Source organism: Sceloporus undulatus, chromosome 7 (assembly GCF_019175285.1).
Source record: "Sceloporus undulatus isolate JIND9_A2432 ecotype Alabama chromosome 7, SceUnd_v1.1, whole genome shotgun sequence".
NCBI classification, from domain to species: Eukaryota; Metazoa; Chordata; class Lepidosauria; order Squamata; family Phrynosomatidae; genus Sceloporus; species Sceloporus undulatus.
Window position 1 is genome coordinate 50017370 of NC_056528.1, and position 144179 is coordinate 50161548.

At 44.2% G+C, this 144179-nt stretch overlaps 3 protein-coding genes and 1 long non-coding RNA gene across 4 annotated transcripts in view; 1 reads left to right on the forward strand and 3 right to left on the reverse strand.

Moving 5' to 3' along the window:
• Nucleotides 1-25816: 25816 nt before the first annotated feature.
• ABCB7 (ATP binding cassette subfamily B member 7) lies at nucleotides 25817-73977 on the reverse strand. The gene is made up of 16 exons (XM_042478748.1): nucleotides 73682-73977; nucleotides 67751-67828; nucleotides 60548-60634; nucleotides 57086-57205; nucleotides 48042-48174; nucleotides 46782-47050; nucleotides 45325-45413; nucleotides 45151-45238; nucleotides 43998-44172; nucleotides 42728-42885; nucleotides 42087-42250; nucleotides 41814-41943; nucleotides 40060-40231; nucleotides 35359-35462; nucleotides 33548-33655; nucleotides 25817-29384 (listed from the first exon to the last, which is right to left on the reverse strand). The coding sequence occupies exons 1-16, from the start codon at nucleotides 73907-73909 to the stop codon at nucleotides 29166-29168; spliced, it is 2322 nt and encodes a 773-aa protein (XP_042334682.1). The 5' UTR covers nucleotides 73910-73977; the 3' UTR covers nucleotides 25817-29165.
• A 680-nt stretch (nucleotides 73978-74657) lies between these two features.
• On the forward strand, nucleotides 74658-89396 carry UPRT (uracil phosphoribosyltransferase homolog). Its single transcript, XM_042478508.1, has 7 exons — nucleotides 74658-75090; nucleotides 83883-83925; nucleotides 84844-84913; nucleotides 85623-85685; nucleotides 86025-86186; nucleotides 86865-86963; nucleotides 88941-89396. The coding sequence occupies exons 1-7, from the start codon at nucleotides 74753-74755 to the stop codon at nucleotides 89045-89047; spliced, it is 882 nt and encodes a 293-aa protein (XP_042334442.1). The 5' UTR covers nucleotides 74658-74752; the 3' UTR covers nucleotides 89048-89396.
• An 897-nt stretch (nucleotides 89397-90293) lies between these two features.
• ZDHHC15 (zinc finger DHHC-type palmitoyltransferase 15) lies at nucleotides 90294-101764 on the reverse strand. The gene is made up of 12 exons (XM_042478507.1): nucleotides 101585-101764; nucleotides 100143-100169; nucleotides 99466-99560; nucleotides 98336-98456; nucleotides 97635-97704; nucleotides 97316-97348; nucleotides 96753-96873; nucleotides 96112-96244; nucleotides 95534-95660; nucleotides 94999-95108; nucleotides 94370-94451; nucleotides 90294-94020 (listed from the first exon to the last, which is right to left on the reverse strand). The coding sequence occupies exons 1-11, from the start codon at nucleotides 101706-101708 to the stop codon at nucleotides 94408-94410; spliced, it is 1005 nt and encodes a 334-aa protein (XP_042334441.1). The 5' UTR covers nucleotides 101709-101764; the 3' UTR covers nucleotides 90294-94020; nucleotides 94370-94407.
• Nucleotides 101765-142511: 40747 nt separating this feature from the next.
• Nucleotides 142512-144179, reverse strand: part of LOC121936115 — a 6510-nt gene continuing 4842 nt past the window's right edge. Inside the window, exons 2-3 of the long non-coding RNA XR_006104927.1 lie at nucleotides 142883-143004; nucleotides 142512-142787 (exon numbers count right to left, since the gene is read on the reverse strand). This is a non-coding gene — a long non-coding RNA (uncharacterized LOC121936115). The remainder of the gene's footprint in view (nucleotides 142788-142882; nucleotides 143005-144179) is intronic.

Below are 144179 nucleotides of genomic sequence, written 5' to 3' on the forward strand. Positions count from 1 at the left end.
GCACAGCTTTTTTTTTAAAAGCTAAACCTTTTCTAAAAAATAATTTTAAAAAGCTTCAGTGGCACTTCTGAAGACATTTAAAAGGCTTTGCCAGCTTCAAGGCTCACAAGTTACTTATGAAAAATGTAAGCTCTGGAAAGAAGAGAAAACTTCTGAAGGTTTAATATTCTTTCTCTGGGGTCTTCTCCTGCCACTAGACATTGATGTGATTAATAAAAAAAGTAATGCCAATAAATAAGCTTCTCACAAGGTCTCTACTTTCTTCCCATCAAAGACACGTCCTTCCCCTTGTAAGCTGCACAAGACACAACATTTCTGCCAAGTTTTCCAGGGTCTGCAGCTGCCAGGAAGTCACTAAGAATCCAAAACAGAAGGACACTTGTGAGAGATCGTCCAGAGGCTTGAAAGGGGGGAAGAAATAGGGTGGTTTAAAAAAGGCTTCCATTTTTCACATATCCTTAAGGCAGTAAACGTACCTCCAGCTTCACACAAACCTAATGAGGACCAAGACCAGGGAATAATGCCCAAGATGCCTTGGCACTCATGGCTGAGTCCAAGCGCAGATGGATTTAAAAGGAAGGTAGATAAAGGTATGGAGGAGCCCTGGTCCATTCAGAAATGGCCCTATCATGGCTATGCTGGCTTTCTGTCCTGAGGACAGATGTGGCAGAAGGCACTGTCCGGTCGCCAGCGTGGATGTAAAATTCACAGCCAGACCGGTTGCCATTTTTTACACAGAAAGCACAGAGGCACCATCTTATCCTTCTCCCAGGTACCAAAGTGGCTTGGTGCAGCCCTTTTAATGGTGCAAGGAATCCTCCTGTTAGGAAGCCAGTGACTAGCTCAACTTTCTTTCGCAGGGAAGGGGTGAGGAGACAAAATAGCCAAGAGAGAACATGTGGCCTTCACGTCCCACTTCTCAGGAGCATTTGTAAGAAATAGGCCAGAAGGACTGGCCAAGTGGCCCTTTGCTTGGATCCAGGGCAGCTTCTCTTGTAGTCTGGTCTGGGCCCATTTAAATAAAGTGAAAAATTAGAGTAAGGATGGCTGGCTACCAGCCCAAAGGCCACCTCCATCTTCCAAAGTGTGATCCATGATTCACATTACCATACTGGCTTGGAGATACTTTGATTTGTAGTCCATAAAAAGCAACTTCTGTCAGACTCCAAGGGTGAAAAAAACATTATCCCACAGGTGAATTCTTAAGGGCATGGAAAAGGCATTCAAACACTGTTTGGACTGTACTGTTAAATGGTTCTCTTTCCTGTAATCCAAGGATGCAATGCCCATGCTCACACATACATGATAAGCCTTGCAAAGCCTAGCTGCAGGATCAGCCCTTTAGGGCCAGAGAAACCACGGAGGCAGACTTCAGGCTTCCAGGACCTATTACTACATTTCTTTACTGGAAGCACTTTCGCAACAGCAAAATCTAGTGCAGCTTGCAAGCACAAAACAAATGGTTGGCAAATGGAAAAGCTATCCAACGGAGAAGGCAACCTCTGAACCATGGCAAGGGTGTTACATGGCACTCTCCAAATATACTAAGGCCCACCAAGCATAGTAGACATCAACTTCTATCGCTCTCAACCAGCCTGCCAGGTGGCCATGCTGACTTAGATGGGTATGGGATTCAATCTAATACATTTGGAGGACCCAAATTTTGTACAGGTTGCTGTAAAATATGAAGGCCAGCTACAGCTCTTTCAATTGCAGTATTTATTATATAGGTGTCACAACTGGACTAAGATCCTGCCATTACAGCTATATAAACACATTCTCCAAATGTAGAATAAATGGCATTATCCACATAGCAGAAGTTCAGAGAATCCCCAAGATTTACTGGAATAAAAAAGAAACTTTACAAAGGGGGGGGGGGCATTCCCCCCAAAAAGGATCCAATAAGGGTGGCAATCCCTTCAGGGGACAGGGAAAGAGAACAGAATATAGGATGGCAGGGAGACGGGAAAACAGAACTGAATATCCTGGGGAGGGGGAATCATGGCTATCTGGCAGGCAGGACACTGCAACATTTTGCTGCAAGTCCCACTTGTTTCCCTCTAAAAGGACAAAGCAGCAAAAGCAAAGACAGCTAAAAGGAAATTTGACCCATAAAAAGCCTTTAAGACTCCGGTCCCTACTAAATAACACAGTAATTGTTGTTGACAGCTAAGAAGTGCCCTGAAACATTAGGGCACTCTAACAGTGAGTATCTTAAGATGCAGGATTACTAGCCAAATCTTCAAAGCGGGGAAATGCCAGGGGTGCGCAAGGGCCCATCAGTATGTCATGGGAACACTTCAGGAAGGTCAGTGAGCCAAGGGATGAAGGACAGGAACAAAGCCTCGAGGAAGGAGAAGAGAAGAGGGACAAAAGGAGGCTAAGAGGCAGAGAGAGAGAGAGAACTGGGTCCAGTTCAGAGAATGGGAAGAGGATGCAAAGACACTCAGGCCTACCAAGCTTCACATATGAAATGGCTCTTCAACTATTTAAGGGTCTACCGTTCCTGTGCATCTTGGGAGCACTTTTCAGGTCAGACAAATGCTCAAAGAAAGTAATGTGGGGGATTTTTTTGCAAAGAGGTAGAGTTAAATGGGGTATTATTATAGTTTTAAATACATCAGAAATTAACTTTTGAGTCAAATAGATTAAAAATTAGCTGACTTTACTGTCAAAACAATCCTTCATCAAATATTACTATATTCATTCAAAGGCCACATCCTTCACACACACTCCACACACTTTATTATCAAATTAATATTTATATATGAATGAAGCCCAGGCTTTGTGATATTAGCTCTGACGTTGATTACTTACATTGAATAAGAGTAACCAATAGGTTATATTACTATCTCGCTGGCTACAATACATTTTGGTCCTTTTCCACTGGTTATAATGGTGTATTCCTTGTCTAAGAAAACCCTATGAAAGTCAACAGGTGGCTTTTAAGGCAGGTACACATGCGCACACAAAATATGTTTAGCTGTTTATCCCCCAATTTCAGAGGCAAAATTAAATTCTGAAACTCCGTCTTCGAATATGTCTCTCGCCTTCGCTTTTCTCTTTCCCCCGTTGCTTTCTCTTTCTCATCCCGAACCCTTTCTCTCTTCTTCTAGGTTTGCTGAGTTCATGTAATGACAGAAGGCTTAGCTATCTAGAGTGGATAAGTACTCTTTATGTAATTAAACAAAAAGTCTCAAACTTCCAGTCTTTCTTTAAAATGTCACCACACAGGGCCTGAAGACAGATGGGACTGTTTGAGTTTGGTGGTGCTGGTGGTGGGGAATTCAGCTGAGATTGAAGTGGGCAATGAACCAGACTCCAGGTCAATTGACTGACCGTCTGTGCATGTATCTATCTCTCTGTGTGTTACAAACTGAAAGTACACAACAGGTGTGCATTGAAAGGGGAACGTGAAAGGAAGGAACAGATCTGGATGCAGTACGACACATTAAATGACACACCCATGAATTCAAGAGTCTCCACTTTTTGGAGGTCTTCAAACCATGGCAAGCAGCCATTTTGTCTTTTAATCTGCTATGAATGTTAACATAGAGCATAAGGGTGGGTTGTTGTTTTCCAAACCATTCCATGTTCTATTACATAGGCCGACCTGTTCATCACGAAATCCTCCCTCAACGCTTCTTTGTCAAACATTAAATTGCTCCATAGTCCAGGGTCATCCCCTTCCGGCTCTCCACAAAAAAGTATAAGAGCATTTAAACAGTACCTGTCTATCTGTCAGGATATCAGCAAAGAAAACAATTCCAGCAGGCGTGAAATTGATGCTGTAACACATTCTCTGCAGAAGATTTTCCTAAATTGTGAATATCTTATGCAACAATCCATTCCTGACACCTTGAAACGTGAAGAAATCAGCTTCTTCAGGACTGCTGCATTTGCTCTGTGCTCTTCTAAGGATAGTCCATCTTGTTATTCAGCCGCAGGGCACTGCCCCCTTAGTGAATATCCCAAAGGAAGTGGTTTTCCCAGCTGTAAAATGAAGAAATCTGAGTGCCTCAGAACCTCACTGCTATGAAAGACATTGATCCAGTCTGAACATTAAAAGAAGAGTTTAGCATTTTGCAAGAATACATTCACCAAAGTCTCAGGCCTATGTCCCGTCTGCTCTGTTTCTGACACTTCCACAAGAAAAAGGAGGGAAGTATCTGCTTCTCATTTGAATCACAGTTTGAGCTCAGCTTCTTTCAATCATCATTTAAACCAGGCAGAGCCCATCAGGTCTGCCAGGTGTTGATGGACTACACCTTCAATACTCCTCTTCCATCGCCCTTGGTAACCCTAGAGAAGATGGGACTTGCAGGCCAGCAGCATCTGGAGCAGAGGTTCTCAACCTTGGGTCCTCCAGGCATTTTAGACTTTAGCTCCCAAAAATCCCTGATCATTTGGGCAAGCTGGCTGGCACCACAACTTCATCCATCCCTGGCAATGTTTAATAAAGGAGCTGAGCTGTGTTTCTCTCCTTATTCAAGTTCCCACCTTCATCGTCTTCAACTTTCCAGATGCACTCACAGATGTCAAATCCTCTAGGAATCAGTATAGGTCAGAGATGAGCAAAGGCCTACAGGCTACAACTCCCTTCATCCCTAGGCAGCACAAGCAAAGCAGAGGGATGCTGGGAGAAGGGAAACCACTCCTGGATCCAACACCACAATAAACCCTTCTTTAGATGGGCCAACCAGTGGTTCCTCACCCCAAAAGATGGATTTGATGCAACCCATCACACAGAGGAGTCCCTGCGTAAACTGGTCTGGCACATCATGTGAGCTGAAGCATTTGCAGGTGTTTCTTTTTGCATCCCATGCAACTAATCCATCCATACAATGTCTGACTGTCCTACAGGTCTTTGGATTTCCCTAGTGGAGGATGGACAAGAGAACCAGTGGACAAAAAGTTCGGACAATGGAGTCAATAAAGCCATTCTCCGCCGTATTCAAAGGTTTGCAGAGTCTCTAGATGGTACGGTGTCCAAAGAGACTCTTTTGGGCAAGAATTCAGTGTATTTGGCAGCCATACGGATAAAAGACAGCTACACTTACCAAGCACAAGAGAAGCCTAAAGAGAAGGGCGTTAGGAAGCTTGGCAGACATAAATGGGATGAGGCTTTGTTTTGTTTTGCTTTGGTTCTGTTTTTGAAAAAATCTGCAGCATCTATCCCTAAATCCTCACCTTGAGTAAACAGGCAGCGATGAGTACCTTTTGAAAATCTGACTGCATTGTGGATGCAAAACCCTTTCTCGGAGAAATAAAATCAAATACAAAACCTGGCACTGCACACATGGTTAGCTTCCAGATGAAAACAGGTCCCCCACGAGAATGAACTATTTCTCAACTATTCCTTTAGCATTATTGTCTAAAGCCATGAATGGGCTGCAAATTGCAATTACCAATCAGCAATGGCATTCTGATTGCTTCACACACTCTCATTTCAAAGCTTGAAGCCACTGCTACCTAAAGCAGAGACCCAAACTCCCACATTGACAATAGAAAGGAAGACTCTGGTGGATTTCGGGGAGCCTTAGAGTGGTTTTGAAAAAAGGTATGAGAAGCCGATTGATCAGATTATGCTCAGCCAGATAGTAGGAAAAAATACATCCATGGCACCTCTGGTTAAGGAAGAGAGATGATACAGGTTATTTCACAAATATGGGGTTTGATCATTAAGAGGGATCTATTATATTCTCCAGAGATGTGAAAACTAAGAATGGACCAAAACAAACTGAAGAAATCATCCAGTTTATTGTAGTTTATCGTGGCACCAGTGCTCTCTAGATGTCTGCCAAAACTACAGTACCCAGGATTCCCTAGCATTGAGCCAGGGCAGTTAAAGCAGTCTCAAACTGGGTTATTTCCACAGTTGTGTTTTGGATCAATAATTCCTATTGTCCTCTTCTTTTCAGGTGCAATATTTAGGTCATTTTAAGAAGGGGGCTGTAGAGATAAGTGCGGCTTACTCAGAGAAATAAAAGCAACATGAAAGTCCCAAGAAAACAGTCTCTATGCAGATGATTTGCAATTTTTCTGTCGATTTTAAAAGAAAATCCATCTGATAACACTTTTAACTGACCTGCTTTGGGGAAGGTAAGCAAAATGAAGCTCAAGAGCATGTTGGGCACAATGTTGTGATGGAGTGTTTTAAGTTAGATACAGGGAACCTTCAGGCTTTGGGGGCCTGCTTCCTTCTTTGGTTTGTTGGTTGAACCTTAAAAATCATCCAAAAGATGGTGGTGGAAAAGGATGTATTTTAAAGCTATTGTACCCAGGGATTTGCTGAGTATCAGAACTGAACAAGGCTCCCAGTCTTTCCACAGTCCACTCCTGGCTATTTGAAGTTTCTTTCCTTCCAACCGTACAATTTACAGCTGGGGGTTTCGCTTTGTTGCTGCTATTTGTGAACATCTGAGAGTCAGAAATCCTTGCCAAGCTACTGCAAATCATCCAGAGGTCTTCTTCCTCCTCACTCCTTTCAGCTCTAGAACAAACAAACAAAAATGCTCTGCCAGAAGAGATCAGAAAGGAGGCCTAGAAGAGGCTTAGAAGGAGTAGACTTGAACAGAACAGGCAAGAAGAAATATTGGCCGCCAACTGCATTTACATTACAGAAATAATGCAGGTTGACACCACTTTAAGTGCCATAGCTCCCTCCTATGGAGTCCTAGGATTTGTAACTTTGCAAGGATTTTACCTTTCTCTGACAAAGAGTGCAGGTGCCTCACAAAACTTCAAATCCCAGAGTTCTGTAGGATGGAGCCATGGCAGCTAAAGGGATGTCAAACTGCATTATTTCGACTGTGTAGATGCACCCTGAGAGGTGGAGGGGGACCATTATCGTATCCACTATTCTTAGTTATTGCTTTGAGGAGAATGATTCCCAGGAACTGTCCCTCCAAGCAAAGCGCCCAAAATATATGTTGCGTTATATGGCCGCCAACTGCCATTTTCAAAGCCAATAACCATGGCACGGATCAGTGAGAATTGTCACCATGAATTCCCAAACACATTTCTCTGCAAACGTTTTGAATAGGCATCTGATCTCTCCTTCTCCAATCGCCAAAGATATACGGAACGCCATCAGGGCGACATTTCTATTCCCAAAAGAAGGATTTCAGCTGTACAATGTTGATGTCATTAATAAAAAGAGGTTTCAAGTGTGCAAGTTTATTCTCTCCAAGAAAACGAAACAAAGCGCTGGTGCATAGCAGATTTATTCACTGAACAGGTTGATTTAACAGACATGAAGGATGTCAAACCCTACTCATGCGCTTACATAATTGTTGACTACTTAACCAGTCTGTTCCTTTGTCAAATTCAGTTCTTTGGTGGTTGCTGCCTCCTGTAATGTTCCCAGCTACATACAAGTAGCAGAAAGGGAGAAACAGAGGCTCTCTGCCCCAGTGCCAATATCACCCCACACTTTTGCACACATAGTATGTGTAGAAATGCCACATACACAGACCGTAGAAAGAAAGACGGCACAAGCCTCAAAACTTAGACTACAACCTCCATCATCCACACTCCCTTTGCCTGCCGTGCCATTGGCTGACCTGCCAGGGCATGTCTTTTTGCACACACAACCATCACAACCTCTCCAGCTGCCACTGGTTTGACTACTCTGATGCCACAGGTCCAAAGCACACTGCACACATAATCCAGTTTGAGACCACATTAACTGTCTTGGCTTAATGCTAGAGAATTCTGGGAACTGTAGTTTTGTGAGTCATTTAGGCTTCTCTATCTGGTGCCACAATAAACTACAGTTTCCAGGATCCCCTAGCACTGAGCCAGGGCAGTTAAAGCAGTCTCAAATTGGATTATTACTGCAGTGTGTTTTGGACCACAGCGGGGGAGATGAGTGGTCTTAGAAATCAAACTGGAGCCTTAAAAATCAAAAGTCCAAGACACACCATTTATGACCAGTCCTGTGTGATGTTGGCATGGGACATAGAGAATTGTAGCCCCAAAAAGTGTGTGTGTGTGTGTGTGTATATTGCAAGTGCTACCTTACTTTTTTAGACATCGTAGGCCTACTTGATTGTGAGTTCCTGCATGGAAAGGGTTGGACTGGAGAGCCCTTGCATTCTCTTCCATTTCTATGATTCTATGAGCAACGTTTTAAAGCAAAATATCAAGTATCACCTGCACACTGTCAGCAACAACAGCTGAACAACTTTCCCGGAGCACAATCAAATAGTTTATGAACGTCTGATGAAAAACAGGCAGATGGCACTCGCTGCTACAAGAGGCGATGTCTTACTGGTATGTCTTTCACACATGTCTTCTACCTCACGTCCTTTGGACGAAATAGGCTATGAAATCTAAATAAAGTAGGATGTTCACATTATATCTGACACTTGTGCGCACACACACATACGTATTATGTAAAATCTACTTCCCAGCACAGAACCATGTTTCCCAGGTATCATACTGTCAATAGCTAGGAAGTAAATATGGTTATCGGGCAGCGATTCCCAAACTCTAGCCTTCCAGGTGTTTTGGACTTCAGCTCCCAGAATCCCTGGCCGTTGGCCAAGATGAATGAGGCTTCTGGGAGGTGAAGTCTGAAACATCTGGAGGACCAGAGTTTGGGAATCTCTGCTGTAGAGGAAAGCAAGTGAGGAGGGTAAAGGAAAGGGGAAAGTGTGCTATAGATACAAATGGCATCCAAACCGGTGGGGTGTTTTAATACCACCCTGCAATAATTCCCCCCTATCTATCCATATACATACTCCTTTGAGCAATGCAACCGTATGCAATTACAGTCATCCCTCCACATTTTCGGCTTTGGCTTTTGCAGGGTTGATTATTGGTGGTTTTGATCAATATGTCCTCTCTAGGACTCTCAGGGTCCTCCAGCACCACTCTGCAAGAAGCTGACCATAGAGTTGTGCTGGAGAACCTATAAGGTCATGGAGAAAACACCTCTCTGGGCATTTGTAGGTCCTCCAGGATGATTCTATGATCAACATCTGGCAGACATTGACCATAGAGTTGCACTGGAGGACCTGGAGATTCTAGGGAAGCATTCTCTTAGGTAAAAAGAATAGTTGGGCTTTTATTTGTGGGTTTTCATATTCATGGAGGTCCTTCATCCCTAAACCCACAAATGGGGAGGGACCACTGTATTCTCAGCAAAACCTAAATGGCAAAAACCAATGTGAGCAGACCTTTTTGCACACCAGGCATCCCTCCAAAACTGGCTCAGTGTAAACCCTCTTTAATCGACATCCTGCACTTAATAAACCAATGTTTTGTGTTATGTTTATCAAGAGCCACATGGAGGAAAAACCAAATACTGTATACAGCCATGTTAGTACGGAAAATCAGTACCGAAAAAGATCTTGCAGCACCTTTGAGACTAGGGTCCAAAACACACTGCAGAAACAATCCAGTTTGAGACCACTTTAGCTGCCCTGGCTCAATGCAAGGGGACCCTGGGAACTGTAGTTTATTGTGGCACCAGATAGAGAAGGCTCAATGTCCCCCAAAACTACAGTTCCCAGGATTCCTTAGCATTGAGTCAGGGCAGTTAAAGCGGTCTCAAACTGGATTGTTTCTGCAGTGTGTTTCGGACCTCAATGAAAGAAAAGAGGTTGCTAGCATGAGCTTCCAGAGACTTGAGCCTCCTTCCTCAGAGGCATTTGGTGGAATGGAAAACCCAGGGACAGACCTACAGAAGTCATTTGTGGATGCGGATAATAATAATAACAGTAATAATAATGCTATTTCTTACCTGCCTCTCCTTGCGGCTCGAGGCGGGTTACAAGACAGCTAAAACCCAATCTTTACATAAAAGGCACCTATTAAGCTCCATCTCTATGCAATATTTATAGTATACCGTACATATAGGACAATAATTAAATATAAAATCCATGTTTAAAATGTGTGATTTAAAAACTGCCTGAAGAGTCAGTTTCAATGGGAGGAAGCCAAATGGAAGGCAAGGATGCAAATGTGTCCAAAGCCCAGTTTCCAGTTGCTTATGGGATCAAAGGTAAATGATATTCCTATTCGCTTTCCAGAGAACCAGAGAATCCTTTCCAGAGGACCAGCCAATTGTATTCAACTAGTAGGTTGCAATATGGACTGAAATTTGCCACTACTTAACTTCAATAGAGGGGAGGATGGGGGTTTTTGGACCATGTCTTGACCAAGCCACCAGCCAACCATTGTTTCAAGCCTTCAAAGATGATCTGTTCTCAATAGCTCTCAATAGCACAGGATCCAAGACATAAAGGAAAGCAACATGGGACCATTGGGAGGCCTCTTTCCCATCCATCCATCCATCCCTGCTTCTCTGTGGCTACCAAAGCCAGAAACAATACAACGTTAACATTAAAGTAGCCACCAAGAAGGGCCTTTCCATTCCTGGACTCAACCTTAAAAACCTGCAATGATCAAATCCAAGAGGATAAACATTTCCCTTTGAACACAACTTAAAGCAAAGAAAAAGGAGGGTTGAAAAGAAGGTAAATGGAGGTGGGAAGGAACCCTGGAGGATTTGGGGCCTGGTTTCCTTCCCCCCAAAACCAGCCCCAAGTGATGATGCCATGCAGCTGCCTCCAGAGAAAGAGGAGAGCCTCCTTGGAAGCCTCCATTCACTCTTCCCTCCAAGCCACAGCCTTGCTATAGGAGGAAAGGAAAGGAAAGGAGGGAGAAGGAGAAGAAGAAATGAAGCCCCATCCCTTTGCTCCCCTTTTCTTCTTCTCCTTCCTCCTCTCTCCCGGGGGTCCAGACATGATTAAAATAGCTGCTAATTAATTATGATAACCCCTGGCCTTTGCATTCCAGAGAAAGAGAGGAAAGAGAGAGAGAGAGAGAGAGAGAAAGGAGGAGGGGGAGAAAAAAGGGAGGAATGAAAGAAAGCTGGGAGGAAGGAAGAGGAAGAAAGGAAGAGAAAAAACAGCAGCGGAGGAGAAAAAGCCTCATGTTTCCTAAAATCTTCCACATTTTCAACAAAGCAGAGGCTGAGATTTTGCAATTCCACCAAATACATAATATAAATGCACACACACACACATATATACACATACATATACACACACAATTTCACACACTTATAGATACAGACATCTGTAACAATTGAGGTTCATAGATTTTATGGCTATTTGGATATCGCTTGATGCAAAGGCCTTTGGCCAAAAGCAATCCACATTTTTTTGTCTTGTCTGTGTGTGAGATAGATATCTATATCTATATCTATATCTATATGGCCAAAGCCATCAAAAATTTGACTTGTGTATATATGTATAGATACACACAGAGCTGTAGGTGTGTGAGTGTGTGTATATATGACAGCCAATGCTCATACGCTTCATTGCTATTTGGGTATGGTTTAATGCAAAGGCTTTGGGCTGGAAGCAATCCAAGTTTTGATTGTATGTGTGTGTGTGTATATATATATATATATATACAATTGCCACCAAGGTGTATGCAGTATCAACAAAATCTATAAGCATGAATGGTTATGTATACACATCTCTCTCTCAATGACTAAAGGGGGGGGGGTTTCCCTTGCCCCCTTCTTCTTCTTCTTCTGATGCCCTTCCTTCCTTCCTTGCTTCCCATTTTGGGGCGCTGTGCCCTTCTTCCTCCTCCTCCTCCTCCCTTGGGGCCTATGCTCGCTCTTCCTGGGGAAGGAAGGAGTGGGACCGGGGAGGAAGGGGCTTCGGCACAAAGGCATCCCGATGGCCATGGCTCCAACCAAGGAGGCGGCCTTGTGGGTCGGAGCCAGGAAGGCTTACCTGGAGGAGGAGGAGGAGGAGGCCTGGCAGGGGGGCCGGCGCCGGCGCTGCTCCCTCTCGCCTTCCTGGGCTCAGGGCTCCCTGAGGGGCGGCAGGTGGAAGAGCCGCGACCACCACCACGACGACGCCGCCTCCCTCTCCCTCTCCTTCTCCTTCTCCTTCCCGGGGAAGGCGGGGCTCATGCGGAGGAGGAGGAGGGCGCCTTGTCGTCTCTCGTCTTCTGGGCGGCTGCTGCTGCTGCTGCTGCCTTCGCCCCTCCAGGAGCCTCCTCAGCCATGGCCGCCGCCGCCTGCCTCTCTAGGCCTGCCTCCCCCTCACAAGACCCGCCGCCGCTGGCTCCCCGGCGGAGAGGCCGAGGGAAAGGGCGCCAGGGAAGGAGGAGCAGGAGCAGGAGGAGCAGGGCTAGGCGCCTCGCAGCCCCCGCTGAGGAGAAGGGCATCCCCAGAGGGAGAGGGGCTTCATTCATCCCTTCATTTGGGTCTACTTTGTGCTGCTTCGGGGGGGGCTACTGCTCGGAGGAGAAGAAGAAGGCACAGCCCAAGGCACGCTCCCTCCCTCCCTCCTCTTCCTCGCGCCTCAGACTCGGCTGCCTTCGCTTGATGCGCGCGCTCTCCCTCTCTCCCTCGCGCATGCGCACTCGCTCTCAGGGCGCCAGGTGCCTAGTCTGCTGCTGTGAAGAGGCGCCGTGAGCGCGGGCGCGCCCCCGACGAGGGACAGCAGGCGTCGAACGCGACTCTCTCTCTCTCTCTCTGTGTCTTGCGCGCGCGCTCCCGCGGCTGAAGGCCTGAGGCGAGCAAGGGCCTGGTCCTCTCCCCTGAAAGACTAGGAGAAGCAGCTCTTCCAGGGGAGAAGGGCAGGGCCTGCCCCGTTGGAGGCCGTCTCCCAGCAGGGGCTGGGTGGCCTTCTGGCCATGGAGAGTCCCTGCAGGGCCTGGATCAGGGCCCTTCTGGGGGTCCCTGGGACTCTCTGATGCTCTACCCATCTGGCACACAGCCTTCTACCTTCATGCCTTACTCCAGTCCTCTTGGCTTCATCTGCTCCCTCCATGGGACCCTCCATGGGACCCTTCTCCAGCACCACAGACTACCCTCAAATGAACTGCTCTTCTTCCTTCTTCTTTCCCTGCGAAGCGTCTCATGGCGACGGGGAACACAATGCTCCCTTCAGAACACAGTTGCAGATCTTCACTCTTCAGGGCTCCTTTCTAGTCCATTCATGGCCTCTCCAAGCCTTCCATGCTCAGTCCCTGCAAAGGCATGCGCATGGCCTCCTTCAAAGGGTCCATGCTCCATCTTCCTCATCTCTTCCGCCTTCCCTCCGTCTCTTTCCCAGTGGCTCCTTCCTTCTCTCGATGTGTCCAAAGTGCGACAGCCTTCGCTATCTTGGCTTCCAGGGAGATTTCTAGTTTAGTTTCTGGCTCCAGGGCCCATTGGTTTGTCTTTTTGGGACCCTCAGTACTCTTCTCCAACGCAACGCCTTCAATGAACTGGTTGTCTTCCTCTCTTGTTTCTTATCCATCAGAAGTACAACACCCTCCGTTTCGTCACAGAGATCTCTGGCTTTGTTTTAAGAGCCACTTGTTTCTCTCCTTGGCCATCATCCATGGCTTCCTGGGCGCATCTCAAGCCCCTGGGTTCTCTTCTTCTCGGCTTCTTGCGTCGCCCAGCCCTTGCACCCGTTCCTGGCGACTGGGAAGACATCGCTTTCGTGCTCAGTTCTTCCAAATTGGGCTGGTTTCCTCCCATCGTCTTTCCTATCTGTCCAGCTTTTGCTTTTGCACATGTCAAAATGCAGACCTTTGGACTAGCCTGACTTTTCATACAGAGTCTTTGGCCTGTTACAGACTGCCAAAATAAAGCTGCTTCGGGTCTCTTTGGAGGGATGCTATTTAAATGACGCATGGGCCCTAAGAGTCCGGAGGTCGTGCCAAAGCCACACTCCATTCCTAAGCACTGGAGGGCAGCTTTGGTGCAGCTTCCGGATTCTTAGGATGCATGCATCATTTAAACAGCATACCTCCAAAGAGACCCCAAGCAGCTTTATTTTGGCAGTCTGGAACAGGCCTTTGTGTCTTATCTAGCTAACACACTTTGTTGAATTGCTTCTGTCCCATGTTTCCTTTTTTAAAGCTTGTTAAAAAGGAAACTCATTCCAAAAACATGTCAGATTGCAGGGCTGCCAGGTGTCTCTTCGGATAAGGAAAGCCCCCCGTTTGAGGGTTGGAAAGAAGCCCAAACGCAAGCCCACATTTTGGGGGGTATCCTAATTCATTATAGGAAGGGGGTACCCTTCCTAGAAACACAGGAGTTTGTGGGTATGTTAATTTGGCAGAGAGGCACACATGGCTGGCTTCACGGAAATCAATACGTTCATCGGGTATTTAGGTAGAAAACACACTTATTAATAGCTGCCTCCCGATTGTCAAATCCTGCGTGACATGGAGTTTCAACGCCGCTGTTTAAAACCTGGCAAATACAATAAGGGTATATAAATACTAAGGTCCAAAACACGCTGCGGAAGCAATGCTGGGAATCCTGGGAACTGTAGTTTTGTGAGACGTTTAGAGAGCTCAATAAGCCACAATAAGCTACAATTCTTTAATAAGAGAGACTGTATATACAACTCTCTATTCCACGACGTGTTATTTGTGTTCATTTATAGCATTGTTTTAACTTGGTTATACAGTAGTGATATTTTATTAATTTCGTCATCTTGTTTGTGGTTTTAGATTGTGCAAATAAACATAAACATTATTATTATGATTATTATTCCCAGGATTCCCTAGCCAGGGCAGTAAAAGCGGTCTCAAACTGGATTATTTCGGCAGTGTCTTTTGGACCTATATTTATTTACAGTATTTACGGTATTTATCTGAGCGGCTTGCAATTATTAAATAATTAAATATCCCTATCCTGCCTGGCATCCTCCTTTTTTAAGTTTGCAGGTGTTACAAATATAGAGATAGATAGATACGAATAATAACCTATTATTTCATAATAGTATTTATTTCAAATTGCCTGGAGGCTATAAACAGTATTAAAAACCAACAAATGCAGCTAAATGAATCAAAATGGCCAAAATCCAATAACATTGTGAATGAAAGGAAGGTTTTTGGGTTTGAAAGGAGGAGGAGGAGGTAAAACTAATCCAACAAAGGAGACCTGGTGCAAAGTAGGAGTTCGAGCGCCAGACGAAGACTCTGGGTTCGAATCCCTGCTTAGCCTAGGAAACCCATTGGATGACAACTTTGGGCAAGACACAACCTCTCAGCTTCAAGGCAATGACAAACTCCTTCCTTGCCAAGGAAACCACATTATAGGGTTGCCTTAGAGTTGTCATAACATGGAAACTATACAAAGGCCCACAACAACTCCAACCAAATAAACATCATTTTAAGAAATGTTGTTTTAGCTGTTACAGGAGACAAAGCCCATAGTAAACACAGCTGCAGCGTTCCTCAGTGTGCTTAATTCAGATGAATAAGGTTCTGCGAATGAAAAGCCATTAGCCCACCTCCCCAAATCAGGAGGGACACCAGGATCATTGCGGAGATGGATTTGAAACCAAATTAGGGACCTCTTGAAAATCAGGAACCGCAAATTGATGATACGATTATAATGATATTATTTGAAAGGCGTAGGAGGGAGGAGAGGGGGAAATTACTCAAGGAAGAGATTAAAGGCAAGCTTCACGTCGACGCAGGTAAGAAGGTCAGGGCTTCGTTGGCGCAAGTCGGACGGTGGAATTAAAGGCCATCCGGTCAGATAGTTTAGAGTTCAGCCTGCAAAAATTTAAGCCTTGCGGATCATTTTAAAAGGCCGCTGTTGCAATCCGGAAACACATCCATCATTCCACAAAGAAAGATACAGACAAACGTGCCAATCGAAGAGTGTCATATTCAGCAAACGCTCCAAAGTGACCCGAATTATGTACAAATCCAAACAAAAACCCACCAAACGGTGATACCTTTATCGGAAACCAAAAATGCACAATAGACTCATTGCAAGCTTTCGAAGCTCTGACGGTTTTTTCTTCATTGGGCAAGACTTTACAAAACCAAACAGGAGAGAAAAATTGGAGATGTTAGTAAGGAAATTCCAGCCCCATTTTGTCCTCGCAAAATGTCTCTCGAGTCTGGCTGAATATTAGTCCCAATTAGTATGCAATGATGTCTCATTGCTGCGTAATAAACCAAATTAAGTCTGTCTATCCAAGGTTATCATCACCACCTAGAAAAAAAGCCCAAACAAATAGGTAGATTTGGCAGAGCGTTAACATCGGTTGGATGTTTTAATCAATTTGTTTTTTGTGTTCCGAGTCTGTATTGGTTTATTAGATTTATTCAATTGCATCCCATTTAGGAGCAAAGATGGGGTAGGAATCAAATAAGGAGTAACTCGGTGTGGATATACAGACTTGCTCAACAGATAGAAACATTTGAGATACACAAGCTTGTAGATCAATGGACTTGCACCTCAAAGTGGGTGGAAGGTGGATTTAGCTAACACGTTTATTTAATAATAATAATAATAATAATAATAATAATAATACAGTAATTTATTTATACCCCACCCCTCTGTCAAAGACAATCGGGGCGTCTTACAGGTTAAAACTTCATACAAAATCCCAATATCCCCGTATCCTTCCCTCCCATAAAACAACAATTAAACAATTAAACGCTAAAACAATCCAAATAAAATAATCCAGTTTAATGCATTTGGATCCCACTTTCCCCCAGAAGAACTCCAGGTAGTTAGCAGCTTAAGAGATCCGTTTAAAACTAGAATTAAAATAACGCTAAGAATTCATCAAACGCAGTGCCAATTAACAGGGAAATGCCTAAAAATGAGGCGCTCTTAACCAAATCCAGTCCCGTCCAGATACCTTCCCAAAATAGAAGATATTCACAGTCGTCCCTCAAGGAGAGGCTAAGATAGATCTAGCTATTTTACTGAATTACTATTAATGTTAGTATTTTATTGATTGTATTTTTGTGTATGTACTGCATTATTTTTACTGATGTAAATATTATCATTACTATTATTATAAGATGGAGCCCTCTTTCATGGCAAGGTGTGCGGAAGGTGAGGCAGTCCATTTGCCGGTTTCGATGCATCTGGCGCAGGTCAGTTGCAGGTGAGGACAGGACCCTTGCAAAGCCACCAAGAGATTTTGCTGTCCATCACTCTCTCTGACAACTCCACTCTCGGCTTTGGACTTTACTCAGGACTTTGAGCCGTGGGCACTGTGGACCATGCTTCTGTTTGCAACCCCATGTAGACCTTTGGACTAGCCTGACTTACTCATGCCGGTTCTTAAGGTGCGTTCCCCTAGGCCCTCATCAACAAGATGCAATCCATCTTCTGTGTAAGACTCTTAGGAAGACCAAGGGAACTACTTATGAATGACTGGTTCTGCTTGCACTTATCATGTCAGCATCTCTCACTAGCAACAGAGGCATCAAAGACTACAAGAACACAACAGCGGAGTCTATTGCGTTTCGGAGGTCGTACACTTGGACACAGAAGAAGGAGGAGCGAAAACAGGAGGAAGGAATATGAGATATGCAGACAATACAATAACGCTAGCAGAAAACCTCAAAGACTTGGAACAACTACTAAGGGAGATCAAGGAGGAAAGTGGAAAGGCAGGCTTACTGTTGAACATAAAGAAAACAAGAATAATGACTATGGAGAATTTGCACCAAGTCAAACTAGACAATGAGGAAAGAGAAATAGTAAAAGAGTTCTCATACCTGGGATGAAAGAGAGACTGCAGCCAAGAAATCAGAAGAAGATTAAGGAGGAGAAGGGCAGCTATGAACGAACTAGAAAAGATCCTAAAATGCAAAGATATGCAACTCAGCACAAAAGTTAGAATCGTACGAACCATTGTTTTCCCTGTAACCATGAATGGACATGGGAGCTGAATGGTTAAGAAACAAGATAGGAAGAAAATCAGTTCATTTGAGAGATGTGTTGCCGGAGAAGAGTGCTGAGGATGCCATGGACAGCCAGAAAGACAAAGCAATGGGTCCCAGAACAGATCAAGCCAGAAATCTCCCTGGAAGCCAAGATGACCAAACTGAGGCTGTTGTACTTTGGCCACATCATGAGAAGGAAAGGCAGATTGGAAAAGACAATAATGCTGGGAAAGGTGGAGGGAAGCAGAAAGGAAAGAAGGTTGCATGCTAAATGGATAGACTCTGTATTAAAGATATGACAAGTATGGGTTTTCAGAAGCTGGGCAGAGCAATGGAGATGTCTCATCCACACAGTCGCCATGGGTTGAGATCGACGCAAGGGCAGGTAACAACAACAAATAATAATAATACAGTATTCTGCATTTATGCCAACTGAATGAAGCAGCCTGGTGTTGTGGCTATAAGGAGGAATTCCTTTGGATGCTTGTATAACGTAAAAAAGGGGGGAACATATATGTATTGTTTCAGGGAATCCAGTCAGGGATAGTAGATGGGGGAGATAAAAACTGAAATGTGGTTACTAATGTCAGCTCTAATAGAGTATACGAAGGTGTGTGCTAGCAGCCACAATGGGGAGAAGACCATTGTGCGACTAACACACATTAACACACTCTAACAAAGGGAAGGCAAAGGCTAGATAACCTCTGAAAAAAAGAAGGGATAAGGCTGGCAGTGCCAATCTACGAATGAGACAAGCGGTCACTTTAAAAGATTCAAGTAACACACTCGCTCCAAGCCACGGTTTCCAGCGGCGGTTTCTTGCCCACAAGTCATGCTCTTCTTTGTCGCTTCAGGTCCTCTGCTAAGCTGCTTTATCTGTGGTTTGATGCGGTGCCTGAAATGAGACTTTGTGCTGCATTGTGCAAATTATTGTGCGTTGTCCATTGCTGTGTTGTGCAAATTATTTTTTCAAGGACCAGGACATGCCTGTTGGTGTAAATTTAAGAGTCGTAGAAAGAGCAAACGTTCTTTACTCCGTGCAACATTATTTTCCTTTCCAATTTTCAAGTGAATTTGTAAAAACACATTCAGAAGAGAAATGGTGAGGGATTGGAAATGGGGGGGGGGGGGGGGGTTGTGCAGATTGTTATTAATACAAGAGCCTTTTTGAACGTATATTGATAAACAGCTTGAGTCCTAAAGCCTGACCAGATGGAAACGTGCCTACAAAGAGTTGGACTTCATTCAGGAAGGGACGGCGGCCAAGAAATGCGCCAACTCGCACCAACAGATGCCAAAAAATGGTCAATCGTGTAATCTTTAAGTCTGACTCTTCCAGAGCAGGTGCCAAATCCATGCAAACAATTTCGAAGTGTCTTTTAGGAAGGGAAGAGCGCATGGGACACACTGTGACAATTGGAAACCATTCCTGATTCTCACCAAACCGTCCATTGAGCTCCTCCAGCCATTCCAAGGGAGGCTTAGAAACAGCTGAAATCCTCAGATGGTTCTAACTGAATAAATGGCTTTTCAGTCCATCGGAGGCTGCTTGGGTTCCCTTCCTCCCCTCCTTGTGCTTTTTAATCACCAAATACTTTGCTGACAATCCCCAGTTTACTTGGAACACTGAGTAGGAGGAAAGCTTTAAATGTAGAAATAATTTGGTAGCATCTTCTGTAAGAAAAGTGCTCACTGTCTAAAGCACTAAACACAAAAAGGAAGCACCAGAGAAAGAGAGAGAACTACAAACAGAGATTAATGCGTTTGCTGCTGCCTTCTTTCTGTGGGAAGAGGCTGGCAAAAATCCAGGCGGAGGGACCTTTGTACTGGCAACGCAGACAAGGGAGATACATTGGTACACAAATGAGAGCGTTTGGAGACTATCTAATGACCCAGGAATACTGGATTACCTCCCTGCAGGTACTAAGCTGAGTTGGCAGGGATGCAAACCTGGCTTACGGGAAACATCAGAGGGTCCCCCCTCCAGGCCGACTGTACTCCTGCTAGCAAACACAGAACCAACAGCCTCTCTTTGTCTTCTCTCTGGTGGCATCCAAGACTTATCACAGCCGTCAAGGAGGGCGGAAGCGGGATGGCAGGAGATACTTACGTCCCTGAGAAAACGGGTCCAAAGCAGCTTTCAGAGGCCACCTTCGCTCCAGACAAAAGGCCACTGCATGAGTTACAGTAACTTCATTCTGAAATAGAGTTCGCAGATCTTCTCTGGTCCTTAGGGTCACCATCTTCTTGGTCCCAAAGGGAAAGGAATCTGAGGACAAGGACACTGCCTTGAAGTGTGTGTGTGTGCGTGTGTGTCTCATTTGTTAAACGTGATGGTTGTTGTCTGAACAGCATGCTCTGTCCAACTGTGGTTGATGCTTCATGACATTGCTAGGGTCTTCCCTGTGTACCAAGGTGTCACCTCTAGCACTCAGGTTTTGGTCCTGAAATCTCAGGGCCTGAGACAGATGCAAACCCAGCACAAGAACTATGCCACTGACCCAAGCCTTGTTTGGACGAACAGGTGGAGGAAAGGAGTATGAACCTACCCACCGTTTCCTATAGTGTCGCATGAGGTGCCCTTGAGAGCCAACGGAGCCATAAAGACGCAGGACACCCCTTTCCCTTCTCCTGCTGCCCTTCATTCAGTGCTTACTCTCGCCTTTGGACGCGGAGTCCCCCATTTTGCTTATCTCAAGCCAACTATCTTGGCTCTTTGCCTCTGCTCCCGCTCCCTCTTGCTGCTGTAATCTGCCTCAGCCTTTTCCTATTATGGGCATCCTTCTGTTAAAAAAATCTTAGTGGGACTAATTAAGTGCATGACTATTAGTTTATCTATTAATTAAATTTGGTGTGTGAGTAAAAATAGAATCAAAGAACCATAGTGTCGGAAGCGAATACAAGGGCCATCTATTCCGGCCGGCTTCAGCCATGCAAGAAGAGAGAGCTAAAGTGCTCCTGAAAGATGCCCACCCAACCTTTGTGCAAAGACCTCCAAAGATGGAGAATCCGCTCCTCTCTGAGGCTGTCTATTCCACCATCAAACACTTCTTAAAACCAAGAGGTTCTTCCTAACGTTTAAGTGGAATCCACATTGCATTCTAGTCTTTGGAGCAGCAGAAAGCAAGGTGGCTCCATCTTCTGCATGAAGGAATGCCAAAGCAAAAGAAGAATACAGGTAATAATGAAAAATAACAGGACATTTTGTTTTCAGATGATGGGTGGAAGTGTGCAGGGATCATCTCTTAGAGAGTTAGACATACAACTGAGCCAAGGAAGGAAAAGGGGGAGCTGAACATCACTGGAGTAGTTTGTTGTTGGGGTGAACTTCATGGGCAGTTTAGCAGATGTTGCTCTTTTGCCTCCAGAACTTTTAAGAGTCTTATACCCGATTCCTTTAGGGCATTTTGGGGAAGGCGGTAATACAAAAAAGCTATGCATTAAGGCTTATGCAAGCAAGTCCATAATACACAGGACTGTAAACAGTACGTAGAAAGAAGTTGGCAGCATGAGCTTTCGTAAACTAAAGTCTACTTCCTCAGATGCTTAAGAACATGAGAGAGGACAGACAGGCGAAGGGAAAGAAGCCCTTCTGCCTTGTCACAGGCCACGTCTCTTAAAAATAGAGAAGCGACTGCCTTTTGTCTTAGGCTCATGGCTCCAAAAGGCATCTCAACTGAACTCCATGAACCTTGCAGCTTCCCTCCTCGCATGACCAAAGTCACGCTTGCTGCCTTTTCCTTTCGCCAGTGCGCTGCTGTCAAGATCCAGCAGACAGTGGAACTGGAAATATTGTGACACCGATTTTAAAACGTGAAAGGGTTTTTTTCTCCCACTTCATAAATCTATTTTCCAGACTTTTCTCTTTCTTTTTGACATGCTTTTAGAGGTTTAAAGTATTTAGCCGTGACGTTGTCAAAGGACTGCATGCAGAACCAGGAAAAGCTAGATGCTTGTTAAGAGACAGAAAAGGGCTCAAGATGGATGCTGCAAGATTCGCAGCCTGTTGTGTGCATTCAAGTCCCTGAAATGCATGGCTCATTCTCCCCATTTAGTAGGTTGTAGCTGGTGTGCGTGCACATATGTGCACAAGCAGACATGCACACATGTGCAAAGGAAGGGGAAGGCTGGAACAGTGTGGCTAAAAATCCAGGACACAGAGAAGGACCAGTTGATCTGTGACATTTGATGCAAAGCTGAAATGCATACAACACAAGAACAGATACAATGAGAACGGTTCTTATCTTGTGTGCTTTTGAGCTTTGCTTATAAATGTCACAGACCAACTGCATCGCTTGCATTTCCTACCTCTTTGGCCCATTTACCATTTCCTATTACAAACATGTTGGTCCACAAAAGCTCATGCCACGTTTTTTAAAACCACTTCTTCTTTTAAAAAGAAGTGCTATTGCCTATTTACAGTCTGTAAGGGCTGAAATGAAGGCACTGAATTGAGGGCCTATGAATTTGGCCCCTCCAAAAGTAAGTTGTCCTTTAGAAGGTTAGAGGAAGCGTTTGGAAGGCTACTGGAAGTAGTTCAAAGGTTGGAGTAAGGCTATTAGTTAGAGAAGTGGATGGAATGGAAAGGTAAGACATAAGAAATAAAAGGAGAGAGTGATACAGAGAAGGCGAAGGAAGAACCAAAAAGGGGAAGGATTCAGAAGGATACGTAAAAAAGGATAAGAGAAGGGAGTTTAATGAAGGTTAAGGAATGGAAATAAGTACAGAGAAGAAAGCTTATGAGAAAAATGAAAAATAGTATATACATACATCTGGAAAATGGAAGATGAAATTTGGGATATGAAGACAATGAGAAATCCTAAAAGAAGATTACTATGAGAAAGACATAATGTGTTGGAACAATGAATGTATGAATATTTATGAATACGTAATGAATTGTTAGAAATGCCTAAGTTATTTACTTAATGAAGAGATTAAAAAAAGAAAGACTTTGGCTCCTGCAAATTACACTTTCCTTCTGTCCCCAGATTTCAGACCCTGCAGAAAGTGAGACATTGAAAACCATAGATAGCTATGTGTTTGCTTGCATTCGCTCGGTCCCTTTGCCTGACTCTTTTCTTTGGACGCCTAAACTGTACTTTCAGTTATCAACTGATGTCTTAATGCTAAAAATTAGGGGAATGAAGGAAAGATTCATTTGGATTTATTTGGGGGGGAGAGAAACAACCCCCCAATTTTATTCCCTGAAGCTACATCCCTCCTTACACCAAGTTGAATTAAAAGCTAAGCTGCTATATTACTATTATTATTATTATTATGTTTATGTTTATTTTTATCCCGCCTTCCTCCCAATACAAGGACCCAAGGTGGCTTACAATATTTACTTGTTAACCTTTCCTTGAATTTGTATCTGATCGGCACGCTTAAATTTGAATTAAATAAAATTTGAATTAAATAAAATGTAAATTAAAATTAAAAATAATAAAAATGTATAAGCCGCTCTGAGAGCCTTTAGAGATGAAGGGCAGGATATAAATACCGTAAATAATTAATACATAAGTAGTATCTGCTTTTGCTTCTTAGGCGCAGACTGGCTGCAAGGCAACTTTCCACGCTTGTTTCCTCTCGGCTCCTTCCTATGTTCAACCAATTTGCTGCTATAGCGAGCCCAGTCTTAAGCTGCGCTCTCATTTCCACTTTCCATCAGCCTGACACCATCCAGCCAAGGGACGCATGGATGGACTTCGCTGCTCCCAATGTTTTGCATTCACAACCAATTCTGCCAGATGAATTGCTTAGATTTATTTACCCTTTCCTCCTCAACCTTTCCTTATGCGCCAGGGAGGCCCAGCAGGACACAAACATTGGAGTCTCTCTTTCTCGTCTGGGGAGAGAGGCGTGTATTTGCAATACTAGATCAAATTCTTTGGCCTAGAAACCAATGAAATCAGGCTCTTTGACCACAAACCAGTGGCAAGTGGGGTGGCTAGGAGTATCTCTTACCTTTCCAATGATGTGCAAATACTCGGAGGATCTGTGGCCTGTTCCAAGGAGTTTTGTGCGGCGGAAGGCTGTGGGTCCTTTTCAAATGAACCTGCATTTTTGGAGGTGTTTCTAATGGAGAGCAAAACATAGCAGGGTTTCTTTTGACAAGGACAGGGTTCAAAACATACCAAAGGAAGCTAAGCTATGCATCCCAGAGTGAAACAATGCTCCTTTCTCTGAGCTTCTGAACCAGAGGATAATAATAATAATAATAATAATAATAATAATAATAATAATAATAATTTTTTATTCAGGCAGGCATTTTAAAATCATGACTTTTATATGGGGTGGGTGTTTAATGAGTTTAAACACTTGTATGCTTTTAAATGTTAGCTTTATACTGTTTTAACTGGTTATTTTGTGGTTGTTTTGAATTGTTTTTTTAAGGTGTTTCTATCTTGTGAGCTGCCTTGGGTCTCTTTTTGGGAGAAAAGCGGCATAAAAATGAAATAAACAAACAAACAAACAAATAAACGGACCGCCTCATCCCTTGGGAGCTTCTGCCTTCCAGGTCTATTGGGTATCAAAGTTGCTCTCAGAGGTTTTCGTTAAAGGAGCCATTCAAGATACTGAAACATATCCTCCAAATAGATCCAACACCTGGGAGAGACCCTTTAAAGTTCAGACTATAACCCAAGTTATATATGTTGTTGTTGTTGTTGTTGTCATCATTATCATCATATGATTATTATCATCATCTTATATCCTGCCTTTCTCCCAATATAGAGACTCAAGGTGGCTGCCGCCGCCACCACCACCACCATCATCATCATCATGGTATCTCCCTTGCCAGGCAAAGATTCGCTTGCAAATAAATGCCAGTTACAAGTAACAAGACAATTACAGTTGCAGTTGTTGCAAGCAAAAGTTACAAGCAGCTAGAGTTACTACTCCCCCTTTTTAGCCAGGGCTTAATTAGTCTATATCTCAAACATGACTTGAGAAGCAGGAGTCCATGAAGTTTGCTCCTTGCCAGCTTTGTAGCTCAAGTGGCAGTGGATCTACTTAGTAAGGAACTATCCAAAGTGCTGAACTCTATACAGTACAGTACTCAAAACAGCTAGAAGAAGAAGACTGGCTCCTCGCCATCTTCAGATTGTCTTGCCAACAGAATGTAAAATTCCCTGGACTCAATCTCCCAGTATCCCCAGGGCCAGATATAGGAGGGGCCCACCTGAACCAATACCCTTCCATAACTTCTAAACTGAGGACAACCACCACAACATCTGGACCAAATGCAGGACTATGACTAACACTGTTCCCCCCCCCCCCTCATTTTCAAGACCTTTGCCTGATGAAGAAGCCAGTGGAGCTTGGAAAGCTTGCAGCATGGACCATGTCCATCCACTGCCTTCTTCACCGGGCAAAGAGGTTAAAAATTCTCCTCTATCCCTTTTTAAAACCCTTTGCCTGATGACGAAGGCAGTGGATGCACCAGATCCATGTTGCAAGCTTCCCAAGCTCCACTGGCTTCTTCTGCATCAGTTTCACCTTCTCTTCCAGACAGCTTTGGGGCCACAACAAACGATTCCCAGAATGTAATAGCAATCCTTCCTTAGAAACTCCTCTGAGAGCAGTGGCTTGCTCAAACCCTTTCCCCCAATGAACAGGGAAAATGCAACCAGAAGAGACTTGCGGTTGCAATTTATGGAGTTATTTTTGCCAGAAACAGACTTGTTTGCAAGAACCTCCAGCACAGCTGCCCATCCTCTCTTATGCAATATCTTCCAACGCAGAGACAGACCAAATGCCAACTGTGACTTGCATTAGATTAAAAGGTGTCATGTCGGATAAATCAATATAGCGGTTGAACATATTCCACTGCAGCAACTTTTACTATTTGAATGACATGACACTATATGCTATGTACAAAGTGACACAGAGCACAGGATGGGGGTCTTGTCTTATATCTAGGGTGCCGTTAGAACTCAAAATACCACCATTTAGTCTCCTTTCCCTGGCATTACTCAACCCTCCACAAACAGTGACTTTCAGTCCAAGGATCAATCTCCCTGAGCAGACGACACACGCTATTAAAACTATCAGACCTTCTGCGCAAAGAGCGCCGGGAAAAAGAAAATACTGGTTTTCCTTCTGCAAAGAGTCACTGCAACAGGACAGCTAGTTCTGTTCAGAAAGAAAGAAATCATTTATTCCAGTAACAATTATCTACACACATTGGGCACAAGTTGTGAGAAGAAGGCGTCACGACAGACATTTCATATACAATAAGGTTATTATGAGGTTTTGCTTTGTCTTTTGGACGTTAGTTATATGTACTTTACAAGTCACAAGACTGAAATAAAGGCCTGTCCACTAGTTAAAACCTGAATTTCTAAGAGTTTTTTCCTTTTTTAAATGATACAATTAACTGTCAAAGTTGGGAAATGAACCCAATAGAATCCACGGAGAAGTATGAAATCACGCCGACAGCCAAGACGCCGGTTTCTTGGTATTACGTCAAGTTCTGTGTTTAAGGAGAAACCGTGAGCCAATTCATTTTGGCATCCGACAACCAAGATGTTAGAAGAAGTGAGCAGTTTTTAAAGCAATGAGCCATTCTCTTCTACAAAAACACACAGAGAGGAACTGCTCACATATTTCTTCGTATTGGAGATCCTTTGTACATTTGCTAGCAAAAGGTAACCAGTGAACTGGGGAGCCCTGCATTGATCTGAACATGGGAACCCAATAACCCTGAGATGCCAACTATCATCATCCCAATTCTATCTCCGATCCGTCCCCAACTCAAGGACCATGGAAAGATACTTAAAACAGTTAAGGGATAGTAGTTTATAGCTATAGCACTTTTAAGCAGATTTGCTGTATTTCACAAAAATGTGACTGGCATAAGAGCCTAAAAACCCTCCAATATTCAATGGCCTTATGAGGCTGTTGTTCACAAAAGGCAAAACCAAGGTTCCTCTAGATCAGTGGTTCCTAAATTGTGGTCTTCCCAGTGTTTTGGACTTCAACTCCCAGAAGCCCCAGACAGCTTGGCCAATTGCTAGGAATTCTGGGAGCTGAAGTCCAAAACATCTAGAGGACCAAAGTGTGGGCATCACGGTTTAAATAAAACCCAGTGAGCTTAGTTCAAAGTCCATCATGCATTTGTCAACTTCCTCCTTGTTTTTTAATTGTTTGTGAAAATAAACTTTACAGATTTCAAAATGATTTAGTGTACATTAATAAATCCTGCAAGGGACAAGGACTCTTACTCTCCTTTTCCTCCTTTTGTCTCGCCTGAGCCAAAACACGGAAGACATTAAGAAATATGGCTTTTCAGAATAAGGATGGGGGTTCAGAACTGGCGCCTAGCTTTCCATCTAGTGTTTAATGTCCAAAAGATACAGAATGTGCCCAGCTACAAAAAGGATGGTTCTTCTTCCCCTGCAGCTATCCATCCGTTTCTTCAAGGAGAAGAGTTAAGTATGTTTGAAATAAATAGGATGATCAGCGTATGTGAAACGGCGGAGAGAGAACAGATCATAATTGGAAACCATTTCACTCCACACTGAACCATCTCTTGGACAGAGCTGCCAATCTGATCCCACAAAAAGTCAAGACAAGCACCCAGCCCATCAAAGCAAGTTCCTTTAAGTGTGTTGGGCTCCAATTCCCATCATCCCCATTGCTAGCTGGGGGTCATGGGTGCCAGGGGCCAACCTATCCTTATGGCTTGGAAAAGCCAATCTAGCCGGCAAGACAAAAGGTAATCTTCTTTATTACTTATAAAACAGAAGTAAAAACCCAGACTTCTGCATTCCAACTCTCATCTTCTGGAAAATAACTCTGAAATTACTTTGCTTCCATAGTGCCTTAAATCAAGTTAAAAAATTGTGGGTGGTGGTGTTTTTTGGGGGGTGGGGGTTGCTTTTACGAGTCCAAACACTATAGATAGAATTGATAAGGATTCAGTTTCCTTGAAATAAACTGCTAGTAGTCAGGGATGCTGAGCATAATGAACCCAGCGTATATGCAACGTCCCATGCGCGTGCCGTGTGGACTTCCTCATTCATTTTCCAGTGCGGTTAGAGTGGCACACCTCAGTGTAATGGATGAGAAAAACAATCTTTACATCCAAATGTGTACAAGAAAGGTTATTTCTCAAGAACGGCATAGGTCTCCATTACAAGAGCCGAACATGTGAGGCTTGTGCTTTCCCACCGTCAAAGCATGAGAGAGAGAGAAAACAGAAGCAGAAATACAAGATATGTACACCATTTTTCAACACGTAGGAGCATAAACTGATGTGATGTTCCCCCCTTCCTCTCAGACTCCCACCGTGACTCCACACGACGGGAACAGAGGAAGCAGCGACAGAAAACTTCATCAGCTGCTCATGTCAGAAAGGAGAGAGAGAGAGTTTTCTTTCTGGTAGCTTCTGCTATTCTCCATTTGAAGGTGATGCATCCAGTTAGAGAACAGGAGAAGGTAGGTCCTCCATTAAAAGTAATGTGGAACTGTCCCCGCTTTGAGCAAGGCTTTCACACATAACTGGGAGGATAGTCACCCTTGAACTGTTATGTCTGTTGAACAGTAATTTTTAATCAATGCACCAACATTATCATTTTTTCCAACAAATAACCTTTTCTTCATCAGTTCTTATCAACAGAATCGGAGTCCAATGGATGGGTATTCCCAAATTTGCTTGACTGTTTGAAGACAGTCTGCACCTGGCTACAGAAACCTGAATTATTGCTTGGGCAGCAACTCTTAGAATTTGATACTGAATGTTCATTAGAATTTAACAGAGCCATTTCTTTGCCTATTTCTATGAATAGCAGGCCAATCTTTATTATTTTGCCTTGGGAAGTTTATCATATGTACACTTCTCATCATTTTTACATTTGAGTTCTCACAAAATGAATTCCTTTCAGGGGCAAAATGAGGAACTGTGTCGAGGGACAAAGCAGAAATGTATTTGCTGTGAGCTGGCTGTCCAGTCTTCTTTATAAAAGGATATAAATTCTATCAAACCCCACAGTTCTTTATGAAAGGCAATTGTGTCATTTTCCCCATTAGTACACACACACACATGTGCACACGCATACACACTTTAATTAACTGGCTCTTGTTAAAATCGATGTATTAAAAACATTTTTTAACCCAAGAGGATAGTGTAGCTGAGATCTAAATTCTCACCAAACAGCAGGGATATCTATGCCATGTTATAAACCATTTCTGGGAGGAAAAAGTGTACACCTGGTCTTGGATTATCAACAAAAACATTTGTGAATTGGATTATTCTGAGATAGTTTCAACTGTTCCCACCAATCTCAGTTGAGGGGCTGAGAGACGAATGCAGAATCCTTTGGTTCAAGAAATTACGTTCCACGGAGAAGAAGCCGTCCAAAGAGGCTTTTTAAAAATGACTGGATTGTTTATTCTGTAGGATGCAGGAAACGTCTTCACAGCGCAAACGTCTTGTGCTGGCGTTGAGCTGCTTTGGAGGAAGGGAACATGCTCCCATCTCAGCAGGAACAGTTGCCGCAGCCCTTCACGCTGTTGATGATTTCTTCTTGCAGCTTCTTCCTATCCTCCTCCTTGGACATGTGGCTGCTTCTCTCCTCCCACCGCTCCTCGGGGTTTCTGTTCAGCATTCGGCTGCTCTGCGTGTGCCACATTTCGTAGTAGAGGCTGCTGGGACTGGTGAGGAGATCTAAATGCCTGCCACGCTCGGCAACTTTACCCTGTTTTAAAAAAACATGAAGTCAATGATCAAACGGTACCAGCCCTCTGGAGCACGGAGGCATCCGACCCGCCGACCCTGGAGAGGAAACATGGAATGCATTCAGCCAGCCTTCTCTTTAATAGGGGAAGGCGCACAGCGCCAAGAGGGAGGAAGAGCAAACTAAATGCAGCCTTGCGTGATGAAAGCGACAACAGGTAGTCAGTTGGAGGGCTTCAATACACACGTGCAAGTGTGTATGTTTGAACATGTGTACATTCAGGGAGCAAAACCAAGGCACTGACCCTCCCTAATAGGAATCCTGCCCCCCAAATTTCTAGCATTGCAAATAACTAAAACCACAGGTGAATATTTAAAATGAAAAGGAAGGCGGCAAGCCAAGTCTGCAAAGGGAATGTCAATACAGCAGATAGAAAAATTATACGTGGGAATGGTTTTCAACGTCTCACTCTCGGCGACACTAGAAATTTGGGCTGAAAGAAAATTTAATTGCAAGAGAGAGAACTCTTATTTAGAGGGGAGCAACGCTCTTGTTTTATCCCCCTGTAGCTAAATCTCAGTGTACTTTCTAGGCAACGTAAAAACGATTTAAATAAAGACAGGGCCATATATACCCTGGAAATTAAATAAGAACAGGGGGGAAAAATAGGAATGAAGTAAAAGGCAGCATCCGTGCCACCCAAATCCTGCATCAAGCTGATTTCTACAGCCTGCATAAATTATGCAAATGCACACATTTATTCCTGAAGTTCCCTCGTTTTGAATAATGTATTCCCTTTCGGCTTGCCGCCAGGAAGGGTCAGGGCACTCAACCTGTACCCCTTGGCCAATGGAAATGTCACTGGTTTCACCACTGGCTTTGGATAATTCACGCCGCCACTTCCCAGACAGAAGTGCCAGGAATGTCTCTTGCCACCTTAGGATTCCTCCCAAGAAAACCAAGCTTCTCTGGAGGCTGAACACTACATTCCCACAAAGTAATGGCAAATGAATTAAAACAACAGTAACCCCATGCGGAGGACCCCAAGTGTACAATGTCTTGTCTAAGCAAAGTGGGTAAATCTAAGCTAGATGATAAATCTTCTGGACTTGGTGTAGGAGAGTGCTACTGAAAGGGGTCATCTGTTGACCCCTTGAGCCACTGGCTACTGGTCCACAGCAAGTTTCCAGGAAAGAAAGAAAGAGCTGTAGGCAATGGAGATCAAATATGGTCTCTGGCACACTAAGGTGAAGGTCAACCTATGTCGGCCCCCCACATCAAACTGGGTGCATCCACACTGTCGAAATAATGTAGTTTGACACTGCTTTAAGTGACACAGCTCCATCTTATAGTCCCCTAGGATTCATAGTCTTACAAAGTCTTTAGCATTCTCTGCCAAAAAGTACTGGTGCCTCACAAAACTACAAATCCAAGGATTTTGTTGGTTGGAGCCACGGCAGATAATGTGGTGTCAAACCGCATTTCTTCTACAGTGCAAATGCCCAGAAGAAGAGGTTCTGGTATACACCAGTCTCCTACATTTCTGACCTCTAGGTTGTTCCTTCATCATAGCCAGACTTTGAATTACTCAAGTGTTACAGGCTGAACAAGTTAAAATGTGCTATCTGGGTTTTCCTCAGATGGAAGGGAGTTGTGTCGAATTTTCTCCTCTTGGTTAAAAAGTAGGAGCAAATACAAGCATGTGCACACACAGAATTTGATCAGATTATATATGCAGAAGGATTAGAGACACCCAGAAGTATTCCAGCCATTAATAAGGTTAGTTTTATTGGAGAAGCCAAGCCAATGAAACGAAGACAATCTGGTCTGTTTGCTTAGGCAAACGATTCTGACAGGTCCCTGGAACAGCAAAACTGAAAACAATGTTGACTAAGAAAGTGGCTCTAAAACTCTGGCCTAAAGCAGTGGGTGAGTATGCTGGAGGTATATAGGTATAATGAATATTTCATAGATGGCCAGCAAGCGACCAATTCAAAGTAGGAGGTTTGCATTGCCAAAAAGTGCTTCAAGTGCTTTCAGATACAGTTGTGTATTATTTGAATTAAAGGTCTGTTATCTTTTGCTGTTCCAACTCGCGGAGGTTACAGTGACATGAGAAGCACACTTCTGATTTAAAATGATGTATAATTGAAGCTTGCAGCCTTACATCTGTTGGATTAACACTGCTGAGTAAATCAACAGGGCTCTTAGTCACATCATATGCATTTTTCTCCTGCTTTCAATTTTTAAAAAAATAAAATAAACCAAGCCCAGAACAGGTCACTCTAATTTACAATTCAACTGTTTTCTAAAAAAGGGAAAGAACTGTCTGAAACAGACGGAATGCGATAGCTTTCTAGCAATTCCAGGGGAACGATAAAGCTTCCCCTTCAATCACAAAACCTGTGCTAAGATTAGTGCCCAATTCTTTCACAGATGAGGCCTTTACTCAAATGTTTTGAGATATACCACATTCATTCCAAATGTTCAGGAAACTGGCTCTATGACACCCCAACGCCTGTTCTCTCCTCCTGCCCACAATCCTGCTTTCTTCTTCCTCTTCCTTTTCTTCTCTCTCTTGTTCCTTCTTTATTTGACTGTCTGGTCTATAGCCCTTTGCAAGCAATAAGGGCAAAGCTGCTAATGTTCCATGGAGCAGAAGTCAGGGGCATTTTATGAGCTTGTCCGCAGCCAGACATGCATCAAGCCACCATCTCTGCATGGTCTCCACTGAGCAAAGGCTCGCAGAAGCAAGGCACTTCTTGGACTGAGGAATCCCAGCTGTTCCATTACCACTAATGAGCCCCTTTAATAGGGCCTTTTTTAAAAAAAAATCCAGTAATTATCATTTAGTGCAATGCATCTATGCCAATACCTTGCAGTGTTACATTTGCTTCATGGAAAAGAAATGGGGATGGGGTGGGGGAAACCCACAACAAAGATGGCCTGAAGAATAGTTATCAGAGACCATGGGCCTGAAGAAGGTTCGTTCATCGGCAAACACACTTTCAGGCTTCCCGTTTCAGACTCAGCAGGAAACAACCACAAAGGAAGTCAGTTTGGTTTTTTTCATTCCTGCCTCTGTATTTTATTCCGTCTCAATTATTTCCATCACAACAAAACCAATTCTCTTATCAATTTAGATGTGCTCCATGTAGCAGCATAGTGTCATGATGCCACTTTAACATGGCAACATCCTACTTTAGGGAAAGAATTCTCAGCCTGAGAGTTCTGGGGTGTCACCAAACTACAAATCACAGGATGTTGCCATGGCAGTTAAAGTAAAATCAAAGTACTATAACTATGTATTGTGAAAAGGCCCCCCCCGCTTATGCTTAGAGCCCTCAAAAGCAAGATGAAGGGAGAGCTGGTATGGAAAATTCTTCCCTGAAAAGAGATGAAATGATGGGGAAAAGCTTTTCTTGCTCCATTTCCACGTGGCAGGCTAGGAGGGGTATGAGAAGAGCCAGTGGGAAAACGTGGCAGCTTTACACCCAACAAGCCCTGGAGAAGATTGATGGTGGTGGGCAAGCTGTGTGAAAAAGAAGGCGGTCTGTCATTATGAATCTTCCCACTGAGGGAAGCTTTCAAGCAACCATGTGGGGTCCCTGCACACAGCTGGGGAAAAGCACTTTGCTATTACAGCCAGGATCCAAAGAAGGGACACATCAATGTGAGAAAGAACTGCAGTTGTGGCTCGGGTTTTTTAAAGAAGGTTTCCCGGCATCCCCACTGCTGAAGAAACAACCGACCGTGCCACTCTTTCACGCACACCCCTTCATTCACTCTCAGGCTGGCACAAAAGACAAATAAAATGATTTGAGTTTGCTTCATCCAGATAATATCAGATAACCCCGTTTGAAACTGGAAGAGTTTGAACTGTACCCATTAGGCAGAGCGGAGATTCATATATGCACTGAATGAACAAACAATAAATGAAGTGTGGAAGACATTTTGGAGAAATTATCACAACAGTGACCCCCTTGTTCCAATTAGTAAGCCACCCATGGAAATTAATTAATGATAATCGACATAAAACAGCCAATATATAGGGTTGGGTCTCTCCCTCCCGCCATGCACACTAAACATATACATATGAACAAACACACACAATACCAGATGCTGGTATTGGAGGTGTGCCTTAAAAGTACAACTGTTCTTCCCACCAGCAAACAGGCTCTCACCTGGTCCAGGACAATGATTTCATCTGCATCAACCACCGTCGACAATCTGTGTGCAATGAAGATGGACGTTCTATTCTGCACCATGTCTTTCATGGCATTCAAGATGTTCTGTAAGATTAAAGGTATGTGTCAGAGAGACCATTTTATGACTTCCTGGGAAGTGGGAAAGCTTCCTCAAGAAATATAATCCTCAAGAAAAATAATTCCATCACTTGTTAATAAGATGATTAGCAGTTCCAAAGTCAGAGAGTTAAGAAAGTGCAAGAATTTGGGTGCTGTTCACATATAAGAATGGTATAAGAACCTCCAAGGTTTAACCAGCTTCAAAACGGAGTTGAAAACCATCCTATTCAGAGAAGCCTTCCCAGGCATCGCATAATTGTCGCTTACTATCTGATGTTCTGTTGTTGGCTGTTTATCGATCCATTTCCTGTATTGCTATGTTCTGTATATGTATTATCCTACTTGTGAGTATGTATTTCCCCTGGATAATGATTAACCTTCCATTTTGAAGCCAAGCCCTCCCTTCAGTCCATCTGCCTTGGTCCAGGCCTTGGAGGTTGAGAGGAACTGCTGGACCTCTTACCCTTTCCCGTCACCACCCCCTTCTCCTTCTGTGTCATGTCCTTTTAGATTGTAAGCCTGAGGGCAGGGAACCATCTAACTAAAAGGATTGCATGTACAGCGCTGTGTAAATTTACAGCGCTTCATAAATAAAGGTTAATAATAATAATAATAATAATAATAATAATAATAATAATAGTGGGTCATAAGGTGAACCTTGAAAGGGAATGCTCAGCAAGAGTGCTTTTCTAGGTTTCCAAAATCCTGCTTCTAAATGGGGGATAAATGGATGTGCGGACAGCGGTTTGTCTTGTCTTTTGCTTCCTCTAGAAATACTATCCCCTTAAAACTGTAGTTAAGTACCTTTGCTTTCCCTTAAATGCAATCCACCCTTTGGATTGCTTGGTGCACTTTGAGGGAACGATGTTATTATTATTTTTAACTAACTGCTTTTAAAGTGCAGCTGTGTTGTGTCAACATTCAGTTTCATCTGACAATCTTGCAATAAATACAGCAAAATGAAAGGCAAGGAATAAAAGAATGTCTGCAAGAAATTCATATTGCCATTAGTCAGTAGAATCCAGGAAGTTTTTCTCAATGGGAGCATCTCTAACTTTCGGGATGAGACCATGCACCTCAATCTCATTGTGGAGGTTAACAGGTCCGCCAAAAAACCCAACACATGTGAAGAGACTCTTTTGCAACAGACAAGGGAATTGATTTAGGAAGTTATTGTTGGCGCTGAGATTTCAGTATTAACTACTATGAAGCTTGATGTGGTTGCTATGGTAATGCCATGACATCTGTGTCAAAACATCCAGATAATTTATAGCCCTACCTGTGTATTTAAACTGACACCAGGCCAGAGGGCAATGCACACCAGATTCACATCACAGTAAAGACAGCCCACAAGGAGCAAAAAGGTTCAGCAGCTCACAGTTATGCAAAACTAATTTACAAGATAACATTTATATGAATGTTAAGCTGCGACTGACTGCTTCCTTTTGAAATGAAGGTCTCCTTTCTCACAGTGAGGAAATTACTAGACACTTCCAGCAGCTCTAGATGATATGGGACACTGTGACAAAACACGCTCCGATTAATGCTCTGTTATTTCTGCATCCAGCTCTAGAAAGGCCAGGCCTCTCACCAGATTCCCAGATTTGATTCCTTGGGGAATCTGGCAAAGCAGGGAGGTAGGACTGTTTGGAGAGCAAACAAGAACAGTACACTGTAGTATCATTTACCTCTTCGGTAATTGAGTCGAGAGATGAAGTAGCTTCGTCATAGAGGATAATGGAGGGATTCTTCAAGATGGCTCGGGCTATAGCGATCCTCTGTTTTTCTCCTCCTTTAAAACAAAAGACAAAACAAACACTGTCTAGTTGGTTTTGCCCTGAATGCAACTTTGAAAGCAAGGCTAGGGCAGAGGGAGGTGGCTACACTCAACACATGGCCATTTTCTTCACCCAGCAAATGAAATTATCTTTGCTCCATGTAGTGAGTTTGGGATCAAGATACTCTCCTAGTTCTGTCTCAGACTCTGAACTGCTCAGAACAAGACTGGAGCCTAAGTGTAATTGAACAATAAATATTGGACACATTGATGGAACAGCAGAAGCCATGCTAAATATACAAAAATACACAACCCTTACTCCACAGGTGAGCTACTTTTATAGTCTATGGCTGCATCCGCACTGCAGAAGCAATCCAGACAGATATCACTTTAACTGCCATGGCTCCATGCTATGGCTTTCTAAGAATTGTCGTCTGTTGTGGTGCCAGAGCAATTTAACAGAGGAGGCTAAATGTCTCACAAAACTACCAATCCCAGAATCCAAAACATGGAGCTATGGCAGCTAAAGTGTTGTCAAACTGTATTATTTCTGCAGTGTGGATGCGGGCTATATTTTACCAGGTGTCCCAAGGGTCAGCTGAGCCCATTTAGTATGTCCAACACATGCAAGTCACACAGGAGCTGTGCGCATGGCTGGACCAATCTGAATGCCAAGTCCATAAAAGCACCTTCTGCCCCACATGTCCCATTTTCCAATTTATATCCGAAAGCATTGTGAGAATTTGGGGACCCACTGCACCCCTGCACCATTTTTCTCCCCACTGTTTTAAGGTTTCCAGTAGGCCAGCTCTTCTGTGCCCCTTCAGACAGAACAATCGCTATCAGACATGCAAGCTTGTTTTAAGAAATTTAAAATCCATTTCTGATTTTGGAGGCAACGCCAGTAATTAATGGTTATATATGCATCTGCCTTCCTGCGCCACATTCCACAGATATGACAAGGCTTCTGTTTAATACCTTCATATTCTTGGTGATGTGCCCTCCTAACTAACAGTGACTTGTTTTAGCAAACCACTTTAGGAGGATAATAATCTCATTTCACTTTGAGCCTTAAGTGGCTGCGCTGAAGCTGAGCAATAAACAGAAATTGAACTATTCACCCAAGATGTGATTTCTGCTTCCTCTCTCCCTCTATAAACAGCCGAGTCTGAAGTGTGTTGCATTTGCCACTGCCAGCATTTGGCAAAAAAAGGGATGCAGTGACCCCAAAATGTATGGACCTTTCTCGGTGCCCTCCTGTGCCCATTTCAAAGTCCCAGTACATCACACGCATGAGTGGGAAACAAAATTAAACATGAGAAGCTGCTCTGCAACCTGTCACAGCCAAGGCAAGGTACCAGCACACTGGTTCGTGCTATGGCTTGTTTGAGCACTCATGCGCAAGGACTGTTTCAAGTGTGGCACAGACTTAAATCCAACAGGCATTTATTTCTTTAATTTATGTTCCACTTGTCTCCCAACCCAGGATTCAAAGCAGTGTGTGAATCATAGAATCATAGAGTTGGAAGAGACCACTAGGGCCATCCAGTCCAACCCCCTGCCATGCAGGAAATCCAAATCAAAGCATCCCTGACAGATGGCCATCCAGCCTCTGTTTAAAGACCTCCGAGGAAGGAGACTCTATCACCCTCCAAGGAAGGAGTGCATTCCACTGTCGAACAGCCCTTACTCTCAGGAAGTTCCTCCTAATGTTCAGGTGGAATCTCTTTTCCTGCAGCTTGCATCCATTGTTCCGGGTCCTGTTCTCTGGAGCAGCAGAAAACAAGCTTGCTCCCTCTTCAATATGACATCCCTTCAAATATTTAAACAGGGCGATCATATCACCTCTTAACCTTCTTTTCTCCAGGCTAAACATCCCCAGCTCCCTAAGTCGTTCCTCATAGGGCTTCATGGTTTCCAGACCTTTCACCATTTTTGTCGCCCTCCTTTGGACACGCTCCAGTTTCTCGATGTCCTTTCTGAATTGTGGTGCCCAGAACTGGACACAATATTCTAGGTGGGGCCTGACCAAAGCAGAATACAGTGGCACTATTACTTCTCTTGATCTAGACACTATACTTCTATTGATGCAGCCTAAAATAGCATTGGCCTTTTTAGCTGCCGCATCACACTGCTCACTCATGTTCAACTTGTGGTCTACTTGGACTCCTAGATCCCTTTCACATGCGCCTTCAAGTCGTCTGTTGACTTACGGTAGTCCCATGAAGTCCATATGGTTTTTTGGGGCAAGGAATCCTCAGAGGTAGTTTTGCCAGTTCCTTCCTCTGAAATATCACCTACAGCCCCTGGGATTCCTTGGTGGTCTCCCATCCAAGGACTAACCAGGGATGACCCTTCTTGGCTTCCAAGATCAGACTCGATCTAATGGTCTCTCCTAGTCATTGACTTCTGGCAATTCCATGAATTTCATAGGGTTTTCTTTGGCAAAGAATCCTTAGAGGCAGTTTTGCCAGTTCCTTCCTCTGAAAGAGAGGCTCTAGCACCTGGTCTTCATTGTTGGTCTCCCATCCAAGTGCTAAACATGGTTGCACCTGCTTAGCTTCCAAGATCAGACAGGATCTGGTGCCTTTGGGGTGTTTAGGCTCCCTTCCATGCATAACTCTGTGTCCAAAGCAACCATACATCTGGTTGCATACATGTGCACAGCAAAACTCTCTAGTTTCTTAGAACATGAGTGTCATATTTGACAGTGTCACATCGCTTTGGCCAAACAGCTAACCTATCAGGTATGTGCCTCAAGTTCCACAGTCTCCAATGTTCCAGTTTGCTTTAATCATGAAGAATCATCATGCTTACATGCATACTAACAATGATTAATGATAACTAGATTTCCTTGTAACCAGGCTTCATAAAGGCACTTCAAACGAGGGATCAAAAGTGATGCATACGAGGAAGGGCTTTTCAAAGAACAGGGCTTTCTGTGTTGCAACCCAGTCATATCTGAAGGAACTCTCGAAAGCTTTTTTGCTAGAAAGATGTTAACCTCTTATTGTTCCCTTCCCCAAACCGTCTTGCAAAGCAGGGTATTTATAATTGCTGCTTCTATGGCTCAGACTACAACAAAAGCACTACAGTCATGCAAACAATGCATGCTACGCTCCACCTCCAAAGACTCAAGACTGCAACCCTGCAAAATTATTCATGGGCAAAATTAACACCCAGCACATAAAATACGATTAATCACAGCCACTGTTAGTTCTGTGGTCTCTAAAAGAATTTCATAGTATTCAAAAAGGATAGAAAAACCAGGTTTGAAACAGTACACTTAATAATAATAATAATAATAATAATTATTATTATTATTATTATTAATTCATTTATATCCTGCCACTTCCCCAGTATTGGGATCCAAGGAGGTTTACAAACTGCAAGGTTTTAATTATGATAGTGCTTTGCATTTCCAGGCCTGCGCCCATCAATGGTGGTTAGTGTACCTAGTAGTATATGAAATATTCTTTATTTCCATTATCGTGACCTACTTGCTACCTATAGTTAGTTAACACTATTATTAACAATGCAGCATTTAATTAAAATAAATTGCCAGTTATCAAACCGATTTAATAGGTGGTTCACTTCAGAAATTACAAGTTCGGAAAAGACTCAGAAGGACCTCTGTGAGAGTCAAATCATCATGTTTAGTTCCTTCATACAAAACCCTCAATGTTTGATATCAAGTAAGTTCACAAAGAAAGTCAAAAGCTAGATAGTTACAAGACAGAGATGTATCAGGTTGTGTTCTCTGATAGATCTTAATCTCACTTAGAGCACTGTCTCCTTTAAGTTTCTTTTCGTTATTAGATCTTCACATTTTAAGCTCAGCCAAGCAGGACATTGCCAGGATCACATCATCATCCCATCCTTAAAAAGATTTCATTTCGGTCATCACCTTCTAATGTAATGTATCCTCGTGTCTATTACCAACACGTTGCACATTTATAGCTGTCCATTTATACTCATACCAAAGGCATCATTAAAAACTTTTAATGTATTTGCCTAATCCTGTATAATGTGTTGGTATTTCATTCCATAAAGAGTCATTGTGGCATAGTGGTTTGAGCGTTCAAACTACAACTCTGGGGACCAGGATTCGAACCTCCACTCAGCTATGAAAACCCACTAGGTGACTTTGGGCAAGTAACACACTCTCAGCCTCAGAGGAAGGCAAAGGCAAACCCCCTCTGAACAAATCTTGCTGAGAAAACCCTTAGGGTTGCCATACGTCAGAAATGGCTTCAAGGCACAACATTTCACTCCACACAGGAGTCACTGAACGATTCTGATCAAATATTTTTTGTTGAGGGCTGTGGCACACACCCAACAACATTTTGGCGAGGGAAATGATAAAGAGACACAGTAGAGCTCCCTGCTCCCATTAAAACAGTTCCCCTAAAGGTCTTCTTGATGATCAGCAGCAGAAACTCAAGGGCTACTGAATGGCCATCTAATATTAAAACTAGCATTTACCTTGCTCTGCTTAGCAACCCAGATTATCAGCAGCTGAAGGGTGCAGGAGATATCGACTGTGCACCAAGCCTGAGGCTAGACAGAAACAGCATGAGCATGGAGACAAGTTGCACATTTATTAACTTACCTGACAGCTTCAGACCTCGCTCGCCCACTTGTGTGTCGTACCCATTGGGCATTCTCAGAATAGCATCATGGATGCCAGCCAGCTTTGCTACCGCATAGACTTCTTCAGCAGAGGCATTGATGTTGCCATACGACAGGTTATAGAAGATGGTATTGTGGAAGAGAACGGGATCCTAGGACACATGCAAGCAGAATAATGCTGCTTAAACGTGAAATGCTGACTGGCAAATTAGAAGGGTCCATGTGTGTGTATGTATATGTTTCTAAATGAAAGGTCCATAGCAAATTATGTAGAATCTTCCACTGGATCCCTTCAGGCAACTCTGTTTTGAGGACATTTTAATGAGAATGTTATGGATGTTGCCAGAATAATTCTCCTCCATTCAAGCAGAAGAGTGTGTGTGTGTGTGTGTGTGTGTGCGCGCGCGCGCGCATGCATAGAGGAAAATGAGATGGTTTCTGTTATTTTTAGTATAAATAAGAATGATTACATAACTTAAAATGCAACAGTGAAAACCTGGGATAACCTTATTCACATTTTTATACTACTAGACTGTCATGTTATGAAACTCAGCACTTGTGTGACCATTTTTGTATGACAATCAAAAAAGTCAAGACAATAAACAGAAATGTACGACGTGTCATTAGATTAACACCTCAAATAGAAAGTCAGAAAAACATAATGTGCAACACAAACTAAAAGCAGAAACGTCACATAAAAACACAAAGCAACTTTGCCAATAAAGAAGCAAAGGGGTAGCAAATATCTTGCCAAAGAAAATTCCACCAAGTCTGAGTGCTGCTATTGAAAAGGCCCCGTTCCAACTCTCAGCTGCCTGATCTCAGAAACCCTGGGAAACGGCCTTTGTCAGTGATCACCGTTACAAATGGGATAGCTAATGTCCGAGATGGTGGTCCATTAGAACACTTCAGGTCCAGACCAGGTCCAGCTTTGTATGTCTAACACAGCAACTCTTTGAACTGGACCCAGAAACAACACTTGCACTTGGCACATATGCTCACAGCAAGTTCCCACCAGCATTTCATTGGTGCAAAGACATGACAGAGGGTCTGCAATTCATCTACAGGTGAAAGGCCTTTTCATTTAGGTAAGGGGTTTGAGCTGCTGAGCTCAACTGTTTTATTTGTTGCTGCCTTGGTTGCCTTTAGCCTGTTTCTCTTAAAAACAAAACACCTAGTTCTGTTTGATAGATTGTTCTACATTTTATAAAACTGATTTATATCCCATGCTATCCTGTCTGTTTGTTAGCTGCTTACAACACCATTATTTGGGGGGAAAAGTAGGATATACATTTAAGTAATGAGTACATGAATAAATTGCTAAAGGATCTTTGTGCCCCCACACCCACAGTTTGATGTTACCCTCAGAAGTCCTTCGGTGGGTTACTTATTTTCTGAGCAGAGTCTTTTCTGTGATGGCATTTCTGCTTTGGAATCTCCTCCCCAGAGAGATTTGTTTGCAGCCCCTCCTAAAAGTCCCCAAATGCCCCCCCTCATGCTTTCTAGGGAATCTGAAGGACATTTTCACAATTTTTAAGGCTCTAGGGTCATTTTAGGTCCAGGAAAAGGCTTTTTTAAAAACAAAAAGTGATCAATAGTGATCATTCTTGTCCTCTAGCAAACCCATTTCGACTCCTCCTTATCCCATTCCTTCATGGCCCCAGTTTTCCAACCATCACTTGCATCAGACTCTTACAGCACACTGTGTCTTGCAAAACAGGGGAAGGACCATACCTGAGGTACAACTCCTAAAGCCTTCCGGAGGCTTTCCAAACTGATGTTTTGTATGTTCTGGCCAGAGACGTAAATTTCCCCTTGCTGAGGTTCAAAGAAGCGGAACAATAATCTTACTATTGTGCTTTTCCTTAAGAAAGAAAGAAAGAAAAGGGACACAGAATCAGAAGCCGAACGACTTCCTTGGCATTAAAAGAAAATAGAATCATCGCCATTTTAAAGAAAACGAAATCAATCAATGATGCAGAATTTTGCACCTCCGTTTTTACCCACCCTGACCCACTGCCTCCTACAATGGCCACTTTTCTTCCTGCGGGGACTTCAAAAGAAACGCCACTGAGGACTTTCTGCCCCTGAAGGTATTCAAAATGCACGTTATCAAAGGCGATGGTAGCAGTCTGTGGCGTGATCTGCAGCGGTGGAGCCAGCTCTTTATCCTATTAAAAGAAGAGTGCTGCTTTACACACTGCCCAGAAAGGTATTGCACAAGCTTAACAAGCTAAACCACTGATCTGATTTCCAAAATGAGGTGGAGCTTAAGAATTTCTGCGGTCGCAGTTCTGGCTCCGAGGCAGCGTTCTGCACAATAAATTCTGCATCATTAATTAAAAATGACCCCAAAAAAAAAAAAAAAAAAAAGACCTCAGTGCACTGTGCATACACAAAGTGCAAAGAACAAAAACACCGCCCTGCCTTTTTTTACATTAAAAAAGCTCTTTCAGAAATGGATGATTAAATTAAGCTTTCATACTCTGTACTCTTACGGCAGAACAAACCCACATACATCTTTCCATTTTTGCAGGGGGGGATTAGTTATCATATGAAGCAAGAATATTATCACAAGATGATCCCATTCATTCTAACACATTTGGCACATTTAAAAAAAGGAAAAGCATTGAATGGCCAATACTCACTTTAATTTTTGTATCTACACTAAGCAGCGTGAACAAGGTGTTCATGTCGATGAGGGCTTGTCTTGTCTCCCTGTACACAGTTCCCAGGAAGTTCAGGGGCAAAGAAAGTTGGAACAACAGTCCGTTCACCATCACTAGGTCGCCAACCGTTAGGTTGCCTTAATGGATAAAAAAGGGGAAGAATTGGAACATGCCTACCAGCAAATTCAAAAAGCAGGCTGTGATTATCCCAGTTCAGCTCTACATTCAATAAGCATTTGTATCTTAAAAATAAAAGCTAGTTGGTAAACATACTTTTCTGTTCTGCCAGATGACTAGAAACCTTCATGTGAAAAGAGGAATAAGGGACATAAGTGGCAAGCAAGGGGCATGGGAATTGTGCAAAAGTGGTTCATGAATATCTTTTGATATATTTAGATACTGCCATTTTTCACTTTCTTTATGGTGGTTGTTGTTGTTCTTGTGTGCCTTCAAGATGTTTCTGACTTATGGTGATTCTAAGGCGGCCCTAACATGGGGTTTTCTTGTCACCCACTGGGTTTACATGTCAGGATTCGAACGCAGGTCTCCGAAGTCCTAGTCCAATGTTCAAACCACTACACCACACTGGCTCCCCTTCTTTATGGTTACATCCCCCTTTATGGTGACATCCCCAGTTAATCTAAAATATTAGGGACCAGAGCACTGTTGAAAACAGTTGAAATGCAGAATCCAATCTACTGTTGTTATTTGCACTTGCTGGGGAAAAAGTCACTGTCTCAGGCCTGACTCCGACTGATGAGTCCGAACTAGCGCAGACCCACAGAATCAAATGCCGAATGGCAGCTCAACATATAGGTACTCTCACTAATTCAATCCATCTACTCTAGTTGAGACTGACAAGAGGATTCAGGGCACTGTGTTATTTCTTACATTGCTCTTTACTTTTCTAATCCATGTTTTGAGAGAGTAAATCTTAGGTGCGTTAAGAAAATAGCATAAATCCCCCTGCCAAAGTTCTCTGTCAGAATGCCCTTCAAAAGTAATGCCTAGTTGTTAATACCAATTATGTCATTCTTCCACATTTTGATTCTTTTGGAATCTAACCTTACTGGACCACTCAGAAAATATGCAGGGGTAGCTGTGTTGGCCATTTTGTAAGCAATTTAGGTGGATTTTTGTTGCACCACTGTTATGCAAAATAAGTAATGGGTTACAGGTAACTTATTTTTATCCAAGCATGCATGCAACAGTTACAAAAACCCACTAGGTTAAGAGATGTATGTGTTACCTGCAATAATTCCTTGGCTGGCCAGCACCATGGCGGCTGTTAAACCGACGCTGAATATAGCATTTTGACCAAAGTTTAGCAAAGCTAAAGTCGAGGTAGTCTTCAACGAAGCATTTTCGTATGTCTTCAAAAACCCATCATACCTTTGGGCTTCATATTTTTCATTATTGAAATACTAGCAGAAAGAGAAGAACACTAAAGAGTTGCATCCTTCCAAGAGTACTGGGTAAATTATGAAGCAACATCACCCAAGACACCAACAGGCTAAAAGCTCACATCAGACTTGCCACTCCTATTTTATACCTCCTTCCCGCTCTTGATGGCCAACAGCTACTCAGAGCTGCCATATCTTTCCAGACATGATGGCCATCTTGTAACACCACATCACTATCCAACCTTCTTCCTCCATAATGCTCAGGTCAATATGTTATTAGTGTTGTTCCCATCAACTCATCTTTGGCTTATTGTGTTCCTGTGATAAGGGATCTCAAGAGCCTTAGTCATCTACTGCCCTGCTCAGGTCTTGCAAGTTCAGGGCTGTGGTTTCCTTGTCTGGCTCAATCTACTAAATTACCTTTCAGTTTAACTATACAATCATTTCTTCCAATAAGTCACATCATGATATGCCCAAAGTATGACAGCCTCAGTTTAGTCACACTGAGGACAACATACTCAGTACTCAGTTGACTTTATACCTCAGTTCAACATTCCCCAGTCTCAATTTCCCCATTTTATCCCCAAAAGAAAACTATGAGGTGGAGCGGCTAAGAGCAAGAGTGACTAGCACAATACTGCCAAATAAATGTACCTGGTTCAGCTAGTGCGTTTGAATAGGAATTCACGAGGAGCATGGCCAAATACAGAGAAGTATCTTTTTACACAGTGCAAAACAGCAAGTTCATACAGAAAATGTAGGTTCTTTGTCCATATTTTCCTTATACCATTTTGCTTAAAGAGAATATTTAAGTGGGCAGAAAATATTTGGAGCCAAGATACATAAAAATTCGTTACGCAAGGGTTAATTCTGAAACTCATTATTATGGAGAAAAATACAAGTCCCTTTGAGTAAAGGAGAGGAGGGAAGACATTAACAGATAATAAAGTCTATCAGAGTTAATGACAATATGGAAAGTTAAAAATGTTAATGGCTCACCTTCACAGTTTCATAATTCAGCAGTGAGTCGATTGCAGCATTACCTGCATCATTATCTGCTTTGTTCATTTCTATCCTAAATTTAGTTCTGTAAGACAAAGGGTTTGCATACAGTTACTTTCACTGCGGCCGCACAAATCAATGATTTCTAAGCAGTTAGTGGGACTGCCTTACCTCCATTGTGTAACTCCTATTGTGAATGCTGCATAGGTGCCTAGTGTCCCCAAGGTTACTAGTGCAAAGGGTGCACCACACTTGTAATACTGAAGGATACAAAGAGAGAGGGAGTGGGAGAAAGGAAGGGACAATGAAGTAATGGTATTCTCAGGTTTAGCATTCTGGTCAATATCAATAGAAACAAAAGTATTTAGATAAGATATGCAAATGAAACAATCTTCTGCAAGACCTATGGAAATGCAGGCAGCAGACACAACCCAGCTCTAAGATATTACACACATTTGAGCTCCTCCACAGACCTTTGTGAACAACCAGCGCACACAACTTGTGACTGCCCCTCATGTTGTGATCTGTGTATCAGTGCAGAAATTTTCTACGCCAGTCATTGGCTGCTTCAATGAAAGGGATTTTGCAATGATGTGTTCTGGGCTGCCCACACAATTCTGGCATCCATGCGTTACTAACAATGCATGGGAACTAGCCGTTGTGAACAAGGGCTAGGTACACAGCCACAAATCTAAGAAAGCTGCTGAAGCAAATCTTGGGCTAATCCTTGTGGGCCCTTTGCTTAGCCTTCAGTTTTCCTGTGTTTTGCCTCTGACAAGATAGCTAACAGATATTCTGCGTTTTTGAATATAATTTGGTATATCATTATTCATCCTACTGTTTACAGAACACTCCAATCAATGCTAAGCAATGTAAGCCCCATTGATTTCAATGGGGGGGGGACCAAAAGATGTGATTGACTCCGAAGTCCACAAGATTCTGAGACTTCTGGATGCTGGGCTAAATGGCTTACCTGACATTTAATAGTAGAATGTATGGAGCTGTTGAAATGCATGGATAATGTAAAAGAGAATTATGTATGCATACTTAAAATGTTGGCACACTTCAATACATGGCAAAATCCTCAGTGCTGAGCATCTTTGTAGATCAAGAATTGAGGAATAACATCTGGCCCAGAGTAACCCTAACAGCTGTCATTTCCTGGCAGTGATTTGCAAAGGCTTCACTCTTTCTCTTTTTAACAAGCTTTCATTCTGAAAATCATTGCTGAGAAATGGAAGCCATAGCAATACATACAGAGTTCAGGGTGTTATGTCCTCAAGGTGCCAAGGAGATCTGTATTTTAAATGAACTGGGCCTATGCAGAGTTCATCTGTAGAAAATGCCACCTTTTAGCACTGGCAGACAGATCTGAAAGTGCCAAAACAAAACGTTTGTTCTGAACTGGTTTAGATTTGGAACAGATACAAAACTCCAAGGCAAACTACCTATAATTAATCTGCTGTTTTGCTTACAATGCTGACAATGTACATGCCTGTCTATTTGTTTTGCCAGTGCCACATTCAAATGGCCAACTACATGGCTGCTCTAATTTTCAGAGCCATACATACCCCTGTGCATTGTTAATACCAGTATAAGTGAGGCCATTTTCCCTCCGCAGTACTTACTAAAATCCCACTGACAAGTGCCACTTCAAACAAGGTGGGCCCTAGATTGAATACTAAAGCGCTGAGGACAAAGCTGATGCCTCTTGTCCCTCTGTCAATGGCTTTGGATAAGGCACCAGTCTGCCTGTTCAGATGAAAACTCAAGTCCAGGTTATGCAGGTGGAGAAAGACATTCCTGGCTATTCTTCTGATGGAACTTTGGGCAACTTTCCCAAAGACAGCGTTTCTAGCTTCATTAAATAAAGCAGAGCCAGCTCGTGAGATGCCATCTGGTGAAGAAAAAGAAAAAGACGAATGTTAGGTTTCAAAAACATGGGCCAGGATCCCATATCATGCTGGTGGAACATATTTATGGGAGGCCAAAGAGCCCGCTCCCCTCACCCCAGTGCCCACCAACAGCTGGACTGGGGGCTGCCAGGCACAGCTGTCTCCCTGGCCACCGATCAGGCATGGAGCTCCTTCTAGGCTTATACCCACTGATCCTGAGCAGTCTCTGGGGATTTGCAGAAGGAGGCCCTGAGAAAGGAGGTTGTTGTTTTGTTGTGTGCCTTCAAGTTGTTTTTAACTTATGGTGACCTAAGGTGGGTTTTTTCTTGGCAAAGTTTGTTCAGAGGTTTGCCATTGCCTTCATCTGGGGCTGAGAGTATGTGAATCTCCCAATATCACCCAGTGGGTTTCTATGGCCCAGTGTGTGTGTGTGTGTGTGTGGGGGGGGTTTGAACCCTGATCTCTAGACTTCACGTCCAATCTTCAAACCACTACACCATGCTGCTTCTCAGAATACCTTTTGCGCAAACTTCAAGGAAATACATGAACAGGGATGATACGCAATTATGTTTGCATACATCACTAAGGCCATAGTTTCTGCAGGCCAAAGTTATTTTACTAATTCCGTAGTACCTTAACACTTCATATATCTGTCAGTGTGAGTTATCAGACTGACAGTGCAAACATATATTTCAAATGCAGGCTTCACTTGCAGATTTAAAAACAAACACCCTGAGAACAAACTATTATTACAGCAGAATTCTACTTAATTATTATTTTTGACCAGAAGTGATGGTAGAATAGAGCCAAACGCGCACACACACACAGCAAATGCTAAGCCTGGATGACAACCAAGTGGGGAGAAATGGCACAAAATAATATGCGTCCCAGATGCTTAGAGGCATTAAACAGTGAAAGGTCATGGGTGTTAATGTTCCAAAACCTTCCCAAAGAAAGTCAGCACCTGTCAACAGATTAAAGAATCACACTTACATCCAATCAGAACAGCTGTTGCCATGGTTGCGACTGTATTTGGTGCATCACTCAGGTTCAGAACATTTCCAGACATCTGGTTGAGGTTGTCTACTGCATATTTAAACATGAAGGGAACCACTATATTCATGGCCTAAAAAGCACAAAACACAGCAATTATGCAAGATGTGCTAAAATGCTTATTTATGAAGGATAAATATTTCCCCTGAATTAGCAGCAATTAGAATATTTTGCTATTAGCTACTTAGCGGGATGATACTACAGATTGCCGGGGTAATGGGCACTGCAGTAAGAGGTCTGCCCTCGCGGAACTGAAGCACCAGCTTCCCACTGGCTCTTCATAAAAATCTGTTTTTGCCTCAACAAAACAGTTCATTGAGAATGTGCCTCAGTTCATTTTGGAGGCTCATTAAAGTGATGGCAAGACTGGGAGACACAAAGTAGAAAGGCTCAACACAGCATGTATTTATAGTGCCATTAAATTATGAACAGTCATCGGAGACTGTTCATTCAGAGCACTTCGGCTGGAAATATTTATAGAACAGAAGGCAGTAGCCCCTTTCCGACTAACTGACATTGGCTAGGATGGACAGGGATCCAGAAGACACAGCGGGATGAACAGCACCTTCCTCAGATCCTCAGGTGCAAAACAGCTGAAATGTACCCAAGAAAATAGACAAGAAGACAAGGAGGAGGTGACAGTGGAGGAATGGGATGATGCTCCCATCGATTTCGCAGTTAAAGGGGAATCTAAGTTGGAACTATCTGAACAGATGTAGAAATACATTCTACAAAACATCCCATTAGGCATTGCAAAATGCATAAAACATATTCCACTGCAATGAAAATGATACCTCTGAACAGTGATGCTACATAATTTTGGAAAGACTCCTGGGGGAAGCAGTCGGACGCTTGCTGTTTGTTAAAAATGCCCTAAGTGCCATCTCTGTCCAAACTGGCAATCTGGTCATCTGGTTGTTGCATTCATGCAAAGAGATTGGTATCACCATACTCCTGTCTACCAGCGTCCATGGTTTGCCTGGAGATGAAGGACCAACCCAAAGGGTGCTCAACAATGGCTCCTTTTCATCCTGGACAGAAGTGACCAGTGGGGTGTCCAGTGGGGCTCTGTCCTGGGCCCAGTGTTATTCAACATCTTTATCAATGACCTGGATGACAGAATTGGGAGCATACTTATCAAATTTACAGATGACACCAAATTAGGAGGACTAGCTAATAGCCCAGAGGACAGGATCAAGATTCAAAATGATCTGAATAGACTAGAAAGCTGGGCCAAAGCTAACAAAATGAAATTCAACACAGAGAAATGTAAGGTAGTGCACTTAGGGCGGAAAAATAAAATGCACAGATATAGGATGGGAGACACGTGGCTGAATGAAAGTACATGTGAAAGGGATCTAGGAGTCCAAGTAGACCACAAGTTGAACATGAGGGAACAGTATGATGCGGCAGCTAAAAAGGCCAATGCAATTTTAGGCTGCATCAATAAAAGTATAGTGTCTAGATCAAGAGAAGTAATAGTGCCACTGTATTCTGCTTTGGTCAGGCCCCACCTAGAATATTGTGTCCAGTTCTGGGCACCACAATTCAGAAAGGACATTGAGAAACTGGAGCGTGTCCAAAGGAGGGCGACAAAAATGGTGAAGGGTCTGGAAACCATGCCCTATGAGGAACGACTTAGGGAGCTGGGGATGTTTAGCCTGGAGAAAAGAAGGTTAAGAGGTGATATGATCGCCCTGTTTAAATATTTGAAGGGATGTCATGTTGAAGAGGGAGCAAGCTTGTTTTCTGCTGCTCCAGAGAACAGGACCCGGAACAATGGATGCAAGCTGCAGGAAAAGAGATTCCACCTGAACATTAGGAGGAACTTCCTGAGAGTAAGGGCTGTTCGACAGTGGAATGCACTCCTTCCTCGGAGGGTGATAGAGTCTCCTTCCTCGGAGGTCTTTAAACAGAGGCTGGATGGCCATCTGTCGAGGATGCTTTGATTTGGATTTCCTGCATGGCAGAAGGGGGTTGGACTGGATCAGGGCCCTTGGGTCTCTTCCAACTCTACGATTCTATGCTTCTATGACCATGCTGAAATTTGGCCCATGGTTGACGCTGGCTGAAAGAGTTAACTGTACTATCAACATACAGTTGAGAAGGCCCTCTCCGATGTCCTAAGTGTATTGGCCTCATTGGTGGCACACAGAGACCCTAATCCTCAGCCAGACCCATACAGGGAGAGGCACGCCCTCAAACATTGAGGTCCTGAGCCATTTAGAGCTTTAAATGTCATCCCAAGCACCTTGACTTCAGATCAGAAATGTACAGATATTGGCAGCCAGTGCCATATACTTAATTTACTAAATAAATACATCTACTAAATGTGATACAGGTGCATCTGCCCCCACCTTGATCTCTCTTTGTAAAATTCCAGAGCCAGATATCATTTCAAGATTAGGAAAAAGGATGGAAGATGGAGTAAGGCTTCATTAGCAGATCTCAGTCATTTGGGAGAGAGGGTTAACTTCTCCCCGGCACTGTCCTCAGGAAGCTTATACTGTATTCAACATCCTTGTCACTTTCCACCCAATTTAGCTGCCTGATGCCTCCCTCTGTTTCAGATGAATTCCAAGTTGTACCCTTAGACATTTCTCTAAATCAGAATAATGCAAAAATCCCTGAAGATTTTATACACTTAAGATTCTACAATTGCAAATCGCTGTCAGTTAAAAAAATATATAATAAGAACAACAAACAAACAGGTTGTTGTGGATGAAAAATAACTTCAGATCCTGAGCTCCAAGGAATTGAGAGCGTGTTAAATAGATTTTAAGGCTTTAAGGAAATACACCGCTCTGAAATCTTAATTTCCAAATATGCTCTTCAGATAAACAAAAACAGAAGTTGGCTAACTCCCTTTGGTGTGACTTGCTTAGAAACTCAATTTCCAGCCCTCCTTTTATTTTTAATGAGGCACACCGCCAGTCCATCTGTGTTACATTGTAATGACCACCATTTAGTGGGCATAAAACAGGTTTCCCTAGGAGATCCTACTCCATATAAATGAAATTTATTGTAATGCAGATTGCTCTGATTTGCTGCAGATTTCTGCAAGTCCCTCTGCAGCCATTTTGCTTTTCAAAAACGGGCTGCACTGCATGATTTAAACCACACTTAGAATAGCTTCAGTTCTGTTTCTGAAGTTGAGGATGAAGCAGCTCCAAGCCCCCATCTCAACATGCAATTAAATTAATTGGCAGCACTATAGTTTTGCAAGAGAATTTTCTCCCTCCAACATAGTTCTTCCTTAAAAAGTGTTTAAATGAAGTTTAAAACTGGCCTTTCTCACTACCAGAGGGCATGAATGAGGCGTTATAATAGACGTTATTCACAACCATCACTGTGTTCCCATCATTTTTCCCCGTCCAGTTATGTTCCTTCAAGACAATTCTGACTTATGGTGACCCATCATAGGATTTTCTTAGTCAGATGTATTCAGAAGAGACTTGTCCTTGCCTTCCTCTAAAGGTCTTGTGAGAGCATGACCTGCCCAGGTTAACCCAGCAGGTTTCCATGGCTAAGAGGGGATCTGAACCCAAGCCTCCCAAAGTCCTAATCCAACACTCAGACCACCACATCCTGTTGGTGTAGTTTTCTTGGCAAGAATTATTCTTCACAGGTGGTCTGCCATCACTGCCTTCCTCTTAGGCTAAGCATGCGCAAGGGTCATCCTGTGAGTTTTCATGGCTGAGGAAGGTTGAAAGCCCAGTCTCCTGGAGTCCAACATTCAGTCCACAATGACTAAAAGAAAATAGGGTTTTCTGAGCAAGATTTCTTCAGATGAGTATGTAGACAGATCTTGTAGCACCTTTGAGACTTTGATTTCTTCAGATACATTTGCCATCATTGCCTTCCTCTGAGGCTAAGAGAGTGAGACTTGCCCAAAGGCACCCAGTGACTTTCTACAGCTGATCTCCATGAGTCCTCATCCAACACTCAAACCACAACACCATGTTGGCTTTTAACAGTTTCTTTACCCTGTTCAAACCATTAAAGAAGTTCCAGTTCTGCTGTTTTCCACTTCTTCAGAATTAGGGTTCAAATCCCACAATCTGGCACAGAAACTCAGTGGGTGGACTTGGGTAAGCCACATTCTCTGAACCTCAAAGGAAGGCCATGGCAGAAGCTCCCCTGAAAAAACCTTGCCAGGAAATCTCTGCGATGAGAAAATTGCCATGATCTGGAGTGGATGAGAAGGCACAATAGCAAATCTGAGTGGAATACAGAGCAGGGAAAAAGAGATAGTCATCTCAACCTACCCAAGAAAGGTTGGTATTGTTTTCTGTTTCTCTGAAGCACAGTTAAGATGGAAAAAATCCAGCCCCGTACACACCACCCAGGGAGCCTTGCTGGCCCATCCACTGCCAGACTGCACCAGGCAGGACCAGCATTGCCGGAAGACCTGGACCGAAAATAAAGGCTCTTTGCACAGCCTTCTCCTGGCCTGTCGTTTCAGCATGAGCAGCTGCATGACAATTCTTCAATGAGAACATTTAAAGCATTAAATATTATTTCTCAAGCATTGCTTTAAGAACAGTCTATACCCTGAAGTGAGAAAAGAACACAGGTATTCTGCTGAGGCTTCCTGGAAACAGTATTAACCAGATGTAGTGCTCCTCCAGAACAGATACACTTCAGAAATCCTTTACATATAGCTCTCAGAGTTTAGGGATTTTCACTGTCTGATTGTTCCAACATAACAGATGTACTTAAACACACACATACACACATGTTCTCTCCACAGCAGCCTCTCAGTCGCCATAGCAGAGAAACATATGTACTTCTTTCAATCCAACAAGTCCCTTGCAAACGGGAGGAGGTCCAGGCTTTTAGAGGCAATTTTTTAATACCAAGTTGCTAAAACACTGTTTGCTAGGCTGCCTGGAAACAGGGGATGGAGATGATGGGGGAGAAGATAATACAAAAGTTTTTTAAAAGCCAATCAAATAAACAATCATATTATAAACATTAATTTAAAATAGTTTTAAAAGGCAGGTAGAATGCAGAAATAATAATAAAAAAACATTGTTGTTGCTGTGTGCCTTTAAGTTGTTTCCGACTTATGGCAACCCTAAGATGAACCTATAATGGGGTTTTCTTCAAGATTTGTTCAGAGGAGGTTCCCAAGGCTGAGAGGTTGTGACTTGCCCAAGGTCATCCAGCAGGTTTCATGGCTAAGCAGAGAACCCAACCCTGGTCTCCAGAGTCACAGTCTAACACTTGAACCACTATGCCATGCTGGCTCTCCAATTAAAGATCTTCTGCAGCAAATACTTAATAGTCAAAGGCCTGCGGACACAAAAGAGAGTTTCACTTGCTGGTAGAAAGAGAGCTGAGATGGCCTAGCCTCACGACAGAGGCAATTCCACAATATCTCCCATCTTCTCACCAAGGGTGCCTATGATGATGGTGGGACCGAAAGAAAACCCTCCCTGGAAGACCTGCCAAGAGGTATAGTCTTTCATAGAGTCTGGCCTTGAGCCATGTAGGGCTTCATAGGTCAAAACCAGAGCTCTGAACTGTACCCGGATGCATACACCTTGCAATCTGCCTGTCCTTTATGACGAGAGTGAGGCCTCTGTGGAAAAAACACGTCTGTACCCTGGCATATATGCTTGTTTATTTACATCCATTAAGGTGAAACAAACATAAATTGAAAATATCTAAGATGCAAGATTTGTACACAAGCTCTTCCTGGGTACAAGCCATTGGCTTTTTCCACTGCCCCTTTTAAAAGAAAAATAGTAAGCAAAAGAATAGATAAAGTTAAGAATGCCAGATTAGTGGGAATGCTGGCTAAGGAGCCTCACTAAGGTTTTAAAAGCTCAATGTTTTAAGAGTTACTATGAGTTTGCAAAAGCTTTAAATTGCTGTTAAAAGCAAGTGCAATTATAGCTTCTCTGCAGTAATGCTACAATGATAGACACAGAAGATGCTAGTGTGATTGCAAAAGCAGACTGGGAAGCAGGAGAAAAAGGTTAACAGTTCTCTTCAGTTGGGATGTAGATCTCAAAACCCAAATAGGACATGCCTCAGTGGAGGGCCAGTACTGTTCCCAGTCTCTATAACTTGGGTTAAAGGATGAGGCCCAATTAATCTTACACAGTGTTACTAACAGGTAAGCCTAACTGATCCTACTGACCTTAACATGATTAAAGCAAAGCGTATCTTCATGTCAAGTGGGTTTTGAGGCTGCCATAAAGCATGATGAAGGATTGCACTGACAGGAGGGAAGGGGGAGACAGGAATAGGTGATCTCACACTTAAGGGACAAGAGCATTCACTTTTAGAATAAATAATTGGTATAAGCCTTAGGATTCAGGCAATCTGACAGATCACATCTTCACATATGAGCTGTTTGGGTTTTGAGATCTTCTGGGGAGACTCCTCACATCGTGGAAATGTCTTTCCACACCTCCCAGGGGCATGTTGGAGCAAAACAATAATAAAAAAAAAAGACTTTTGAGAAGCTCTGGGGGCCATGTGCAACCCATGGACTACACTCCACTCACTCCTGCTCTAGAAGAATGAAATACAGTTGTCCCTCCATATTCGCTAGGGTTAGGGGAACAAGACCCCCGTGAATATGGAAAAAACTGTTTTTCCCTGAGAGGACACCTCTCTAGGAATCTCTAGGTCCTCCAGTGCAACTCTGTGGTCAACGTCCAACCTACACTGACCATAGAATGGCACTGGAGTAGCTACAAATGGTCTTTCAGTGCAACTTTTAGTTAAAGTTGACCACAGAGTTGCACTGGAAGACCTAGACAGTCCTAGAGAGAACATATTAATGAAATCTGTGAATAATCAAATCAGCAAATATCAAAGTTGCACATATGGAGGGATGACTGTACATGCTAAAATACACCATAAAGCCTTGTAAAAGAAGGTATATCTTTGCAACGTCCACCTGAAAACATGATCTGCTGAGAGAGAAATTCACTTCAGAGCTTCTAGAATGAGGGACGGAGTGGGCGCCTAAAAGCTACAAAGATGTCACTACCAGGAGTTGGATCTAGCAGTTGTAATGCAGAATGGTGCTGGATCAGTCCTACTCAAGATAGCTAGGCTAGTGACAGGGAAGGAGATGTGCAGAATGTTTTGGTTCCCTGAGACATGGCCCTAGTAGTGGCTACAGGAAAAGAAAGCCAGCGTCGGTTTTTCATTAGAAGAACCTCCCCTAAGGGTTCACAAGGCTGACTCCAGCTAAATGAGTTTAGATATTGCATTGACATATCCCTTGTTGATTAGGTAGATAAGAAGTGCTCAAGAGGCAAGAATATCATCCATTTTAAAGTTCCCCTGGCATTTGACGCACACGCTTTGCATTTTCAGCCAGTTTCCCCTCCCAAACGTAAAAAATTAACAGTCGGGAGCAACACAGATACTGTGAAAGATGTGCCTGACTCATAAATAATGGATGCTCAGCCCATGAGCAAAAGGCCAAAAAAGACGGCAAACGTGACAGGAGGTGACAGCCGCTCTTATCAGCCTCGTGAATTTAATCCAGCTACTACGGATATATGCAGCTTGATCCACAACAAGCTACTGTGAAGGGCTTAAGCCAATTTAGACCACCAGTGTCATCCCTGCTTAATTCCAAGTGCTTTGGGAATTAAGTATGCTGTGGACTGGGCTGTCATGTTGTCAGGAACAGGAAAATGATTTGGGGGACATAGCAGTTTGTACATCAACCTTTTCCACTGCCTGTGTGTGCTTTCAAGTACCCGGCTGACTTAAGGTGACCCTATGAATTCCATAAGGCTTTTTTAGTAAAATTCTTTCTTCTGGCACCCTCTAAATTTGGGGGGACTACAACTCCCACTCTTTTCAGACACTGACCACGCTGCTGAGAACTCATGATGGGATGCTCTGATGGGAGATTTAAAAAAAAATCTGCTGTACTCATCTAAACTTGACATTTTGTTTGTTTCTGGTATATTATTTTTGTAAGCTGTCTGGAATGGATTTTCTAAAATGGAGAGGTGAGGTATAAACAAAATGCTGTCTATTCCAACACTCCTCTTCAGCTAAAATGAAATTGACAAAGTTGTCTTTTACAAGTGTTCTGTTTCTATCATCTCCGTGGCTCCTTCTTGCAGCCTCCTCCTTCCTTTTGTAACGAGGCAAATCTGCTGAATGCAGATAAGAGAATGCTTGAGAAAAGGCTTGGTTCAACCTGGCTTAGCACTGAAGGTTATTTCTCACCAATGCAGACTTTCCTTCCAGTAAAATCGTCTCTTTTGGCTGGAATTTAACATAGCTTCAGAACCATTCCAGTGCTCTGCCCCATGCGCTAGCCTAAGTCATGTATTTAAAAGAAAATAAAAAATCACTGGCAGTTTGTGTGTGACTCTGTTAGGCTAGAATTTTTATTAAGAATACAAAAAATCTGTCTACCCAAATATGATGAGAGAATAGAAAAATGTTTGTTCCTCATGTATTACTCGTGGTTTTTGTGAGTCTTTCAGAACAACCACAAAAGTAAATACAAAAATGCACTGACAGCAAGCTGCTTCCAAAGACCTGAAAGTAGATGAACCCATACTTTTTGCTTTTTTGTACTGTCCAGTCCTAAAGGCTTACAGTGGAATGCACTGAGAAACATTAAATAAGATATTAACAAATACTACCAAGATAAAATCTCCCCTGCTGTCAAAATCTAAGTTCATGCTGACATTTGTTAGGGAGCACTGAATGAGCAGAGGGTCTCAGTGTGTTCCTCAGAAGTATTTGACACCTAAATGGAAAAGCCTTACAGGCTCTCATAGTCAACCACAAAGTGCAAGATGGAATATAAGAAAATGCCATCTTTCAGGATACAGTGACTGAGGCACTTAATGGATTTTAGAAAGGTTTTAACAGTTGCCCAAAATCCAACTGCAATACTTTAAGCCAGCCTCTCTGGTTTTTCATTTCTGGCACTTACTGTAAAAGCTTTGCTCCTCCTTTCAACTCTGTGAAACAGCTCTTACCTTTGCACCTGCTAGAAATCCCAGGGATATGGCAACTCGGGCACGTAGGTCAGGCCTATCTTTGGGCCACACGTATGAGAGCATCGCTTTGATGATCTTCCTGCCATCTATTTCTTTCAACTGCAGAGAGTAAACATTGTGTTACAGAAGATAACCCAAAGCATGTTTTTAGAGCTGCAATGGTCGGAAAATCTCAGGTTTGAGACACCTGTCACCTCCAACTAGCAGCAGTGGTTTAAGAAAATTTCCTTCTTCAGAAAAAAAAATATTCAATACAGACTGGGATTCTTTCAAAGGGTACACAGTAATGTCACGCCAAAGACCAAGAAAATTGTTCTAGGTGGTTTAATTGTGTGTAAAATGTCACCACTTCTTTTTAACAGAAAGCCTCTGAAGTTGGGTAATCATGCATTATGAGGCTGTTTAACAGCCAAGCACATAACTTTGACTTCTACTATAAACTGAAAGACCATCCTGCCGTGTGTTATTAATTCCCTGTCTTAAAGCTCCAGCTAATCAAACAGCCACAGCACTCTTCTGTCATTTTATGAGCCTTTCTCTACAGTCAGGTAAATTCGAAAGATAGCCAAGTTTTATATTCAGGTATAAAAACTAGAAACATATTGCTTCATATTGCCAAAGTTAATATCACACTTCATAACACTGTGTATGCTTTCCAACTCTGCTTGATGTGTCCCTGCACCATCAAGTTGTGAATGACCTCCACAGGAGCAGGGAGGCCAAAGAACCCTTTATCCAGCCAACAAAATGGACTTAGCAATTGAGCCACATGACTGTATCTTCTTTCACACCTGGACCACCTTGCAGACAAAGATGGGAATATGTTAAGCCACATTTTCAGAATCTGAAACTGTCTGTGGGTTCTGAAAGGTAGTTTTGGAGTGTAGTAGGCTTGTGTAAGCCAGGGTTAGTAGATGTCTGCCTGTCTATGCATTAAACAGCAGAGACAGTGAAGATGCAGCATTGCCCACCAGTATTTCCAAGACAAAATCATAGAGTCCTAGAAATGGGGCAGAAGAAACATGATCAAGTCTGTGGAATGAGCCTGAAAAAGCAATGTTGCATGTCCCTCAAAGGTCAGGTGCTTGAGGCTATCAAAAATATCTGATCTGTCATACCTCTCTTGAATTCAAGTATCTTCATTTCAGAAAAGATTTAGTACAATGTGATAGGCTGCTCTTGCGGCTTCCAGTTGATGGCTGGGGAGGGGAGGGAACAGGCAGGGCATAAAGGAAACAAGTAGTTTCAAAGTGGAGTACTTAAAAATAATGCTCAGCATTTGTACTGTGCTTTCTGAGCAAGAAAAAAACCTTTCGTATCTATACACTATTGTATTAATTCGCTCTCTTCCTCAATTTGAAGAGGGAAAATTTAATTTTGATATAATCCTACAAGGCTGTGAAAGAGAAAAGATTCATTGTGATTATATTTATGTGAAGCAGAATAACAAATTGTAGATGGAGATGGAGCAAGGCAGATAAATCCGGATTCCATTTCTGTTACAACACCCTTCCCCACAACTCACCCTGCAGCCCCCAACCAGAGGCAACCAACATGTTAAGATATACTTCAGGTTCTTGACAATCTAAAGTATTTGAGAGTAGTACCCATTAGAAGCACCGTTTATATATCCTTCGGAGGGTGTGTATTCTCTGCTGACAACTTATAAGTCTCAAGTGGGTACAAAATAAATTTCTCCTTATCCCTCACTTTGAAGTACTGGAGAAGAGTTACACTGCATATAGAGAAATCGTTCCCTTTTACCTAGGCAGTCTCACATTTCAAGCAGAGGGAAGAGATGTTTGAGTGTTAATCATCTGAAAGACAGGAGAAGTGGTACCCAGGTAACATGAAAGTTACATGGCACCGTTCAAATTGTGCACTGCTATTGGCTACCTGCAATTTATTGAGGAAAGCTGCTTAGGGGGGGGGGGGGAAAGCAAGGAAGAAACAGCTATCACAAACAAGGAATTGATTCTGGCTTTGGTTGCAATGCAACACGGATAATGCAGAAAAGGAGTAACAAAAGCAGTGAACAGAGTGCCACAGACAATGAAAGAGGGCAAGGAGAAGCTCAAGGTAAAGAAGGTGCAAAAATATGGACTGGAGCAGAGGTGCACATGAACTCGGTAAAATACAAAAATAGAAATGAATCTCAAACACAATAGAATGAAAGCAGATGGAATAACATTGCACGGATCTGTTCAGATCAACTTCTATGAGTTATATGCTTCTTTCCAACTTCAAGCTATGTTTTCTGCAATATTTCTGAGGGACTAGATACAGGAAGACCTGTAAATGAATTTAAATAATTTAGAGTAGATGAGCTGAACTTTCCCCCTTCCCTACTGTCATTCCCTTCTCCTTTTGACAATCCATTAAGAACCCAAGCCCTTCCTCCATTCCATTTGCCTTGGTCCAGGCCTCGGAGGTAGAGAAGAACTGCTGGACCTGATCCCCTTCCCCACCACCTCTCCCTTCTCCTTTTGTGTCATGTCTTTTTAGATTGTAAGCCTGCGGGCAGGCAACCGTCTAACTAAAAGATTGTATGTACAGCTCTGTGTATTTACAGTGCTTTATAAATAAAGGTTAATAATAATAATAGTAATAAAGGTAGTATTGTTCTGTGGCTGGCAAAGTTGGATTTGCCACTTGGCAGGCCTTAATAATTCTGCTGACTGTGACAGGTGAGGTACCACCCTTTTTTGAGCATAAGATGTGACCAGCCTTCCAGTTAAATTTGAAGCTTCAGAGAAGGATACATGCCTTTCCAGAAGCTCAATGGCAATTCCTTTCCCTCCTACCCACATCCACAGCTGGGCAATCTGGCAACAATGAGCAAAGCATTGGGAAAGCCATGGCCATGCAGGATCAGACTGGGAATCCTGCCCCACAGTAGTCTTTTCTGAAAGACAGGTTGGGTGCCTTGGGTATTTCTGCTAACTGCACCTGGGATGTTTTCAACCAGCTATGTCCCAACTCAGGGGGAAGAGCCAACCAGCCGCTTTCTTGTCTCATCCTTCCCTTGGAAAGCTCAGTGGGGGAAGGAAGCATGCCAGGCAAGCAGTCTTGGCCAACAATTCAACGCATGAGACAACCAGCATTCTTGGGGGGGGGGGGGGATCCAGCATTTATTACATATACATTTTCACTTACTATCAGCAACATTGGAGGTGTGAGGTTAGGAAGACAAAAATTATTCTAAATATGTTTTAAAAGAGACCATGTACCAAGAATAAGAACTGGTACTACATAATCAAGTAATGAAGAAGAAGCATTAATAATTAGCCATTAATCCATAATGAAGACACTTTCTAAACATTTCTTGTCAGATTCATCAAAAAGCTCTCCATGTCCACTTGTGACAAGGAACAAAACACTTGTCCAGAACGCTTTATATTTGGTACTTTACAGAACTAAGTATGTGCCAAGAGTATTTACCCCTTGCTTTGGATCCGAATAGAGTCCTCCACCGGCGTGTCCATGCCAGCATGTCCTTCTATCTATCTGCGGCCACACTTGAAGAGTCTGTGCAAGCAAGAATACAACAAGCAATGACTTCAAGCATTATACATGGCACAATGAAACAGATTATAGCTCAGCTCTTCAATGAGTCCTGCCAGTATCTTAAGGAGGACTTTGTTTAGCTTTGATTCCAGTCATCCTGAAGAAGCTTGGGCTGATGAAGTACAAGGTGGTCTATGGAAACTGAGTTCCAGAACGACAGAGAACCTCAAAGGAACAAACTGGTAGTTTAACCAGGAACTTCCCATTAGAGTTGCTTCACGCCATGCTTAGACAATGTAATTAGACAGAATTTTTCAGAGTTGTGGCTTAATGAGAGGAAGGCAGTGTGCCACTCTTGTGCCACATGGGAGTAGGTAAACAAACCACAAACTTGTGGTTTGTCTACTGTGATATCTGAAGCCGGGGCTCTGAGGTGATTCGAACAATGCAATAAGCTAGAAGACAAGCCACACTGACAGAGAGAAAGTCCACAGTTTGCTTATCCACTCTGCTGGCAGAGGGAGCAATCTGACAGCAGGGGCTGGCATGCTTGCCTTGTTCATGCTAAGCCAGTATTCTTAAGGACTCTCTCACTCATTGTTCAATCTGAATGTACCCATTAAATATTTCCCTCATGGAAAACACTTCCTTTTAGGAGGCAGCATGAAATCTGTGGAGATGGCTGCATGCGATAATCACACACCTGTAAGAGTGCATTGTCTGAAGCACCCATGAGAATTATAAGCCATACTCAACGCTGATTACAACAATATCGAAGGGGTACAATTAAAGACACAGCTTTAAAGGGTTTTAAAAGAAAAGTCTTCCAATACAAAGATATATTTTTCCATCAGGTGAAGAAAAAATGTCCACTAAAGAGGACAAATCTGTCTTTTCTCCAAAGACCAGAAGACAAGAGGTGCTCACAGTTGCACCACATTTGGATTAATGTAATGCGTACAACGTGGGACTGCCTCTGAAAAGTGCTCAGAAACTTCAACTGGCCCAAAGACTGTACTGTATGTAAAGAGATCTTGTAACACCTATGAGACTAACTGAAAAAAGGAAGTTGGCAGCATGAGCTTTTGTAGACTTAAGTCTACTTCCTCAGATGCATTTGGTGGAGTGGAAAGCCAGGGATAGACCTATATATGCCTATAAATCTTATACATCCCTATAGTTCCTATATATACATATATCTATATATCCCTGGCATTCCACTGCACCAAACGCATCTGAGAAAGAAGACTTCAGTCTACAAAAGCTCATGCTTCCTTGTTTCAGTTAGTCTCCAAGGTGCTACAAGATCTCTCTACATACTGTTTACATACTGATTCTACAGATTAAAATGGCTATATCTTTGAACTGGCCCAAATACTGTTAAAGTGAAAAATGGTGTAGCCTATGCCCCCCTCACCCTATGCGTATATGATGAAGGAGCAAAATGTGCACATGTGTCCCTCTGCGGCACAACCAGATGAATGGATATTGCATCATTTTCTTTATTTTTCAACCTGAGGTCTTCTATTTCCAAGTAAAAAGAAAATGCTACATTTAGAATGTCACTTTCCAAAGTGCGCTAGACTTTAAACAAAACGCTTAACATCTCTATTATGCTAGAACACCGAGAGCAATTTGGCAAGCATCATAACAACAATGTAAAGCACTTACGCAGACCTTACCAAATGCTTACAAGTACCAGAGAGAGCATTAATTCACAGCAATTCTTTGCAGAAACATCATTGCTTCTGCTTTGAAGAATGGAAGTGAGGAGGTTATCGCAAAAGAAGCACTTATAAAGGAAAATAATCAAACATGCCTTGAATATTCAATCAGAAATCACAAACCACATAATGGCCACATCTGCATGTCATACTAAGCTATGGCTTGTTAGTCACTGTTTATGGCTTTTGTCTTGTACACACTACTGAACAACCCATAGTTGTTTCCCCCAATTTCTGGTCCACTTGTCTCCTTTACAACCAAACAAACCACAGTTGTTGTTTTTCCCCTCATTTTTCTCCTTCTATTTCCCCTCCTTTTGTGAGCTCTTCTTTTGGGGCAGGCAGCGAGGGAAAATAAGCCAAAGGTAAAATAAGACTCTTAGTTCGGATGTAACAACAAGCTATTGTTTAAACAAGCTAGAATGCATAAGGCAATGAAAACCCATGAGTACTAACTTGTGATGTTCAGCTTGCAAACAATGAACTATTTATTCAGGCAGTCCCAGAAACAAGAGCCAGAATTCCAAAAAGCACAATCTGACCTACGGTTACAAGCAAACACAATCAATATTTGACCTCCATCATACCTGGGCCTGGATAATGGGGTCTCGATGCTCTAAAAGTAGATACTGTGTTCTTTGGATTTCTCCAAATACACCCAGAACTTCCAGCTCTGAGGTGTACTCTTGGGTTTAGGAGTAGGAAAGGTATTTTAAGGTACTTTGTCACACATTCCTGATTCTACAATTCATGCTCAATAGTCTAATTTAGACTGTAAATCTGAATACGTACTGAATTCTGTACAGATACTCTATGCATGTTCTTTGCAGTAAGATGACAAAATCATGCAAAACCACACACTGTAAACCGCTTAGAGAGTGTTTAGCATTATAAAGTAGTATAGAATTGTAAGTGGTATTGCTATCAATTTAAATTTATGGCAAGTTCAACGCTCTCTGGAGCATTCAAGTCCAAGTTCAAGGTGCTGATGGTAACATTTGAAGCCCTAAACATGGCCCGGGGTTCATTCTTCCCCTAGAAGCTTGGTTTCAATTGAATTTATTGTACAGGTACTTTCCCCTAAGATCTTTGGACATTGGACAGGATATGCTTCAGAAAGCAATAAAAATAATAATAGCCACAGACACAGAAAATGTTAAGCTTAAAAATGGGAGGGAAATACAACCATATTTTCCCTCCACGTGTCTTATATGAAGTACAGTCTCCTTGTTTCTGCCCAAACCACCTGCAGAGAAATCTGCTTCCTTCACAGATTCTCTTTTGCTCCTCTGTCCCAGTCACATCCACCTCCTACAACGCAGAACAAGCTGAATTGCCTCTGAAGAGCAAGCTGTCATCCCTCACTCTGAAAATATATTCCAAATAAACACACTCAGCCAGCTTTTGCCACTTTAGTTACCAGCAGTTTATTATCATTTAAGAAACAAGGAAGGCTTGCTTTGCAAATTAGTTGGATACTGAGGTAAGAGCTGATTTGTGCGTGGAGTGGAAGAACTGTACATTTAGCTCCGGTAGAGAAAACAAAATTCCTAGGTGGACTATGTGCTCAAGGCATCTCATCCATTACTTTTAAATGGGTAAGAATTACATGTGTAACCCACTCCTGCCTGATACATCACAGACTAGGAAACATGAGGGAAAACATAATGTTCCTCATGTTCACTTGAAAGAAAACCAAGTGGATGTAGAGTACCATTGAAAGTGCATGTTATAGGGGCAAACTCCTGTCCTATACTGGTTGTTTGCATTCATCTTTGGGCCATGCCAAAGAAGACGTGGGAGTCAGGGAAGGGAAGGAAAAGGAAGAAAAAGCAATGCTAACAACAAATGGCTCTCAGCAACTGTGCTTGCACACGCTCGCTTGGTTTGCAATCAGGGCTTAATACCGAGCAAACACATCTGGGAGACATGGCTATTCTTCTTTCCCTCTTCATTCCAGCCAATCTGGATGAGGTCCAGACTATCTGAAAGCCCAAATCTCCCTCTGTGAGCCTGCCTGAGTCTTCAAGGGTGGGATTTCTCTCCATCTGACCACCCTCTCAGGTTCATCTGCTGAGGACACAGGAGAGACTCTTCTGGTGCCTGCTCCTAGACTCTGGAGTTCCCTCCTGTGGGAGTGTAGATTTGCCCCTTCTCTGTTGTCTTTTGTCAGCAGGCAAAGACCTTCTTGTTTAAAGAGGGCTTGAGACTTAGCTGACCAGGGAAGAGGGATATATGATTAGGTGTACTTCTTTAACCAGCTTCAAAACGGAGTTGAAGACCATCCTGTTCAGAGAAGTGTTCCCAGGCATTGCATAATTGTCACTTGCTATTTGATGTTTTTTGTTGCCTGTTTTATTGAATCATTTCCTGTATTCCTATGTATTTTATATGTATTATCCTACTAGAGAGGCAGGCTAGCTCCAACAGGCCTCCCTGGAGGAAGATTACCCATCCATTAAGAAGCCAAGCCCTCCCTCCAGTCCATCGCTCCTGATCCAGGCCTCGGAGGTAGAGAAGAACTGCTGGACCTGATCCCCTTCCCCTCCACCACTCCCTTCTCCTTTTGTGTCGTGTCTTTTTAGATTGTAAGCCTGAGGGCAGGGAACCGTCTAATTAAAAAGACTGTATGTACAGCGCTGTGTAAATTTACAGCGCTTTATAAATAAAGGATAATAATAATAATAATAATAATAATAATAATAATAATAATAAAAAATGCATTCCCTGTGTTTTTTTCAAGCTGGTTTTTAAGTAAAGGTACCAGATCCTGTCTGTTCCTGGAAGCTGAGCAAGCTCAGCACTGATTAGTACTTGGATGGAAAACTGCGAGGGAATACCAGGTGCTATAGGTTATATTTCAGGGGAAGGAACGGGCAAAAGCCCCTCTGAGTATTCCTTGTCTAAGAAATCCTTGTGAATTCAATGGGGTTGCCATAAACTGGCAGGCAGATTTAAAGCACCTATACACACTTAAAAGTAATGTTTTAATTCAATTGGTGATTTAATGCTTTTCAACACTGTTGTATGTCCTATTGTTTTAGCTGTTATGTTTTAACTTAGATTGCAAGCTGCCTTGAGTCCCACTAGGGATAAAAACAGGGCATAAATTAAATAGTTAAACAGCATCTTTTCAGGTCTCCCCTCAACACATCTTTCTGGCCTCCTCTGCCCACAAAAGGCTTTCAGTCCCACAGAAGATTCTAGATTGCTGAAAGCCAGCAGCCCCTCACCTTCAGCCCCCTCACAATGGACTCCTCTTCCGTGTCACAATGCAACCTCAGGTGTTTAGAAGCCTGCAGAGCCAGAGCCAAGCTCAGTTTGCTTCAGCTTCTCAAAGGGTGAGGCTCTTGAGAGGCGACCAGAGAAGGATCTACTATGGAGCAATATTGACTCCTCTCCTCTTATCATGTCATAGGAGGCAACGCAAACACTGGAAAAGACACCAAACATTGGGAAGAAAGAAGGTGAGGATCTCTGGATATGAAGTCCAGTGAGTGGGCATCCTTTTGTGGCTGTGTGTGGCATCCTCTGTGTGGCACTGTCCTTCCTGCTTTGTGTCTGCGTATGTCTTGCTTGATTGTGCCATTCTCTTGTATGATTGCATATGTGTGTTCATGTGAGATGTCTTGACTTTCATGGCCAGCATCCTTAGTTTTTTGTGGGCTTTTCGGGCTATGTGTCCATGTTCCAGAAAGGTTTCTTCCTGACGTTTCGCCAGCATCTGCGGCTGGCATCTTCAAATGCTGGCGAAACGTCAGGAAGAAACCTTTCTGGAACATGGCCACATAGCCCGAAAAACCCACAAAAAACTATCTCTTGCGGAGACTTCTGGCTGTTCTTCCATGTTCCCTCGTTCAGTCCTTTGAGCAATGTTGGTAATGCACCTCTTTTTCTTTTTCCCTTGCAGGTTCATCCTAAAGGCTGGTGGAGAGGACAACAACAAGACCAACCATCCTGGTTCGGTCATAGTAGGCTTGTGAGAAGAGGTACTCAGTGCAATCTGTTCTTGGGCTGCACCACTTCAGAATACAGGACTGACTCCTGTATTGCTCTAAGCAGCTACTCTTAAAAGAAGTGGTCCCACCCAGAAACAGATGGACTGATACACCTGAGGCAGGTAGGCCTGACAAGGGGATCTCTTTGGATCCTGGTCAGGTCTTGCGGAGGGACTACGGCTCACCCGCCCTTTGACCTGGCAGTGCAGGCTTAGCTGGTTGCCTGAATTGGAGCCGAGAAGGAATTTTCCCCTGTTGAACCCAAATTGGCCCTGAGGAGAAACAGGTTTTTGCCTTCTCTGCACTGCTTTCCCCTTGAGTTGCTGCAACTTGGCTTGCAACTCAAGTGGAGGTCAAAAGGGGCTCTCTGAGGGGCTCTCCCTCAGAAAGGCCCAGCCTAAGGGGACTCAGAAGTTAGGGCAGAGCCTAATTTATGACAAATCAATAAAAGTTGTTATAATTGGATCATATATATACTGTTTTCGTGTCTTTCTTCCTGTGTTGTCTTGTCTCTCTTTTGGGGTTTGGGTGACACTGAAGTACCTTTTGTTGTTGTATGCCTTCAAGTCTTTTTCAACATATGGCAACTCTAAGGTGAACCTATCATGGGGTTTTCAGGGATTGAAAGAGTGTGACTTGCCTAAGGTTAGCCAGCAGGTTTTGATGGCTGAGCAGGGAATCAAACCCTGATCTCCAGAGTCACTGCCCAATGCTCAAACCACTCCAGCTCTCAAGTATACTTGTACCTTATGTATAAATTTTACCAATAACACTGAAGCACTATGGCTATCCTTTTTATTATAAATCAACTGCCTGTTTTCAGAATATTGGAGATTTAATTTCCATTCTTAGATGCTTCTTGTCACTGCAGCTGGAGCAAAATGGTCCACAAAGTAGTTGATACCAGGTTAAAGTTGGCCTGTCTTGGTTTTATGGAACGCTTGCCAAGAAGGCATGTGGCAGGATATGTGAACTTTACTTCTAAAGACAAGCATACAGAGATTCCAATATGCTTGTTTCTGGTTACCTAGTTTATGTATATGCCGAGCTTTCACAGTACACTGTAGCCAAATTGATTTGCAACATCAACTGATCGAGGTACACAACATTTGAAAATAAACATTTTACAAAACGTTGCCAATTAACATTGGATTCATGTAACATAACAATGGCTCAATACATCAACATGAAGTAAAATATAGATAGTATCATTAATTTGTATGTCAAATATAAGATGATAGGTTCTGCCACAGAGAATTCTTCTCTCACACATACAGGCTCAGCATACAAGTTAGAAAATGAGAGTTTAAGCAACATGTATAGCATTTAATCAAAGACGGTTAAGGGCAGGGAAGAGGTGTATTTTTCTTCCCTGGCAGAATGATAAAGGGGAAGACAAGACTGCTCAGTCCTACCTTTGCAGCATCCAAGAGCTGCCGCGAATAGCATCTCCCTGAACTCTGCCACGGAAGTCGGTTGAATACTGACGGAATCTGAAAAGAAGAACAGGGAGGCTGTGGTTATTAAGAGCACAAAGTCCATGATCAAGAACTCTTCAACCGTTTCACGCATACGCGTATGGCACACTCAAAGACCATTTGCTTTGGGAAAGGAACAAAAGAGAGAGATGAAGACTAGCGGGGAGCAGATGTAAATAAACATGCTCAACTATTTAAAATGCTAAATGGCAATGAACTTTCCTCTTCTCTCCATACACTCCCACAAGACCTCTGTTTCCTCATATTCTATAAGCCCCCAGTTTGTTGCAACTTAATGCTGCCTTCTCAGTTGCCGTGAATATTAAATCTCAGATCAATCTTGCCCCCCCCCCCCGCCCCATTGCACATGTTTCTGTTCTCTTTATACTTGCTATACTTCCGACTTCTGGCAACCCTAAGGGTTCTCTTGGCAAGATTTTTTGCCATTGCTTCCTCTGAGGCTAAAGGAGTGTAACTTGCCCAAGGACACTCAGTGGATTTCTGTGGTTCTTACGTTTACTCCTCCTATACTTACGCTTCCCAAATTATCCCTAGAAACTAGGCACCAGGAAGACTTTGCTGTATGATAGTATGGAGTACCTGATCATTGCAGTCCCTGGACTGGTTGTCATTTTCTCAATACCTTTTATGGGAACGAGTGCTTTCTGTCTGTTTGACGCTATGGAGAGCTAGAGGAGACAGAATAAATGTCTCCGTTTTCTGTCCTTGGGACTTTCGGGTGACTGTACAGAGTGTCAAAAGAGGCCAAAAGGAGGGGAATGGTATGGTGTCCAATTCTGGTCCTGAAAAATGGGCATGGTTAACAGAACCACCAAAAGATTCCCTGTTGTGTATTAGTAAGCAGGAGGGACAGTGGATGGTGCTGCAGCATCTAAGCCATTTTGCAATTCATTCTGCAGATCAAGCAACCACCTTTAACAACTGAGTCAGGTAATGCATATAGCTTTGAAAACAGGCAGGTCCTAGTCCTTTTTAAAAAGTAAGCAAACAAATAACCCCAGCCCATTGTCTTTACATCAATCAGGGAAAAATGTAATGTTACCTTCAAGGGAAGCAAGGCCAACAAAGCACACAGACCAGGAGGCCTAGTTTACGGAAATGTCTGGTGAGCAATTTAGAAAGCATGGACATTTGCGAAATGCATGTTTAACAAAGAGGAGAGCTCTGTAAAACACCCCCCCCCCCCTCTCTTTGCAGGAGCTATGTCTGGGCTGCAGCCATTAGCTAGGATTCAAAGAATGTGCCTGATATAATTTTTTAATAATGTTTCGAGTCTCTTTGAGCAAGATATACTCCTTGGTTTACAAATCTTGCCTGCAAGCAGCGCTTTTAACTATAGTTGCCTAGTTTAGACTTCACAGGAGATGGTTTTGGAAACTAGGAAAAAGGGGGGGGGGGGGGGGGAGAGAAAGGAGTGTGTGAACTCACTTATTCTCACCCAAGCTAACTGTATCGTCCTTCTTGTTCCTGAGCAATCCCCATAATGCCTAAGCCTGACTAGTGTGTCGGAGACAGGATGCTAGACAAAAATAGGCCTCAATGCAGCTCTTAATTTAAAAATATACAGTATATGTTTATGTGTGTATATACTGTACACACACACACATACATACATAGTTGTCCTAAGAATACTAGTCACTTTACAATGTACTAATCTTCAAAGAAAAGAATTCACTCTCTGAAGTGTGTTATCTCTAGTCCTAAGTGTCATTAGAAGGATCTGCAGAAGGTGGCAGCTTGCTTATCAAGGAACACATAGCCTCAGCATTAGCCTATCGGTCACTCCTCAGACTATACCCCTATTGCTATCATCACTGAACTACATAAGGACTCCACCAGTCTTCCTGGCAAGACTTACAAAGGAACACTTGCATTCCCAGGCAACCACCAGTTTTGCCACAATACCCCCCACAAAATTTAAAATGACAAATTCAGGAGGCAGCACAAGTACACTGGATAAGGGAGGGAAATAATATTTGGACTGTCATCATTTTTGTTTAGCCATGAAGGGTTTCCACCTCTTTGTGAAAACCAAGATTTGGCCTTGTTTCAGAAGCACTGCCCGTGGTAACCACCAATTAGGCGCACTGGTTTCAAAGGAGCCAAATGTGCTTGAACACGCTTAGGACTGCAATGGGCTGTGGCCAATAAGTAGAAGTAAATTACAGACGCTTCATCCATCCTTGTACTGCTTTAATGTTCTTCTCAGAACAAATGATATCCTAGAAGATGACATAAATTTCATTTAACAGAATGAATTAACAACCAGGTCCCTTATCAACATAAGAAACCTATATTCAGTAGTGATCTATTCTCACTTCTGTGCTACAATGCCTCAAAGGGGAATAATACTTGATCATTAAAATACTGTAAACACAATTAGGTTCTCAGGATTATGTACAGTTCCAATAAGATGTTTTGATGCCATAAATCTCTGGACTGTCCACACTCCAATGACTTCTAAATGACTGTTCTTCATCTGAAATTTAGCGCTGGAGGACAGGGCTATGGCTATCATGGAATGTTAGAAAGACAAAGAATGACTCTGAGAGGAAATCAAGCCTGAACCCTCTCTAGAAGCCCAAACGACTATAAACGGAGGCTGTCACACTTTGGACGTTTCAGGAGAAGACAGCAATATCATTAGAAAATATGATAATGCTTAGTAAATTGGGAGGCAGTAGATACTGTAAAGGGGAAGACTGCTGAACAGATGGATAGATTCAACCAAGGGAACCCCAGCCCTGAGCTTGCAAGACTGCTGATAACACTGTGACTCTATAGATCAATGTCAATGTGACAACAAATAACAAGAACAGTTGTTGCTCTATTTAGATAGAGTGTACACAGATTTATTTGTTTAGTTATTATACTGTTTTTATACCCCAACCTGTATCATGGGATCTCAGGGTGCCATATAATCTATTCATTAAGTTAATTTCCAGGCCGCCTTTCTCCCCGGAAGGGACCCAAGGCGGCTTGCAAGAGAAAAACATCTAAGAAACTTCACAGGGAAAATGTAAAAAAAAAAAAAAAAAACATTTAAAATCGTCTATTTAAAACATTATAGATATAAAGTGAACATTAAAAACACGCAAAGTTAAAAACAACACTAAAACACATGCCCCATACTGTATATAAAACCAGCTATCCTGATTTAAAAGCTTGCTTAAATAAAAACGTTTCTGCTTGCCAGTGAACTGAAAGGAGTAAAATCAAACGAAGCATTTTAAAACCAATTTAAAATGTTGAACGATAAAAATCATTCTAACAAACGAAAACAACTTAAATGGTTTAAACTCTGCTTTTGAAGAACTCAATTGTGCCCCAAAGGTTTTGAAGAAAAAGCCAAGCTTTTAACTTGGTGCTGGAATGGAGCCAATGCTGGCACCGACTGATCCTCCAAAAGGAGGGCATTCCTCAAATGTGGTGCCACAACAGGGAAGGCCCTGCTCTCATGTCACTTGGTCAATGTACTGATCCCACTGGTGGAAGAGAAGACCTCTTGAGGCATATCTAGGAAGAGGCACATGTTCAAGTAATGAAGTCCCACAGGGTCATTTTCCATTGAAGGCTGGGGCAGTCAATGTCCAGACAGAGCGAGGATGAGGCAGCATTCCCGAGTCAAGACAAAACTAAGGGCTTCAACCTAATCGGTCCATGTTGCAATGTCTCCTGCTGCAAGGAGGTGAAGGGGGGAAGCAAACAGCTTGCTGGAATTACAGTTAATGGCTTAACCCTGCCACACTTTACAGTATGTTGTGTGTTTTCAGCACACAAAAAGCTAAACACAGAGGCTCAAGAGGGGCACATTTCCTGTCAAGCAGTGGCTCCCAAACCTTCAAGGGATTTGGGACTTCAGCTTCTAGAAGCCTCAGCCACGTCGGCCAATAGCCTGGGATTCTGGGAGCAGAAGTCCCAAATCCCTTAAAGAGCACAGTTTGGGGGCCACTGCTTGACAGGAAATGTGCCCCTCTTGAGCCTCTGTGCTTAGCTTTTTGTGTGCTGAAGACACACAACAACATCCAGGGCTGGGGAGTAGGAGTAAGAGGTTTTTATAGGAGTAGGAATAAGGAATAACAAAATGTATTTGTTACTCCTTATTCCTGTTATTGTATTGTAGATGCAAACATCCAAAAACAATGTTATTATATTGTACTGGGGGCGAAGAGACACTGCCACACAAACACACACATGCCAGCTTTGCAAAGAAACTGGGGTTTTCCCGCAGGGCTGCAGAGTAGGAATAAGGAGTAAGAGGTTTTTACAGGAGTAGGAGTAACCCCAAAATCACCAGTACTCCCCAGCCCTGACATCATCATCATCATCATCATCATCATCATCATCATCGTTTATATTCCACCTTTCTCCAGATATCAGGAATCGAAGCAGCTAGCAACAAATTGAAAACAGTACAAGTTAAAAGCAATGCAAAAGCATTAAAATGTACAGTAGACACGGTTTTAAAAAGCAATTAAACAACGTTAAAAAGTTACAAGCATTACACATTCAAATTATATCAAAAACTCTATACAAACCTTATGACAGACACATACATTGTATCAAGTGGGACACAGCGAACATTAAAGGCGTTGGTCAGCTAAAGGTTTGGGGGAAAGTCTACCAAGTTTGTGGCCAAAGCTATGTAGGTCCGCTTGTCCTTACACTGAGTTGCAGTTGCTTATCCTAAAGCTCCCTCTAAGTCCATATACAATAAAACTGGGTGCTTTGGGCTGATCCTTTGTCTTGCCTTTGATCTTTGAGCAAAAGACACTAAAACGGGGTCCTGACATTGGTCCCACAACACCAGCGTTTGCCCACATTGGCCAGGGCTGATGGGAGCGACAATCCAGCATCATTCCATTGTATTGTTCTTTTACTATTGTGAAGCTGCCCTGAGCCCCAGTTCTGGGGAAAGTGTGGGATGCAAATAAATATAACAACAACAACAACATCTGGAGGGCCTCAGGTTTTATACTCTGAGAGAGAGAGAGAGAGAGAGAGAGAGAGAGAGAGCCAGTTTCTCTCTCAACAGCATCCCCTGAACTGGGCCGTTCCACAAACAGCTGCGGACCAGGGTTCGAATAGCGGCTCAGCCATTTAAACCCACTGGGTGACCCTGGCCAAGTCACACTCTCTCAGCCTCACAGGATGGCAAGGGCAACCCTCCTCTGAAGAAACATACCAAGGAACCACCATAACAGGGCCGCCGTGGCTTGGAAACAACTTGAAGGCACACAACAACAAGGCAAACCAATCATGGGGTTTGGTACAGAGGAGTTTCCCCCCAGTCCCTGAGGCTGAGTGTGTGTGTGTCTCCAATGGCTTTCCATGGCCAAGGTGAGGCTGAGAGAGTGTGACTAGCCCAAAGTGCCCTTGTGGGGGTCCCCTGGCTTGGGTAAGGCTGAGAGAGTGTGACTCAGTCAAAGTCCCTCAATGCATATTCATGGCCAAGGGAGTGTGATTGGCCAAAGTGCCCCCAATGGGTTTCCATGGTCAAGTTGAGGCTGAGAGAGTGTGACTCACCCAAGGTCCCCCAATAGCTTCCTATGCTTAGAGTGAGGCTGAGGGAGTGTGACTTACCCAATGTTCCCCGGGGGGCTACTATAGTAGCCGAAGTGAGGCTGAGAGAGTGTGACTCGTCCTAAGTGACTTAGTAAGTGCCCAGTGGGGTCTCTATGTCCAAGATGAGGCTGAGAGAGTGTCAGGTGACCAAGGTCCCCAATGGGGTCCCTATGGCCAAAGAGGGGCTGAGAGAGTGTGACTTGACCAAAGTCCCCCAGTGAGCCAACCAGGGCCCCGGAGACCGCCATTTCGGGCCTTCCTCCTCCTCCTCCTCCTCCTCACCTGAGGAGAGGCCTCTTCATTCTTCTCCTCTTCCTCTTCGGGGGGCGCGCGGCCCCTCTTCCAAGCGTGGGCCCGGGCCGCCCCACTCGCTGCCGCCGCCGCTGCCGCCGGCCTCCACCGGGAAGAAGAGCCCAGGAGCCTCCCGGGACCAGGAGGGAACCCAGGGAGAAGGAGAACCGCCGCCCGCTTGACCCGCCGGGCCGCCTCCGAAGCCCTCAGCGCCGCCATGTTGGGGAAGGAGAAGCAGCAGGGCTTCCGGGAGGACTGCCACAGAGGCGGAGCGTAGAGCGGCGCCGGAAGCGGCCCGGCGAAAGACCGGAAGTGTGACGTCAGCGGTAAACAGAGCACACGCTTTCCACGCCTGCCTTTGGAGGAAAAGGAAACAACAATAGTGTCATCACTCTTTGGTGAAAAGAGAATGCCACTTTAATCACAGCGTACAGTGATAGCTTCCCTCCGCAAAGGATCGCGGGAGGTGTAGTTTTTTTCTTAGGCGCCCCTGCTGAGCGCTCTACCTGGGGCGCTGATCTTTAGAACTACAACTCCCATGGTTCCCTGTGAGAGGAGACGTTCTAAAAAGAGCCATTCTAATATTAGAATTCATGAAGACTTTATATACTTTACTTTGTGCCTCTGGCGCTGATCTCTGTGCGGAGCTTCTATAGCTCACTGAGGTAAAGTTTCAGAGCAGAAATTGAAAGAAGGGGGCGGGCTCAACGGCGACTATTGAGGCCTCTCATTGGCCGGGGCCTTGAGTGGCAGCGGAAGCCGGCCAATGGGAGACCTTATCCCTTTCCGAGTCTTTTTTTCCGCTCTGAGGTAAAAAGAGCCGGGCAGGCGCAGTAAGACCCTCCGACTCGTGTCTAAGACACGCAGGGAGCGCGAAACGGGGCGGTGCCGAGTTGGGATTCTGAGAGCTCTCATTGGCTGAGGCGTGAGTGGCAAGAAGGGGCGGCCAATGGGGAGCGCCGGAGTGGGCGGGGCGGCGGCTGAGGCGAAGAAAAGAAGGCGAAGAAGCAAGCTCCGCTGAGGGAGAAGGCGCGTGTTTGCCGCCGTCGGCGCGCGCGGCGGATGGAGGCGATGCCTTGCCAGGAGCGGCGGGTGGGAGCCTCTCTCTCGCGGCCGAGCCAGGGCTCCCCGGAGGGAGAGGGCCGGGAGCCCCTCGCTGCCGCCGCCGCTTCCCGCCAGCTCCGCTTCGCCGAGCCAGGCCCCGCCGACAGCAGCCCCAGCCCCGACAGCAGCAGCGGGAGCAGCTGCTGCGAGAACGGAGGCTGCCGCCCTTCGTCGTCGTCGTCGTCGCCGCCCTGCGCCAACGGAGAGGCCCCCAGCCAAGCCGGAGCCTCCTCGCAGCTCAAGCTGCTGCCCATGAACGACCAGATCCGCGAGCTCCAGACCATCATCCGCGACAAGTGAGCCTCTGAGCGTGGGCAGAGCGCCAAGGGGCCTCGGGGAAGGGGCAAAGGCAAAGGCAAAGGCGGTGGACTCCATCTCCCAGGATCCCGAGCCATTGGCCAAAGGCGGCTGAGGCTTCTGGGAAATGGAGTCCAAAGGCTCCCGCCCCCTTTCTCCAGGAGTCCTGTCCAGTGAGGGCCCTGATCCAGGGGGCCATCGACTGTCGCTCTCCCTCGAAGCACCTCTGCTGAAAGGCAGCCTCCAGGAAGGAGGCTCAGAGGCAGCATCTTCCATCCTGGAGCAGATCTTGCTGTCAGGAAGCTCTTCCTAATGTTGAGCCGGGATTTCTTTTCTGCAGCTCCTTGCATCCTTTGTTGCATGACTTCTTCTCTGGAGCAGCAGAAAGCAAGCTTGCTCCCTCCTCAACATGACATCCCTTCAAGTATTTAAACAGGGCTAGCATCATATCTCCTCTTAGCCTTCTCTTCTCCAGGCTAAACATCCCCAGCTCCCAAAGTCTCTCCTCATAAGGCTTCATGGTTTCCAGACCCTTCACCATTTCATAGAATTATAGAACCCTAGACTTGGAAGAGGCCCCCAAAAGGGCCCTGATCCAGTCCAGCCCCCTTCTTCTGCCATGCAGGAACTCTCAGTCAAAGCATCCCCAGTGACAGATGGCCATCCAGCCTCTGCTTAAAGGCCTCCAAAGGAGGAGACTCCAACATTTTCCGAAGCCTTCCCCCATCAAACAGCTCTTACTGTCAGGAAGCTCCTCCAAATGTTGAGCTGGAACCTCTTTTCTTGGAGCTTGCATCCATTACTCTATTGGGTCCTGTTCTCTGGAGCAGCAGAAAAAAGCTTGCTCCCTCCTCAATATGACATCCCTTCAAGTATTTAACAGGGCTCTCCTATCACTTCTTAACCTTCTCTTCTCCAGGCTGAACATCCCCAGCTCCCTGAGTCTCTCTTCAAAGGGCTTTATGGTTTCCGGACCCTTCACCATTTTAGTTGCCCTCCTTTGCACACATGTCTCCAGTTTCTCTACATCCTTCTTGAATTGTGGTCCCCAGAACTGGAGACAGTATTCCAGAGCAGAATAGAAGTGGCACTATAATAATAATAATGTTTATTTATATACCGCGTTTCCAAATTAGATCAAAGCGGTGTACAACAGGAAGTACAATACAAAGTCAAAATAAAACATAACAGGCCTCTCTCCCCCTCAAGATGGTGGTCGGAAGGAGGGCTCTTAGTCTATGACTTCCCTCTTGATGCAACCAATAGTTCTACTCTGTTAATGCAATCTTGAGGGGCGACCCTGACTCATGGTGGCCCTGGGGATGAGGCACCTCCAAGCCCCGCTCTCCTCTGCTCATGTTTTGCAGATTCAAACCTATGACCTTTCTCACTGAGTCCAACTATCTGCCATAGGGTCTTTTCTTTCTGCTACCTTCTACCTTTCCATTATTGTATCAATCTTCACTTCTCATGGTGTGGCCAAATTAGGACAGACTCAACTTTGTCATCTTGGCTTCCGGGGAGACTTCAGGTTTGGTCAGTTCAAGGACCCATTTGTGTGTCTTCTTGGAATAATCGATCCCTTTCAACTATTAGAAAGGAAATAAGAAATGTAGTTAGAGTAATGTATCTTTACTTGCATTGGTTCCCAAACTCTGTTACTCCAGATGTTTTGGACTTCAGCTCCAGAGCCCCTGACCATTGGCCAAGGTGGCTGAGGCTTCTGGGAGGTGAAGTCCAAAAGGTTGTTAATGTTCCTTCCTTTCCTCCAAATCCCAAAACTCAGACCAATACACCATGATGCCAGAAATTGTGTTCAGACAGAGGTTCTGAGCTTGGAAATCTGGTTAAAATGTCGCTCCAGCCATTAACTTACTAAGTAGTCTTTGGTAAAGCAAGACCAGTGAAAATACTGGGCTGCCTCAGGCTCACTCTCTAAAGATTATAAAGCTAGTACAGTACGGGTACTTGCTGTATTGCCTGAATATTGCACAACATACACGTTTGCTATTCAGTGGTGCCAATGTGGAAGTCCACACTTCTTCAAGGTGGGAGAAATGTTAGCAAAACCATATCCTTTTCTGTTGACTCCAGATGGGCTTTTCTCAGTGTGGTCTGGGAGGAAAGCAGGTGGCTTGAGCTTGGGAACTACCAAGGGAGCCTCCATGCAAAGAGGCGTTTGCTTTTAGCTCATGAGGGACCGTGCAAAAACAGCAAGTCATGGAGCTGGAGTGATCCTTGTAGTTCTGCCTGCATTCAGGTTCACTTCTTTGTCTCTGCTGCCTCATTCCTCTTGGCTTGTCCCCAATTGTATTCTCAGGCAAAGATGGCCTGGTGACCATTCACTCCACAGGGTTGTTACAGATGGCCAGCATTGGAAATAGTTCTTTTGCCTTCTGGGAAAGAGCACAGAGGTTGTGGTTGTTGGTGCATACTTTCATGTATTATGGTGACCCAGCCAACATGGCGTTGTAGTTTGAGTGCTGGACTATGATTCTGGGTTTGATCCCCAGCTCAGCCATGAAACCCACTGGGTGACACTCACTCAGCCTCAGAGGAAGGCAATGGTGAACTCCCTCTGAACAAATCTTGCCAAGAAAACCCCAGGATAGGTTTGTTTTAGGGACAGCATAAGTCAGAAACAACTTGAAGGTACAGTACACAAAAACAACATCATGAACGCGGGGGTTTCTTGTCCAGACTCTTAGCAGGTGGAGTCTTTGTGCCAGAGTTTGCATTGCCTCAAGATTCAGGTGAGATTTGTTACTGTTTTCCTCTGAAGCTTGTGCTCACAGTTACCCGGTGGGTTTCCATGGCTGAGTGAGGATTCGAACCATGTGCTCCTGGAGTCCTGTTCCCAACACTCAACCCATTTATTAGCTGATTGGAGTATTTGCCTACTGTTCTGAACAATAATGCAGACACAAAGCAGTCGTTAAAAGTACATCATCAACATCATCAAAACATTCATTGTGAACACACATATTTAGTAGCAACAGGGTGCATGAAAACCATTGTAATAAGATTTCCACTTTCATATGAACGACAGTCAAGTAGAACATGTGTGATTCTCCCTGGAGAGGATTCGGAGAAGGGAGGCCCGCAGTGAACTTGTTTGTTCTCTCATTTCTGATGATGAATTGCAGCCCATTGCCTTGAATAAGAACATCTTGAGTGAAAATTGTTAAAATGAGTGACGTTCCAATAGTGGAATCACACAGTTCTTCAGATAATAATGTGTTTAGGATATGTTTGATTGCATCTGTTTCGAGGGGAGGATGGCGTACAATAGACTCTACTTCTCACATGGCAACACTTCACTGACTTATTTTGAGTGTTAATAGGATTGTGATGTAGTCTGAATAGTTCTTCTTATGCCTCCCTCCCTCATGGCCTCTCAGTTGTCCTGATTTATTTAAGGAATGCTTCCCCCAAACTGTTGCTGAGGCCCAAAACACACTCCAGAAATCATCCAGTTTGAGATCACTTTGACTGCCCTGGCCCAGTGCTAGGGAATCCTGGGAGTTGTAGTTTATTGTGGCACCAGAGCTCTCTGTCAGAGGCGGTGTAACGTCTCACAAAGCTACATTCCCAGGATTCCCTAGCACTGAGCCAGGGCAGTCAAAGTGGTCTCAAACTGGATGATTTCTGGAGTGTGTTTTGAAGGAAAATTTCAGAACAGTGATAGAATATGTCTCTTGCTTTTCTCTCTCTGCTCTTCAGCCTCTTATTTTAGCTCCTCTCTGTGAACTTGACTGTTTCTCTTGTTTTTCTGCTTCCATACTCTCTCATCCCATCATCACAGCTCCATTCTCCAGCCTTTGCACATGAATCAGGGAGGCAGTTGCGTGTGGGTGAGAATGAGAAAGTGCTGCTTTTGTTTGCCAGGGATATTGCTTTGAAACTAAGAAACTAAACCTGCAAATACTGCTAAACCGGAATGGAGGCTCACTGAGTTGTAACAACGACGTCAATAGCTTACCTGTCTGCTTTTGGATACAAGGTGTGAAGCATACAGGACCTGGTATGCATCTAGCAGGAGACAGCACTAAGATGACTTACATTTTCCAGGGCAAGAAGAGCTGTTGCGTGTCTTTTCTGACATCACATATTTATTATCACCACACCCAGTTGTGCTGCCACTGTGCCCAGGGCAGTGTTGGCATTTCCTTTACAAAATCCTCTTCCTTTGGTCTTAGTCACATTCAGTTTTGTCTTGAAATGTTCGTATTTTTGGATATGCACAAATTAAAATTCAACTTGATGAATCAGATCTTTGTCAAATGCATTTATGCAGTGAAGGTCTGGGAAAAAATGAAGTACAGTGGAACCTCACCTTATGCGGGGGATCCGTTCCGGACCCCCGTGTAAGGCAAATTCCGCCTATGCTTGAGCCCCATTCAAGTGAATGGGGTTCATGCACACAATGGCGCATATGCGCCACAGGCGCACACCCCATTCATTCGAATGGGATGTGCTGCCTCTTGCACCCCGCGCACTCCCACACAGCTTTAGCACATATGCTCAAAGCCACGTATAGCACGCCTGCGTATAAGGCGGGCGCAATGTACTTGGTATGGAAACCTATCCTTTGACTGAAGTGCATTTGCCTGAGTAGTGACTACCATTAGCTTTGCTGTAGTCTTGTCATTTAGTCAGAGGTATGCCATCCCCATTCCTTGTAGCCGCCAAATTTGGCAGTGCAGGAAGGTAACACACCCTTCCATTTTCTCCCTAAAACAAGGCATGCGAGGATGCGCATTGTCTTAAGAAGAGAATTGTATTGCTTGAAACATACTTCTGCTGAAAAACAAGCCATGCTTCCCTACATCCTTCCTTTTTTAAAGTAAAAGTATAAGGTTCTTATTTGCACTGGAGTTTTATTGGGCAGAGGCCATTAGTTTTCTGGAGGAGTTGAATTCCCCCGGGGAGGGTGCCATAGCTGCCCACCAGTGCATTCAAGAAAGCTGTTACGTGACTTTGCACTCGCTTTCCTGATATTAAATCATCGGTGTAAATATATCTCCAACAAGAAAGAGCAGAAATAGTTTTGAGTTCTTGAAACTCCTTACCAAAACAATTCTTAACCCTGTATGTCCATACCGCTGGAAACCTATATGCTGTAGATCAGGGATGGCAGTCATGGACTGCAACTCCCAGTAGCCAGCATAGCCAGTGATAAGGAATGCTGGGACTTAGGGGAAAGCAATAGGAATGGGGGCTGCAGCCAAGGAATCAGAAGAAGGTTAAGAACGGGGAGGGTGGCTATGAAAGAACCAGAAAAGATCCTAAAGTGCAAAGATATACCACACAAGTTAGAATCTTACAAGCCGTTGTATTCCTTATTGCCATGTAAGGATGCCTCGGTGTCTTTGTTCATTAATGACCCTTGTTAAAACTGGACTTGCCACTTCATTTCCATACATGAAAGATTTTGAATTTCAATTGACATTCTCACATACCAAGGGCACATATATACAACTCAGCATGAAAGTTAGAATCATATAAACTGTTGTTATCCCTGTAACCATGAATGGACATGGGAGCTGAATGGTTAAGAAACACGACAGGAAGAAAATTCGTTCATTTGAGATGTGTTGCTGGAGAAGAGTGCTGATGATCCCACGGACAGCCAAAAAGACAAAGAAATGGGTCCTAGAGCAGATCAAGCCAGAAATCTCCCTGGAAGCCAAGATGACCAAACTGAGGCTGTTGTACTTTGGCCACATCATGAGAAGGAAAGGCAGATTGGAAAAAGCAATAATGCTGGGAAAGGTGGAGGGAAGCAGAAAGAGAGGAAGATGGATGGACTCTGTTAAGTCATGGGTATGAGTTTGCAGGAACTAAGAACAGTGGAAGATGTGGGTCTTAGAGATGTCGCATCCACAGGGTCGCCATGGGTTAAAATCGACTTGAAAGCAGGTAACAACAACAACAACAATATCTGGAGTGCTGAATGATTCCTGCTGTTTGTTGCTACAAGTGCTCTGTTATGCGTAGTATCCATAGGGCATAAGCCAGTCCTGTTGGGCCTCAACACTGTTGTTCACAAAGACTGAATGCTGTGTGTGAGATCTTCCTGTCTATCTGTTTTCTTCAGATTCAAAGCCCTTCTGCCAGTTTTAGTAGAAGCAGTGAAACTTGTGCAGGGAAGTTGACTCTCCCAGCGCCGTGTTTTCTGACCTATTACTTCTCCGAAACAGCCGTTGGCCCTGTCGAGTGTGTGGGTGCCTCCTTTTAAACTGGGAGGTGTGCACCGTGCGTCTGTCTTAATAAAGAACTCATGAGAAGCATCCAGGCTTTGCTTGTTCAAAATACGGAAACAGATCCATTTATGTTAAAGCAAGCGGCTATTGATTCGAGTCTGACTTTTCCCTTTTGGGCGAAAAAAGAGCTGCTGTTACAAGTGTTTTGTTGCACAACCGGCCCTGTTCCTTCATAGTTAAATGTTGAGCCTTGGCAGCGATCAAATGGGAGTAGTTCAGAGGGCAAAAATGTTGAATCCATTTGTGGACTATTCAGCCACTTCAACCATCAACTGTTTGTGGACGTTTCTTATTTCCAACCGCCTGCTGTACGTACCGGAGTTGATTTGACAGTCATTGCATGAAACATAGCATGAAGGTTATCTGTTGACTGATTTAGATTCTACTGCCACCAGTATTGCAGTTTACAATAATAAAAAAGGTTTTCAAGGCAGCTGGACTTAGAACTGGTTTCCATAGAAGCCGCTCAGAGCAGTGTGTTTCTATTATAATAACATCCACAGTTAATGGGAGGTAAATGTAACTGCTGGTGTCTTGTGTGTGGCTGCAGATTGGTTTTAACTGCTCACACCTTGACTATAAATACTACCATGGCTTATTTCTCTTTGGTAACAGCCTGGTAATGAAAGAGTTGGACTACTCTGTTAAAAACGGTATTCCAACAGTGGCCAAGTGGGCAGTTTTCTGTCTAGACGCATACTACTGAATCTTAAGGGAAAGTGGAAAGTTTGTGCAAATTCTTGTGTCAGAAAAAGAAAACAAGATTCGTCTTGTAGGAAGTACAGTGGTCCCTCCCCATTCACTGGAGTTGGGGGTGAAGAAGCCCTGCAAATGTGGGAAAACCACAAATAGAAAAACACTACTCTTTTTACCTAAGAGAACACCTCTCTAGGAATCTCCAGATCCTCCAGTGCAACTCTTATGATCAACATCTGCCAGCGGTTGACCATAGACTCATGCTGGAGGACCTACAGATGCCTAGAGAAGCGTTTTCTCCAGGAACTTCTACTTTCTCCAGCACAACTCTATGGTCAACCTCTAGCAGAATTGCACTGGAGGAGTTAGAGATTCGTAGAGAGAACATTTTAATCAAAACCGCAGGTAATCAAATCTGCAAAAGTCAAAGTCGCAGATGTGGAGGGATGACTGTATTCCATATATTCATGCTCCATCTCATGGATATTCTATGCAAGATGTGATATGTAGAAGTACATGTAAATACCACTAGCTCTGGATGTGTTTTGTCTATTAACTCTGCATCCTACGCTGTTCAGGGGTGCCAACTTTGTTATGGAGCTGAGCACTCTTGAGGCTGTTTGATTATGGCAGCCAGAAGCTTAGTCTGTGCGGCTTCAAGAGGTGGATGGATGAGTCGGTGCAGTGATAAGAATAAGAGATGAGAAAACTGTACTTTGGGGAAGGATTTAGAGCTCATGTGAACATTCAATTGAACAGCAGTCTTCAGTAGCGATTCATAATTCTGATGTTCAGATTAAGCAGAATGCGACCATGTTAGATCCTTGTGCGCATATATATATATATATATATATATATATAGTCTTGCCACATTGATGACTTTGAAATAAGAAATCAGCTCTTTGAAAAACTGAACATTAATATATGTATTTTTGTGCTGAGTTCTTGGGATGTATGACAGTGATTTTGAATCAAGGACCATGTGTGCTGTGTTTAGGCTCTCATCCATGAAAGCTTATGCCACAATGAATTTGCTGGTCTTTCAAGTGCTAATAATTGATGTTTGCTGCATCAGACTAACAAGGCTATGCTCCCCTCAGGAACTTGTAATCTGAAAAGGATCTTCAGCAAAGCTTAAATGTTAGAGCGACAGTGTTACAAATTAGCTTGAAAATTAGCCTTTGAACCAGAGCCTTTTAAAGATAAACCCCTTCAACTTCTTCAGATCCTTTTCTTCTCAATCCTTAATAAATAATAAAAAATGAACGTAACAGTTGGATGTCTTAAAGCACATACATACTAGTGAAGTTGGAACTGCTGGACTGACCCTATTGCCATCTTTGACATACACTTGGTAGCAAACATGGATCTCTTTGTTCAGTCAGTGTAATGGCCCAGATTTGCTAACTATTCACTGCAAATATCTTGCTATTCTATTATTATTTCTCATTCTTCCACAGAAGAACGATGCATCCTTCTTTCAAAGCACTTTAAGTCTCTTACCTGAATATCATTGGAAAAGATTAAAATGTGGGATGGAAATGTAGAGAGTTAAAGCTCAGGTTCTTGGCAGTATTACTGTTGCAGAAGTTCCTGTTGATGCAACTTTTTGCAGGAAATGCATTGATTGCTGTTCAAAACAGTAATTCATAATCTGGTGACTAATGTTAAAAGAACGTGGCAAATTTAAACATCTAGATTTCACTGTCCCTTATAATATATAAAATACACATTTTAAAATCCTCACAGTATTTCCGTTTGTTAATGTATTCAAAGCTGTTTAAGACTGATAGTTAAAGCCTAACTTGGCTTCTGCTCTTTCTCTCCAGAACAGCTAGCAGAGGAGACTTCGTATTTTCTGCCGATCGCTTGGTAAGTGAGTATTTTCATATGCAAAAGTAGCCATATCGACTATAAGAAAAAAACCCCAAATCCACTGCTAAGGCGCTGTTTAGTTTGCAGCAGAAAGCTAAACTGAAAGGCTTATTGCTCTGCTGAGGAACCTTGAATTTGACAGACAGACAAGGTGCTGTCTACAAGAAAACCTCTGCCAGCCAATTATATAGTAGCTTTGATAGGTTAAGATTAGGGATGTGACAAAATTTTGTCCCTCAGATTTTTGATGTAGACAAGCCCATCTTGACACAGCTGTGAAATGGTTTTCCAGGGATTTTGCACCCCTTCTGGGAGCAAAACACCAGCAGGTTTTTCCTCTACCATGTTTTGCCCATTTTGCCCAAAAATGTCTCTGTGAAGAACTAGTACTAATCTAGTCAAGCTAATCAGGATCAGTTCTGGTTAGTACTTGGGTGGGAGACCTCCAGCAAATACCAGGTGCTGTAGGTTATATTTCGGAGGAAGGAACTGCCAAAACCACTGCTGAGGATTCCTTGCCTAAGAAGAACCTAGGAAATGCATGGGGTTGCCATAAATCGACGGGCGACATGAAGGCGCAGACATTTTTTCTTTCTTGTTTTCAATCTGTGTCTCACACATGGTATGTTCTGCAGATTAAGTAGTTTTGGAGTGATTGTTTTCCCTCTTCTTGGGATAACTTTAATCTGATACAGACTAATCTGTAGGTGGTACAGATAGTGGATTAAAGCTTGTTGGTCTTATTGTTGAACAATTATATTGGAGGGAAGGAACAGTTAAGCTTTGTTTATACTGCAAGTTTGAAAAGTAACCTTCATGACACATTCCAATTAACAATTTTTTGTAACTGCAGATTTCCTGGGATCTCCTTTGCTCTCCTTCCCCAATCTGGTTTGAATTCTTCCTTTCTTACAGATCAGGCTTGTGGTTGAAGAGGGATTAAATCAGCTGCCATATACAGAATGCACAGTAACCACTCCAACAGGTAAAAGAAGAGTATATCCAGGATAGATTGGTTGGTGGGCAAAGATTTGTCATAAGGACAGAATGGATCATGTCGTCTAGACCTGCTATAAAGTTAGCAGCAGAGCAGACAAATACTGACATGTTTGGGGGCTGGCTGGTAATTCTGGGTTATTTTTGCTCTCCTTTAATCTGGGGGTGCCAGGGGATTTGGGGGATTGAGTCTTACGTACATCAGTTAGAACAGCTGATCCAGTAAGTAGAATCATAGAGTTGGAAGAGACCACAAGGGCCATCCGGTCCAACCCCATTCTGCCATGCAGGAAATCTCAGTCAAAGCATCACCGACAGATGGCCATCCAGCCTCTGCTTAAAGACCTCCAAGGAGGGAGACTCCACTACACTCTGTGGAAGGAGTGTCTTCCCTTGTCGAACAGCCCTTACTGTCAGGAAGTTCCTCCTAATGTTGAAGTGGAATCTCTTTTCCTGCAGCTTGCATCCTTTGCTCCGGGTCCTAGTCTCTGGAGCAGCAGAAAACAAGCTTGCTCCCTCCTCAATATGAAATCCCTTCAAATATTTAAACAGGGCTATCATATCACCTCTTAACCTTCTTTTCTCCAGGCTAAACATCCCCAGCTCCTTGAGTCGTTCCTCATAGGGCATGGTATATAATAAAATATATTTGTGTAAAAGGAAACTTTTTTAAATGGTTCTGTATTATCTTCCAACAGGGTACAAGTATGAAGGTGTGAAATTTGAAAAGGGAAACTGTGGAGTCAGCATCATGAGAAGTGGTAGGTTTCTTAACATTAGTATTCTTTTACTATCAACAGAATATATTACTTTTTCTGGTGGGGTATAATCAGAATAGAAAGTACGTTTATGAAACAAATGCTCACTGTAAATTGCTTAATTATATTGTAGAAGATCTAATACAGGGAAGGGGTAACTATCAACATGGGAGCATTGTCTTCATATTTGTCATAACTGTTCTTGGCTTAAATTTTGATGATAAATAGAAGCATGAAGCACTTTTTTATGAAGGACAGACCTTTTGATTGGGAAATATTTGAAAAGTTGCCATTCTTTGGTGTATAACTCTTTTTTCCCTCTGTTTTCCTCCTGAAATGGAGGAGAGGCAATGGAACAGGGTTTGCGTGACTGCTGCAGGTCTATCCGAATAGGGAAGATCCTGATACAGAGCGATGAAGAGACTCAGAGAGCCAAAGTGTACTATGCAAAGTTTCCACCAGATATCTACAGGAGAAAAGTACTTCTCATGTACCCAATACTAAGTGAGTGTCCTAAAAAAGTTTTTAATCCCAGGCAGTTTGAGAACAGTGTTCTGTTGGAGAGTAGATGCATTACTGGATACAAGCAGAGCTTTGGCTCACCTGGGCCCTAAAACACAAGGTTTGTATGTTCATTAGCTGGCAAAGCATTGATTATAGACTGCACATATCGGCAGGGGAGGGGGAGATGTGCCTGGCAATGGATCATCTGAGTGAAAACAAACAATCATGTTTCTAGCAACTAAGCCAAGAATATCGGAACTGTTGGAATGGGGGAATGTTAATCAGTTTGCCACACTTTAATAACATGGCTGATGGTAAATACTACTGCCTAATATGACATAATTGCTCCGTTATGAGATTCAACTCTGATCCTAAGGACATTAGCAGGATCATTTCACTCTCAAAATATTTAGGATCAAAAGATAAGTCTGTAGCTGCCACCATTTTGAAGCCTGTAGCTGCCACCATTCACCTTACAGGCTTCTTAACCCAAAAGCATTACTAGCCAGGGGCAAAATAATTTTAGGCGCAGTAAGTGTGCTATGTTTTTGTATGCAGCCTAAATGTGCATAACACTGATTGATGGCTAACCGACATGTTGACGGTTGCATGTATTACCTGACAATACGCTCCATAATTCCTTCTTTTCTCTCCTGTCTGCCCCTGGGGCCATACCAGGCACTGGCAATACTGTGATTGAGGCTGTGAAGGTTCTTATAGAACATGGAGTTCAGCCAAACGTCATAATCCTGTTGAGTCTGTTCTCTACACCCCATGGTAAGTTAAACAACAGGATGGATTAAAAGCCAGAGTAGATGCGTTGAAGTAGCTGGTTTTGTCAAGCCCTTTTCTCTTCAGCTTGGTCACTTTTGGCATTGGTGCTTGCAGATAATTGCTTAAAACAGTGGAGTATCTGCAATGAGATGAGGCAGCCAGGGGATGGTGATCAGGACGGTGAGGGAATCTCTCTGTGCCTGCAAGTTGTGCTCTAAAAAACATACAGCCATGCATCCTGTTAGTTTGACGTGAAATAAAGAAGCACATGTTGCATTTTAGTTTAAAGAGATTTGCTTTCATTTTGTTTCCTAGTAACCAAATGCTGTGCTGCTGTGAAAATAAGTTTTCAGTTTAGGGTAGAAGATTGGGTGGATGTGTTGGTTCTGCTTTGGAATAAGGATATACATTTAATGTATACAAGACACAGGTGCTTGTTGACAGATTTCAAACAGTCAAGATGAGTAATCGGAGCACTGTTGTTCAGTATCGTTTCTCTAACTTCACGATTGCTATAAAAAGTTAGATATTAATTAAACAAAAGACGTGACATTTGAAGGTTTTTGGAATCTGAGCTCAAGTACATAATGTCAATGTGTCTTCTCATTCCATAGTGACCCCTCATGGCTGGATTAAGTTGTGCTGATTAGTTGAAAGGACAACTTACTGTTTTGAAGGGAAAGTAAAGGAACAGAGTTCATAGAATCACAGAGTTGTTGGTTTTATTTTCACATCTGGAAAAGTTAGCTTTATTGCCTTTGGGACTTTCCATGAACTTTGCACTGTAGAGGACGTAATAAGTTATTGCATCCAGGCTTAGTCATGCTTTGATGTGTTCACTGAGTCAATGGGCCTCTGTGTGGGTGCAGTCAGACTATGACTAAGCCTGGGCCCAACCCAGCGATGTACTGCCTTGACTGTAGGCAACAGTTGGATACTTAGTCTGCAGTATAATTAAATGCAAATTGGTAGCTATACAAACAGGGAAAATCAATGAATGTGTTGCTTGAAAAATTCATAGAACTGTTCAACTGTCCATTAAGGCCACAGTGGATTCATACTGTACAGGATACTGATGTGAGCATGGCCTGTTGAGGTCAGTGAGACTTAATTTAGCCATGTCTAATTTTCTCCACTGATTTCACTGGGAGTGTTCTGGGTATTACTAAGGTTGGACTCATTTGACCCATTCAGACAGGCCAAAATAAAGCTGCTTCGGGTCACTTTGGAGGTATGCTGTTTAAAGGATGCATTCGTCCTAAGAGTCCATAAGCTGCCCCAAAGCTGTGCTCCAGTCCTTAGGACTGGATCGTGGCTTTGGCATGGCTTCTGGACTCTTAGGATGTATGCATCATTTAAACAGCATACCTCCAAAGTGACCCGAAGCAGCTTTATTTTGGCCTGTCTGTATGGGGCCATTTTGACCACTGACGGAGATGGAAAAAAATACCTAGGGCTGCATTTTCAAAGAGCTCCAGAATCCTGATCTTTGGGGAACTTTCCAGTGTCCTCTCCTCTAGTGAGGAGTCTCTTCTATGTCCATGTTAATCTGGAATACGTTTTTATTCCTGGTGTACATGATGCTTCAGTCTGGTCTACTGAGTGTTGCTGGTAGTTTGGCGAATTAAGGGTGACCTAGAAAGTGCTCTTTTTGCAGAAAGTTACAGGAGGATTGTTCTTGTTGTCCAGAGAGACAGAGATTTAATTAGCCATTAATTATAGTGCTTCTTGGGGGTCCAGGATTGTTGCTCAGGACTCTGTGGCCAAAGAGAATAGTCATTAAATTTAGAAAATATGGTGGAGGAAAAAGAATCTTTGAAACAGTTTTATGTTATCAGGAATCGCACTTGAGAGCATGTCACTGAATAAGATGACATCTGTACCAGTTAATTAGGGGACAGGGTCACTTTGCTTACAGGGCAGTGGATACAGATTAATAAAATGCTTGCTTCAACTATCTGCTCCTTTCTTCTTTTCAAGGTGCCAAATCAATAATCCAGGAATTCCCAGACATCACAATCCTAACAACAGAGGTTCATCCTGTTGCACCCACACATTTTGGACAGAAGTATTTTGGGACGGACTGAAGTACTGAACCAGTTTGTGTTTTGTTACTGTACGATATGACTATACATTTTTCTACGTTTTATAATTTGAAGTGGAGGTATCGATGGGTGTATTTAACTTTGTTTTTTTCTTTTGCCAAAGGTGAAAATAGTTGACCTGGGCTGATTTTTTTTATTTAAAAGATGAGATATTGGTCCTATGTCCAGTTTTTATTTTAATAAGGAGCTGAGGCAATGAAGCACATCAGGCTGTAAGAGACTTCTAATTATGCGAATCGAAATTTCTGCACTCATAGTCCCTTTTATTTATTCTTTCGTAGGCAGTTTAAGCGGCTGCTTGCAACTGTAAAATAAAATAACTGTGAAGGCACCATTGTCTCCTCCTCTCATTTTACAGAGCAGCCGCAATCTTTCACAACAGATTGATGTATCTTCAAAATAAATGACTCCATTCTTATGGACTCTGGGTATAACAAGGTGGCAAATATCATTCTTAATCTCTGGTTTATGCTTATGAGCTACACAACCATTGTGTGCTTGTAAGAGATGTGTAAGCAAACAATGCCCTCACATTGAAGAGTAGTATGCGGAAGGTACTACTCTCCCTTGCCTTGACATTGATGCACAAACACTGGGAAAAAGTATTGTATGGCACAAGTAAAATTGGTTGTATGTGTACAAGAGTTTGTAACCTAGATAAATCTGTGTGAAGTTCTAATGGAAACTGCTTCTATGAGGAAGATAGTTCTCTGTTCAAAACAAAAAAGTCATGGTCCCTACCGCTGCCCTAGTTCTTACTTCGTGACAATACAAAGCCTTATGTTTCAAAGGGACACTCAGCTAATTTGAAGTCTTGCTGACCTACTTAATGCGAAATGGTCTCTAAGCCTACATAACCTTAGGGGAATTTCATACAGTTTGTTGTTCCCAGCATGAAGAAGCTGAGAAAGTTAAGAAATGTTTCTGGTTTATGCAAATGGTGCCATTAAAGGTAAAATACCCAGTTGTTCATACCAAGTCATCAAAAGGTCTTATGGTGATTATTTTAAAATGCTGTTTCCAAAGTTGTTTCAAAAGGGCCACATCAGCTCTTGAGCAATCTTGAGAAAATCCTGGGACTTGGCAGTACCTTGAGATAATTTGGAAGGTTCCGGCTGAAGCCTAAGTTCAGTTATCTTTGGGAAACATCAGCATGTTATTTTGATCCCAGTAAAAGAGAAAGGTAAGCATTATAAGCCATGTAACAGATATTAAAACACATCTGACACTTGATGTAAAACTTTTTATTCCAAAATTTTCCCATGCTTTTCCATGTTACAAAAGCAGGAACGTACACTTCTTTAAAGTGGAAAACCTGAGATGATGATATAATTCAACATTCAAGAGGGTTTAGCTGGAACTTTCTACATTGATTAAAATGCTGAATATTAGTGTGCCCAAGGAACCTTAGTGTTCAATGATCCTTAACATTTCAAACATGTCCTCTTGTGTAAAAACCTCTGAAGTACCATCAGTTAAATAATTAGGCATTGATCAGACAAAAGAAACACAAAACTAGAGCATGGAAACAGTTGTAATAGTCAATGAAATATTTGGAAATAGAAAATTAATGGACCCAACTTTGCACCAATGGTTATAAAAAATGAAATGAATAATGTCAGACGTAGGATAAGGACCATGCTGTAAGCTGCCACTTTCAAGAGCTGCTAATAAAACAAGTTCTCATCAATAAAATATGCTGTAGTACAAATATATTGATGACGTGAACAATATTTTTAAAAACGAACCATACCAATATGTGTTATAGAAACAATCCAACTGAGCTATTCAGTTGATCAAGAGCAAAGAGTACATGAAAACTTCTCAGGGTATGTTTATATCTATAGTTACACCTTTCCAATAATGTCCCCCCTATATGAATTAAAAGGGCAAAATGGAATACTTGCTCTTAACAGGAAGCCAGTTGAGACCCTCTGAAAAAGACCAGAAGAAAAACTGAAATCTCTCATTATACTGACTTAACCCAAATTAAAAAAGAAAAGTCACCCGCAATGTTTTAAGGTGGCATGTGGCATTTAATCATCTGTCACATTTAATCCTGCCATGATATTTTATTCAAAACTGACTTGAGGGGAAGCAAGTCACCACGTCCTCTTATGTGCCAGTACAACGTTGCTATCAGCATGCACAAACAATTTTAAAGACAGACACAAAGAAATGTACCATCCTCCCATCACTCATTACCAAGCTGTCATTTGCCGCTTGACATATTTGAACACCTTCATAAAATCGAGACAATCTTCAAGTAGATTAGTTTCAGTAGTTTGCACCCTAGACACCTAGAAAGTCAATTGACCCAAGGGCAGGGGGAAGGGAGAGGACACCAACTTCAAACAACTGGTCTCCCTCTCAGTGTGTATGGGTTTGTTTTAATGCAGTGTGGAAGAGCCACCCAAAGCACTCTGATACCCATATCCCAAGTCCTGCCCAGGGGCAGTTACTGCTGGTTGTTTACAGGAGAATGAGATGGAGGGATCTAGGTAGTAGATCTGCACAAAGACTGGGGAGAAAGGGACAAAGTGGTTGTTGTAGCTCTTAGTGTAGCTTTCCCCATACACACTTGAGGGGGAGGTGTTTAGAAAAGAAGAATCATTACACATACCTCATGTTTCTGGGATTACACGTACCTCATGTTTGCAATACTATAACAAGTACAAAAATTGCGCTCTTCAACCTGTACCATGTATTTGATGGGGACAATATCCCATAGATTTTACCTACTGTAGCACCAACTGTCAGGACAGCAACAGTAGCCATCACTATGATCTCAAGTGGCTAGCCAGAACCGAGCACCTGGCATGCGTGTGATGATATTCTGTATTGGCTTTCACGGGAAATTAATGGGGTTGAAGCTCTCCCACCTGCTCTGTTTACTCAGTTTTATGCCACAGAGCTCCAGTGCTGTGTCTGTATTGCCATCATGCTCCTTGAAAGAGCACATGAACAACCACACTGGGGTGGGTCTGATCAAAGTCTCTCCGCTTTGGCATTCTGTGTTTACACATTGCTTCTCTAGTTGCCTATAAAAAGCTTGCCAACAGTGTGAGCAAATGCACGCTTGGGTTTCTCAGCAGCTGGTATACCGATCCCAATAAAACTCCTCTTGGTCTGAATGTATATATTAATGACAGCTTTAAAACTATTTCCCATATTCCCCATTTAACTTCGTTACCTTTTTGCTATTTGATAAGGCTGGGCTCCATGGGCAGAGCTGGGTTTGCTGACTTGTTTAAAATAATAATAATAAAGTCCATCAGTCGAGTAAAAGGGGGGATTGGTTTACAACTTACAGTGCTGCAACTGTACTTGTTTGGATCAGAACACACAACTATACCAATGTCTATTCTGCATCAAATATACATCGCAGCAGTGATGCACAGGCCAGAGATCAACATACCAACAACAATACACAGCATTTAATCCTGGCAAATGGAAACAAAAAGAATTCCCACTGAAACCAGTAATGCCTAAAAGTCACAATATTGTGCGTTTCAATGCGTTTAAAAGTGGAAAAGCTCTGGTTTTTCCTCTCCCCACCTTAAGTAAAATGAGCAAGTTAACCTTTCCTAACAGTTTAACCCCTTTTTGAGGACAGCAAATTTCAAGTCCCATAAGAAAGAGACAGCATAAGGAATGTAATCTCTTGTCCCAGCTTCTCAGCATGGCTATGCAAAAGAGAACTGTTGCTCTTCAAGGGATTTGAAAACAACACTGCAACAGACGCATTTAAGTCTACAATTCAATGTCTCTTAAGGAATCTCATTTGGGCGTACTGCCTCCACGAAGCAGTTTTCTTTCCCCAAAACAAGTCTCTACTTGTGCGTTGTTACTGATCATGGCAAGAAAAATCTCTCAGGAAAAAGGTTTTATTTGGCCCCACTTTGAGACCAGCCAGAGTCCTCAGTCTTAAATGTTAAGAGCTGTAAAAGGAAAAAAGAGGTCTAGCAGGTTCCACTGTGACTAAACGGAAGGCCTGTTAAATATGCAGGCAAAGACGCTTGGTTTTATATTATACTGAAGACAAGACATACCAATTCCCAGTACCATTACTTACAAGATCATCATGTTTTCTTTCTACAGACCATTTTAAATGTCTGTGAAACTGGACTGTATACTTCAGCCTGTGTTCGTGTGACTGAATGTTTCTTCATAGTTTCCCTTCAGTGCATCAGGAAGTTGGTGCAGCCAGTCCCCCTCTTTTGCAGGACTGCTACTTTGGATGTGGAGAGAAACCTTGCTATAGCAGCTTGACCAATCCACCAAGTACCCAGCTGTATTCCTTGTCCAGGATTTGAAGCTGTAGTGGTGGATTACAGACAGCAACCGCTCCTTTAAAACGTAGGCATCTGCCACAAAAACTGTGCTTTAAGGCTCATAAAAATCACCATATTGTGCCAAAGAGGGTGTGTTCTTTGCAGAATCAGAATTAGTGATTAAGAACATGAGTGCAGATACTTGGAAGGCGGGGAGTCATATACTGCTTACAAACGCCGCAGTGAATACTCACCCAAGTCTTCCAGCAAATCTTGATTTTGGCAACCATGATTCTTGCTCAAGAGCACTTCTTCCAGCAGCCCAGCCGACCACCTTGTTGTGGAACTGTTCTTGGTAGGATGAGGCATAACTTGAAATCCGGGGTATTCAGACAACTGCCCTTAAGACACTTGGAAATGTATTTGCACTAAATTTTCACTCCTGGGTAATGTGCAGAAAAAGAAGAAGCCATGAATGGCCTTGTTAGTCGCTCCAAAGCTGCCTGGTTAAAAATCAGAAAGATGAAGGAATCCATGGAAATATCCTGAAGAACCATTTCAGAGAGTCAGGATTAATGCTGGACAACAATGCTTCCTTTCCTGAACATCTTCTATGCTCTTCCTTTCTCTTGAAGTCCCTGCAAGTGTCCATCATTGGAGGAAGCAGATGAGAGAAGGAAGCTGAAATTCAAGGCAAAATGAATTAGTCTTTTCTCTTAGGATCAGATTAGAGATGGTGTTATCTATCTTTGCATTCAATTTTTCAAGTGCATCGACAGAAGCTTTTGGTGGGATACGGTAGCTTCTCTTTTCTTTTTATATTAGGTCGTTTCCCCCAAAGCTTGGACTCAGAGCAGTTCCTATTTGCATTGGGAAAGAAGTTTCTACACCATGTTTCTTTTAAAGCTATCCAGAGGAGTGGAACAAAGGAGGCATCGTTATAATCTGAACAAAACCTACAAAACAAATGCAGATGGAAGCAGGCATCTTTTTTCATCTCCTTTTTCAAATTTCAGGAGAAAATGCTTACCTGGGAGTGAATTTTGTGCCATCAGCCTTCTGGAACTGCTACGTCTCCATTTCCACCGAAAGAGAGGAACCTTGGTTGTAATCTAGATCATCAAGCCAAACAAATACAACAAATAAAACAGAACAGAGGAGAGCTTCAGAAAACAGAATGATGCCAAATTGCCACCCGCCCAAAACATGCTTACTGTTTATGGTTTTAAAAACACAACAGTCATAGGCGGTCATTCTTGTCAAGGTTTATCTTTCTTATTTCCAGAATGAGAACTACTGGGAGTATTCCCTTCAAGCATGGCTTTTAATGGGCTGCCATTATGGAGAGAGATATATTCCAGTTTCAAGGCATAGTTAGAAAACTCAATTTCTTTTTCATAGCCTAGAAGACAAATTCCTTTTTCAAACTACATCTTCTGGCATGGCTATGCCACTGGCCATGCTGGTTGGGGATTCTGGAAACAGCAGTACAACAAAGTAATTTATCCAAGCGTTGGCCTTTCTGCACCAGTACCTATACAGGTGTTTGGCTCTTAACAGGAAAGGGTTAAAGGCCAGGGAGAGAATGACAGGGTTTCTCCAGTGCCTCTTTCCAGGGCAGCATCGGAAGGTGGCATCTCCCTTGCGCTCCCACCTTACCATGGCTGTCGTCGTCCATCCCCTCCTCTTCCCACTGTTCTTCATTCGCCAGCAAGGGATTCCGCGCTTCGCTCAAACTTCTTGTTGGGAAAAAGTGCCCGTCTCCCTGACTGGAGAGACGAAGGCAGTGTGTTGCTGGGCAGAACAAGCCCCCAACCCACCGTGGCTCATTTTTTAATTACAAACTTTTTACAAACACTGTCTTGGTTTATATGGAGCTGGCAGGATTCTTCTGTGTTGGCATGGTGGTAGATGTGCTCTCGGGTTCAGGGGAGCTACTTGAAGAGAACTATTCAAAGTGTGCTCAAAGGCTCCAGACTTTGGACAGATCCTTTAAAGTCTGGACAAGACCCACCTCACTGACAACAGGAGGCACCAGTTGCCTCTGGATCTATACCAGTACAGTCCCTCCTGCCCCCTCAATGGCTGGGATGGGCCGCTTCAGCCCTTTGCCTTCTCCCACCATTGCCCTTTCTGCAAGATCGGCCCCGATTGCGGGATTTAGACCCCAGTTCTGTTCTCAGGTCCCAGTTACCTGGATACGATGGGAAAGAACCAGAGTCTTTTTTCCTGCCCAAACACCTGTTGGAGATTTTTCACCAAGCCAAGGTTGAATCCGTTTTTATCGGGACCGTTTGGAAACACTGGAGCCGAGAAAGCCTCTGCGGGTGAACACAAGGGAAGAGAAAGGATCATCATTCCCTAATGTTCAGGCTAAATAGCTTTCCCAGGCACCTGAAAGGAGATTCACAGGAAAATTAAAAGAAAAAGGAATGCCTATAAGCCCACCTAAATAATTGTACCTACAGACTAGAGGACAGGACATATAGAAGACCAGCGGTGCCACATGGAGCAGGTTCGTAAGGCCAGAAAGCACTCAACCAACATACTCCAAACCATGTTAGAGCCTAGTGATCTTAGTGTGTGGATACCATTCTTACAGTGCGAGTACCTGCATAGGAGGTAAAGGTGTGCTCTTGCTCTACAAGCATCAGTGTTTATCATGACAACCCCAGGATGTTTGCTGGCATCCATGAATCCCTTCCAAACCCTGAAACACCCCTGCTCCCTGCCTTAAGGGGGGGAAATTGCAGAATACACACAGGCTCTTACCCAATGTAGACCGGTTTTGACTGACAAGCCAGCAGTGGTAGCCAAAGAGGAACATGAGGCTTACGAAAAACATGATTGATACAAAAAGAAGGAAGAGGACATGGAACTTGGAGCGCCCGCCAGCCAGTTCCCCCTGGAAAGGAAGAAGCAAATGAAGACAACTGGAAGAAGAAACATCTAGAGAGCATCTAAAGCTTCACATTATTGTGGGTCTTTGTTGTGAAAGTGCCAGCAGGCCCAGAGAGAGACAGTCAGAGCAGATAATGCTGGGCTACAAGCTCTGGTTTAGGATGGGTTCATCTATGAACATAAAAGGCTGAGGCTAGGCCCTTTGAGGGCATTGGCAGAGTGTAAATCTCTACCAGGAATAACCACATTTCCTCTCTTTTCTCTGTACTCTTAATTTTCCTCTAGTCTTCAGAATTCTAGCATTGCAGTAATGTAAAAATTAAGTGGAAATAGAGTTTAGACATCCAAAGAAAAGGGACAGACAAAGCCATCCAGGGAATGTGAACAAAGCAAACAGAAGAGGGTATCTAGGTGTGAATGATCTTTTATGTCTCCCATTCTGGAATGCTAGAAATTTGGGGAATGAAGGACATTTTCGTTTAGACTGGTGGGAAAAAGGTCCTCAAACTTACTGTCCAGTACTTGATGAAATACTTGAAGACTGTAGCAGCGATGAACATGCAGTAGAACAAAGAATAGGCTAAAAACAGTAGGAAGAATTTGTAGTTAGAAAATCCAATGCAGTTGTTCACCCTAGAGAGCAAAGGACAAAGGAAAAGTGGGTTCAGTCAAATGGTGCTGGAAAAGAACTGAAAGTAACAAAAAGCATTCCCAATCTGAGCAACCCAATAACAGCCTCCAGTCAGTGCGCCAGAAAACACATGCAAGAAACACACCCATCGAAGTGTCACCAGTTTCTTTTGTTTAAAGCCCTAAAGCAATGGCTCTCTGTCTTTGGTCTTCTAGATGTTTTTGACTTCAGCTCCCAGAATCCCTGACCACTGGCCAAGGGGCCTGAGGCTTCTGGGAGCTGGTGCCTGAAAGACCTGGAAAACCAAAGTGTGAGAACTAATGCCCTAAAGGACAGTGCTTTTCAAATATGTTATGGCAGACCACAGCTTGCCAGCTAATGTGTGCATTACCGATTACATAAAGGCCATCCACAGCAGTCCTTTTTAAGGAGGATAAAACTCACCAGGGGCAATGATGATCCATTTTTAATACACACCTGTAACAAGAGAAAAGGGATGCTTTTGTAAGTATGCTGTGCAATCATCCTGGATCAACCTCTGCCCTCTTCCCTCCAATTCCAGGAGCTCCTATTACACAACTATTGTGTGTACAACCATCCCTGTGTCCATCATTTCAGAGAAACACTGCTGCTCCACGAGATTTCCAGCTGAATTTGGGGGAGTGGGTACTGAGGGGCATCCAGAGGCTAGAAATATGGCCTTGGAGGACCACAAGTGCCCCTGCATATGCTGCCTGGATGCCAACCTCTCCTGTAAACTTACATTGCACAAACTGAACAGTGATGGCATCGGTCCGGTTTGATGAGCTGGCATCTGTCGCAGAACCGAATGGCTGGAAAGGAACATATGAAAACAGACAGGGGCCTCCATTAGCAACGACCGCTGTGCCAGTGAGAAAAGTGGATTCTCTAAACACACAGAGGTAAGTCCCTGTTTTTTCAACATCACCCTTCTGGAGGCCTGCTTTACAAGGTTGTTGCAAGGAATACCAAGAGAAAGCGCAGTGACTGTTTTGCAAATCTGAAACTCTATATAAACATTCCTGTTATTACAGGATCATCTCCATCAGTATAATCAAGAATAAGCATTATATTGTTACTGTTACTCTTTTTTTACTATTACTCCACTCAGGACTTCCTAGATGCAAAACACATGCTCTGCCTCTGACCTACAATACTCCTGAGTTTTGAGTCTGAAACAGAGCCCAGTTTGGGTCTGAAACACCATTTGGCTCAGTCAACATACAGTTGCAAGGTACCTGGCACCTTCCTTACAAATCAAAAACATATTTAAGGGAAATCGAGAAAGGCTGGAAAAGGAAGTTAGAAGGGAAATCCTTTTAAGCTCATGGGATTCTCTCCGCATTAAGGTATTTAAGGCTTTAGGCTGGGAGCAGCCGAGATATGCTTCCTATTAAAGTGGGTTGCCAGCATGTGTCGCTTCAGCAAAGTGATGAGACTGACCGCCGTTCCCTGTGCGCGTGTACACCGGCAATTTCCGTGCCATTTCGGCCAGTATCTGCCTCTGCCCCTCGGGTCTCTCTTCGTTCTCGTAGCGCTCCTTGTCGGCATAAGACATGTGGAACTGGAAGCAGAAGAGAAGCGGTTACGCTTGCCTGGCTTAGCCATAAGATAAGATAAGTTGATAGCTAGGAAGGCCATGGTTTCCCCTCTCTGCTTTTGGAAGAGACTCCCAAGGAGAGGTGAACCCCAGCCCAAAGATTCCCCATGTGTCCAGCAACGGGGACTGGACTTGATGCCAGTCAAGGGACAATCTGGATGGAATTTATAAGGTTGCCCAATTTTACCACTGGGATGTTGGACCTCACCAGCAAATGGGCTAGGATGTTTATCTACTGACTACCAATGGAGCCTATCTTATAGCAGTAATGTGGTAAATGTCCATCCAAGAACTCTTGGAGAGGCCTGTAACTAGACTCAGTTCCAGAACGCATCATTATCCAAGGTGCTGACATTTATTTATCATACCTTTCTCCTTAAGGCACCCTAACCCATAAGGAAGCTTATGACAAATCTACCCTCCCAAATAGATTCAGCACCTTGGATCAGTCTCCCTTTAAAGTCTGGAATAAAGCCCTGCACATTTACACCAAGGGTGGGCACTTAACTAGTAGTTTGGAAAGGAATAATATTGGCCTCCCTTGGGAATCTGGAGAGGTACCTTGCCATCCGCACCTCTCAGACATTGGAAACGTTACTGTTTTAGGATGATGGCAACCAGGAACCAAACCACCATAGTTACACAAACTGGAGATTCTCTCAAAAACTTCATGGGGTCCTTATCTTTAAATGGATCAAACTGATTTGCTTTTAATTAATGAATGTATTGAAACATCATTTCCCAGATTTTGCAATTGTGCTCTTGGTTGAAAAGCAGTTTGTTCCAGGATGCTTCCAGAATATTTTGAAGGCAAAAAGAGTATGCCCTTAACCAATTCCTTGGCCATCCAAGATTGCTGGAGTATTACTCCCAGAATGCCTCACTATTAACTATGGTAACTAAGGGCTTCTGGGAGCTGAAATCCCACAACAACTTTTGGGAATTGGAAAGCTAGAGGATTCTTGGTTTTTACCTTTTTGTCTGGCTGCTGCGGAGGAGTAAATATAGACTTCCAATACGTCCAAATGAAGAGGATGAAGATCACATGGAATACGGTAAGGTAAGCCACTGAAGGAGGAAAAGGCATGAACTGAAACAACTGAAATAAAGAAGTTGGCAGCATGAGCTTTCGTAGACTAAAGTCAACATCCTCAGATGCATTTGATCTGGATTAGTATAGTACACCTTTCCTCCAATCTGTTTCTGGGGGTGAATTAGTATAGTATTTTTATACATATCGTATAGGGGTTTTTCAGGCTATGAGGCCATGTTCTAGGAGAGACGTCAGGAATAAACTCTTCTAGAATATGGCCTCATAGCCCCAAAAACCCACAAAAAACTATGGCTGCCACCCGTGAAAGCCTTCGACTTGACATTAGTATAGCATTGTTGTTCCACCCGGGTCCTTTCTGTATGTGACGGACTACAATTCACATCATCCTCCGTCAACAAGGCTATGGTTAGAGTGGTATGGACCATAAAGGCTGCTGCAGATGGAAGAGGGAGGTAGTCAACATACTCCTTGCTTCCGTGAGTTGAAAAGCAATTGAGGATCGCTGCAATGGTCAAACCAGTTTTGCCAGGGTCATCTTAATCCCCCCCAAAAGAAGAACAGAGCCCAAGGAACCAAGGCCATAAACATCCACTTACCTTTTTCTACGGAGTTGGTCAGAGTCACTGAAAGAGAGAAAATGAACATCTTGTTTTAACAAGGCACAAAAACCTTTGCTCTTTTCCATAGTGGGACTATTCTACAGATACACTCCACTGAATGTACTGGGTAAATTAATGAAATGGGGCATCTATTGGACCGATATTGACCCCGCCAGGGATTGTTTAATCGGGGATGATGGTCATCATCATCATCATCATCATCATCCTTATCCTTCCATGTTTCTCCCAGTTTGAGACTCAAGCTGGCTTCCAATGGACTAAACTCATGGAGTTAAAAATTCACAAGATACAACAAAGGTAAGAAGTGATTGAACTACAGGTATCAGGAAAAATGTTGTTGTTGTTGTTGTGTGACTTCAAGTCATTTCTCTTATGGCGACCCTAATGAAAAGCCCTATCCTAGGGTTCCCTTGGCAAGGTTGGTTCAGAGGAGGTTTGCCATTGCCTTCCTCTGAGGCTGAGAGAGCGCCATTCACCCAAGTCTTATGGCAACCCTAAGGCAAGCCTAGCATGGGGCTTTCTTGGCAAGATTTGCTCTGAGGGGGTTTGCCATTGCTTTCCCTTAAGGCTGAGAGAATGTGACTTCTTGCCCAAGACTTACGGCAACCCTAAGGTGAACCTATCCTGGGGCTTTCTTGGCAGGGTTTGTCCGGAGGAGGTTTGCCATTGCCTTTTCCCTTGAGGAGGCCGAGAGAGTGGGACCCAGTGGGTCTCCATGGCTGGGCAGGGATTCGAACCCAGTTCCTGAGCTCAAACTGCTGCACTACGCCGGCTCTTTCTTTTTTAAACGTTTAGCATTTTCGCACCCCAAGTTATCCATTCCTTACCCCAAACTGGGACATTAGCTCCTTCTCACCCCATCTTCCCCAACCCCAAAGATCTTCATCCCCATCATCCTCATCATCCCTGAAAGTGTGTCATTGTGTGGCAGTGATGGAGCACTGGTTAAAGCAGTTACGGTTTCCTTAATCCTACCAGGGCCGCCTGGTCCAAGGCCCTTCTTCTGCCGTGCAGGAACTCACCCTCGAAGCAGGGTTTGTCTAGTGTTTATTTGTTTACATTTATTTATTTAGACATGGCATTTCTACGCCTCATTATTATATATCCCAGATATATATACTTATATATATATATATATATATATATATATATCTCAGATGCCAGTTTTGGGAGCTGCTGGGTGCTATGGAATCCTGGGATGGGTAGTTTTCCTGAGACAAACTACAAATCCCAGCATCCCCCCAGTTTGGGACCCAGCCAGGGCAGTCAAAGAGGTGTCAAACTGGGTTAATTCTCCAGTGTGGACACAAAGGCCAGCTAAAGGTCACAGAAGGACTGCAAAGCCCATCATCCCCAGCCTGCCGGAGGATGGGATCTGCAGTGCCAGGGCAAGCCAAGGGGCCTTCCTCCTCACCCACCGAGGCAGAGCTCGAAGACGTAGGCGTAGTAGGACCAGAGGGCCACCAGGGCGATGACCAGCACCGGCAGCCAGCCCAAGGTCCGCCGGCAGCAGCGCAGGCCTCGCTGGCAGGGCAGCGCCATGGCCTCCCTTCCCTTCCCCAGAGGCAGCCAGTCAGGCAGCCAGGCCGATCGGCGCTCCGCTGGACACGCCTGGCGCGGCCGATCGGGCGCTCGGGGATCGGCTAGTACGCCTCCCTGCTGCAGGGCAAAGAGGAAAGGCAGCCACGCGCAGCTCCCTTCTGCGCCGCGCACTTCGGGCTCCCGTTCGACGGCCCAAGGGAACCTGGGCTTCCTTCTTGGGCGTCCTCCTTTTCCAGGACGCCTCCTACAGTTTGCGTTTCAGCCTTCTGAAGTGCAGCTACATCTACAGCCAGCCCCATGCATATATAGATATAGATATAGATATGAGACACATATGTGTATATGCGTATATATCTATATACTGTATGTCTGATACAGTAACCAGCTTTCCCCATCATCAAATATGTTGGACTCAGGGTGTCCTCCTTTTCCAGGACGCCTCCTACATTTCAGCCTTCTGAAGAACAGTTAAATCTGGAGCCAGCCCCAGCCATATATATCTACGTCTATCTATCTATCTGATAACCATCTTATTCCCCATCTTCAAATGTCTTGGACCCAGGCTGTCCTCCTTTCCCAGGATGCTTTCTTTACATTTCAACCTTCTGAAGTACAGCTAAATCTGGAGCCAGCCCCATATATATATATATATATATATATATAATCTTTTTATTTCCTGACTGCAGTCTCTATTCTGATCAGTGTTTCATCCAAGGCATGGGAACCCTTTTAACCATTTCGACTTCATTGTTATGTAGGTTGAATCATGAGTTCCTGCATGGCAGGAAAGGGTTGGGACTGGATGTCCCTTGGGGCTTCTTCCAAATCTATGGTTTTATGATGACTGCCATGATTTGCTGGCAGTGACATGGGAACCCGAAGTGCGGGGTTGCATTGTCCTCTGGTCTTCCTTAGGTCTCTATGGCGTCCACAGCTGGATGGAGGAACAACTGGCTGCAGCAGTGCGCCTGAGCTGCGCCTGGTTCCCTATTGCGCCACAGCGCCACCTAGTGCCCTTGGAGGCATGGCGCAGCTGAGCAGCAGGGAATCCATAGAGAACATAGAAGGACTGAAGCTAGGAGGAAGGAATATCAATCCTCCAAATTTTGGTCCTCCAGGTGTTTTGGACCTCAACTCCGATGATGATGATGATGATGATGATGATGATGATGATGATGATGATGATAGGTTTTATTTATATCCCACCTTTCCAGAAGGAAAAGCCCCAGACAGGTTGGCCCAAGGGTCAGGGATTCTGAGAGCTGAAGTCCAAAACATCTGGAAGCCCAAACTTTGGGAAACACTGATCTATAGATATGCAGATGGTACCATAAGACTAGCAGAAAAGCCTCCCAGATCTGGAACAACTACTAAGGAAAATCAAGGGGGGAAAGTGCAAAGGCAGGCTTAATGTCGAGCCTAAAGAAAACAAGAATAACGACTAGGGAGAATTTGCGCAAAGTCAACCTAAGCAATGACGAAAAAGAAATAACAAGATGAACTGCAACAGTCTAGATGGGCTTGTGGCATTAAAGCCTATCAATACAATGGCCTAGCTCAGTATTTTGCAATAGCTAGGAACGTCTTCTTTTTTCTAAAGCATCACGTTGGCATCCTGTGCAGATGAATATTCAATGAATATTCAGGTATCATCCCATTGCCATGCTTTTGCAACTAAAATGAAATCAAACCAGTTATAGCTAGAACGCCACTAGAGGGGACTGGAGTCCACACAATGATCCTTTTCTCCCCTTAAAAACCCTTGATTTCAAATTAAACTGATCTCTGCCTCTCTATTTGCCTTCTAAACCACATATCTCTTAGTAAAATCTGCATTTCCATTTGGACACTTAATGTTAGACATCTCATAAAGAAAGTGGTTTGCAAAGCAGTTCTGTTTGTTTCGAAGTAACTTTTTCATTTACAGTACTTCTGTTGCATAGCACAGGTTTTATTACCTGTTATCCTGCAGCTTACATTATGTATGTTACCACTTTCACGATAGATAGATAGATAGATAGATAGATAGATAGATAGATAGATAGAGATACAGATCCGATAATTATATGTCTTAATTATATGTATCGGAAAATACATGTGTGCACACACACACAAACACACATATATATATATGTTAATTATATGTATAGCAACACACACATTAATTAACCTATGATTCTATAAGGATGTTGCCATGGAAGTTAAAGCGGAATAATAGCGTTGCAATTGTCTAGTGTGAAAGGGGCCTTTGGTTATGATGAAGCCAAAGCATGCAACACAATGGCATTTATTAGGAACTTGCTCATTGACTTCCTTGTGAGCAATGTTCCACAATCCAAAGACTTGGATCTTTCTTTCTTTCTTTCTTTCTTTCTTTCTTTCTTTCATTCATTCTTTCATTCTTTCATTCTTTCATTCTTTCTTTCCTTTCGCCTCCCCACACACCTGCTGCGCATTCCTTTGGATTTGGTGAGTGTTATTCCAGGGATGAGAAACGCTTTGTGGGTACAGACGGGCAACATTTGCCATTTGCGGGTTGTTTTCTTTAATTTCCTGGTGGCAGCATTCCGCCCTTATGATGGGCTTATTTATTTTTCGTTCTTCATCGAGACCTCTCATATATATATATATATATGCGCACCATTATTAACATTCTGCGAAACCTAGCTGCACCTGGCCTGTTAGGCGTCCTGGGCGCTGGCATCTTTACCCGCCGGAGGGATTAGGAGGGATATATACATGCGCAGGTGGCTGCTTTTAAACAAAGAGAGAACAAAATGTGGGGTGGCAGGGAAGGGGAAGAGAAGACGTCCTAAATCATCTGTGTCTGCATTGCCAAAGCCAGAAAGTCAAGGATTTCTCGGGAAGAAAATGGAACCAAGGCTGTGGCCTTTCTTTTCGTCTTCATCCTTGGAATCAGGATGAAGTGGCACCTTGGAAATGCTCCTTTTCTGGGACATGGCTCCCAAAGCTAGCCATTCAGTGTGGCCAATTCGTAGATGGTTCTGTCTTTGGAGTGGGATGACAACCAGCAATGGTGTAGTGGTTTGACTCCGGGGGATCAGGGTTCGAATCCCTGCTCAGTCATGGAAACCCAATGGGTTCCCTCAGGCAAGTCCTGCTCTACTGTCTCAGGCTCAGAGGAGGGGAATAGTGGGGAAACTCTTCTGAATACATCATGAAACGAGTCTCAAAGGTGCTACAAGATCTCTATGTACTGGTTCTACAGACTAACATGGCTATATCTTCGAATTCTAGAGCTGGACTAGGATTCTGGGAGACCAGGATTCGAATCCCTGACCAACCATGGAAACCCATTGGGTGACCTTGGGCAAGCCATGCTCTCTCAGCATCAGAGGAGGACAATGGTGGCAAACCTCTGACTAAATCAGGAGAACTAGTGTTGTGTAGTGGTTTGAGAACTGGACTCTGGGAGACCAGGGTTCGAATCCCAGCTCAGCCATGAAAACTCATTGGGTGACTTTGGCCAAGTCACACTCTCTCAGCTTCAGAGGAAGGCAATGACAAGCCTCCTCAGAAGAAATCTTGCCAAGAAAACCCTAGGATTGGGCCAGGATGGTGAAGTAGTTTCAGTGCTGGGTTAGAACTATAGGAGACCAGGTTATGAGTCTTTGCTTAGCCATAGAAACCAGCTGGGGCAAAAGTACCAACATAAGGTACTTCCCAATGTTTAAGTGGCATCTCTTCTCCTATAGTTTGCATCCATTGCTCTGGGTCCTGTTCTCTGGAGCTTCGGAAAACAAGCTTGCTCCATTTTCACTCAGCCACGAAAACTGTGAAGGCACACAACAATCACAACTGACCAGCAATAGTCCAGCAGACCTAACAAAGCGGTTGTCCTTGGCTAGGCTCATACAAAGTCCCAGATTCCCTTCCAACCCTTTTGGACCAATTGGTTTGGGACCAACAGACCCAAAGGATAAAAGTAGGCCAGCTCCCGATGCAAAGCTGCCATGTTTGCTCTCAGTCCTGAAGCTGGAACGATGGCAGGAATGCACTGCGCCGTTCATTCCTTTGCTGTGAGCACATCTGCTGGAAAAGCAGTAAGGTTACGGATCAAAAGAAATAAACATATTTCCCAGGTATAAACTCAGAAAGAACTGGAAATTGTTTGCAGCTGCTTCTCAGATCGCCCACTTCATCCCAGGTACGAAATGTGCTCAAAGGCTTGCAGCACAGCTGGATGGGAGACAGAGCCGTGGCGAGCATCCTTTCCGAAAGCTTCCAGGGTTTCTCAAGAAGCGTTATGGATGATCGGTACAGTTTCGCAGGGTTTGGTAGGCCTCTGGGGTACGGCTGAAAGCCATCACAGCAAACCACTGTTTCGTGCAAAATTGGCCTCTGGTTCAATTGGTTGCCACCAGCCAAAATTGACTTCATAGAGGGAGGCTGTTGGTGCAGAATCCCTGACAGCCATTTATTCTCATGGAGACAGAGGAGATATCAATGAATGGGTCCTAGAATGGCATGGCATCTCATAGAATTGGAAGAGACTCCAAGGGCCAAAATGCTTGGGACCAGAGGTGTTTGGGATTTTGGAATACCTGTGTTTGCCTATACATACATACATAGGCCCAGTTCCCACTTGCAAATAAATTGGTGCGTGATCCGAATCGATGGATTGATTTGACAGCGGAGTGTGGTTCCCACAGCATTTGCCCCAACTGCATTTTCTCCCACTACATTTGCCCCAATCTCCTTTTTCCCTCTAAAATAATCCACTTGTGGTTCCCATACATGAATGAATCGATTCAAAATGATTCAGTTCCAGCCGGCCAAAGGGGAATTTAAATCGATTCTGATCTGCACCTGGTTCACACTTGAGCAAGAAGCATAAAAAAATCAGCGTCAAAAGGATGCGGCTAAATGAGTCTAGTGCAATGCGTTTTGCACATCAGTGTCCAGTATGCACCAATGCACAAGGTGAGCCAGCCTGGCGTAGTGGTTTGAACGTTGGACAATGACTCTGGAGACCGGGTTTGAATCCTGGCTCAGCCATGAAACCCATTGGGTGCCCTTGGGCAAGTCACATTCTCTCAGCCTCAAAGGAAGGCAATGGCAAACCTCCTCCGAGGAAATCTTGCTAAGAAAACCGCATGATAGGTTTGCCTTTGGCTCTCCATTGGTCAGGAATGACTTGAAGGCACACAACAACAACAACCAACACAACAAGGCGAGAGCAGCATGCGCAACAGCCCCACGTTCTTCCAAAATGACCTTTGTGCAAAAGGAATTCTGTGGGACTTGTTCAGCAGCTGAAAAAAGAAACTTTGGACCTAAAATTGAATTCTTTGAATTGGAGTCTGACTTCGAACATTCACTCCCAGGGGAAGAGGTAGAAAAAGAGAGAAAGAGGGGTTTTGGCCCTGGGTCTCCTTCTTTTCTGGCTCCTTTCCACCGCTAGTTCCCATGAAAACAACGCACACCGAGTTTTCTCTACGGATTCAGTTTCTTTTGGTGATAATTTGAAACAATCCACAAAAATCTTGGACCGTTGCCTTTGTTCAGCAAAAGTTAGGAGGGAAACAATAAACTTTATGAGACACAAATTTATTGTGTGTGTGTGTGTGTGTGTGTATATATATATGTATGTATGTATGTATGTATGTATGTATGTATGAGATCCACCTCTCTTTCCATTCTGGCACATTTTTGTACCGTTTCCATGCCGCCGAGCCGAATTCTGCACAAAGTCAAATGGGTTTATATCTTATTTTTCTGGCAGGAGAGTGCAAAGAGAAAGAAAGACTGGCAGATCTGGAAAAAGGGATCATAATCATTTTGGGTGGATCCCAGAAGAATATAGCGGCCATGGGAAGAATGGTTTTTTTGTTCTTCTTACCAATGTTTTACAATGGTGCTAATGTAATATGGAAAGCCATTGTGGGGTGTGTTGATTTGACTGTTGGATGATGATGATGATGATGATGATGATGATGATGATGATGATAGACGACAGAGAAGGCTAAATATCGCACAAAACTACAGTTTCCTAGCATTGAGCCAGGTCAGCTAAAGTGATCTCAAACTGGATTATTTCTGCAGTCTGTTTGGTACCTGTCCTGACCTTGCAGCGCTTGACTTAATGACCAACCACAAAACAAAAGCACGCTAAATGTGAAATACGTAGGCAAGGAAAACCATGTGCGACGACAAACTGTTGTCTTTCGCCACTTCAGAGGACACCTCCACAAAAATCATAGTGCCACCTCTGTCTTTCAGGCTGATCCTCCATCTGCGATCCAGGTGCTGCTAACCGTTCATGGTCAGCTTTTGCTCAGCCTTCGTAAAGTTCTTAAAAATGCAAGGCAGATTTCAACTGGACAGTGTATAGAGACGCTGCCTTCCAACGCAGAACTAAGTCCTTTGCAAAAAGGATCCATAGATACCCCTATCTAAGATGCCAACCCTGTATTTTCCTCCGCAACCATTGCTGTTGCTGTCTGGAGTGATGGGATGTGGGATGATGTGATATCGCAACATGGGTAAGCTCCTTATTTTTTATAGCTTGGGAGCAGGGACATAGACAAGGGGGGGGGGTCCTTGGGGTCCAGACCCCCCCCTTCCATTAGAAAAATGAATGGTGCGTGCTGCTGTGCCGCCGCACCCAAGCCCCATTAGAATGGTGGCACTTAGTCTGGAAACCCCCCTTCCTAAAATCCTGGCTACGTCCCTGTTGGGAGGACATGGTGCCAAAAGCACATTTAGTATTTTGAGTGACAGCTCCCATGTTTACGGTGATATCATTTATTTATTTAATTATTTGGGCTGCTCTGGGAGAAATATGGGAGAAAAGTGGGATATAAAACTAACCAACAGGAATCCACTGGTGGCACTTTTGGTGCTCTGGCTCCATCCTATGCGATCCTGGGATCTGTAGTTTCATGAACTATTTGGACTTCTCTGCCAGAAAGCTCTAGCCCCTCATCAAACTATTAGTATTATTATTTATTGGATGTATTGTACATCCCATCTTTCTCCCATAAAAAATTTAGATCTGATTGGGAGACATCTAGAAACCAAGTCCTGCTGGTTATATACAACAAGTGGATGCCAAATCATGTGGAAAGTCAATCCAGAGTGTAAACCTCTTGCTCTGTTATTACTATGTGCAATTTTCTGCATTAACCAAAGACTTCTCTGTCGGAAAGCCCTAGTCCCTCACTTAACTATTAGCATTATTATTTATTGGATGTACATCCCACCTTTCTCCCAAAATGGGATTTAAGGCGGCTTGAACTACAGACCCCAAGATCCCATAGGAAGCCGCCATGGCGATTGTATCAAAGTGCTATAATTCTCTGTGAAAGAGACCAAAAAGATCTATCCATACTTCCCAGCCTTTGGTCCTCCAGATGTTTTGGATTTCTGCTCCCATAATTCCTGACTGTTGGCCAAGTTGGCTGAGACTCTTGGGATCTGAAGTCCAAAACAAATGGAGGACCAAAGGTTGGGAACCAATGGATGATATTGCAATGAAAGAAAGAAAGAAAGAAAGAAAGAAAGAAAGAAAGAGGGAGAATCAACACATTGCCTCTCACTCAGAAGCTGAACTGTGCTTGAGCCGCGGTTGGGAGCCCTGCCTTTGCAATGACAGCGAAAACGTAATTTGTAACCCAAATGCAAAGAAATACAAGTGGCTCCGCGGAGAGGTGTGTACCATCTGTGTATAATTGCTCCAGCTACATTTTTCCATGACATGTTCCCCTGGAAGAGAGTGAGATGCTATACAACCGAGTCACAATCATAACAACCGTTCATTACAAAATATCCATCAAGGAATCACACTTCCAGGGGTGCTTTGCGTTTTGTTCTGACGTGTACAAATGGCCTCTCTCTAAACAATGTCACCAGGAATTATATGCAACCCAGTTTCAATTCCAAATACTGTAAAGCAATAGGGCCGGCAGATGGACAGGTATGGCATGACTTCATCGTTGGCGTGCGAGAGCTTGGCAGCCGGAGAGCCGAGCGTAATCCTTTCAACAAGAGTCCTCAGGGGTTAACAGGCATCCAGTTCACCAAAAAAAATCCCAAAACGCAATGGCCTGGCCAATTGTGACTCTTGGTTCAAACCCTGGACGCCTCCGTCATCCTTGGGGCTAGAGACGCCTGCTCTGGATTAATTGACCTGTCACTTCCAACTCCTTCAAACAGGTTGAAAGGAAACTGGCAAATAACTGCAAAGGTTTGCAAAGAACACGATGATGAAGGAGATTGCTGGGGGGGGGGGGAATTATGCAAGCAAATGCAGGCTAGCCCTCCGTATCTTGCATTTAGCGTGAGTGTAATAAAACACTATGACAAACAAATGTCTTTCACCAGTCGAGGGAGAACTTCTAAATACAACATAAGTACACTTGTCTCTCCACATTCGCCAGGGTCAGGGGCACAAGACCCCCGTGACTATGGGAAAACCACAAATAACAAAAACGCCCTGTTTTTACCTGAGAGGGCACCTCTCTAGGAATCTCTAGGTCCTCCAGGGCAACTCTGTGGTCAACATCCGACAGACACTGACCATAGAACTGCAATGGAGGAGCTACAAAGGCCTAGTAGAGCGTTCTCTCTAGGAATCTCTAGGTCGTTCCCAAACTTTGGTCCTCTGTGTATTTTGAACTTCAACTCCCAGAAGCCACACTTAGCTTGGCCAAACAATCAGGAATTCTGGGAATTGAAGTCCAAAACTCCTGGAAGGCCAGACTTTGGGAACCACTGCTTTAGGTCTTTCGGTGCGACTTTCAGTTAAAGTTGACCACAGAGTTGCATTGGAGGACCTAGAGATTCCTAGAGAGAACATATTAATCAAATCCATGAATAATCAAAGCCATAAATATCAAAGCCACAAATATGGAGGGATGAGTGTATATTGTCTAACTGAACCTGTAGCCCATAATACAGTCAAGCTGGATCATGGAGTGCAATAAATGTACTACTCCACACCAACCAGAATACAAAGGAAAGCAAAACGGCTCACTTCTGTTTTTGCTTTGCTTTAATTCTTGGCTCATTTGGGATTTTTATCTCCCTTTCAGTGTGGTGTTTTGGACTTGATGATGTTGGCAGATAAAGCCGAACCGTGGCATTGTAGGGTGCTTTTGCAATGGCTTGCAATATATATATATATTTGGCAACTTTTCTTTTTAAAAATTTGGGAACGATGTGTCCAGGAGCTTTGGAAATATCTAGAGAACTTGGGGGCCATGAATAGGAACATGGAGGCTGCACGATGCCCACAAAACACAACTTCCCTGCTCCTACATATAAAAATATGTACATCAATTGACAGAGATTGATGTGCAAAAAAGATAATGAACAGCTGACCAGGAAAAAGGGGTCACCGCAGGGTGTTAGTTTATAGGACAGTGTGCCCACCGTGAGCCTTTGGTTCGGATCTGGGTTGGCACAACCCTGTGCACACTCTGTTCCTTCGATGGAGCATCACATCCCTGGAGTTGACACACTGTTCTGGCTTATTCCCCAATTGCAAAAAAGTACACGGTGGATTAAAAAGCCTCCCTAGGCTTTGCAGAAAATGTGATATTGGATGCGAGCAGAGTCCTGACCGAGGGAGAAAGAGCCACGTCACGACCTGCCTTGGATCCTATTTGTTTGCTAGCGGTTGGCACAAAGTCAAAGCAGTTTATAACAACAATAATGCAGCCAAGAAACTCAAAAAGCAAGACACAGAATCCCAAAGCAATAGATCGAGAAATGATGAAATCCAGATGAAAAGGTGCACACATGGGAAACTCAAGCTATCTGTTGTTGTTGTTGTTGTTGTTGTTGTTGTTGTTGTGTGCCTTCAAGTCATTTAGGATTTACAACAACCTCAAGGTGATCTTGTGCGGTTTTCTTGGCAAGATATGTTCAGAGACCATCTTTACCTTTAGTATCTATCCTCCGAGGCTGAGCGAATGTGACTTACTCAAGGCCATCCAGTGAGTTTCCACGGCTGAGTAAGGATTCGAACCCTAGTCTCTGTAGATCAACAGTCAGGCCACTAAACCAGGCTGGCTCTCATTGCAGATAGGTCTTTTAAAAGGTATTCATTTACATTTGTGTTGTTGTTGTTGTGTGCCTTTAAGTCATTTCTGACTTATGGTGACCCTAAAACAACCCTTATCATGGGTTTCTCTTGGCAAGATTTGTTCAGAGGAAGTTTGCCATGGCTTTCCCCTGAGGCTGAGAGAATGTGACTTGCCCAAAAGTGGTTTTCATGGCCATGTGGATGATAACTTTTACTAAAAGAGAAATCTGTTCCTTCTCTTCCTTTTGATGTGTGTTCCCTTTGCAAAGTAACAAACGCCAACAGCATTGCAAGGTGTGTGCCGCAGGCACAAAGGAGAATTTAATAACACAACTTAACTGAGCAACCCAAAACGACTATGAGGTGTTTCATAGCCCTACGTAAAGGCCCTGGCCGGGGGCAGAGGTGGCGCAACACAACAACCTGGTGCATTTCAGCAATTATGAGGACTGGTTGGAGTGTATTTTCCAGCAAGGCATGAGCCAAGAATAACAGAGCGTTGCCAAAGAGGTTTCCAAGCGCCGTCCCTCCCGTGGCTCCTGTGCATCCCGGCCGTGCCAAAGCCCACTTGCAGCCGCTCAGTATGTTTGACAGGTTTCCCATATTCTTGTAGGGTTGGTCAAAGGCCTTTAAGTAGGAGTATAGACAGGTGCAAGAACAACAACCCAGACACGCAGGCATTATGCACATTGACCGTTCAATGCACAGGAACCCTAACATACACACGGTGAACTAACTCCCCCCCGACCACCATCTGAGGGGGAGAGGAGAGAGAGACGGACCTGGCTGAAAGACTAAGAGCCTCCCCCCCCCGACCACCATCTTGAGGGGAGAGACGAGGCCTGGCCTGAAAAGACTAGAGGCCCCTCCCCCCGACCACCATCTGAGGGGGAGAGACGAGGCCTGGCCTGAAAAGACTAAGAGCCCTCCCCCCGACCACCATCTTGGGGGGGAGACGAGCCTGGCCTGAAAAGATAAGAGCCCTCCCCCCGACCACCATCTGCGTGGAGAGACGAGGCCTGGCCTGAAAAGACTAAGAGCCCTCCCCCCGACCACCATCTTGAGGGGGAGAGCCGAGGCCTGACTGAAAAAGACTAAGAGCCCTCCCCCCGACCACCATCTTGAGGGGAGAGAAGAGGCCTGGCCTAGAAAGACTAGAAGCCCTCCCCCCGACCACCATCTTGAGGGGGAGAGACAGAGGCCTGGCCTGAAAAGACTAAGAGCCCTCCCCCCACCAACCATCTTGAGGGGGAGAGACGAGGCCTGGCCTGAAAAGACTAAGAGCACTCCCCCGACACACCATCTTGAGGGGAGACGAGGCCTGGCCTGAAAAGATAAGAGCCCTCCCCCCGACCACCATCTTGAGGGGGAGCGAGAGGCCTGGCTGAAAAGACTAAGAGCCCTCCCCCCGCACCACCATCTTGAGGGGAGGAAGAGAGGCCTGGCCTGAAAAGACTAAGAGCCCTCCCCCCGACCACCATCTTGAGGGGGAGAGAGAGACGAGCCTGGCTGACAAGACTAAGAGCCCTCCCCCGACCACCATCTTGAGGGGGAGAGACGAGGCTGGCCTGAAAGACTAAGAGCCCCTCCCCCGACCACCATCTTAGGGGGAGAGACGAGGCCTGGCCTGAAAAGACTAAGAGCCCTCCCCCCGACCACCATCTTGAGGGGAGAGACGAGGGCCTGGGCCTGAAAAAGACTAAAGAGCCCTCCCCCAACCACTATCTTGAGGGGAGAGACGAGGCCTGGCCTGGAAAGACTAAGAGCCCCCCTCCAACACCCTTGAGGGGGAGAGCGAGGCCTGGCCTGAAAAGACTAAGAGACCCTCCCCCCGACCACCATCTTGAGGGGGAGAGAAGAGGCCTGGCCTGAAAGACTAAGAGCCCTCCCCCGACCACCATCTTGAGGGGGAGAGACGAGCCTGGCCTGGAAAGACTTAGAGCCCTCCCCCCCCGACCACCCATCTTGAGGGGGAGAGACGAGGCCTGGCCTGAAAAGACTAAGAGCCCTCCCCCCACCACCATCTTGAGGGGGAGAGAAGAGGCCTGGCCTAAAAGACTAAGAGCCCTCCCCCGCCCACCAATCTTGAGGGGGAGAGACGAGGCCTGGCCTGACAAGATATAGAGCCCTCCCCCGACCACCATCTTGAGGGGGAGAGACGAGGCCTGGCCTGAAAGACTAAGCGCCCCCCCCCCACCCATCTTGAGGGGAGAGACGAGGCCTGGCCTGAAAAGAATAAGAGCCCTCTCCCCGACACCATTTGAGGGGGAGAGATGAGGCCTCGCCTGAAAAGACTAAGAGCCCTCCCCCCGACCACCATCTTGAGGGGGAGAGAGAGGCCTGGCCTGAAAAGCTTAAGAGGCCCTCCCCCCGACCACCATTGAGGGGGGAGAAGAGGCCTGGCCTGAAAAGACTAAGAGCCCTCCCCGACCACCATCTTGAGGGGAGAGACGCGACCTGGCCTGAAAGACTAAGAAGCCCCTCCCCCGACCACCATCTTGAGGGGGAGAGAAGAGCTGGCCTGAACAAGACTAAGAGCCCTCCCCCGACCACCATCTTGAGGGGAGAGACGAGGCCTGGCCTGAAAAGACTAAGAGCCCTCCCCCCGACCACCATCTGAGGGGGGAGATGAGGCCTGGCCTGAAAAGACTAAGAGCCCTCCCCCCGACCACATCTTGAGGGGGAGAGACGAGGCCTGCCCTGAAAAGACTAAGAGCCCTCCCCCGACCACCATCTTGAGGGGGAGAGACGAGGCCTGGTGAAAAGACTAAGAGCCCTCCCCCCGACCACCATCTTGAGGGGAGAGACGAGGCCTGGCCTGAAAAGACTAAGAGCCCTCCCCCCGACCCCATCTTGAGGGGGAGAGAAGAGGCCTGGCCTGAAAAGACTAAGAGCCCTCCCCACCGACCACCATCTTGAGGGGGAGACGAGGCCTGGCCTGAAAAGACTAAGAGCCCTCCCCGACCACCATCTTGAGGGGGAGAGACGAGGCCTGGCCTGAAAAGACTGAGCCCTCCCCCGACCACCATCTTGAGGGGGAGAGACGAGGTCTGCTGCACTGAAAAGACTAAGAGCCCTCCCCCCGACCACACATCTTGAGGGGGAGAGACGAGGCCTGGCCTGACAAGACTAAGAGCCCTCCCCCCGACTCACCATCTTGAGGGGGAGAGACGAGGCCTGGCCTGAAAAGACTAAGAGCCCTCCCCCGACCACCATCTTGAGGGGAGAGAAGAGGCCTGGCCTTGAAAGACTAAGAGCCCTTCCCCCCGACCACCATCTTGGGGGAGAGACACGAGGCCTGGCCTGAAAAGACTAAGAGCCCTCCCCCCACCACCATCTGAGGGGGAGAGACGAGGCCTGGCCTGAAAAGACTAAGAGCCCTTCCCCCGACTCACCATCTTGAGGGGGAGAGACGACTGGCCTGAACCAAGACTAAGAGCCCTCCCCCCGACCACCATCTTGGGGGAGAGACGAGGCCTGGCCTGAAAACGTACAGAGCCCTCCCCCGAACCCACCATCTTGAGGGGGGAGAGAAGAGGCCTGGCCTGAAAAGACTAAGAGCCCTCCCCCGACCACCACTATGCAGGGGGAGGGGAGCAGACGAGTCTGGCCTGAAAAGACTAAGCAGCTCCCCCCGACCCACCATCTTGAGGGGAGAGACGAGGCCTGGCCTGAAAGCTACTAAGAGCCCTCCCCCGACCCCACCTCTGAGGGGGAAGCGAGGCCTGCCTGACAAGACTACGAGCCCTCCCCCCGACCACCATCTTGAGGGGGAGAGACGAGGCCTGGCCTGAAAGACTAAGAGCCTCCCCCACCACTATCTTGAGGGGGAGAGACGAGGCCTGCCTGGAAAGACTAAGGCCCTCCCCCAACCACCATCTTGAGGGGAGAGACAGGCCTGGCCTGAAAAGACTAAGAGCCCTCCCCCCGACCACCATCTTGAGGGGGAGAGAAGAGGCCTGGCCTGAAAAGACTAAGAGGCCTCCCCCCGACCACCTCTTGAGGGGGAGAGAGACAGGCCTGGCCTGAAAAGACTAGAGCCCTCCCCCGACCACAATCTTGAGTGGGGAGAGACGGGCCTGGCCTGAAGACTAAGAGCCCTCCCCCGACACCATCTTGAGGGGGAGAGAAGCGCTGGCCTGAAAGGACTAAGAGCCCCTCCCCCGACCACCATCTGAGGGGGAGAGACGAGGCCTGGCCTGACAAGATAAGAGCCTCCCCCGACCACATCTGAGGGGGAGAGACGAGCCTGGCCTGACAAAGACTAAGAGCCCTCCCCCCGACCACCATCTTGAGGGGAGAGACGAGGCCTGGCCTGAAAAGACTAAGCCCTCTCCCCGACCACCATCTTGAGGGGGGAGATGAGGCCTCCCTGAAAGACTAAGAGCCCTCCCCCCGACCACCATCTTGGGGGGAGGAAGAGGCTGGCCTGAAAAGATTAAGAGCCCTCCCCCGACCACCATTTTGAGGGGGAGAGAAGAGGCCTGGCCTGAAAAGACTAAGAGCCTCCCCCGACCACCATCTTGAGAGGGGAGACGAGAACTGGCCGTGAAAAGACTAAGAGCCCTCCCCCGACCACCATCTTGAGGGGGGGAGAGAAGAGGTCTGGCCTGAAAAGACTAAGAGCCCTCCCGACCACCATCTTGAGGGGGAGAGACGAGGCTGGCTGAAAAGACTAAGAGCCCTCCCCGACCACCATCTTGAGGGAGAGATGAGGCCTGGCCTGAAAAGACTAAGAGCCCTCCCCCCGACCACCATCTTTGAGGGGAGCAGACGGCTGCCTGAACGACTAAGCCCTCCCCCCGACCACCATCTTGAGGGGAGAGACGGGCCTGGCCTGAAAAGACTAAGAGCCCTCCCCCCGACCACCATCTGAGGGGGAGGACGAGGCCTGGCCTGACAGACTAAGAGCCCTCCCCCGACACCATCTTGAGGGGAGCAGACGCGGCCTGGCCTGAATAAGACTAAGAAGCCCTCCCCCCGACCACCATCTTGAGGGGAGAGCGAGGCCTGGCCTGAAGAGCTATTGGCCCCCCCATATGATTAACATCTTCGAATATTTGCCTGCTTGGTTTAATGTTGATTTTATTATACTGTGCAACTGTTTTGCAAGTTTACTTATCTATTGCAATTTTTTATCTTTATTGTATCGTCATTGCCAATGTGTACTCCGCTGTGATCAAATGGAATAGCGTTATATAAATAAATTTTATTATTATTATTATTATTATTATTATATATTATTAATTCAATGTATGCAATTTACTTATATGTGCAAGAGTGCATACAGAAAGCAGAACGGGGACTTTAACCCTGATCTCCCAGAGTCTTTAGTCCAAAATCAAAACTGATGTAGTGATATACGTGAGCCCTTGCTATCTTACTGGGGTTTGGTCCTGGGAACCCCCTCCCCATGGATACCAACATTGGGATGCTCAAATCCCATTAAATAGAGTAGGGTGGTAAAATGTGTCCATTACATAATGGTAAAGTCAAGGTTCGTTATTTGGAATTCATACTTTTAATAAAAATTTTCAGCCATGGATAAAAAGCCGATGGATACGGAAGGCCTTCTGTATCTTTATCCTTGAAGAATTATTATTTTATTCCCTTTATTTATAAAGCGCTGTAAAATTTACACAGCGCTGTACTACAATCTTTTAGTCAGACGGTTCCCTGCCCTCGGCTTACAATCTAGAAGACATGACACAAAAGGAGAAGGGAGTGGTGGTGGGGAATAGGATCAGGTCCAGCAGATCTTCTCCACCTCCGAGGCCTGGACCGAGGCAGATGGACTGGAGGAAGGGCTTGGCTTCTTAATGGATGTTAAAAGGAGGCTTCTGGGTCAGGAGGGCTCACCTCTGGGAACGCTTCTCTAAACAATATCGTCTTTAACTCAGTTCTGAAATTGGGTAGAGAAGTGATGATGTGAGCCTGTGGGGAAGAAGGTTCCAGGAGTAAGGGGCAGCAAGCGAGAAGGGACGAACTCGGGGGGGGGCAGTGGTAGATCATCGAATCATAGAATCATAGAGTTGGAGAGACCACTAGGGCATCCCAGTCCACACCCCCCTGCCATGCCAGGAAATCCAAATCAAAGCATCCTGACAGATGGCCATCCAGCCTCTGTTTAAAGACTCCAAGAAGGAGACATATTCAACCTTCCGAGGAAGTGCATTCCACTGCGAACAGCCCCTACTGTCAGGAAGTTCCTCCTAATGTTCAGATGGAATCTCTTTTCCTGCAGCTTGCATCCATTGCTCCGGGTCCTGTCTCTGGAGCACAGAAAACAAGCTTGCTCCCTCTTCAACATGACATCCCTTCACATATTTAAACAGGGCGAATTATCACCTCTTACCTTCTTTCTCAGGCTAAACATCCCCAGCTCCCTAAGTCGTTCCTCATAGGCATGGTTTCCAGACCTTTCAACACACCGTTTTTTGTCGCCCTCCTTTGGACACGCTCCAGTTTCTCAATGTCCTTTCTTGAATTGTGGCGCCCAGAACTGGACACAATATTCCAGGTGGGGCCTGACCAGAGCAGAATCAGGTGCACTATTACTTCTCTTGATTAGACACTACTTCTATTGATGCAGCCTAAAAATAGCATTGGCCTCCTTTTAGCTGCCCGCATCACACTGTTCACTCATGTTCAACTTGTGGTCTACTTGGGACTCCTCATCCCTTTCACAACGTGTTTCATTCAGCCAGGTGTCACCCATCCTATATCTGTGCATTTTTATTTTTCCGCCCTAAGTGCAATACCTTACATCTTTCTCCGTGTTGAATTTCATTTTGTTAGCTTTGGCCCAGCTTTCTAGTCTATTCAGGTCATTTTGAATCTTGATCCTGTCCTCTGGGGTATTAGACTATTCCTCCTAATTTGGTGTCATCTGCAAATTGTAAGTATGCTCCCAATTCTGTCTACAGGTCATTGATAAAGATGTTGAATAGCACTGGGCCCAGGACAAGCCCTGTGGGACCCCACTGGTTCACTTTCTCCCAGATGAAAAGAGCCATTGTTGAGCCACCCTTTGGGTTTCGGTGGTCAACCAATTACAGATCCATGTAACAGTTCCTTTGTCTAGCCCCCATTTACAACGTTGTTTGCAAGAATGTCATGGGAACTTTGTCAAGCCTTACTGAATCAATATATACATCCACCAGCATTCCCTTCATCTACCAAGAGATGGTCATTTATCAAAGAAAGAGATTAGGTTTGTTGGCCATGACTTGTTTTCTGAAACCCATGTGACTTTTTGTGATTATGGCATTGCCCTTCTAGATGTTCACAGACTCTCTGTTTAATGATCTGCTCCAGAATCTTTCCTAGTACTGTGTCAGACTCAACTGGACGATAATTGTTGGGATCCTCTTTTCCCCTTTTTGAAGATGTGGGACAACGTGCCCTCCGCCAGTCTGCTGGGATCTCTCCTGTTTTGCAGGAGTTCTCACAGATTTGCCAATGGCTCCGATATTACCTTTGCCCTTTCTTTTAAAACCCTTGGATGTAGTTCATCTGGTCCCCATGGAGACTTATATCATTTAGATTAATAAGGTGTTCCTCTACTATCTCTTTACTTCTTCTGTGCTGAATTCCCCTATTCTGTCTCTGCTCCATTATCCTCAGTGAGCACCCCTTTGCCTTTTCGAGAAGACTGTGGCAAAGAAGACGTCTTGAGTATTCTGCCTTTTCTCTGTCTTCTGTTAGCCTTTTGCCATCTTTCCATTCAGTGACCTACCGTTTCCTTCTTCTTCCTTTTGCTGCTGACATATCCAAAAAAGCCCTTTTTATTGTTCTTAACCTCTCTAGCAAGCCTGGTTCATTCTGCGCTTTAGCTTTTCTGACTTTACCCCTACCCCTGCCTGCTATTTCTTTGAATTCCTTTTTTGTGATTTCCCCCTTTTCCATTTCTTATACATGTTCCGTTTCAAACTTAGCTCCGTTGAAAGTTCCTTAGTCATCCATCCTGGTTTCTTGAGACTTCTCCTGTTTTTCTTTCTCACTGGAACGGTTTGAAATTGTGCCTTCAGTATCTCTCTTTTGAGAAACTCCCATCCGTCCTGAACTCCTTTATCTATCTGGTAGTCCTACACTGGGACAGGAGACACTGACTACCAGAGCGGAGGGTGCGAGTAGGAATGAATGAAGCATGATCTGCTCCCTTGGCAGTTGTCCAGCCTTGTTCCAGAGTCTCTTGGCCATTCCCAATAGCTGAAAGACAGATATAAAGAGCTAGCTAGCTAGCTAGATAGATAGATCTTGTAGCACCTTTGAGACTAACTGAAGGAAAGAAGTTGGTAGCATGAGCTTTCCTCTAGACTTCAGTCTCCTTCCTCAGATGCTTTTGGTGGAGTGGAAGCCAGGGACAGACTTATATATGCCATTGGTATGTGAGGATGTCCATTCAAATTCAAAGGGGTATGGCAATGAAGTGGCAAGTCCAGTTTTACCGATGGTCCGTTTGTGGACAAAGACATAGCCTTGGATTTGGAAATGAGATGGCAAGACCAGTTTGACTTTGAAAAGTAGGCTGCAGGTGGGGAGTACAGATGAGTGTAGGGCACCCCTATGAGGATGGGGTCAGATAGATAGATAGATAGATAGATAGATAGAGGTAAGCATGTGGCAGATGCATCTGCATTCCTTAAACTAGTCTTTACTTTTAGGTATGGTGGGACTATGACTCTGGAAACCAGGGTTCAATTCCAGTTTGGCCATGAAACCCACTGGGTGACCTTGGGCGAAGAAGTCACACTTTTTCAGCCTCAGAGCAAGGCCATAGCAAACCTCCTCTGAACAAAACCTGCCAAGGAAAGCCCATAATAGATTCACCTTAGGGTCTTCATAAGTTGGAAACGACTTGAAGGCACACAACAACAACAACAACAACAACAACAACAGCATGAAATCCTAGTCCAGAGCTCTGCCCATTACGACCCATTGCTTCTAGATGTTGAGAACTACATATCCCAATCCTCTTCCCCTCCCTCTCCATCTTGGCATTTCTTCTCCCCTTTCGGCCCATTGCATTTTTAGCTCTCCTTTCCACATTGGGCCTAAACTGCACTGACTTTCCCTTTCAGGACGCCTTCCAATGCTTTTTTCCACCGCCTCTTTCTTCTGCCCGAAACTAAAAGCGTCTTCATGCATCATGTGTTTGTCCCTCGATGCCTCAAGTATTTTCCACATGGACGGCTAAGTTTTCCAACCGACGGGCCAACATTGTGAGAGAGGGAGGGAAGGAAGAGTATACAAGCGGCCCTTTTTCCAAACCAACATTTTTTTAAAAATGAAAACAAAACCGTTTGCTCTTGGATGGGACCGACAGTAGGACTTGTTCCATGCAAAGATGTCCATTTCAGCAGTCTGGGTTTGTGGGGCTGCAGGGGTCATTTCACAGTCACCTGTGCAGGAAGCTTGGTTCACTTTTTGGATAGCACTTGCACATGGATCAGGGTCACCCACAACATTTGGCCACCTGTGGCAACAACAACAACATACACACACAGCTATTCCAAACTGGACCGGCCATTGAAGGTTACTTCAGCAATGGGACACAGCCCTTCACCATTTGTTATTGTTGTATGCCTTCAAGTCATTTCCAACTTAGGCTGAACCTAAAGTACACCTTTAGGTTTTGTTCAGAGGGAGTTTGCCACTGCCTTCCCCTGAGGCTGAGAGAGTGTGACTGGTCCAAGGGTCACCCAGTGGGTTTTATAATGGAGCCGGGAATCAAACCCTGGTCTCTGGAGTCGTAGTCCAACGCTTACATAGCTAGGGATCATTAATGGTCCACTTGAATCAAAATAATAGAGTAACAGAATCCTCAAGTTGGAAAGGACCCCCAAATACCATCTAATCCAACTCTCTGCCTTGAAGGGATACACAACTACAGCATTCTTGATGCATCCAACCTTAGTTCAAAGACCTCCAAAGAAGAAGAGTCACCGCTATTCAAGGAAGTCCTTTCCACTTTTCATCGGCCAAGACGTTATTACTAATGTTTCAGTGGAATCTCTTTTCCTGTGATTGGAATCCATTGCTTCGGGTTCTAGGTCTCTGGAGCAGCAGAAAACAAGCTTGCTCCATCTTCCAAGTCATATCCCTTCTGATATTTAATGTTAAACTTTTCTCAGCTCTCCCTTTAGCATGGCTCTGCCTCCTTCTGGCCTTCTGGGCCTTTTCTTTCAATGGTCATCCCCAAGGCTTGCTAGTCTTCAGGGTCCTCTTTCTGGTTGGGGCCCTTCCCCAGATTTCCCCGATGATGTTCTGTAGCGAATGTTCCTCGAGGTGATCCTCAGAACTTGGCTAAACACTTTGTTTTCAGGCACCGAGAGGAGTTTGGTCCCATTCTGGAGCAGAAAGCCGGGCGGCTGGGTTTGCAGCTCAGTCCCAAGTATGTATGTCCTGGAATGCCTTTTGGGAAGTCCTGAGCCAAGAGGGAGAATTTGTTTTGCAGAGAATCCACAAAAATGATCTTTATTGGGACTTTCTTTTAAAAGAATGCTGCAGTGTTTTGTTGTTGTTTAGTTAAGAAAAAGAAAAGGAGAACCAAGTTAACTAAATGCAGAATGATGGAGGAACAAGGGGGGACTTGGGATCGTAGGGTGATGGGCTTCACTGTCCACCTTGGTTATGGTTTCAGGATCATTATTAGCTCCTTCAGAGATGAGCTCAGATGTGAGAGGATGCCAACCCAGTGCCAACCACAGCAACATAAAACTATAGATCCCATCTTCTGCAAGCAGCATGACTGTTGGTATAACCCACTGTTACCCAAAATAGGGTTTTTTTTGGTTTTTTTATGAAGGTAATAATCAAAACATCTCTCATTAAATACCTGCCCACATCAAAATATGACTTTTCTTCTTTAGAGGTTTTTAAATAGAGGCTCTGTACCCACTTTTCAGGAGCACTTTATCTATGGCTGCATCCGCACTGCAGAAACAATCCAGTTTGGCACCACTTTACCTGCTGTGGTGCAATGCTAGGGAATTCTAGGAACTGTAGTTTTGTGAAATATTTAGCTTTCTCTATCAGAGAGTTCTGGTGCCACAATAAACTACAAATCCCAGAAATTCATACAAGCAACTCCACAGCCGACAGGTATGATGTGTTATTTTCCAAGTTGGGAGTAATAGCGTGGCCGGTGCAAACTCATAGAGTTGGAAGGGACCACAAGGACATCTGGTTTTCTGTGGGTTTGGGGGGCTTGTTCTAGAAGAGTTTGCTGGGTCTTGATTTTGGTGTTTTTCAGGACTGGTAGCCAAACTTTGCTAACTTCAAGGATTTCTTCTTTCCTGTTGAAGTTGTCCAGGTCCTTGTGGATTTCAATGGCTTCCTTGTGCATTCGGACCTGAGAGCGATTGGCATGGTCCAGAATCAAGACCCAGCAAATTCTCTGAAGGTGCCAGCCTCAGATGCTGGCGAAACGTCAGAAACAAACTCTTCTAGAACATGGCCACATAGCCCCGCTAACACCCAAAAAACTATGGATGCCAGCCACAAATGCCTTTGACCGCTAGCACCATCAAGGCAATTAAAATAGTGCCATGCTCGATTATTTCTGCAGTGTGGATGCAGCCTATGTATAGCTGCAGGGCATCAGGTTGGATTTGATGGCACTTGTGGTCCCTTCCGACTCGATGAGTTTGTGCTTGCCATGCTATTATTCCCAACTTGGAAAATAACACGTTGCACCTGCCAGCCATGGAGTTGCTTCTTCTTCTTCTAACCAAGGTTACAAATGTCACTCTGTCTTGGAGGAACTAGCTATGGTTAGTGGGACTGCCCTTGTGGACCCAAACCTGGTTAGTACCAAAAAGGATAGGAAAGATTAGCAATAATGCAGAGGACATCATTGACTGCCTTTTGCAGCCATCTAACCCACATTAGGAAATCACAGAGCATCGTGTCTCTGTCGGACTTCAGGTCCAAGAAATGTGCAAGCGAAAGGGGAAAAAATGTTTGCAAATGGAAAGAAAAGAACAATTACTGAATTTTATTTTTAATGTCTCTTTCTTTTCTTTCATCCTTTAAAAAAAATAATAACTCACGCAGTTATTACTAACAGATGCCGGGGAAATATTTTTATAGGCATTTTTGCGGACACCACATCCCTCCATAAATATATTTATATATAAACACGCATTTATCAGAATGGCTCCTGTGGGGCCTTTAAAGAGACTCGGAGCGCTCCAAGATGAAAGGGAGAAAACCGAAGAGCCCACGGTGGCCACGGATTAACGCCAACGCCAAACCCCGGCCCTTGGGACGTCCTGCGAGGGTCAAGTGATGGCCAAGGAGTGGCCACTTCCGTGACACCTTGTCCTCTGAAATAGTGACACTTTCTCTAAAGTGGTACAAGGGTGACCCAAACGCTGACCTATCCAACCTATCTGGAGCTTTTAATTGCCTTCTTTTCTTTAATATAGGCTCAATGGAAAAAATGGTAGTATTTTTGACCAAGTGGCGACGCTTTTGACATCTGCTTCCAAGTGTTATTCATCATCGCCGAGCGTAACAATCTGAGAAACTCGAGTGCATTGTACCTTTTGGAAAAAATGACTCCACGTAATTGCTTCTCATAACAATCCTTGCCCTTTTCTCTTAATGATCGCAGGCTCTGTAAGCATTTAAAGGAGAGACTATATCCTAATAGCCCACCTACACTTCCAAGCAGCCAGGAGGAAAGTTACTCTGTCCTTCGGAGTCGAGATGTTGTTCATTTCCCCCTCCCAGAATGGTCTTTCCACCCCAGAAACCCCTGACACCCGATCCGCGCCGGGTCAAAACACGGAGAACTTGCAGAAAACTTGGAGAGCCAAGGAGTACATCATGTTCAAAGCCTTGACCGCATTCCCAAATCCCACAGGAGAACATCAAGAGAGCCTTTGCTGCTGGATTTGAACAAATGTCCTGTCTTAGTCCAGAATGTGTCCGATTGGGAGGATTTTGATCAATTTTCTTTCCCCCCCCCCCTTAAAAAATGATAAATAAGAAACTCCCAAAGCCTTCCAGAAACACAGTGGAAAGAATGTGAGGTTTCAAAAGAAGAAATTGCAGGCAGGAGAGTTTTATTCTGACAGGCTTTGGACAAGAAAAGGGTCATTTTTAATAGACAAGGCGTATAAGAAGGTGTTGTATTGTTTTTATTCTTTTAACTGCACTGGTTTTTGGAACGGTTTTTAAAATCCTCTCTAACCGTAATACTCGAAAATGGGTTCAAATATTTCTGGTGCCAGTGCAGTGTAGTGATGTTGCTTTTGATAAAACGTTTACTTATTTCAGTTCCACAAAGAAGGAACAACAACAAAATGTTGAAATAGGTGTAGTGATTTGGATGTCAGGCTACAATTTTGGAGATCGCGGTTCAAGTCCCCCGCTTGGCCATAGGAAGCCACTGGGTGATTTTGGGCAAGTCACACTCTCTCAGCCTCAGAAAACCCTTCAAGTGATGGCACACAACAACAACAACAGCAACAACAACAACCTAAATTCCATTATACTGTATGTTCCTGGGAGGTTTTGTATGTCTTTTTTTTTTGGTATGTTTCCATTGTATCCAGTAAGCCAATGGCCCTCAACAAGGTCTGGGTTTGGCAAGAGCGCATGGGAAGCTCACGCTTACAACTGGCCCTCCATGAGACTCTGGTAGCCATTCTTGGATGGAAGAACAGGATCCAGAGCAATGGATGCAAAGGTCAGGAAAAGAGATTCCACCTCAAGAACTTTTCAGGAAGACCTTTTTAAGCGTAAGATGTTTCTGATCGTGAAATGGACTGCCTTAGAAGGCAGTGGACTCTCTCACTTTGGAGGTCTTTAAACATGTATGGAAGTGGCTATGCGCCCAAATCCTAAAATGTGACGTGATACAATCCCAGTGAGAAGGAGGAATGGAGAGCGAGCGGTTTCCCTGGTCTGCAAACAGACCATGGCCATAAAACCCACCACAACAGAACATTAATGGCTTTATTGCTTTCTTAAGGAAGGCTTCAGTAAGAGAGGAAGCTCAAATAAAAGCATGCAGCTATTTATATTCCATTTGCTTTAAAGGGTGTTTCTTTTTCTCCCTCCCCTTTTTCTTCTTCTTTTTGGTCTCATTCGTATGCAGACTATAAACCATTTTAACTACTCCTGGAAAGGTGCCAGTGCTACCAAAGGAAGTGCGTTGACTTTTAAACTTAGGATTCATGTACTTTGGAGCAGGAATGGAGGACCGAGGAGGAGGACGCACCGACAACCTGTCTCAAGAAATCGAAACCACACAACGCACACAAGTTCAACGTTTTTGTGACAGCGAGTGGTTTGTGCATGAGTGAAATATCTTCCTACACTAGTTCTGCATAAAGAAATACAAAATCAAGCTGGAGGAATGTATCCAACGTGGAGCAAAAGTTGAGACTCCTTCTAATGGACATTCATCCCTCTCTTGTCCTTTCGTGTGTGGACATATAAAGAAAACAAAAGCAGACCACAAGCTAACCTCGAGTCAAGAGTGTGGTGCAGCAGCCAAAAAAGCCAACACAATTCTAGGGTGCATCAATGGAAGTATAGTGTCCAGGGAAGTAGTAGTTTTATTCTAGTCTGCTTTGTCTAGACATCACTTGGAGAACTCCAGAATCCAGTTCTGGGCAACGCAGTTTATGGCGAATATCAAGAGGTTGAAATGTGTCTAGAGAAGGGCGACCAAGACCGTGAAAGGTCTGGAAACCAAGCCTTGTGAGGAACAGCTTAGGAAACTGGAGATGATGCCCCCACAATTGGTACTAAAAATGATGGGAAGACATGATAGCCATGTCTAAATATTAGGAGGGTTGTTGTATTGAGGATGGAGCAAGCTTGTTTCCTGCTTCTTCAGAGAACAGGACACCTTGGAGCAATGGATTCAAACTCAAGGAAAGGAGTTTTTTGTGGGTTTTTCAGGTTCTGTTGGCCATGTTCTAGAAGAGTTTATGCCTGATGTTTCACCAGCATCTGTGGCTTTGGCATCTTCCTCTGAAGATGCCAGCCGCAGATGCTGGCGAAACGTCAGGAATAAACTCTTCTAGAACATGGCCACAGAGCCCCAAAAACCCACAAAAAACTATGGATGTTGGCCATGAAAGCCTTCGACTTCACTCAAGGAAAAGAGATTCCAGCTCAACATCAGGAAGAACGTTTTCGGTGTAAGATCTTTTTGATAGCGAAATGGACTGCCTCAGAGGGACTCTCCATCTTTGGAGATCTTTAAACATGGATTCTGGCCGTTATTTGGCATGGAAGACTTGACATTTCCTGCAAGAGTTTGCGCCATCCTCACACTTTTAAAGTTTTGTGTTTAAAAGCCAATCCCAAGTTCACTTTCCATCTGTCCCAACCCAAAACCATTGTTGTAGCCCTGGTTCTTCTTTCCATTCGGTGCTAATGCTCCGTCCTGAAGCAAAACTGTTAATTTCCGTCCTCCGAAGCTGTTGCTTCCTCCCCCAGTTTTTAATGATCAAGCAATTCCATCTCCACCCAAGAATAATGGTCCCCAAATAGATCCCATTAGTTTTGTGGACCCAGTAAAAATAATGGAAAGCACTATATATATATATATATATATATATATATATATATATCTAGAGGTAGGGGAAATGATTGCAAGAGTGACTAAGCCAGGATTAAGAGATGGAAGGAGTCGGCAAATGATGGAATCCGTCTTAAGCCCTTTTTTAAAATACCAGGTTAGGGAAAAGGCCATTATTTAGATGGTTGCAGTTTGCTTCAAAGGCGTTTACGAGAGGAAAATAGTTGCAACGAAATGGCTTAATATCTGCGACCGCGTCTTGATGGAAGGAGGAAAGGTGTTGTTGGCTAAAGAGGCTTTTCTCCATCTCTCTCTTTCCATGGAAGATTCCCTCTGCCTTCACCCAATGGCACCCAATGGCTGGCTTTTCCTTTGGTTAATGCACATTATTGGGGCTAATTGGTTCTAGGCACAGGCCTTGCAGAAAAGAGTGTTCCCTTTAATGACAAACATGGCTAAAGGGAATGTGGGAGTAAGGTATGCAAGGAGGAGGTTGAGGCCAGTTGTGCGCACAAGGTGTACTGGGAATTAGGTTGTTTCCACTACAGGACGTTAGGAAATGTTTCCTGTAGTGTAAGTAGGAAAGAAGCCACTTCTCTAGAAGAACGGCTTATTTAGGAGTATTATTGCCCTCTTTCCTCCAAAATCTTTGGCTTATGGGAAGGGCAGGGGGAGAAACTATATACTATAAAAGTCTAGAAATGTGCCTATATAATTAAGCCTATAAGTCAAGGCTGCTTTCTATGGAAACCTGGGCTTTGTAATTTGGGACGTCACAAGAGCTCTCTGGCAGGAAATCCTAAATACATCCCCCTAAAAGTACAATTTAATCCCAGGATCTCCCAGGAAGTTGTTATGACAGTTATGGCGGAACCACAGCAGCGCATCCTCTCCCATCATCCCACTGCCCCAGTTCTAAAAGAATGGAGGGACACTGCCATCTTAGTTTGGAATATCAGTTTGCAAAGGGATCTTGTAGCATCTTTGAGCCAAAAGAAGTCATAGCATGAGTTTTGGTAGACTTGAGCCTCATTCCCACTATCTTTTAGATCGGACCTCAAACTGGTTTGAACCTGGTTCCCTCTTGGATTGATTCGCTGAAGCGATTCGGAGAGGGGGGGGGTTCATGCGCAAGACCCATTTAACCTGCGTCTTTTTGACGCTGATTTTTTTTCCACTTCTTTTTTACCAAATCGATTCAATGCAAGTGTGAACCAGATGCGGATCGGATTCGATTTCACAAATCGAATTTAAAAGAATCGCTTCTGCGCAAAGGTGAACCGAACGTGGATCGTAATCGATTTATTATGACGTTTGTGGGCATTGATGGAAGTAGGTAAAAGCGATTACTGTGATGGACGTTTTAAAGAACCCACAGGAAACGATTCTATTTAAATCCCTACTCAATGTGAACCACAAGTGGGTTAGCTATCTCAGGAAACAGTTCACATAGAATCGGTTCATACGTCGGTGTGAACCACAAGTGGGTTATTTTGATGCCAGGAAATGTGACCGGGGCAAGTGTAGTGTCAACCACAATCCGATGTCAAATCAATCCATCGATTCGGATCACACGCCGATTTATTTGTAAGTGGGAATGAGCCCTTGGTCTACTTCCTCCGATGCGTGCAATTCTCAAGGCTTTGAGGTGCTTTTGCAGACTTCTGCCCCGTCTCAGGTTCCTCGCAACAGGTGAGGAAAGCCTTCTTCTGCCCTGAACCGCCACCTGCTCAATTCGGCATTCGTGAGAAGGTTTTGGGCCAAGGCCCCCCTGCTCTTTCCTTACATCAAACTCGACTGGGCTTTCCTGTCCCTCCCAAATCCGAAACGCTGTCAGGCTTCAAATGCCTCTCATTAACTTTTAAAAGTGATGCTCTGCTTAAGAGGAGTTATTACTTTTTTCCTGGCAGTCTTAGAAATTGCAAGGCCCACATGTAGGCGCTGAAGAAGCCTAATAGGGTTTGGGAAACGAGTGCTGAACATGATGAAACAAAAAAGAGATCGTTTCATTGGGCAAAGGAGTGACGGTCTGTGCCCTTTCAAAGCCCAATGGAAAAAGTTGCTTTCGAAAAATGCACCAAAGTTTCCAAAACAAGGCAAAAAGGTGGTCAGTCTGGCCTCCGACTCCCTCGCCCTCACCTTCCCTTTTCCTGTCTTTCCAACAAAACCAGCCTTTCTTTCATTCCATGTGTGCCTCCGTTTAACCATTCCTGTTTCCCTCTTTCACTACTGCATTCAGGGCTGTATTCTCACCCTGAGATTCCTCTTCTTTGCCCTGAACACTAGAGACATTTAAGGAGATTCAGGACACTCAAGACAAGGGCTGCATCCACACTGCAGAAGTAACCCAGTTTGGCACCACTTGCTGTGGCTCAATGCTATGGAAATCTGGGAAGTGTAGTTTTCTGAGACATTGAACCTTCTCTGTCGGAGAGCTCTGGTGCCACCACAAACAACTAATCCTAGGATCCCATAGCACTGAACTGTGGCAGTTAAAGCCATGTTGAACTCCATTAATTCTGCAGTATGGAGGCAACCAAGGAGGCCTTGAGATCTGGCAACTCTAGGTGCCAGGGATAAAGTTTTCTGGCCTTTGCTTTAACCCCTTTTTGGTCATCTTTGGCTTAAACACGCATGCAGATATCAATGTGTTTGAGTCTCTATACCTCTCTGTCCATCGGTCTATGCCTTTGCTGGTCATGGATGCTATATAACCTGAATCATAAAGGTCACTTGGGCGCAGGTGAGATTGTTCAGGTGGAACTCATTGAGCGTCACAGAAGGATGGTAGATTAGAACCAAACAAAACCATTTTAGGAATATTAACAATGGGGAAATGCTCTGATTTCTTCCTAGGGCGGGGCACTTAGCAAAACCTAAGTGTGTTGATGTAGTTACACACATGGGGACTGTGCTGCAGACTTTAAATACACGATACATGTAACATGGCTTTCATGTCGAAAGACACTTTGCATGTACCATGTAGTTTGACTGTCAGTAAACAGTCCAGGTCTGTCCTGCTAAGATATGGCCTGTCTCCAGTGTCCTTCAATGGAAAGGAGCCTAAAATCTTGGTACACCATGAAATCTCTGGGAACTTCATCCCATAAGGAAGATGGGATTCACGACAATTGTTCCAGGAGCATGGATCAAGCTAAAGAAACACCATCTTACATGCACATTGTTTTGTGTCCCTCTGTTTCCCATCCTTTCCCCTATTTTCTTGGGAGACGCATGGCATTAAGTCTCTCCATTCCTTGCCAAAAGGGCAAAGCACCAACTTTCCCAGGCAACACCTGCCCATTCCTTGACCATCCAAAGGCAGACTAACTTGGTGTACAAGTATAAAAATACTTCAAAGTGAAGAGAAACACCTCCTCCCACTTTTTTTCTATTGGAAAGACAGACAATAGTTCTGGCTTTCCATCCGTAACAAGCCACACCGTCGGATCTGGCAACATCAGTCGGGGTTCTTTGGGTGGCATGTTATAGTTCACAAATTTTCAGAATTCCTGACTTTGTTTTGAAAGGAAGCTGTCATGGAAACTTTTTTGCCCGCTTTTTAAAAGGCCGGCCTCCGAAGGCGAGGTGGGACCCTGCCTTCTCTTTTCTGCACACAGTTCTATAATTGTCACCATATTTGTTTCTCGTTCGTGGAAAGACGGCCAAATATATTGGAAGTTTACCATAACAAAAAGGAAAAAGAAAAAAAATGTTTTGGGCTTTAGTTATTGTTGTTGTTCTTCAACTTTAAGTCATATTTGAGAATCAACTTCTTCTAGTCCTTCTATCGTTCTTTTTGGCAATCTTTGTGCACACACCTTCCCCTCTGAATCGATCCATGCAAAGCTTGACATGTTGGAAGAGGGCAGGAAAGGTATCCTTGAGTCTCCTTTTGATAATGTCATTAAAAGCAAGTCCTGCATGCCTTGGTAGTTGTCCCTCTGATACAGGAACAACCTTTGATGCATCACTGAAGACCAAAGAGGACACTGGGTTGCATGGAAAGGCACAAGCAGTCGATGCAGCTGTTGCAAAATTAGACATGCTATTTTGCAATTTAAACAGAATTACAAGGCATCCTTCTTAAACTGGGAAGGCTGTAACCAGATGAACTCTGTGTCTTGCTATCAAGGTACTATTACCTGCAGATAGGGAACATCAAGTTCTCCTGAACTCAATGGGCCTTCAGCTTGTCACACTTGGACAAAAAAAGACTGTCTTCTGGCATCATTCCAATAGAGGACTGTCCTCTGTAAAAGAGGATACTTAGCTACCCTAAATGCTAAACCTGTTCATTTGCCCCCTTGATGGCTTCCTTGGGCCAAAGTAGGGGTCATAGAATCATAGAGTTGGAAGAGACCACAAGGGCCATCCAGTGCAACCCGATTCTGCCATGCAGGAAATCTCAATCAAAGCATCCCCATTGACAGATGGCCATCCAGCCTCTGCTTAAAGATCTCCAAAGGAAGAGACTCCATTGCACTCCGAGGAAGGAGTGTCTTCCACTGTCGAACAGCTCTAGAAGTTTCTCCTAATGTTGAGCTGGAATATCTTTTCCTGCAGCTTGCATCCAATGCTGCATTGTCTTCTATTCTCTGGAGCAGCAGAAAACAAGTCAGCTCCCTCCTGAATATGACATCCCTTCAAATATTTAAACAGGGCTATCATATCACCTCTTAACCTTCTCTTCTCCAGGCTAAACATCCCCAGCTCCCTCAGTCATTCCCCATAGCGCATGGTTTCCAGACCTTTCAGCATTTTAGTCACCCTCCTTTGGACACATGGCTCCAGTTTCTCAACATCCTTTTGGATTCTGGATGAGGAACAGCCTTGATTTTGGAGCAGGATGAGGTGCCATGATGCTCTATCAAGAAATGTGAAAGTACCTGTCTTCCCTTTGCCAAATTCGAACGATGCCAATTGGTTTGTGCTATCACTGATAGTGTGATAATCTCCCAAGTCGGTTTGAGCCAAATGGAAGCCAACCAAGTTGATTTCAAAGCATGGCATCCCTATGAATGACAGACTTCCAAGTTCTCTTCTCACCGTCCGCATCATGGTAAGCCTTCCTGCTGTGGAGCAAACTCTGTGAAAGATCAGAGGCCTGGAGCGCATCACAAAGGGGCCGCCTTGAGCCGTAGGAGTGATATGTGAAGCGGCAGCCCATATATGTTTTACAAGTGATAAAAGATGGCTGCAACCCAGCGCGTCTGCTCCTGGTTTGGGGTGCTGCGGAACACCTCTCCGAGCCGCGACGACTCGAGGAACACATTGGTTTCTCACTATCGGCCTTTATCGCTGTTGCCATCATGATTGTGGTTTTGCTAAACAGCCCTAATCATGTCTCGGGTTGACTTTCCCGTTTTGCGCCGTGTTGATTTAGCTCTGCGAAATGCCTGCGCCTAATGCAAACCACATGGAGGCAGGCCATGTCATACTTGGAAAAGAACCAGTCGGACGAGAGGTTCTTCTGGTGGCTGAGGAGCGTTTGGTTTAAGGAAATTTTAAGAAAACATTTCTTAGGGGAGGGGGTTACTCAAAAAGCCCCCATGCATACATACCAAGAGGGCTGGGAACAGATGTTTAAGCTCCTGGACTGAGCTGCTTCGACTTTACTATTAGAGAACCCATACAGGTACAAGTGTCGAATTACAGCAAGCATCTCGTTCATTTGCAACAGGTCTTTTCCCGTCTCGCGGGAGAGAAGTTCTAGTCCAGACATTGTATATGAGCTGTCAGAGATCTTTTACAGATTATTCAGTTAACTGGAGAGATCCCCATCACATTTGGATGCAACTTCTGCCCTGCTTGCGCCGTTCACTTCTACAATGCATCCTCTGGGTATCTGCTCTTCTCATTCCTAGGTTTTGAACAGGGATTGTGGGCCCTACAGAATGGAAGAAGAAAGGTAGTGATGTCTAAAGGCGGGTATGATAAACTTCCTATGGTTCCTGCGCTAACCATAGCATGGCTACTAAGTGTGGCCAGGTTTTCAAAATAGCAAAAAAGTACAGCATTTTAAGATCTACAGGACTGACAGTCAAGGAATCAGCTGTGAGCAAGTTTGGGCTCTGACTAAATATCAAATGAAAGTATTGATTTCACTTAACCCAACCATGTATTTCTCTGTAAAATCAGCATACTGCCCACATCCATAAACTACACGATACATATATTCCTGTCTTTATGAAGGGCCCACATCCCAAAATACAGGCCGTTTTCTTTTTTTTGCATCTCATTGAGTCTGTATAAAAGAAAAGGGGGCTTGGTTTATAATACACCAAGCATTTGGAGGAATTTAATTCCATGCGAATTGTTCACGTTCTATAGCTCTGCCTTGGTGTTCATAGTGATTTCAGCTTATAGTGACCCCACGAATGATAGGCCTCAACTGCGCTGCTCAGGTCTTGCAAACTCAGGGCAGCCGTGAGACATATTCCAGAGTTGATTTATGGGCAGGTTTTGCAGACGTCAATGTTGGGTTAAACAAGTATTTCGAGGGACTTCTACCTCCAAGCTTAATGTCAGTGTTGAAGGTGGGGCAGTTATGTGACAAATGGAAATTTGGCCACATCTATCAAAAGCAAAGAACAGAGCTGGTCTGTAATGTAAATGTGAGCCAGGATTTTGCAGAGATTTTGCAAAGATAAGTGGCTATTTGTAAAAGGAAAGGTCTGTTTGTTTGGCAACCATGCCGAAAAGTCTCTTCTGGACACCGGAGACCATTTCTCAGTACTTTTAATATTCAGTTTGGGGATATTATTCTGCCCTCCGTCATTATCATCACAGCTGCTGAGCAATAACAACAACATCTTTTTTTGTTTTGCTTGATTTTATTTAGATCCCTCCCTTTCTCTCCCAGGGGACTCATGGCGGCTTTCCCCAGAGCATTGCTAAAACTTCTGATTAACAAACCATTACGAAACAATTCTGTTAAACCTTTGTACTAAAAGAACTAAATTAAAACCGTTTAGGAGCACAGTTAAAACATAATGGAGAGCATGAAATCATACAGCACCCCAATGAAAGACCTTTCTGGCCCAGTAAAGTTAAGAGCCAAAGGCCTACCTAAATAAAAAGGGTTTATATCCTGATAGTGGAAAGAGAACAGAGATGGGGAGCAGCCACTGAGAAGGCTCTGTCTCATGTCTGCACCAAATACATCTGTCAAGTTGGTGGAACAGAGAAAGACCTCCATCCAAAATCTTATAATTTTATAAGATCATCATCATCGTCGTCGTCGTCGTTGTCGTCGTCTTGATCTTGTTGTGTGTGCTTTCAAGTCATTTCTGACTTATGGTGACCCTAAGGTGAATCTATCACAGGGGTTTTCTGGGTCGAGAGACTGTGACTTGCTCAAGATCACCCAATGGCTTTCCATGGCTGAGCAAGGAATCAAACCCTGGTCACCAATACTCAAATCAATAATAATAATAATAATAATAATAATAAATATTTATATCCCGCCTACACAAGCATATCAAAGCGGCTAACAATAATAAAACAACATTAAAATACAGTAAAATATCATAACCCATAAACCCTCCCATCCACAATAAAAATACATTTTAATTGTAAACTACACAGGGACAGTTGAGGGGCAATTGATGGGAGGCCACTGAAAAGCTAGTCTGAGAAAGTCTACATCATGCTGTCTCTCAATGGGTCTAATGCTACTGCTACTACTAGTATCATTATAATCTAATACTTAAGATTCATTGTACAAATCCAGAATGAGCCCCTTTTATTAATTTGACAATAGTTTGATCTCCAAAAATTTTCAACTCCCTGCTTCAACATTTCCTCCCTTAAGTACTGAAGGCCCAGGGCCCATTCGCACTACAGAGTTATAGCATTATTATTCCCCTTTGACTGCTATGCTGTGCCTATTAAATCTGGGATGCAACAGGGCTCTGGCTGAGGATTTTAAATGTTCTTTCCTCAACTCCAAATCCCAGGATGCCATGGGACAGCACCATGGCTGAGCAGAGCTTTGGAGGTCTCTCTTTCACAGGGTCTCCATAAGTCAAAGTCAACTTGATGGCACTCAAAAACAACAAAATGCTCCAAAACTGCTAAGCAGAGGTTGGATGGCCATCTTTCAGAAGAGCTTTAGATATGTATTTCTGCATGGCAGGGGATTGGACTAAATGGTTCTTGTGGGCCCTTCCAGAACCACAGTTCTATGACTCTTTGATTTCAGAACCTAAAAGCACATGAAAACCCCCTTCCTCCAGACTCAGCCGTTCCAAATGACATTTGTTGATCCTATCCAAGGACCTCTCAAGATGGCTGAATTCTCATAGTTTTACTGGCAGGGAAAGCGAGCCCCAAGAATTCAGCTGCAACTCATCTGGAAAAGCCTCTCTCTCTTTTTGATTTACAGATTGCTTCAGACTTCCATTGACACTACTTCAAAAAGACAGCTGAAACTGTCAAGCGCAAAGATCCGGCAAATTAAATTAGATACGCTCGGCCCGATGCCGATCTCGGTTGATACAGACCTGGGTCGGTTCCACCAAAGGCACCGCCATTAAATCAGTTGTGTGCAGGTCAGCCGGAGACCTGTTGCGTTAGTAACATGTCATGAACGCAGGACATGCTTCGCTCGTGCCAAATTTTAATAGCATTTCTTGGCAACCGGGCGAAACCGGAGAAGTCTGATGCCTCAATGGGGACGCGGTAATGGTTTTGAATGTTGTGCGTATCAGATATCTTCAAGAGATACAGCATCTGCCAAAGAAATGCTTCTGACATTGTGTGCTACTCTGTGTAGATCTAGTTACTGCAGATAGAGAAGACTGGGAACCGGGAGGCAAGGCTACAAAGCAAGCTGCCCTCAAGGCATCTCAAGATTATATCTAATTACCTTTTTGTTTAGCATGTTATTCCTATGAGGGGCAATGTGTGGCCGCCGTCATCATCATCATCATTGGAATCATATGCAAAGGGATCTTGTAACACCTTTAATGGAAAGGCAGAGGTTGCTAGCATGAGTTTTTGTAGACTTGAGCTATTTTCTCAGATGCATTTGTTAGAGTGGAAAGCCCAGGGACAGACACATTGGGTCTGTCCCTTGCTCTCTTGGGACCACTAAATCGCCATGTCAAGGGGTTCTGCATAGGACACACACAAACCGTGGACTGAAAGTAGTCCCTGGACCCTCAGTTGTTGCCCCTGAAGCTTTCCACCAGGCTCTCCACTTCAATTTTTGTAAAAACCGGTGCGATTTGGGGGGGGGGGAATTTACACCCCAAATACTGCAGACCCCACCCGATATGAAAAGATAGAGGGGAAATGCCACCACATCACTCTTACAAACATCTCAGAACTCTACACTACTCCCATTTTTTTCCACACACCCTCTCAAAATGGCGGCAAGAAGTGATGCAATATTACTTCATGCTTCCATTTTGACAGGGACTGCAGAGGAACTGCAGATTATAGGAGATCTCCGAAGTGCTGAATGCTGGACCCCAATAGGTCCCAGATCGCCCCTTCGAAATTCAGTCCAAATTCAGACAGAGAGGTCCAAATTCAGTCCAAATTCAGACTGCCTCCAATCCAGCCTCCAATCCAGAAAAACCACCCATTTTATCCAAGGTCTGAAATGATCCTTCATGGAGGCAAAGTGCCTGAAAAAGGGAACCTTCCTTTACCTTCTGCCTTTTCCTTATGCCTTGGGTTTAATTTTTTTTTAAGTGTCTTGGGGTGAAGAGAGAAAAGCGCAAAGAACATTTGTTTCCAATCTTTTATGTGGAAAACTTTGCATGTAACATAAAAATCTCCTGGCAGGAGCGACCGCTTGTGGGGAAGTGATGTGATTATAAAGTGATATTTGAGCTGAATCCGACCCGATGAAGCCACTGAAAATGGGAGTGTGAGTCGCCTTGGCTGGGTTCCTTTGCCACACCTGCCTTGGCTCTGGCGAGTGGCTGCAACAGGTGATCCTTCAGGAGCAGGTCTTAGCCATCCCTGAGGAGGAAAGGGAGCAAGGGGTCTGCACCTTTCATGTCAAACGAGGGTGACCAACATCCTATACTTACTACTTAGTTATGTTTCCTGATTGCTCCAAGCCTATCCTAAGAACCAGCAGCTGGAAGAAGAAGGTCCACCCAGCTTCTGATCTGGGCAGAAGGAGGATATTCCCGTATCTGGCCACCAGTGATCAAAGCCGTGACAAGAACCTGTGAAAGAGGTCCTGCTTCTGACTGTCACTGGCTTGACCATCAGTGGCTGGCGGGTGGAAATGTCATCTTCCTTGTGTTGGAAACTGGACTTCCTTGTGTTGGAAACTGAATGGACTTCCTTGACCTGATCTGGCTGCTAGATGGGCTGGGATGAGATTTATGGAGCTTTACAGTAAGAATACATGGTAGCGCAACATTTTTATGGGGTCTCGGAGGTTTGAGAGTCTGCAGGGGCTACGCTTTGAGGTCGTAAGAGATGCATGTGGCCCACTTTGCACATCTCTGCTCGATGTGGATGCATGTGCTGTTTTGAATGGGGAGTGAGGGGCTATCACCTAGCTTCTGGAATACTGTGCAAAATCATATCCTCTAAGCCAGTGATTCCCAAATTCTGGTCCTCCGGGTGTTTTGAACTTCAGCTCCCAGAAGCCTCAGCCATCTTGGCTAATGGTCTGGGATTCTGGGACCTGAAGTCCAAAAACCTAGAAGGCCGGAGTACAGGAATCACTGCTCTAAGTCCTATGGGGCTGCTGCTGTATGTACTGCCACGGCACCAACAATCCTAACTTGAGTTTTCAGTTCTATATCTTTAGGATCTTGCCTAGTTCCTTCACAGCTGCCCTTCCAAGTCCTAGTCTTCTTCTGGTTTTTTAATTGCAGTCTGATTAATGATTTGAGCCAAAGTATGGAACTATTTCAATATCTTCATCATCTGCTTCAAAATGAAGTGAGTAAACTGTGGTCATCATGTTTGTTTTCTTAATGTTCTGCTGTAAACCCTCCCTTTTCACTTTCTACTTTGACCTTCTTTGGTCATTGTTTTCCAAGCCTTTGCTGTTTTGAATATGGGCTGCCACATGATCACTTGGTCACATCTGATTCTGGAAGCTAAGCAGGCCTGGGGATGGTTGGTACAAGGATGGGAGGCCATGGGAAGGACGTATGAGAGGTCTCCAGGGAAAGAATTCCCACTTGAAACAAGAGAGAGTGACAAAGTAATTGGAAACCATTACTCATTACACTAAATGTGGACTTCTATGGAAAGGGCGAAGGGTCTAGTTTTCACCCTGTTTTTCCCCGGAAGACCCCAATGGCACATTGGCAACACGCTGGAAGTGACATTATATCACATCTAGCTCATGTTTTAGCTGGTTTGTGCCTCATTTTTCATCTTTTTTGAGGGTGGAGTTGGGGCTTGAGAGTTGGCTGGGGGATCCTGGGAGCTGCACTCTGGGAGAAAAAAGTAACTTTTCCAAACCCACATTTGGTCCCTGCACTCTATATGTTGAGCTGAGCAGCTCTTTAGGTAACGGAGAGAAGAGGGGATCACCGGGTTTCTTCCCTTCTTTTGCAACTGGCTCCCAGCTTCTGCAGACACTCATCTTCTTCTAGTCTAAACAAAACCTCAGTAGCTGGAATTGGCTTGGAAGCCGCACGTCTGATACCAATAATGTTCAGTAGATGGCATAGCAATTCCCTGCAAGAGCCAGAATTTTGTTTTTAAAAAACCCATATCTGAGCATTTCTGAACTTGACACCCAAGCGATGCCAGCAATACGGCAGAGTCAGGTTTCGGCTTAACTCAGTCGCTGCTGTGATGCAACAGCAACAGATACCAAGGAAGGCACTTTCTGCTCTTTGTGCTAAGAAGTTGCATGTGCCGCTTTCCATCTGGGTCGCTTTGGGACTGAAAAGGCAACCCTTGGTTCGGTTTGAGACTGGAGCGAGGAAATTGAGAGTGGCCAGTTCTGCAGGATGGACCTTCCCAGGCAGACAGAAAGGAAAGATAAAGGGGATAGGATTGCCTTAAAGTTGCGGCTATCTTCCAGTCGGTGCGACAGAAATCATATTCAGATATCAGGTTCAGGAGCCCCTGTAGAATTACCTCTCATGAAAAGAAAATGCTGAGGTTTTTCTTTTAACAAGATTGCCTTCCCAGACCCAAAGCAACCGTAGACACAGCTGGAAAATCCTACATGTTGCCTACCTTTCGAAGATCTAAGGCCTGACATTTTGTCAAAAGATCAACAAATGCAAAACGACAGCATTCATTCTCCTTACACATTAGTAATTCATGCTCCGCATCCACAGTGAATAGACTTTTCCTATTTAAATGCACATTGAACAGTGTCTCATAACTCTTTGGAAAGGATCTGTAGGTAAGTAGTAGTTCCCATGGTTTTGGAGAAGGCGATCCTAGATTTAATCTCCAGTATCTTTACTTAAAGGAAAGGGTCAAACTAGGCAACATCTTTGGTACTTTTTAAGGAAGAGATATTCCATGAAGCGGTGACAGACTTCTCTTTGCCATAGCACATGCTTTTCCTCATTACTGTATTTTACATTTGGCATGTGTTGTTTTGTGGCTGGGCATTGGAAAGTAAACATGGTCTTAATTTGTAAGTCTGTCACTGGATGATGTGTTTTCAAGGAAGGGGGGAAAGGGAGTCAGTATGGAGTGCAAAAAGGGCATCGTTTGGACACCTTGGCTTCACCGTCTTTGTGTTTTCCACTTGATGGAGCCAAATAATAAGTAACATCAACAACTCACAGTAAACACAGTTGCCTGGTGTGTCGCGGCATCTGCAAAAGGGACTCTTCCTTGGACTGAAAATTTTCTTTTCTTTAAAGAAAGAAAAGCAAAATTAAAAGTACGTAGGGGAAAGAATCAGACAAAAGCTTTCTGTATCCATGGTGAGCAAAACAAAGCTTTGCGGCGATGAGAAAGAAGCCCACGGCGGGGATTCTTCTGCCTCTGGGGCCAAATGAAGGGATGGATCTGGACTCTTTGCTCTGGAAGGGAGAATATATTGAGATCTTTGCAAGATCAGGCGGATATCTGTCTGGATGAACGCATTGTCTCCAATAGGAGCCAGACAGAGGAGGCTCCTTCCGGAAAGCCCAAAAAACAAAGAGAGGAAGGGACCCCAAGTCTGGAGAAAACTTTTTGGACTACGGCTCCAAGAAATCCATAGCCTCCATCTGTCCCAATGTGGCAGGGAGAGTCCCATGTATTCCTGGCAGAGGATTAATCTGAAAATAGGATGGATAGCAAATTTTGCAGAGTGTGGTATCCATTTATTCATTATGTCAATACAAATGCAGGAATAATAGGACCTTAGCTTGAATCTCAAAATTCAAAAAATCAAAAGCTATTTTCCTGGGTGATTGGGATAGGGATGCCTTCGCTTTCTGATGGTTCAGCGTCCGGTTTGTTTCATGCACACAATTATTAAAATTGTACCAGGATTACAGGAGAAGTGTCTTTTAACTTGTAGCCCTGTGCCAACGAAAGAGTGAAATGGCTGTAAATCTGACTTCAGGCTCTGCAGGAGTTTTCCATGGTCCTGAATTTGGTAGTAGGGTAGCCTTTGGCACCTTGGAAAGCTCTGCAATGTTACGGACATTTAGGAGGAAAATCATGTTGTGTTCATTAGCAACATTAAGGCAAGATATAGCAAATTTGATACACCAAGGCTTTGACGTCAATGAAGAAATAATCCAGGTTGACACCACTCCAACTGCCATGGCTCAGTGCTATGGAATTCTGGGAACTGGAGTTTGTCGGGGGCACCAGAGCTCTCTCAAAGAGAAGGCCAAATGTCTCACAAAACTACAAATCCCAGGATTCCATGGCATGGAGCCATGGAAGTGAAAGCGGTGTCAACCTGGATTATCTCTGCAGTGCAAGTGTCGCTCAAGTGATCTGGGTAAAATAAGAAGATTGCGGTGTTTTTTTTCTTTTCTCCAAGACAATAAGTCAGAAGATATAAGTCTAGTCTAGTCGTATAGAGAAGTTTGCCTTATTTTTATTATATTGTCTTTGATTTGGGGATGAAGGGTGGGAAGTCAGTTCTTTTATGTGTTTTATGTAGAGGAAAGCAGTGGGTAGATTGGGATAGTTAGTATTGTAACTATGCATTTGTGTTGTGCATTGTGTGCTTGTTTTATGTGCGGTTGTATATTAATATAACATATATATATATATAATATGTTAATATATTACAAAAAAGAGTAAAAGATTGGTGTGTGTATTGATGGGGCAATGAGTAGTAGGAGTTAGAGGTGTTAGGAGAGTTAGTCAGGGTCAGAGAGAAAGATTAGGTAGACTCAGGATTAGTTAGGATTAGGAATGAGAGATGGAGGTTAACTAGGGACAGACAGGATTTAGCTTTGTTAAACACATAACCTTTATGTGGAACATTAGGGACCCAGTATGGTGTAGTGGATTGAGCATTGGACTATGACTCTGGAGACCAGGGTTCAAATCCCAGCTCAGCCATGAAACCCACTGGGTGACCTTGGGCAAATCACACTTTCTCACCCTCAGAGGATAGCAATGGCAAACCCCCTCCGAAGAAACTGGCCAAGAAAACCCCATGCTGGTTTCACCTTAGGGCCACCATAAGTCAGAAATGACATGAAGGCACACAACAACAACATGTTGAACATTGGCTCAATGACATATTATTTTTGTCTTATACATATGTGTCACTGAGAATGGTACAACAATGTTATTGATGTGGGTGATTTCGGACACACGGTGTCTGTGGTGGGAGCAGTTATTTAAGGGCAGTGGTAGCCTCACACAGAAACCATAAGTCCACCTAGAACAGTGATTCCCAAGCTTTAGTCCTCCAGGTGTTTTGGACTTCAGGTCCCAGAAGTCCCAGCCAACTTAGCCAACAGTCAGGAATTCTGGGAACTGAAGTCCCAACCATCTGGAGGACCAAATGTTGGAAACCTTAAGGTCCTCTAGAAGGTCCACACATTTGATGCTGTAATGCTCGGACAAGAGAAGGTTTTCATGACTGGTGATAATGGTGCGACAGGTGATGATTCTCACAATCTCCTATAAGGTTTGGAATAAAATCCACAGCAGAATCGCCCCTGACATTGGAAACCATTGGCCACCACCTGGAGAAACGTCTATGGCAGATCATATCTGGTTAGCAAGCCGCCAAGGATGGTGCACAGTAAGCACAGATTCAAAGCACAAAGCTCCATTTTAATTGCTTCTTTTCTGCAGTGAGTTTTCAGAAAGTGCAGGGAACTGATAAGTTGCCACTCCTGATTACAATTAACACTGTTTTATAAAGAAAGGGGAGCGGGTGGTTGAGTTAATCATCATCATAATTTCAGCCAGCCTTCGTTGGAAAAAATTCCCAGCTCCGTCTTGAGCAGATTCCTTCAAGATTTCGAACGTCGGGAAGACGAAAGGGTTGAAGAAGATCCAAGACAAACCCAAGTCTCCATCCATCCAGTCTGCAACTCCTCATTTGGATCTAGTTTTAATATACAGAATGGGGTGGGTTGGGATTAATCTCTTACATGTTAAAGCCTGTTCTTGTTAATGTTAATGAGTTTTGATTTTACACACGGCGGAATGTCATCCAACGCTGCCGTTCAAAGCAGAAAAGAATGAAGGGCAAGGGATTTTTCTTTTCGCCTATAAATACGGGGTCCCATCCAAGGCGTGACTGCATGTTTCCAACCGGTGCACTGTGCAAAGAGGAGGAAAATGAGCCATTAGCGAGGAGGTATTTTTATGGGCCGTCTTCACAAACATGCTATCTCCAGTGATCTTGCTTATAAAGGTGAAAAGGTTAAACCAGTAATATGGGAGTGATTAGGCTAATAGGGACCTTGGGAGCTTCTCCTCTTTAATTTCCCTTCCCGCCCCACCTCCCTCTGGCTGAGGAATTGCAATGAGCTCACGGTTGGAAATATGGACGGTGGACGCACATGGCCTGCAAGCCCAAGGCCCCATGTTCAGTCCTCCTCTAAGTATCTATATGGCCAAAGCCCAGCCTGAAAGCTCATATCTCCCCATATGAGTCTGCCTGAGTCTTGCAGTCTTCAAGGGAAGGCTTTCTCTCTCCATCCTACTACTCCAACATGGCTGCCTAGGGATGACATGTGAAGGAGCCTTTTTGGTAGTGGCCCCTAAGATATGGACCTCCCTCCCAAGGAAGACTTGCCTGGCCCCATCTCTGCTCTCTTTTCCCCAGCAAGTAAAGACCTTCTCATTCAAACAGGGCTTCTGTCTTCAATTGGTCAGGAGAGAAGGATGTGCACTGGGTATCTTTTATTATTTAAATACGGAATATGTCTCTGAAGCATAGTAGACCAGGACTCTGGAAACCAGAGTTTGAATCCACGCTTGCAGAATGGTCTCAGAGCAGTGATTCCCAAACTTTGGTCCTCCAGGTGTTTGGACTTCCACTCCCAGATGCCCCAAGGGTCAGGAATCATGAAAGCCAAAGTCCAAAACATCTGGAGGACCAAAGTCTGGGAATCACTGCCTTAGAGGATGGTAATGGCAAACCTCCTCTGAAGAAACTTGCCAAGAATGCCCCATGGTTGGGTCGCATTAGGGTCTCCATAATGCAGACATGGCTTGAAGGCACGCAGCAACAAGAACAAGAGCAAAACACAATTAAACCTGGGTTCCATTTAAGGAACGCAAGTTAAAACACATTTTAAACATGAAACAGAAACAAAACACCCCTATAGAAAGCTCCATCTGAAACAGTAAATTTTAAAAAACACAAATCAAAGATAAGAAAGATAGGAGAGAGGGTGCCAAGATAAGATGGCGGGGCCAACTGGACTTTCCAAGGAAGGCAGTTCCACAACTTGGGTGCTGCCATTGAGAAGGCCCTGTCTCTTATGTC

Coding starts and splice junctions, on each gene's coding strand:
- ABCB7 (XM_042478748.1), bottom strand. CDS start 73,909: ATGGCGGCGCTGAGGGCTTCGGAGGCGGCCCGGCGGGTCAAGCGGGCG. Junction 60,635..67,750: donor AGCTCTTGGATGCTGCAAAG/GTAGGACTGAGC, acceptor TTGCTTGCACAG/ACTCTTCAAGTGTGGCCGCA. Junction 44,173..45,150: donor TGAATTATGAAACTGTGAAG/GTGAGCCATTAA, acceptor TCTTTCTGCTAG/TATTTCAATAATGAAAAATA.
- UPRT (XM_042478508.1), top strand. CDS start 74,753: ATGGAGGCGATGCCTTGCCAGGAGCGGCGGGTGGGAGCCTCTCTCTCG. Junction 84,914..85,622: donor CACAGTAACCACTCCAACAG/GTAAAAGAAGAG, acceptor ATCTTCCAACAG/GGTACAAGTATGAAGGTGTG. Junction 85,686..86,024: donor AGTCAGCATCATGAGAAGTG/GTAGGTTTCTTA, acceptor CCTGAAATGGAG/GAGAGGCAATGGAACAGGGT.
- ZDHHC15 (XM_042478507.1), bottom strand. CDS start 101,708: ATGGCGCTGCCCTGCCAGCGAGGCCTGCGCTGCTGCCGGCGGACCTTG. Junction 100,170..101,584: donor CGTCTTCGAGCTCTGCCTCG/GTGGGTGAGGAG, acceptor TCTCTCTTTCAG/TGACTCTGACCAACTCCGTA. Junction 95,109..95,533: donor TTCTTTCCCATCGTATCCAG/GTAACTGGGACC, acceptor TCGTCTCTCCAG/TCAGGGAGACGGGCACTTTT.